The sequence below is a fragment of the Poecile atricapillus genome, chromosome 1 (genome assembly GCF_030490865.1).
Source record: "Poecile atricapillus isolate bPoeAtr1 chromosome 1, bPoeAtr1.hap1, whole genome shotgun sequence".
Classification (NCBI taxonomy): Eukaryota; Metazoa; Chordata; class Aves; order Passeriformes; family Paridae; genus Poecile; species Poecile atricapillus.
The window spans coordinates 326,507-448,402 of NC_081249.1; the positions used below are offsets into that span (position 1 = coordinate 326,507).

General features: G+C 50.9%; 4 protein-coding genes and 2 long non-coding RNA genes across 19 annotated transcripts; 2 read left to right on the forward strand and 4 right to left on the reverse strand.

Annotated features, from left to right (window-relative positions):
* Nucleotides 1–29,445: 29,445 nt before the first annotated feature.
* LOC131587589 (superkiller complex protein 2-like) lies at nt 29,446–39,663 on the forward strand (the record flags this gene model as incomplete). Its single annotated transcript, XM_058855600.1, has 13 exons — nt 29,446–29,582; nt 29,802–29,945; nt 30,047–30,134; nt 30,779–30,885; nt 31,371–31,517; nt 32,641–32,740; nt 33,010–33,222; nt 33,835–33,945; nt 34,022–34,133; nt 37,489–37,607; nt 37,954–38,064; nt 38,925–39,033; nt 39,234–39,663. Coding segments are annotated over 13 exons (1,650 nt in total), but the record flags the coding sequence as incomplete, so codon positions are not given.
* Nucleotides 39,664–41,759: 2,096 nt separating this feature from the next.
* Nucleotides 41,760–44,439, forward strand: LOC131573195 (extracellular matrix organizing protein FRAS1-like). The gene is made up of 6 exons (XM_058826916.1): nt 41,760–41,927; nt 42,931–43,081; nt 43,382–43,489; nt 43,656–43,815; nt 44,145–44,261; nt 44,355–44,439. Exons 1-6 carry the CDS (start codon nt 41,877–41,879, stop codon nt 44,437–44,439), a joined length of 672 nt encoding a protein of 223 aa, XP_058682899.1. The 5' UTR covers nt 41,760–41,876.
* Nucleotides 44,440–51,421: 6,982 nt separating this feature from the next.
* On the reverse strand, nt 51,422–59,303 carry LOC131573158 (extracellular matrix organizing protein FRAS1-like). Of its 9 annotated transcripts, none has more exons than XM_058826877.1 (9): nt 55,269–56,262; nt 54,115–54,265; nt 53,707–53,814; nt 53,381–53,540; nt 52,935–53,051; nt 52,715–52,841; nt 52,176–52,381; nt 51,713–51,859; nt 51,422–51,547 (listed from the first exon to the last, which is right to left on the reverse strand). In XM_058826877.1, exons 1-6 carry the CDS (start codon nt 55,317–55,319, stop codon nt 52,757–52,759), a joined length of 672 nt encoding a protein of 223 aa, XP_058682860.1. In that variant the 5' UTR covers nt 55,320–56,262; the 3' UTR covers nt 51,422–51,547; nt 51,713–51,859; nt 52,176–52,381; nt 52,715–52,756. The 9 variants fall into 9 exon arrangements, with proteins under 9 accessions (XP_058682860.1, XP_058682824.1, XP_058682843.1 ...); XM_058826841.1 differs by adding an exon at nt 59,130–59,303 and having other exon boundaries at nt 51,455–51,859; nt 55,269–55,483; XM_058826860.1 differs by adding an exon at nt 59,123–59,303 and having other exon boundaries at nt 51,455–51,859; nt 55,269–55,483.
* Nucleotides 59,304–65,931: 6,628 nt separating this feature from the next.
* LOC131573222 (uncharacterized) lies at nt 65,932–66,999 on the reverse strand. Its single transcript, XR_009276148.1, has 3 exons — nt 66,913–66,999; nt 66,750–66,829; nt 65,932–66,672 (listed from the first exon to the last, which is right to left on the reverse strand). It is a non-coding gene; the product is annotated as an uncharacterized LOC131573222 (long non-coding RNA).
* A 1,393-nt stretch (nt 67,000–68,392) lies between these two features.
* On the reverse strand, nt 68,393–73,290 carry LOC131573229 (uncharacterized). The gene is made up of 3 exons (XR_009276151.1): nt 73,021–73,290; nt 69,599–69,762; nt 68,393–69,492 (listed from the first exon to the last, which is right to left on the reverse strand). It is a non-coding gene; the product is annotated as an uncharacterized LOC131573229 (long non-coding RNA).
* A 4,719-nt stretch (nt 73,291–78,009) lies between these two features.
* LCMT2 (leucine carboxyl methyltransferase 2) lies at nt 78,010–103,210 on the reverse strand. Of its 6 annotated transcripts, none has more exons than XM_058853217.1 (14): nt 103,154–103,210; nt 102,636–102,760; nt 100,847–100,928; nt 100,332–100,512; nt 97,911–98,067; nt 97,299–97,488; nt 96,370–96,477; nt 94,240–94,330; nt 91,842–92,099; nt 89,561–89,788; nt 88,415–88,512; nt 86,507–86,694; nt 86,267–86,402; nt 78,010–78,726 (listed from the first exon to the last, which is right to left on the reverse strand). In XM_058853217.1, the coding sequence occupies exons 1-14, from the start codon at nt 103,175–103,177 to the stop codon at nt 78,679–78,681; spliced, it is 1,914 nt and encodes a 637-aa protein (XP_058709200.1). In that variant the 5' UTR covers nt 103,178–103,210; the 3' UTR covers nt 78,010–78,678. The 6 variants fall into 6 exon arrangements, with proteins under 6 accessions (XP_058709200.1, XP_058709197.1, XP_058709202.1 ...); XM_058853214.1 differs by lacking the exon at nt 78,010–78,726 and adding an exon at nt 81,811–84,304 and having other exon boundaries at nt 91,905–92,099; XM_058853207.1 differs by lacking the exon at nt 78,010–78,726 and adding an exon at nt 81,813–84,304.
* Nucleotides 103,211–121,896: the final 18,686 nt, after the last annotated feature.

Consider the following 121,896-nt stretch of genomic DNA (forward strand, 5'->3'; position numbering starts at 1 on the left):
GAGACACAATGTATCGCTGCCAGGGATCTTTGCGTTAGATATGTTAAACTGCAGTGCCCCATTGGTGTTCCCCCCTGCTGTCCCACCCCGATACAGGTATCTCGGGCTTCCCCCCGCCCCTCTCCTCTCCTATAAATATCCCGGGTTTTCCCCTTTTCGGTAGTTTAGCTGTTGCTGGCACCCTTCAGCAAAGCTCTGCCTGAATAAAGGTTTGTACTTAGCGAAACGCTGGACCAGCTTTCTCGTCCGTGCTTCCCGTGTCGCCTGCCCGCCACCGCTGAGCTGAAATCACTCGAGACCGCCTGAAGCTGCTCACACGCGCTTCGGCCCAGTCCTTTTCAGGGCTGCCTCTAGAGAAGTCGCGGTGCTCCGGGCTTTCTGTCGCTGCGGCAACTGGACACGGAGCATTGCTTCAAGGAGGTGCCGAGGGACAAAGCTTTGTGTCTGGAAGCAGCATCTGAGCAGGTGAGCCAGCGTGGGTTCGCAGGGGGGACTTTTCTCCTTTTCCTTTTTGATTTCCTCTTGCCGGGGAGTGACAGAGCCGTGCGGAGGCGAGGCGAGCTCTGCCGGGCCGGCAGGCGGGAGCCGCGGCGCGGAGCTGTGTCCATCCCGCCCGCTCCGGGCGCGGGGCTTGGGCACCGCGGGGGTCCCTTCGGGCCGGGCTCTCCCGGGGCCGGGGCCGCCCCCGCCCGCCGGAGGAGCCGCTTTCCTGCCGGGAGCCGCGCTCTGTCCGGGGGCCGGGAGCGCGGGGCCGCCCCCGGGTGCCGAGAGCCGCCGCTGCCGGGGCTCCCGTGGCTCCCCCGGTCCCCCCGCACCTGGAGCGGCGCCAGCCCGGGAGCGAGTCCCGGCGAGGGCCGCTGGGGGACACCTGTGGCTCGTCAGCTGCAGAGTGCCCTGGCCAAAGCCGCTGGGAGGCGGGGAGGGGGAAAAGCCCGACCTTCCGGCCTTTTTGTCTCGGGGCTTTGTCGGTATTGCTCTTTAGCCGAGCCGCGCCTTTAAATAACGATGTGGCGCCTTCTAGAAACTGCGTCCAATACCTTTTGCACCCTCACGTGAGGGCTTCGAGCTCAGGTTTTTCCATTGCCGAGTTAATTGCAGGTCCAAGCTGGCAGCGTCCCGTACATCTGGTGTGCATGAATCTGTTTGTGATGTTCATTTCCTCTGGATGCAGAGTTGGGCTTGTTGGGCAGACCGTATTTCTCAAACCTCGGAGCTTGTTTAAGGCTTGTACACGATTTTCTGGAGACGCGGGCTGGGGGAGAACTTTGTCTTGCTGCTGTACTAGGGAATGGAATGCAGGGGGTCCCCGCAATATCCCCGTGGAAGCTGGAATGTCCGAGGAAATGGATGTGACAATTCTCGGGGCTGAACCTGGCTCCCAGCGCTCTGCAGCGTAGGACGCGAGAGAGCAGGGCCGAGGGACAGCGGGGTAGGAGCGGCGAGGTGCTTCGTGCTCTGGGTTTGGTGTCGCTGATGTTTCCAGAGCCAGAGCAGGTTGATTTGGTTCTGGTGCACTGGAACGGGATCCAAACCTTGGAAAGGTCTGAGACCAATTGGGAGGAAATGTTTTAAAATGAATGTGTTTCTTAATAGAGGGGAGGTTTCACTCAGTTTTTTAATTGATTTTAAAGGAAACTTTTTTTGAGGAAAAGTGAAAAAAAATGTTTATTTTAATAAGTAGGGCGTAGGTAAGAGGAAAAAAAGGATGAATAACGTTAGATATTTTTTTCTTTTGTTGTGGAGAAAAGAGCAGGAGATTTAGAAGGGTTTTTCTGCACGTGTGGTTTGGATGTTTTTGGAGTTGGGCTGTGGCGTGGATCTTTTTGAGCCGTGGGGTGTTTTGGTGGTAGCCTGGGTTTTTGGATCAGAGTAAAGTTGAATAGTTTTAGAGGAACTTGTTACGGTTTTGGCAATCATTTTGTATTCACTAATTAATGCGAAGTTACTTTAACAAAGTAAAAAATGGATTTTTTGTTGTGTTAAACAATAGAGTTGAGAGAGAATTTGGGTGAGGCTGTATTAGTACTGTATACAGATTGTATGTTCAAAGAATTTTTTTTCTTTTTTAGTTTTGAAATTATAGAATTTGTTTGGGCATAAAACAGATGATGGGGATATAATTAATTTTAGAACATTTTATTTTTTAGTGTATATCTTTGGCTTAATGGTCAAATTAATGTTTTTTAATTTTAGAGATGCTTTTATACAGATACAGGTAAATATAAATAGTGGTAGTAATGTTTAGTAAGTAGAGGCATTTATATGTGGTTTTTATTCAATATTAGACTTTTTTAGTGGTACACAGTGTGTTGTTTGATTTTTTTGTGTTGTATACTAAGTGAAATTTGGTTTTTGAATAAAGATGATTTTTATGAATGGGTTTGTTTATATTTTAGATAGAATCAATTAAAGTAGATTTTGATATCGATTAGCGGGTTTTGTTTATTGTATGTAGGGGTTCAGATTGGGTAGGGTTTGTTTGGTTAGCTGAGTTTTGGGTGTTAATTAGGTGGCTTTTGTTAGATGCAGTTTTCAATTTTTGAAAGTTTTTTATTGAGTGGTTTTAAGGTGATTTTTAGTAGTTGATGGTAGAATTTTATTTTGTCTGTAGTTGGTGTGTAATAATGTATATGTTCTATTTATTTAACATTGTGCTTTTTAGTTTAGGTGTTGATGATAAGTTTGGATTTCTTTCGGTTGTGTTTCTTAGTTTCATTTCTGGGGACACAGGCATTTATATGGTGGATTTTTATAGGTGTATTTTTGGGGGTGATGCTTTTTAATTTTTTAGTAGTTTGGTTTTTTATGTTTTCAATTAGCTATTAAATTTTTTTATAGAGTATTGGTGAGTATTTATGTATTACTATAAATGTAGAGCTTTGGGGTTTTTTTTACTAATGTTTAGGGTTAATTGAATGGTTTTGAGTTCAGTGCATTGGTTTAATTTTTTTTTTAATAGTTGATGTGATTTGTTTTGTGGAGTTCAATAGGGTTGTTTTTTATTTAAGTTTAACTTTGCTGATGTGATAAGAACTGTTAGTGAAAGAGCATAGCATCTGTTTTTGCCGGTAGTTGGTTGTATGGTGTTTGTTTTGTTGGTGTTACCTGTTTTGGGTTGTTTATTTGTTAGATTAAAGTTTTTATTTTGGGGTTAATTTGTGATTATTTTAAAGATTTTAGGGCAATTTAGGTTTTTGATTCGGGGGTGCTGTGATGAGAGTACTTTATTTGTTTTATGTGGTATCGGTGGTGTGCATAGAGGGAATATTTGTTTTGAAAATTTATTTTAGTATTGTTAGTTGAAGTGTTAGGATGAGTTCTGTTTCAGTGTTGAAACTTTTTGAGGCGGTTTGGATTTTTTTCTAGGTTAAGATTTTTTTCCCTTGGCTGGTGGAGGTATTGTGATTTTATTGATGATATTGGTGGGAATTTGATGCTGTTTGTTTTTTGGTTATTTTATTTTTAGGAATTGGATTTTTGCAGTTGGACTGAAAGAATTCACTTTATTTCAAAACATACTACTTTAATGATGTAAAGGTTCCCATATTAACTCCTCAGTCTTTTAGATTCTTTTTCTCATTTAGGTTTTCCAGAATTTATGGATAATTTAGCAATCAAGCAGGGAGGGAACCCCATTCTTGAAAAGATGGCTGTGGAAAAACCTGTGTCTAACAACACGTACCTGACGGAGGGCAACAATTTTGCCGTTATTACAGGGTCAAATACGAGTGGCAAATCAACGTTGGCAGGGATGTGCCGGAGGAGAGGAGTTTCTGGTGGGCTCCCAGTGGCATCTGATGGAGTGATGGTGAGAGCATCTCATAGGGTCTGGGGGAGCACCTGGATGCACTTGGATGTGGAGCACCGCTTAAAGGAGGTGGTGAGGGACAAAGCTTTTTGCCAGGAAGCAGCACCTGAACAGCTGAGCCACTGTGGATTTGCAGGGGTGATCTTTCTCCTTTTCCCTTTTGATTTCACCTTGGCAGTCCCTCCCCGGTGCCCTCAATCTGTCACAAGAATTCCAAGGAAAAAAAAAAGGCTGTGCAAACAGTGAAAAGAAGGGGTATAGGTAAGGTGGAGTTCAGGTGTATCCCACCCCAAACCCTAAACAGCAGCCCTAACAGTGCTCCCGTTTCCCTGAGACAGCTGCAGGCAGGAACCCTAAAGCAGCAGAGTGCCAGAACCCTCGAGAGCTGCAGGCAGTTCCCTGGTGCTAGGGCCAGCCAGGAGATAGTGGGGGGACGATCCGTAGGGTTGGGGAAACAGGGGGTTTCCCGCCCCGCCCCACCCTGGGCTCTCGGTCCCTCCGCAGCCGGGGATTGCTCCCACCCCTCCTCGAGGCGGCGGTTGGCAGGGCTTCGTGCCTGGCCTCCGCAAAGAGTTCGGCTCTGTCAGCCTCTGCCCTGTCTCAGGGCCAAACTTAGGTAGGGTAGGGAGCAACTGTGGATTGCCTGGTCCGGGCTAATGGACATCTCTTGGGGCCTATGGATAAGGAGCATCCCCGGTTGCAAGCGTAGGGTTCTAACTAAGTTTGTAGGGTTCAGCGGGGGAGCTTGGCAGTGACACAGAGAGGTTGAGGGAGGGCTTCAGAGGTCGAGGGCTGGAGACAAACAGTGAAAATAAAAAGGGTACAGGTTGGGATATAAGGTAGAGTACAGGACTATTCAAACCCTAAACAGCAGCCCTAACAGCGCTCCCGTTTCCTTGAGGCAGCTGCAGGCAGGAACCCTAAAGCAGCAGAGTGCCAGAACCCCCGAGAGCTGCAGGCAGTACCCCTGGTGCTAGGGCCAGCCAGGAAGAGATAGTGGGTGCTAGGGCCTACTGCTGTCATATAAGCTGGGGTTTCCATCCTTGGGGTACCCTGGGCTCCCTGTCCCTCACTGACTGGAGAGTCTTCCTCCCCTCCTTGAGGTGGTGGTAATTTGGCTGTGTCAGCCAATACTGCTGTGAAGCAAGCCTCTGCCTCCCTGTGGGGTGAAGTGTGCGGCCCATGAACCTGGGCATTCTCTAGAGAAGGTAAGTGCTGGGTTTTCACAGATGTGCCGCTAAGATTCTGCATTGATATTTGGTCTTCTAGATTGTAGCTGACCAGGAGACGACATCCTGGCGATGGCAGGAACTTCCCGGATAGCGCAACGGCCTTCCAGGGCGTCCTCGTGTGGATCCTCCCCGCTGGGCATCCGAGAGCTGAGTCAAAGGCTACAAATTGCAGAAGGGCTGAAATCGGGGTGCCGGGTCGGGACTCGTGACCTGGGATTATGGAGTCAGCTTTGGGGACGGGGAGGTCCAGGCTGTGGCCCCTTAGGCCACGTGAAGGGAGAGCCTCACTTTTGTTCACAGTGCTGAGGTGTGCAGGACAGAGCAGTCCCGGGGCGTGTCCCATCACTTGTCCGTCGTGCCTTCTGTGTCTTTTGTGCCTCTCGTGTTGTACGTGCCTCGCCTTATCTCTTCTGGGGGCTTACCAGAAACCCCGGTGTCACTCGTAGCATCTCTGATCTCTGGGCTCCTCAGCCCGACACCATCGAAGCTTTGCCTCAGGAGCTCTCAGAGGCCTCGGAATCGCGTCTCTCTTTTAAAAGCATCCGATCGGATGTCTTTTAGAGGTCTTGTTCCGAGCTGTGTCAACAGCCGTGCGCCGCGAGGATCCATTGTTGCGGCTTAGGTCTTGAAGAAACACAAAGATAGGTAGGGGACTGTGGCCCTAAAATTCTCGGGCATCCGTCTTGGCAGTTGCTGGAGTTTGTCATTCCGTCAGCATCTTCTTCCTCCCGGGTTCTGCGAGCTTCATCAGCTCGCCTTCATTCTCACCCGGCTCATCTCGTTCCGCGTTCTCTCGGTCCTTGCGGCCGTTCTTGTGGCCCAGAGTTTTGTCTCCCCGTTGTGTCCCCTCGTCTGTTGTCTTGTGTGTCACGGGTGTCTGGGTGTAGTTGTCCCGGAGCTGCTCTGTCCTGCTGCCCAGCCTGGGTGTAGGTGTAAAAGGCCGAGTCTCAGGCCCCTGTAATTTGAAATTTGTCATGTAGGGTGTAGTTGGAGTCTAGCGGGTGTTCCTAGATGGAACTTGGGGTGGCACTGGGGGCATTGGCGTGGCACTGGGGACATTGGGATGGCACTGGGGACACCTGGGGTGGCACTGGGGACACCTGGGGTGGCACTGGGGACATCGGGGGTGGCACTGGGGACATCGGGGGTGACACTGGGGACATTGGGATGGCTCTGGGGACACCTGGGGTGGCACTGGGGACACCTGGGATGGCTCTGGGGACATCGGGGGTGGCACTGGGGACATTGGGGTGGCTCTGGGGATGGGATCCTGGGTTTTGTGGTGTGTCCCCAAGTGTCCCTGATGTCCCCAAGTGTCCCCTGAGTGTCCCTGAGGTCCCTCGAGTGTCCCCAAGCTGTCCCCTGGTGTCCCCGAGTGTCCCTGAGCTGTCCCCGAGTGTCGCTGAGCTGTCCCCCGGTGTCCCCGAGTGTCCCCAAGCTGTCCCCGAGTGTCCCCTGGTGTCCCCAAGCTGTCCCCGAGTGTCCCCGAGCTGTCCCCGAGTGTCCCTGAGCTGTCCCCGAGCTGTCCCCTGATGTCCCCAGGGCTGGAGTTGCCGGTGGCCACCACTCGTCCCGAGACCATTTTTGGTGACGTGGCCGTGGCCGTGCACCCGCGGGACCCGCGCTACCTGCTGAGGGGCGGGGCCTCGATGGGCGGGGCCTCGATGGGCGGGGCCTCAGGGGGCGGGGCCTCAAATGGCTCAAGGCCTCAGTGGGTGGGGCCTCAGGGGCCGGGGCCTGAATGGGTGGGGCCTCAAAGGGGGTGGGGCCTCAAAGGGGTGGGGTCTCCCCTGGGGGCAGGGCTTGAATGGGTGGGGCCTCAAGGGGGGTGGGGCCTCAAGGGGGGCGGGGCCTCACCTGGGGGTGAGGCTTGAATGGGGCAGGGCTTGAATGGGTGGGACCTCGCCTGGGGGCGGGGCCTCAAAGGGGGCAGGGCTTGAATTTGGGTGGGGCCTGAATGGGTGGGGCCTCACCTGGGGTGGGGCCTGAATGGGCGGGGCCTGACCTGGGGGCAGGGCTTTGGGACCCTTTAATTGGTGTGGGCGTGGCTTTCCCTGCAGGGCAGCCATTGGCTGTCCAGGTTTGGCCCCTCCCCTTTGACCATATAAGGGTAAAGGGGCGGGGCTTGTGTTAAAGGGGCGGAGCTTTGCTGCCTGAAATGGCTCTGGGGGTGTGGCCAAGGGCTGGGGGGGGCCTGGCCTGGCTGGGATTGGTCCAGAGCTGGAAAGGGGGCGGGGCCAGGGCTGACCACGCCCCATCAGCACCTGCAGGGCCGGCAGGTGAGGCACCCGTTCAGCGGGGCCCTGCTGCCCGTGGTGAGCGACCCCAGCGTGGAGCCCCAGCGCGGAACCGGTACTGGGGAAACTGGGAGGGACTGGGAGGGACTAAACGGGGACTGGGGGGGACTGGGATGGACTGGGATGGAACTGGGAGGGACTAGGATGAACTGGGATGGACTGGGATGGACTGGGAGGGACTGGGAGGGACTGGGATGGACTGGGGGGGACTGGGATGGACTGGGAGGGACTGGGATGGACTGGGAGGGACTGGGAGGGGTTAAACAGGGACTGGGAGGGACTGGGATGGGCACTGGGACCAGTCTGGGACAGAAAAGGGAGCAAGGAGTGACAGCAGGTGACACAGGTGACACAGTCCAGGTGTCTCAGGTGTGTCTCAGGTGACACAGGTGTGTCTCAGGTGACACAGGTGACACAGTCCAGGTGTCTCAGGTGTGTCTCAGGTGACACAGGTGACACAGGGGTGTCTCAGGTGACACAGTTCAGGTGCCTCAGAGATGTCTCAGGTGACACAGGTGACACAGTCCAGGTGACACAGAGATGTCTCAGGTGACACAGGTGACACAGTCCAGGTGACACAGGGATGTCTCAGGTGTCTCAGGTGTGTCTGTGTCCCCAGGTGCGGTGAAGGTGACCCCCGGGCACAGCCCCCAGGACCTGGCTCTGACCCGGGTCCATCGGCTGCCCCTGCCCTGCGTCATCGGGGACGATGGCACCTTGTGTCCCCCGGGGGGGGGCTGGCTGCAGGTGAGCTGGGGACACACCTGGGGACACTGGGGACAGCTGGGGACACCTGGGGACACACGTGGGGACACACCTGGGGACAGCTGGGGACCGCGGGGGACACCTGGGGACAGCTGGGGACACACCTGGGGACACTGGGGACACCTGGGGACACCTGGGGACACACGTGGGGACACACCTGGGGACAGCTGGGGACACCTGGGGACACCTGGGGGGACACCTGGGGACACCTGGGGACATGGGGACACACCTGGGGACAGCTGGGGACACTGAGGGACACCTGGGGACACCTGGGGACACACCTGGGAGGCAGCTGGGGACACTGAGGGACACCTGGGGACACCTGGGGGATCCCTGGGGACACCTGGGGGGCAGCTGGGGGGAGCTGGGGACAGCTGGGGGGCATTTGGGGACATTTGGGGACATCTGGGGACAGCTGGGGACATTGAGGGACACTTGGGGAGCAGCTGGGGACACCTGGGGGACACCCGGGGGAGCACCTGGGGTCACCCCATCCCCAGTGTCACTCCCTGACCCTGGTGTCACCCCCTGACCTCGGTGTCACCTCCCCTGACCTTGGTGTCACCCCCTGTCCCCAGTGTCACCCCCTGTGCCCGGTGTCACCCCCTGACCCCGGTGTCACCCCCTGTCCCCAGTGTCACCCCCTGTCCCCTCCCCAGGTCCCCGTGATCACCGGGGGGTCTCGGGGCTGTTCCTGCACCCCGAGTTCAGCCCCGGCTCTCGGCGTCACCGGGGGGTCCCCGAGTTCTACGACTTCGCCGTGGCCCTGCTGGAGCTGGAGCGCCCCGTGGGACCCTCCCCCGGCCACCGGTGACACCGGGGGGGGCTGGGGGTCTCTGGGGGTCTCGGGGGGTTTTGGGGGGTCTCTGGGGGTTTTGGGGGGTCTCTGGGGGTCTCAGGGGGTCTCAGGGGGTTTTGGGGGCTCTCTGGGGGTCTCAGGGGTTTTGGGGGGGTTTGGGGGTCTCTGTGGGTTTTGGGGGGTCTCTGGGGGTCTCAGGGGGTCTCTGGGGGTTTTGGGGGGTCTCTGGGGGTCTCTGGGGGTCTCAGGGGGTCTCTGGGGGTTTTGGGGGGGTCTCAGCTCTCCCCTCCGTGGGGCTCTCGGCCTCCTCCTCCCCCTCCCTGCTGCGCCCCCCTGGCCCCCCTGGCGAGGGGCTGAGGGGAGGGGGCTGCAGTGTCCCCTTCTGGCCAGGTACGGGACCCCCGAGACCCCCCAAAACCTCCCCAGGACCCCCAAAACCTCCTCAGGGACCCCCCAAAACCTCCCCAGGACCCCCAAAACCCCCCAGGACCCCCCAAAACCCCCCCAGGACCCCCAAAACCTCCCCAGGACCCCCAAAACCTCCCCAGCGCCCCCAAAACCCCCCAGGACCCCCCAAAACCCCCCCAAAACCCCCCCAAACCCCTCTGGGACCCCCCAAAACCCCCCCAAATCCCCCTGAGACCCCCCAAATCCCCCCAGGGAGTGAGGACGAGCCCACCCTGGAGCAGCTCCGGACCCCCCAGCCCGGAGAGGGGGAGGAAGAGGAGGAGGACGTGGATTTTGAGACAGGTACAGACCCCTCCCCAAATTCCACAGACCCCTCCCCAAATTCCAGAGACCCCTCCCCAAATTCCAGAGACCCCTCCCCAAATTCCAGAGACCCCTCCCGAAACTCCAAAGACCCCTCCCCAAATTCCTGAGACCCCTCCCCAAATTCCAGAGTCCCCTCCCCATATTCCTGAGACCCCTCCCCAAATTCCACAGACCCCTCCCCAAATTCCTGAGACCCCTCCCCAAATTCCAGAGTCCCCTCCCCAAATTCCTGAGACCCCTCCCCAAATTCCTGAGACCCCTCCCCAAATTCCTTAGACCCCTCCCCAAATTCCAGAGACCCCTCCCCATATTCCTGAGACCCCCCCAAATTCCACAGACCCCTCCCCAAATTCCAGAGACCCCCCCAAATTCCAGAGACCCCTCCCCAAATTCCTGAGACCCCTCCCCAAATTCCTGAGACCCCTCCCCAAATTCCAGAGACCCCTCCCCAAATTCCACAGACCCCTCCCCAAATTCTTGGAGACCCCTCCCCAAATTCCTGAGACCCCTCCCTAAATTCCAGAGACCCCTCCCCAAATTCCTGAGACCCCTCCCCAAATTCCTGAGACCCCCCCAAATTCCTGGAGACCCCTCCCCAAATTCCAGAGACCCCTCCCCAACTTCCACAGACCCCTCCCCAAGTTCCTGAGACCCCTCCCGAAATTCCAGACACCCCTCCCCAAATTCTTGGAGACCCCTCCCCAAATTCCACAGACCCCTCCTCAAATTCCAGAGACCCCTCCCCAAATTCCACAGACCCCTCCCTAAATTCTTGGAGACCCCTCCCCAAATTCCAGAGTCCCCTCCCCAAATTCCAGAGACCCCTCCCCAAATTCCTGAGACCCCTCCCCAAATTCTTGGAGACCCCTCCCCAAATTCCAGAGACCCCTCCCCAAATTCCTGAGACCCCTCCCCAAATTCTTGGAGACCCCTCCCCAAATTCCTGAGACCCTCCCCAAATTCCTGAGACCCCTCCCCAAATTCCTGACACCCCCCCAAATTCCTGAGACTCCTCCCCAAATTCCAGAGACCCCTCCCCAAATTCCTGAGACCCCTCCTTAAAGTCCACAGACCCCTCCCCAAATTCCTGAGACCCCTCCCCAAATTCTTGAGACCCTCCCCAAATTCCTGAGATCCCTCCCCAACTTCCACAGACCCCTCCCCAAATTCCTGAGACCCACCCCAAATTCCTGAGACCCCTCCCCAAATTCCAGAGACCCCTCCCCAAATTCCAGAGACCCCTCCCCAAATTCCTGAGACCCCTCCCCAAATTCCACAGACCCCTCCCCAAATTTTTGAGACCCCTCCCAAAATTCCAGAGACCACCCCAAATTCCTGGAGACCCCTCCCCAAATTCCAGAGACCCCTCCCCAACTTCCACAGACCCCTCCCCAAGTTCCTGAGACCCCTCCCGAAATTCCAGACACCCCTCCCCAAATTCTTGGAGACCCCTCCCCAAATTCCACAGACCCCTCCTCAAATTCCAGAGACCCCTCCCCAAATTCCACAGACCCCTCCCCAAATTCTTGAGACCCTCCCCAAATTCCACAGACCCCTCCCCAAATTCCAGAGATTCCCCCAAATTCCAGAGACCCCTCCCCAAATTCCTGAGACCCCCCAAATTCCAGAGACCCCTCCCCAATTTCCTGAGACCCCTCCCCAAATTCCAGAGACCCCTCCCCAAATTCCTGGAGACCCCTCCCCAAATTCCTGAGATCCCTCCCCAACTTCCAGAGACCCCTCCCCAAGCTCCTGAGACCCCCCCAAATTCCTGAGACCCCTCCCCAAATTCCTGAGACCCCTCCCCAAATTCCACAGACCCCTCCCCAAATTCCTGAGACCCTCCCCAAATTCCACAGACCCCTCCCCAAATTCTTGGAGACCCCTCCCCAAATTCCACAGACCCCTCCCCAAATTCCTGAGACCCTCCCCAAATTCCTGGGACCCCTCCCCAAATTCCTGAGACCCCTCCCCAAATTCCAGAGACCCCTCCCCAAATTCCACAGACCCCTCCCCAAATTCTTGGAGACCCCTCCCCAAATTCCCCAGACCCCTCCCCAAATTCCACAGACCCCTCCCCAAATTCCTGAGACCCCTCCCCAAATTCCAGAGACCCCTCCCCAAATTCCAGAGACCCCTCCCCAAATTCCTGAGACCCCTCCCCAAATTCCTGAGACCCTCCCCAAATTCCAGAGACCCCCCCCAAATTCTTGAGACCTTCCCCAAATTCCAGAGACCCCTCCCCAAATTCCTGAGACCCCTCCCCAAATTCTAGAGACCCCTCCCGAAATTCCAGAGACCCCTCCCCAAATTCCTGAGACCCCTCCCCAAATTCCAGAGACCCCTCCCCAAATCCCTGAGACCCCTCCCCAAATTCCTGAGACCCTCCCAGAATTCCACAGACCCCTCCCCAAATTCCTGGAGACCCCTCCCCAAATTCCTGAGACCCCTCCCCAAATTCCTGAGACCCCTCCCCAAATTCCTGAGACCCCCCCAAATTCCGGAGACCCCTCCCCAAATTCCTGAGACCCCTCCCCAAATTCCTGAGACCCCCCCAAATTCCAGAGACCCCTCCCCAAATTCCTGAGACCCCTCCCCAAATTCCTGAGACCCTCCCCAAATTCCTGAGACCCCTCCCCAAATTCCTGAGACCCTCCCCAAATGCCTGGAGACCCCTCCCCAAATTCCACAGACCCCTCCCCAAATGCCTGGAGACCCCTCCCCAAATTCCACAGACCCCTCCCCAATTTCCTGAGACCCCTCCCCAAATTCCACAGACCCCTCCCCAAATTCCTGAGACCCACCCCAAATTCCTGGGACCCCTCCCCAAATTCCAGAGACCCCTCCCCAAATTCCTGAGACCCCTCCCCAAATTCCAGAGACCCCTCCCCAAATTCCAGAGACCCCTCCCCAAATTCCTGAGACCCCTCCCCAAATTCCAGAGACCCCTCCCCAACTTCCACAGACCCCTCCCCAAATTCCAGAGACCCCTCCCCAAATTCCTGGAGACCCCTCCCCAAATTCCAGAGACCCCTCCCCAAATTCCAGAGACCCCTCCCCAAATTCCTGGGACCCCTCCCCAAATTCCTGAGACCCCTCCCCAAATTCCAGAGACCCACCCAAATTCCAGAGACCCCTCCCCAAATTCTTGGAGTCCCCTCCCCAAATTCCAGAGACCCCTCCCCAAATTCCTGAGACCCCTCCCCAAATTCCAGAGACCCCTCCCCAAATTCCTGAGACCCCTCCCCAAATTCCAGAGACCACCCCAAATTCCAGAGACCCCTCCCCAAATTCCTGACACCCTCCCAAAATTCCAGAGACCCCTCCCCAATTTCCTGAGACCCCTCCCCAAATTCCTGAGACCCCTCCCCAAATTCTTGAGACCCTCCCCAAATTCCTGGAGACCCCTCCCCAAATTCCTGAGACCCCTCCCCAAATTCTTGAGACCCTCCCCAAATTCCAGAGACCCCTCCCCAAATTCCAGAGACCCACCCAAATTCCAGAGACCCCTCCCCAAATTCCAGAGACCCCTCCCCAAATTCCTGGAGACCCCTCCCCAAATTCCTGAGACCCCTCCCCAAATTCCTGAGACCCCTCCCCAAATTCCAGAGATCCCTCCCCAAATTCCTGAGACCCCTGCCAAATTCCAGAGACCCCTCCCCAAATTCCTGAGACCCCTCCCCAAATTCCTGAGATCCCTCCCCAACTTCCACAGACCCCTCCCCAAATTCCTGAGACCCTCCCCAAATTGCAGAGACCCCTCCCCAAATTCCACAGACCCCTCCCCAAATTCTTGGAGACCTCTCCCCAAATTCCTGAGACCCCTCCCCAAATTCCTGAGACCCCTCCCCAAATTCCACAGACCCCTCCCCAAATTCATGAGACCCTTCCCCAAATTGCAAACACCCCTCCCCAAATTCCTGAGACCCCTCCCCAAATTCCAGAGACCCCCCCAAAATTCCAGAGACCCCTCCCCAAATTCCAGAGACCCTTCCCCAAATTCCTGAGACCCCTCCCCAAATTCCACAGACCCCTCCCCAAATTCCTGAGACCCCTCCCCAAATTCCAGAGACCCCTCCCCAAATTCCAGAGACCCCTCCCCAAATTCCTGAGATCTTCTCCAAATTCCTGAGACCCCTCCCCAAATTCCAGAGACCCCTCCCCAAATTCCTGAGACCCTCCCCAAATTCCTGGAGACCCCTCCCCAAATTCCTGAGACCCCTCCCCAAATTCCACAGACCCCTCCCCAAATTCCTGAGACCCCTCCCCAAATTCCACAGACCCCTCCCCAAATTCCACAGACCCCTCCCCAAATTCTTGGAGACCCCTCCCCAAATTCCTGAGACCCCTCCCCAAATTCCTGAGACCCCTCCTCAAATTCCGGAGACCCCTCCCCAAATTCTAGAGACCCCTCCCCAAATTCTTGAAACCCTCCCCAAATTCCTGGAGACCCCTCCCCAAATTCCTGAGACCCCTCCCCATATTCCTGAGACCCCTCCCCAACTTCCACAGACCCCTCCCCAAATTCTTGGAGACCCCTCCCCAAATTCCTGAGACCCCTCCCCAAATTCCACAGACCCCCCCAAATTCCAGAGACCTCTCCCCAAATTCCTGAGACCCCTCCCCAAATTCCTGAGACTTTCCCCAAATTCCTGAGACCCCTCCCCAAATTCCCCAGACCCCTCCCTAAATTCCACACACCCCTCCCCAAATTCTTGGAGACCCCTCCCGAAATTCCTGAGACCCCTCCCCAAATTCCTGAGACCCTCCCCAAATTCCTGGAGACCCCTCCCCAAATTCCAGAGACCCCCCCCAAATTCCAGAGACCCCTCCCCAAATTCCAGAGACCCCTCCCCAAATTCCTGAGACCCTTCCCCAAATTGCAAACACCCCTCCCCAAATTCCAGAGACCCCTCCCCAAATTCCTGAGACCCCCCCAAATTCCAGAGACCCCTCCCCAAATTCGAGAGACCCCCCCAAATTCCAGAGACCCCTCCCCAAATTCCACAGACCCCTCCCCAAATTCCTGAGACCCCTCCCCAAATTCCAGAGACCCCTCCCCAAATTCCTGGGACCCCTCCCCAAATTCCTGAGACCCCTCCCCAAATTCTTGAGACCCTCCCCAAATTCCTGAGACCCCTCCCCAAATTCCAGAGACCCTCCCCAAATTCCACAGACCCCTCCCCAAATTCCTGAGACCCCTCCCCAAATTCCACAGACCCCTCCCCAAATTCCAGAGACCCTCCCCAAATTCCACAGACCCCTCCCCAAATTCTTGGAGACCCCTCCCCAAATTCTTGGAGACCCCTCCCCAAATTCTTGAGACCCCTCCCCAAATTCCTGAGATCCCCCCAAATGCCAGTGACGCTCCCCAAATTCCAGAGACCCCTCCCCAAATTCCTGAGACCCCTCCCCAAATTCCACAGACCCCTCCCCAAATTCCTGAGACCCCTCCCCAAGTCCCTGAGACCCCTCCCCAAATTTCAGAGACCCCTCCCCTAATTCCAGAGTCCCCTCCCCTAATTCCAGAGTCCCCTCCCCAAATTCCAGAGACCCCTCCCCAAATTCCTGAGACCCCTCCCCAAATCCCTGAGACCCCTCCCCAAATTCCAGAGACCTCTCCCCAAATTCCAGAGACCCTTCCACAAATTCCACAGACCCCTCCCCAAATTTTTGGAGACCCCTCCCCAAATTCCTGAGATCCCCCGAAATGCCAGCGACGCTCCCCAAATTCCAGATACCCCTCCCCAAATTCCTGAGACCCCCCCAAATTCCTGAGACCCCTCCCCAAATTCCTGAGATCTTCTCCAAATTCCTGAGACCCCTCCCCAAATTCCAGAGACCCCTCCCCAAATTCCAGCGACCCCTCCCCAAATTCCTGGAGACCCCTCCCCAAATTCCTGAGACCCCTCCCCAAATTCCACAGACCCCTCCCCAAATTCCTGAGACCCCTCCCAAAATTCCACAGACCCCTCCCCAAATTCCTGAGACCCCTCCCCAAATTCCACAGACCCCTCCCCAAATTCCACAGACCCCTCCCCAAATTCTTGGAGACCCCTCCCCAAATTCCTGAGACCCCTCCCCAAATTCCTGAGACTCCCCCAAATTCCGGAGACCCCACCCCAAATTCCGGAGACCCCTCCCCAAATTCCAGAGACCCCTCCCCAAATTCTTGAAACCCTCCCCAAATTCCTGGAGACCCCTCCCCAAATTCCTGAGACCCCTCCCCAAATTCCTGAGACCCCTCCCCAACTTCCACAGACCCCTCCCCAAATTCCACAGACCCCTCCCCAAATTCTTGGAGACCCCTCCCCAAATTCCTGAGACCCCTCCCCAAATTCCACAGACCCCCCCAAATTCCAGAGACCCCTCCCCAAATTCCTGAGACCCCTCCCCAAATTCCTGAGACCCCTCCCCAAATTCCTGAGACCCCTCCCCAAATTCCCCAGACCCCTCCCTAAATTCCACACACCCCTCCCCAAATTCTTGGAGACCCCTCCCGAAATTCCTGAAACCCCTCCCCAAATTCCTGAGACCCTCCCCAAATTCCTGGAGACCCCTCCCCAAATTCCAGAGACCCCCCCCAAATTCCAGAGACCCCTCCCCAAATTCCAGAGACCCCTCCCCAAATTCCTGAGACCCTTCCCCAAATTGCAAACACCCCTCCCCAAATTCCAGAGACCCCTCCCCAAATTCCTGAGACCCCTCCCTAAATTCCTGAGACCCCCCAAATTCCAGAGACCCCTCCCCAAATTCCAGAGACCCCCCCAAATTCCTGAGACCCCTCCCCAAATTCTTGGAGACCCCTCCCCAAATTCCAGAGACCTCTCCCCAAATTCCAGAGACCTCTCCCCAAATTCCAGAGACCCTCCCCAAATTCCAGAGACCCTCCCCAAATTCCACAGACCCCTCCCCAAATTCCTGAGACCCCTCCCCAAATTCCACAGACCCCTCCCCAAATTCCAGAGACCCTCCCCAAATTCCACAGACCCCTCCCCAAATTCTTGGAGACCCCTCCCCAAATTCTTGGAGACCCCTCCCCAAATTCTTGAGACCCCTCCCCAAATTCCTGAGATCCCCCCAAATGCCAGTGACGCTCCCCAAATTCCAGAGACCCCTCCCCAAATTCCTGAGACCCCTCCCCAAGTTTTACAGACCCCTCCCCAAATTCCACAGACCCCTCCCCAAATTCCTGAGACCCCTCCCCAAATCCCTGAGACCCCTCCCCAAATACCAGAGACCTCTCCCCAAATTCCAGAGACCCTTCCCCAAATTCCACAGACCCCTCCCCAAATTCTTGGAGATCCCTCCCCAAATTTTTGGAGACCCCTCCCCAAATTCCTGAGATCCCCCGAAATGCCAGCGACGCTCCCAAAATTCCAGAGACCCCTCCCCAAATTCCTGAGACTCCCCCAAATTCCGGAGACCCCACCCCAAATTCCTGAGACCCCTCCCCAAATTCCAGAGACCCCTCCCCAAATTCCGGAGACCCCTCCCCAAATTCCTGGGACCCCACCCCAAATTCCAGAGACCCCTCCCCAAATTCCAGAGACCCCTCCCCAAATTCCTGAGACCCTCCCCAAATTCCACAGACCCCTCCCCAAATTCCTGAGACCCCTCCCCAAATTCCAGAGACCCCTCCCCAAATTCCTGGGATCCCTCCCCAAATTCCTGAGACCCTCCCCAAATTCCAGAGACCCCTCCCCAAATTCCAGAGACCCTCCCCAAATTCCACAGACCCCTCCCCAAATTCCTGAGACCCCCCCAAATTCCTGAGACCCCTCCCCAAATTCCTGAGACTCCCCCAAATTCCGGAGACCCCACCCCAAATTCCTGAGACCCCTCCCCAAATTCCTGAGACCCCTCCCCAAATTCCACAGACCCCCCCAAATTCCAGAGACCCTCCCCAAATTCCACAGACCCCTCCCCAAAATTCCAGAGACCCCTCCCCAAATTCCTAAGACCCCCCCAATTTCCTGAGACCGCTCCCCAAATTCCTGGGACCCCTCCCCAAATTCCTGAGACCCCTCCCCAAATTCCTGAGACCCCTCCCCAAATTCCAGAGACCCCCCCCAAATTCCAGAGACCCCTCCCCAAATTCCACAGAACCCTCCCCAAATTCCAGAGACCCCTCCCCAAATTCCTGAGACCCCTCCCCAAATTCCTGAGACCCCTCCCCAAATTCCACAGACCCCTCCCCAAATTCCAGAGACCCCTCCCCAAATTCCTGAGACCCCTCCCCAAATTCCTGAGACCCTCCCCAAATTCCACAGACCCCTCCCCAAATTCTTGGAGACCCCTCCCCAAATTCCTGAGACCCCTCCCCAAATTCCTGAGACCCCTCCCCAAATTCCACAGACCCCCCAAATTCCAGAGACCCCTCCCCAAATTCCAGAGACCCCTCCCCAAATTCCAGAGACCCCCCCAAATTCCAGAGACCCCTCCCCAAATTCCACAGACCCCTCCCCAAATTCCTGAGACCCCTCCCCAAATTCCACAGACCCCTCCCCAAATTCCTGAGACCCTCCTTAAATTCCACAGACCCCTCCCCAAATTCTTGGAGACCCCTCCCCAAATTCCAGAGACCCCTCCCCAAATTCCTGGGACCCCTCCCCAAATTCCTGAGATCCCCCGAAATGCCAGCGACGCTCCCCAAATTCCAGATACCCCTCCCCAAATTCCAGAGACCCCCCCCAAATTCCAGAGACCCCTCCCCAAATTCCAGAGACCCCTCCCCAAATTCCTGAGACCCTTCCCCAAATTGCAAACACCCCTCCCCAAATTCCAGAGACCCCTCCCCAAATTCCTGAGACCCCTCCCTAAATTCCTGAGACCCCCCCAAATTCCAGAGACCCCTCCCCAAATTCCAGAGACCCCCCCAAATTCCAGAGACCCCTCCCCAAATTCCACAGACCCCTCCCCAAATTCCTGAGACCCCTCCCCAAATTCCACAGACCCCTCCCCAAATTCCTGAGACCCTCCCCAAATTCCAGAGACCCCTCCCCAAATTCCTGGGACCCCTCCCCAAATTCCTGAGACCCCTCCTCAAATTCTTGAGACCCTCCCCAAATTCCTGAGACCCCTCCCCAAATTCCAGAGACCCTCCCCAAATTCCACAGACCCCTCCCCAAATTCCTGAGACCCCTCCCCAAATTCCACAGACCCCTCCCCAAATTCCAGAGACCCTCCCCAAATTCCACAGACCCCTCCCCAAATTCTTGGAGACCCCTCCCCAAATTCTTGAGACCCCTCCCCAAATTCCTGAGATCCCCCCAAATGCCAGTGACGCTCCCCAAATTCCAGAGACCCCTCCCCAAATTCCTGAGACCCCTCCCCAAATTTTACAGACCCCTCCCCAAATTCCACAGACCCCTCCCCAAATTCCAGAGACCTCTCCCCAAATTCCAGAGACCCTTCCCCAAATTCCACAGACCCCTCCCCAAATTCTTGGAGACCCCTCCCCAAATTTTTGGACACCCCTCCCCAAATTCCTGAGATCCCCCGAAATGCCAGCGACGCTCCCCAAATTCCAGATACCCCTCCCCAAATTCCTGAGACCCCCCCAAATTCCTGAGACCCCTCCCCAAATTCCTGAGACTCCCCCAAATTCCGGAGACCCCACCCCAAATTCCTGAGACCCCTCCCCAAATTCCTGAGACCCCTCCCCAAATTCCACAGACCCCTCCCCGAATTCCTGAGACCCCTCCCCAAATTCCTGAGACCCCTCCCCAAATTCCTGAGACCCCTCCCCAAATTCCTGAGACCCTCCCCAAATTCCACAGACCCCTCCCCAAATTCTTGGAGACCCCTCCCCAAATTCCTGAGACCCCTCCCCAAATTCCTGAGACCCCTCCCCAAATTCCACAGACCCCCCAAATTCCAGAGACCCTCCCCAAATTCCACAGACCCCTCCCCAAAATTCCAGAGACCCCTCCCCAAATTCCTGAGACTTTCCCCCCCAATTTCCTGAGACCGCTCCCCAAATTCCTGGGACCCCTCCCCAAATTCCTGAGACCCCCCCCAAATTCCAGAGACCCCTCCCCAAATTCCTGAGTCCCCTCCCCAAATTCCAGAGACCCCTCCCCAAATTCCAGAGACCCCTCCCCAAATTCCTGAGACCCCTCCCCAAATTCCACAGACCCCTCCCCAAATTCCTGAGACCCCTCCCCAAGTCCCTGAGACCCCTCCCCAAATTCCAGAGACCCCTCCCCAAATTCCAGAGTCCCCTCCCCAAATTCCAGAGACCCCTGCCCAAATCCCTGAGACCCCTCCCCAAATACCAGAGACCCTCCCCAAATTCCACAGACCCCTCCCCAAATTCTTGGAGACCCCTCCCCAAATTTTTGGAGACCCCTCCCCAAATTCCTGAGATCCCCCGAAATGCCAGCGACGCTCCCAAAATTCCAGAGACCCCTCCCCAAATTCCTGAGACTCCCCCAAATTCCAGAGACCCCACCCCAAATTCCTGAGACCCCCCCCCAAATTCCAGAGACCCCTCCCCAAATTCCTGAGACCCCTCCCCAAATTCCTGGGACCCCACCCCAAATTCCTGAGACCCCTCCCCAAATTCCTGGGACCCCACCCCAAATTCCAGAGACCCCTCCCCAAATTCCAGAGACCCCTCCCCAAATTCCTGAGACCCTCCCCAAATTCCACAGACCCCTCCCCAAATTCCTGAGACCCCTCCCCAAATTCCAGAGACCCCTCCCCAAATTCCTGGGATCCCTCCCCAAATTCCTGAGACCCTCCCCAAATTCCAGAGACCCCTCCCCAAATTCCAGAGACCCTCCCCAAATTCCACAGACCCCTCCCCAAATTCCAGAGACCCTTCCCTAAATTCCACAGACCCGTCCCCAAATTCCTGAGACCCCTCCCCAAATTCCTGAGACCCCTCCCCAAATTCCTGGGACCCCACCCCAAATTCCTGAGACCCCTCCCCAAATTCTTGGAGACCCCTCCCCAAATTCCTGAGACCCCTCCCCAAGTCTCTGAGACCCCTCCCCAAATTCCAGAGACCCCTCCCCAAATTCCAGAGTCCCCTCCCCAAATTCCAGAGACCCCTGCCCAAATCCCTGAGACCCCTCCCCAAATACCAGAGACCTCTCCCCAAATTCCAGAGACCCTTCCCCAAATTCCACAGACCCCTCCCCAAATTCTTGGAGACCCCTCCCCAAATTTTTGGAGACCCCTCCCCAAATTCCTGAGATCCCCCGAAATGCCAGCGACGCTCCCAAAATTCCAGAGACCCCTCCCCAAATTCCTGAGACTCCCCCAAATTCCGGAGACCCCACCCCAAATTCCTGAGACCCCTCCCCAAATTCCAGAGACCCCTCCCCATATTCCAGAGACCCCTCCCCAAATTCCTGAGACCCCTCCCCAAATTCCTGGGACCCCACCCCAAATTCCTGAGACCCCTCCCCAAATTCCTGGGACCCCACCCCAAATTCCAGAGACCCCTCCCCAAATTCCAGAGACCCCTCCCCAAATTCCTGAGACCCCTCCCCAAATTCCTGGGACCCCACCCCAAATTCCAGAGACCCCTCCCCAAATTCCAGAGACCCCTCCCCAAATTCCAGAGACCCTCCCCAAATTCCACAGACCCCTCCCCAAATTCCAGAGACCCTTCCCTAAATTCCACAGACCCGTCCCCAAATTCCTGAGACCCCTCCCCAAATTCCACAGACCCCTCCCCAAATTCCAGAGACCCTCCCCAAATTCCACAGACCCCTTTCCAAATTCTTGGAGACCCCTCCCCAAATTCTTGGAGACCCCTCCCCAAATTCTTGAGACCCCTCCCCAAATTCCTGAGATCCCCCCAAATGCCAGTGACGCTCCCCAAATTCCAGCGACCCCTCCCCAAATTCCTGAGACCCCTCCCCAAATTCCACAGACCCCTCCCCAAATTCCACAGACCCCTCCCCAAATTCCTGAGACCCCTCCCCAAGTCCCTGAGACCCCTCCCCAAATTCCAGAGACCCCTCCCCAAATTCCAGAGTCCCCTCCCCAAATTCCAGAGACCCCTCCCCAAATTCCTGAGACCCCTCCCCAAATTCCACAGACCCCTCCCCAAATTCTTGGAGACCCCTCCCCAAATTTTTGGAGACCCCTCCCCAAATTCCTGAGATCCCCCGAAATGCCAGCGACGCTCCCCAAATTCCAGATACCCCTCCCCAAATTCCTGAGACTCCCCCAAATTCCGGAGACCCCACCCCAAATTCCTGAGACCCCTCCCCAAATTCCTGAGACTCCCCCAAATTCCGGAGACCCCACCCCAAATTCCTGAGACCCCTCCCCAAATTCCTGAGACCCCTCCCCAAATTCCACAGACCCCCCCAAATTCCAGAGACCCTCCCCAAATTCCACAGACCCCTCCCCAAAATTCCAGAGACCCCTCCCCAAATTCCTAAGACCCCCCCAATTTCCTGAGACCGCTCCCCAAATCCCTGGGACCCCTCCCCAAATTCCTGAGACCCCTCCCCAAATTCCTGAGACCCCTCCCCAAATTCCAGAGACCCCCCCCCAAATTCCAGAGACCCCTCCCCAAATTCCACAGAACCCTCCCCAAATTCCAGAGACCCCTCCCCAAATTCCTGAGACCCCTCCCCAAATTCCTGAGACCACTCCCCAAATTCCACAGACCCCTCCCCAAATTCCAGAGACCCCTCCCCAAATTCCTGAGACCCCTCCCCAAATTCCTGAGACCCTCCCCAAATTCCACAGACCCCTCCCCAAATTCTTGGAGACCCCTCCCCAAATTCCTGAGACCCCTCCCCAAATTCCTGAGACCCCTCCCCAAATTCCACAGACCCCCCAAATTCCAGAGACCCCTCCCCAAATTCCTGAGTCCCCTCCCCAAATTCCACAGACCCCTCCCCAAATTCCAGAGACCCCTCCCCAAATTCCTGAGACCCCTCCCCAAATTCCACAGACCCCTCCCCAAATTCCTGAGACCCCTCCCCAAATTCCAGAGACCCCTCCCCGAATTCTTGGAGACCCCTCCCCAAATTCCTGAGATCCCTCCCCAACTTCCACAGACCCCTCCCCAAATTCCTGAGACCCCTCCCCAAATCCCTGAGACCCCTCCCCAAATTCCTGAGACCCCTCCCATAAATTCCAGAGTCCCCTCCCCAAATTCCACAGACCCCTCCCCAAATTCCTGAGACCCCTCCCCAAATTCCTGAGACCCCTCCCCAAATTCCAGAGACCTCTCCCCAAATTCCAGAGACCCTTCCCCAAATTCCACAGACCCCTCCCCAAATTCTTGGAGACCCCTCCCCAAATTCCTGAGACCCCTCCCCAAATTCCTGGGACCCCACCCCAAATTCCTGAGACCCCTCCCCAAATTCCTGGGACCCCACCCCAAATTCCTGAGACCCCTCCCCAAATTCCAGAGACCCCTCCCCAAATTCCTGAGACCCTCCCCAAATTCCACAGACCCCTCCCCAAATTCCTGAGACCCCTCCCCAAATTCCAGAGACCCCTCCCCAAATTCCTGGGATCCCTCCCCAAATTCCTGAGACCCTCCCCAAATTCCTGAGACCCCTCCCCAAATTCCACAGACCCCTCCCCAAATTCCTGGGACCCCTCCCCAAATTCCTGAGACCCTCCCCAAATTCCTGAGACCCCTCCCCAAATTCTTGAGACCCTCCCCAAATTCCTGAGACCCCTCCCCAAATTCCAGAGACCCTCCCCAAATTCCACAGACCCCTCCCCAAATTCCTGAGACCCCTCCCCAAATTCCACAGACCCCTCCCCAAATTCCAGAGACCCTCCCCAAATTCCACAGACCCCTCCCCAAATTCTTGGAGACCCCTCCCCAAATTCTTGGAGACCCCTCCCCAAATTCTTGAGACCCCTCCCCAAATTCCTGAGATCCCCCCAAATGCCAGTGACGCTCCCCAAATTCCAGAGACCCCTCCCCAAATTCCTGAGACCCCTCCCCAAATTCCACAGACCCCTCCCCAAATTCCACAGACCCCTCCCCAAATTCCTGAGACCCCTCCCCAAGTCCCTGAGACCCCTCCCCAAATTCCAGAGACCCCTCCCCAAATCCCTGAGACCCCTCCCCAAATTCCAGAGACCTCTCCCCAAATTCCAGAGACCCTTCCCCAAATTCCACAGACCCCTCCCCAAATTCCGGAGACCCCACCCCAAATTCCTGAGACCCCTCCCCAAATTCCAGAGATCCCCCCAAATGCCAGTGACGCTCCCCAAATTCCTGAGACCCCTCCCCAAATTCCACAGACCCCCCCAAATTCCAGAGACCCTCCCCAAATTCCTGGGACCCCTCCCCAAATTCCTGAGACCCCTCCCCAAATTCCTGAGACCCTCCCCAAATTCCACAGACCCCTCCCCAAATTCCTGAGACCCCTCCCCAAATTCCTGAGACCCCTCCCCAAATTCCACAGACCCCCCAAATTCCAGAGACCCTCCCCAAATTCCACAGACCCCTCCCCAAAATTCCAGAGACCCCTCCCCAAATTCCTGAGACTTTCCCCCCCAATTTCCTGAGACCGCTCCCCAAATTCCTGGGACCCCTCCCCAAATTCCTGAGACCCCCCCCAAATTCCAGAGACCCCTCCCCAAATTCCTGAGACCCCTCCCCAAATTCCACAGACCCCTCCCCAAATTCCTGAGTCCCCTCCCCAAATTCCACAGACCCCTCCCCAAATTCCAGAGACCCCTCCCCAAATTCCTGAGACCCCTCCCCAAATTCCACAGACCCCTCCCCAAATTTCTGAGACCCCTCCCCAAATTCCTGAGACCCCTCCCCGAATTCTTGGAGACCCCTCCCCAAATTCCTGAGATCCCTCCCCAACTTCCACAGACCCCTCCCCAAATTCCAGAGACCCCTCCCCAAATTCCAGAGTCCCCTCCCCAAATTCCAGAGACCCCTCCCCAAATTCCTGAGACTTCTCCCCAAATTCCTGAGACCCCTCCCCAAATTCCAGAGACCTCTCCCCAAATTCCAGAGACCCTTCCCCAAATTCCACAGACCCCTCCCCAAATTCTTGGAGACCCCTCCCCAAATTCCTGAGACCCCTCCCCAAATTCCTGGGACCCCACCCCAAATTCCAGAGACCCCTCCCCAAATTCCTGGGACCCCACCCCAAATTCCTGAGACCCCTCCCCAAATTCCTGAGACCCCTCCCCAAATTCCACAGACCCCTCCCCAAATTCCTGAGACCCCTCCCCAAATTCCAGAGACCCCTCCCCAAATTCCTGGGATCCCTCCCCAAATTCCTGAGACCCTCCCCAAATTCCACAGACCCCTCCCCAAATTCCTGAAACCCCTCCACAAATTCCTGAGACCCCCCCAAATTCCAGAGACCCCTCCCCAAATTCCTGGGACCCCTCCCCAAATTCCTGGGACCCTCCCCAAATTCCAGAGACCCCTCCCCAAATTCCAGAGACCCTCCCCAAATTCCTGAGACCCCTCCCCAAATTCTTGAGACCCTCCCCAAATTCCTGAGACCCCTCCCCAAATTCCAGAGACCCTCCCCAAATTCCACAGACCCCTCCCCAAATTCCTGAGACCCCTCCCCAAATTCCACAGACCTCTCCCCAAATTCCTGAGTCCCCTCCCCAAATTCCACAGACCCCTCCCCAAATTCCAGAGACCCCTCCCCAAATTCCACAGACCCCTGCCCAAATTCTTGAGACCCCTCCCCAAATTCCTGAGACCCCTCCCCAAATTCCAGAGACCCCTCCCCGAATTCTTGGAGACCCCTCCCCAAATTCCTGAGATCCCTCCCCAACTTCCACAGACCCCTCCCCAAATTCCTGAGACCCCTCCCCAAATTCCACAGACCCCTCCCCAAATTCCACAGACCCCTCCCCAAATTCCTGAGACCCCTCCCCAAATTCCAGAGACCCCTCCCCAAATTCCAGAGTCCCCTCCCCAAATTCCAGAGACCACTCCCCAAATTCCTGAGACCCCTCCCCAAATTCCAGAGACCTCTCCCCAAATTCCAGAGACCTCTCCCCAAATTCCACAGACCCCTCCCCAAATTCTTGGAGACCCCTCCCCAAATTTTTGGAGACCCCTCCCCAAATTCCTGAGATCCCCCGAAATGCCAGCGACGCTCCCCAAATTCCAGAGACCCCTCCCCAAATTCCAGAGACCCTCCCCAAATTCCTGAGACCCTCCCCAAATTCCACAGACCCCTCCCTAAATTCCTGAGACCCCTCCCCAAATTCCAGAGACCCCTCCCCAAATTCTTGGAGAGCCCTCCCCAAATCCCTGAGACCCCTCCCCAAATTCCTGAGACCCCTCCCCAAATTCCAGAGACCCCTCCCCAAACTCCACAGACCCCTCCCCAAATTCCTGGGATCCCTCCCCAAATTCCGGAGACCCCACCCCAAATTCCTGAGACCCCTCCCCAAATTCCTGAGACCCCTCCCCAAATTCCAAGAGACCCTCCCCAAATTCCTGAGACCCCTCCCCAAATTCCACAGACCCCTCCCCAAATTCCTGAGACCCCTCCCCAAACTCCACAGACCCCTCCCCAAATTCCTGAGACCCCTCCCCAAATTCCTGAGACCCCCCCAAATTCCAGAGACCCCTCCCCAAATTCCTGAGACCCCTCCCCAAATTCTTGAGACCCCTCCCCAAATTTCTGGAGACCTTTCCCCAACTTCCATAGACCCCTCCCCAAATTCCAGAGACCCCTCCCCAAATTCCTGAGACCCTTCCCCAAATTGCAAACACCCCTCCCCAAATTCCTGAGACCCCTCCCCAAGTTCCTGAGACCCCTCCCCAAATTCCAGAGACCCCCCCAAAATTCCTGAGACCCTCCCCAAATTCCTGGAGACCCCTCCCCAAATTCCTGAGACCCCTCCCCAAATTCCACAGACCCCTCCCCAAATTCCTGAGACCCCTCCCAAAATTCCACAGACCCCTCCCCAAATTCCTGAGACCCCTCCCCAAATTCCACAGACCCCTCCCCAAATTCCACAGACCCCTCCCCAAATTCTTGGAGACCCCTCCCCAAATTCCTGAGACCCCTCCCCAAATTCCTGAGACCCCTCCTCAAATTCCAGAGACCCCTCCCCAAATTCCAGAGACCCCTCCCCAAATTCTTGAAACCCTCCCCAAATTCCTGGAGACCCCTCCCCAAATTCCTGAGACCCCTCCCCAAATTCCTGAGACCCCTCCCCAAATTCCACAGACCCCTCCCCAAATTCTTGAGACCCTCCCCAACTTCCACAGACCCCTCCCCAAATTCTTGGAGACCCCTCCCCAAATTCCTGAGACCCCTCCCCAAATTCCACAGACCCCCCCAAATTCCAGAGACTTCTCCCCAAATTCCTGAGACCCCTCCCCAAATTCCTGAGACCCCTCCCCAAATTCCTGAGACTTTCCCCAAATTCCTGAGACCCCTCCCCAAATTCCACAGACCCCCCCAAATTCCAGAGACCCCTCCCCAAATTCCAGAGACCCCTCCTCAAATTCCTGAGACCCCTCCCCAAATTCCACAGACCCCTCCCCAAATTCCACAGACCCCTCCCCAAATTCCCCAGACCCCTCCCTAAATTCCACAGACCCCTCCCCAAATTCTTGGAGACCCCTCCCGAAATTCCTGAGACCCCTCCCCAAATTCCTGAGACCCTCCCCAAATTCCTGGAGACCCCTCCCCAAATTCCAGAGACCCCCCCCAAATTCCAGAGACCCCTTCCCAAATTCCAGAGACCCCTCCCCAAATTCCTGAGACCCTTCCCCAAATTGCAAACACCCCTCCCCAAATTCCAGAGACCCCTCCCCAAATTCCAGAGACCCCTCCCCAAATTCCTGAGACCCCCCCAAATTCCAGAGACCCCTCCCCAAATTCCAGAGACCCCCCCAAATTCCAGAGACCCCTCCCCAAATTCCACAGACCCCTCCCCAAATTCCACAGACCCCTCCCCAAATTCCTGAGACCCCTCCCCAAATTCCACAGACCCCTCCCCAAATTCCTGAGACCCTCCCCAAATTCCACAGACCCCTCCCCAAATTCTTGGAGACCCCTCCCCAAATTCCAGAGACCCCTCCCCAAATTCCTGGGACCCCTCCCCAAATTCCTGAGACCCCCCCAAATTCCTGAGACCCCTCCCCAAATTCCTGAGACCCCTCCCCAAATCCCTGAGATCTTCCCCAAATTCCTGAGTCCCCTCCCCAAATTCCAGAGACCCCTCCCCAAATTCCTGAGACCCTCCCCAAATTCCTGGGACCCCTCCCCAAATTCCTGAGACCCCTCCCCAAATTCCTGAGACCCTCCCCAAATTCCACAGACCTCTCCCCAAATTCCACAGACCCCTCCCCAAATTCCTGAGACCCCCCAAATTCCTGAGACCCCTCCCCAAATTCCTGAGACCCCCCCAAATTTCAGAGACCCCTCCCCAAATTCCTGAGACCCCTCCCCAAATTCCGGGGAGCCCCTCCCCCACCCTGGGGAGCCCCTCCCCCTCATTTTTGGGGTTCTGGGGGGGGTCTCACCCGCTCCCCTCCCCCCCCAGAGCTGCTGACGACCCCCCCCGGGATGAAACGGGGGGTGCAGTTCCAGCCCCGAGGTAGGGGAGGGGTCTGGGGGGGATTTGGGGAGGGAGCTTTGGGCTCTGGGGGGGCTTTGAGGGGTATTTGGGGTCTGGGGGAGTTTTGGGGGGTTTTGGGTTGGGGTTTGGGGGATTTTTGGGGGGTCTTTTTGAGGGGGCTTTGTGGTCTGGGGGTTTTTTTGGAGGGATTTTGGTGTCTGGGGGGACTTTGAGGGGGTCTCGGGGATTTTGGGGAGGGGTCTTGGGGGGCTTTGAGTGGGTGTTGGGGGGGTTTTGGGATCTGGGGGGTTTTGGGGAGGGGTCTTTGGGATCTGGGGGGTTTTGGGGAGGGGTCTTTGGGGTCTTGGGGGTCTTTGGGGGGAGTTTGGGGGGGATTTGGGGTCTGGGGGAGTTTTGGGGGGGGTTTGGGGGGGCTTTTAGGGGAGATTTGGGGTCTGGGGGTCTTTTGGGGGTGTCTTTTGGGTCTGGGGGGGTCTCTGGGGGTTTTTATCCTCTCTGGGGGGGCAGATTTGGGGGTCTCGGGGTCGTTTCACCCCCCCCACACCCCCCCACAAACGCCCCCTCCCCATTTCCAGCCTCGGGGGGGTCTCTGTCCCTGTCGGGGCTCCTGGAGACCCTCGAGCCCCTGGAGCTGGGGGGGGGTCCCGGCCCAGCCCGGGGGTCTCCCCCACCCCCCCCGGGAGGAATTGGGGAGGGGTCTGCGCCCCCCCGACCCCCCCGCGGCGCTCGGACAGCCTGGAGGAGCTGCTGGGGCAGGTGGGAAATGTGGGGAGGGGGCTTGGGGGGGGGTTCAGAGACCCCTCCCCACATTCCCACCCCCCTCAGCAGCAGAATGGGGAGGGGTCTCCTCCCCCAGTGCCCCCCCCAGAGCCCCCCGAGGAGGTTTTGAGGTTTTTTCCTCCCCCGACGCCGCCACCCCCGTGGAGGGGTTTGAGGAGCTGCTGCCGGACCCCGCCCACAGGGTGGGATTTGGGGGGTCCTGGGGGGGATTTGGGGGGGATTTGGGGGGTCCTGGGGGGGATTTGGGGGGTCTTGGGGGGGATTTCGGGGGTCCTGGGGGGATTTGGGGGGTCCTGGGGGGGCCCTGGGGGGTCTTGAGGGGGCTTGGGGGAGATTTGGGGGGTCTTGGGGTGGTTTTGGGGGTTCTTGGGGTTGGTTTGGGGGTTTTTGGGGTGGTTTTTGGGGTTTTTGGGGTGCTCAGAGTGACCCCCAGACCCGTTTCCCCCTCCCCAGTGGCCGTTGAAGCCGGATCCGTTCCAGCAGCGCGCGGCTGTGCCTGGAGCGCCGTCACTGCTGCTGGTGGCCGCTCACACCTCGGCCGGCAAAACCGCGCTGGCCGAGTACGCCATGGGGCTGGCCCGGCGCCACATGACACGGTGAGACCCCAAAATGGGGCTGGGGGACCCCAAAATGGGGCTGGGGACCCCAAAATGGGGCTGGGGGTCCCAAAATGGGGCTGGGGGTCCCAAAATTGGGCTGAGGGTCCCAAAATTGGGCTGGGGGTCCCTAAAACTGCCCCAGGGACCCCAAAACCGTTGAGGGGACCCCAAAACCCCCACAGTTTTTTTGGGGTGACCCCCCCGTGTCCCCCCCAGGTCCATCTACACCTCCCCCATCAAGGCTTTGTCCAAGCAGAAGTTTGGGGATTTCCGCGACACCTTCGGGGACGTGGGGCTGCTGACGGGGGACGTGCGGCTGCGCCCCGAGGCCGCGTGGCTGGTGATGAGCACCGAGATCCTCAGCTGGGGAGGGGTCCTGGGGGGGCTTTGGGGGGTCCTGAGGGGTCCTGGGGAGGGGTTCAGGACCCCCAGGACCCCCCCCAGCCCCATTTCCTCCCCCCCAGGTCGATGCTGTCCAACGGCTCCGACGCCATCCGGGACCTGGAGTGGGTGATCTCCGACGAGGTTCACTGCGTCAACGACGATGAGGTGGGGCTGGGGGCTCTGGGGGGCTCTGGGGGGGCTCTGGGGGGGCTCTGGGGGGGCTCTGGGGGAGCTTTGGGGAGCCCTGGGGGGTCCTGAAGTAATTTAGGAGGGGTCTGGGGTGGTTTAGGGGAGCTCTGAGGGGTCCTGGGAGGGTTTAGGGGTGGTCTGGGGGGTCCTGGGGGGCTCTGGGGGGTTTTGAGGGGTCCTGAGGGGCTCTGGGGGGGTCCTGGGGGGGTTTGGGGGGTCCTGGGGGGGTTTAGGGGAGTTCTGGGGGGTCCTGGGGGGGTTTTGGGGAGTTCTGGAGGGTCCTGGGGTGGTTTTGGGGTGGTCTGGGGGGTTTTGGGGGGTTCTGGAGTGGTTTAGGGGATCTCTGGGGGTTCCTGGGGGTGTTTTGGGGTGTTTTGGGGTCCCCCTGACCCCCCCGTGCCCCCCAGAGGGGTGTGGTGTGGGAGGAGGTGCTGGGGGGTTCCTGAGGGGTTCCTGGGTGGGTTTTTGGGGGTTTTGGGGGTTCCTGGGGGTGTTTTGGGGTGTTTTGGGGGTTCATGAGGGGGTTCTTGGGGGTTTTGGGGGTTCCTGAGGGGGTTCTGGGGTGTTTTGGGGTGTTTTGGGGTGTTTTGGGGTCCCCCTGACCCCCCCGTGCCCCCCAGAGGGGTGTGGTGTGGGAGGAGGTGCTGATCCTGCTGCCCGAGCACGTGAAGCTGGTGCTGCTCAGCGCCACCGTCCCCAACACCCTCGAGTTCGCCCAGTGGGTCGGGTACGGCCTGGGGGGGCTTTTGGGGGGTCCTGGGGGGGCTTTGGGGGGTCCTGAGGGGTCCTGGGGGGGCTTTGGGGAATCCCTGGGGGGTTTGGGGGGTCCTCAGGGGGTTTGAGGGGGTCTTGGAGGAGTTTGGGGTGTCCTGAGAGGGCTTTGGGGGGTTCTCGGGGGATTTTGGGGGGTCCTCAGGGGGTTTGGGGGCTTCTCAGGGGGGTTTGGGGATCCTGGGGGGGTTTGGGGGGGGTCCTGAGGATCTTCGGGGGTCTCTGAGAGGGACATGGGGGGGATCTGGGGGCTTTGGGGGATCTTGGAGGGGCTTTAGTGATCTCTGAGGGGTTTATGGGGGTTCTCAGGGGGGTTTGGGGGGTCCTGGGGGGTTTTGGGGGTCCCTGGGGTCTCTGGGGGTCCCTGGGGAGGTTTTGGGGGGTCCCAGGGGTGGTTTGGGGGTCCCTGGGGGTCTCTCAGGGTGTCTCTCACCCCGTCAGTCGCACCAAGCGTCGCTGTGTCCGTGTTCTGAGCACCCCGCGCCGCCCGGTGCCGCTGGAGCATTTCCTGTTCACCGGGAACAGCGCCCGGAACCGGCACCAGCTGTTCCAGCTGCTGGGCCCAGGGGGGGCCTTCAGCACCCAGGGGTGAGACCCCCAAAACCTGACCCAAATCTGACCTGAAACTGCCTGAATCTGACCCAAATCCTGCCTAAATGTGACCCAAAACCTGACACAAACCTGACCTGAAACTGACCCAAAATCTGACCCCAAAACCTGACCCAAATCTGAGCTGAAACTGCCTAAATCTGACCCAAAATCTGACCTGAAACCTGACACAAACCTGACCTGAAACTGACCCAAAATCTGACCCCAAAACCTGATGCAGATCTGATCTGAAACTGCCTAAATCTGACCCAAATCAGACCCAAAACCTGCCCAATTCTGACCCAAATCTGACCCAAACCTGACCCTGAACTGACCCCAAATCCTGCCCCAAAACCTGACCCAAATCTGCCCCAAAATCTCTGCCTAAATCTGACCCAAACCTGACACAAACCTGACCCCAAACCTGACCCCAAACCTGACCCAAATCAGACCCAAAACCTGCCCAATTCTGACCCAAATCTGATCCAAACCTGACCCAAAACCTGACCCAAATCTAACTCAAAATCTGACCCAAAACCTGCCCTGAACCTGCCCCAAAACCTGCCCCAAAAACCTGCCCCAAAACCTGCTCCAAACTCTGACCCAAACCTGACCCCAAACCTGACCCCAAACCTGACCCCAAACCTGACCCAAACCTGACCCAAACCTGACCCAAAACCTGACCCAAATCAGACCCAAACCTGACCCAAACCTGACCCAAAGCTGACCCAAAATCTGACCCCAAAATGTGTCCAAAACCTGACCCCAAACCTGACCCCAAACCTGACCCAAACCTGACCCAAACCTGACCCAAACCTGACCCAAACCTGACCCAAATCAGACCCAAACCTGACCCAAATCAGACCCAAACCTGACCCAAACCTGACCCAAACCTGACCCAAATCAGACCCAAACCTGACCCAAATCTGACCCAAAACCTGACCCAAATCTGACCCAAATCTGACCCAAACCTGACCTAATTCTGCCCCAATTCTGCCCCAATTCTGCCCCAATTCTGCCCCAATTCTGCCCCAATTCTGCCCCAATTCTGACCCAATTCTGCCCCAATTCTGACCCAATTCTGCCCCAAACCTGCCCCAACTCTGCCCCTCCCCTGTCCCAGGTACTACGCGGCGGTGGAGGCCAAGAAGGAGCAGAGCAGCAAACACGCGCAGAGCTTCGGGGCACGGCAGCCCACCATGGGAGCCCCCAACCCTGGGCAGGTACTGGGGGTCCCAGGGGGTCCCAGTGACCCCAAACCCCCAACCCTGGATGGGTACTGGGGGTCCCATGGGGCTGGGGGCAGTTTGGGGGTCCCAAGGGGCAGTTTGGGGGTCCCACTGACCCTGTTCTCTCCCCCCAGGAGTGTGGGGTGTGGCTGTCCCTCCTGCAGACCCTCCATGGGGCTGGGGGCTGTTTGTGGGTCCCATGGGGCAGTTTGGGGGTCCCATGGGTCAGTTTGGGGGTCCCCCTGACCCTTCTCTCCCCCCAGGAGTGTGGGGTCTGGCCGTCCCTGCTGCAGACCCTCCGTGAGCGGGAGCTGCTCCCGGCCGTCACCTTCACCTTCTCCCGTGGCCGCTGCGAGGAGCAGGCGGCCGCCCTGGGCTCCCTGGAGCTGCTGAGCGGCGCCGAGCGCGCCCAGGTCCGGCACTTCCTGACGCGCTGCCTGGCCCGGCTGCGCGGCTCCGACCGGCGCCTGCCACAGGTGGGGTCCCCGTGAGGATGAGGAGGGAGATTCTGGGGCGTGGGAGGGTGATTTTGGGGTGTGGGAGGGCAATTTTGGGGTGTGAGGGGAACAAGGAGGGCGATTTTGGGGTGTGGGGAGGGTGATTTTGGGGTGTGGGAACGGCGATTTTGGGGTGTGGGAACGGCGATTTTGGGGTGTGGGAGGGCGATTTTGGGGTGTGGGAACGGTGATTTTGGGGTGTGGGACAGTGATTTTGGGGTGTGAGGGGAACAAGGAGGGCGATTTTGAGGTGTGGGAAGGTGATTTTGGGGTGTGGGAGGGCGATTTTGGGGTGTGAGGGGATGGGGAGGGAGATTTTGGGGCATGGGAGGGCGATTTTGGGGTGTGGGAGGGCGATTTTGAGGTGTGAGAGGGCAATTTTGGGGTGTGAGGGACGGGGATTTTGGGGCGTGAGGGACGGGGATTTTGGGGCGTGAGGGACGGGGATTTTGGGGTGTGAGGGGATGGGGAGGGCGATTTTGGGTGATTTTAGGGTCCCACAGGGACGGGGAGGGCGATTTTGGGGTGTGAGGTGTAAAGAGGGAAGGGTTTGTACCTGGAGGAGGGGATCCAGTGCGTTCCTCCCCGCAGGTGCTGCAGCTGTCGGAGCTGCTGCAGCGCGGCATCGGCGTCCACCACGGCGGGGTCCTGCCGCTGCTCAAGGAGATGGTGGAGATGCTCTTCAGCCAGGGGCTGGTGAAGGTGAGCGGGGAAAAACGGCACAGCCGGCTGTGGGGCACGGGGATCCCACCCCATGGCTGCCCCAGGCCTGTCACAGGTGCTGTTTGCCACCGAGACCTTAGCCATGGGGGTGAACATGCCGGCGAGGACCGTCGTCTTCGACTCCATCCGCAAACACGACGGGAATGGCTTCCGGGATCTCCTGCCCGGTGAGGGGCTGGATGTGGGGCTGGGGGGAGAGCGGGTGGGAACGTGAGGGGGAAATGGGGGAAAGCGGAGAGGGAAAATGGGAGAAAGCTGAGGCGAAAATGGGAGAAAGCTGAGAGGGGAAATGGGAGAAAGCTGAGAGGAAAAATGGGAGAAAGCTGAGGGGAAATGTGAGGGGAAAATGGGAGAAAGCGGAGAGGGAAAATGGGAGAAAGCTGAGGGGAAAATGGGAGAAAGCTGAGGGGAAAATGGGAGAAAGCTGAGGGGAAATGTGAGGGGAAAATGGGAGAAAGCGGAGAGGGAAAATGGGAGAAAGCGGGTTGAGAAAATGTAGAAATAGGGAAGGAAAGAGTGAGGAGAAATGGGAGAAAAGATGGGGAGAAATGGAGGGAGGAGAGGTGCAGTCGTGAGGGGAAACGTGAGGGGAGAAAATGGGCGGGAAAACGTGAGGGGAGAAAAGAGCGGGAAAACGTGAGGGGAGAAAAAGAGCGGGAAAATGTGAGGGGAAAATGGGGGAAAATGTGAGGGGAGAAAAGGGGGAAACGGGGAGAAAATGGGGGGAAAATGTGAGGGGAGAACAGAGCGGGAATCCTGAGGGGAGAAAAGAGCAGAAACGTGAGGGGAAACGGGCAGGAAGCGGAGAGGGAAAATGGGAGAAAGCTGAGGGGAAAATGGGGGAAAGCTGAGGGGAAAATGGGAGAAAGCTGAGGGGAAAATGGGGGAAAGCTGAGGGGAAAATGGGAGAAAGCTGAGGGGAAAATGGGAGAAAGCGGAGAGGGAAAATGGGAGAAAGCTGAGGGGAAAATGGGGGAAAGCTGAGAGGGGAAATGGGAGAAAGCTGAGGGGAAAATGGGAGAAAGCTGAGGGGAAAATGGGGGAAAGCTGAGAGGGAAAATGGGGGAAAGCTGAGAGGGGAAATGGGAGAAAGCTGAGGGGAAAATGGGAGAAAGCTGAGGGGAAAACGGGAGAAAGCTGAGAGGGAAAATGGGAGAAAGCTGAGGGGAAATGGGAGAAAGCTGAGGGGAAAATGGGAGAAAGCGGAGAGGGAAAATGGGAGAAAGCGGAGAGGGAAAATGGGAGAAAGCAGAGAGGGAAAATGGGAGAAAGCTGAGGGAAAATGGGAGAAAGCTGAGGGGAAAATGGGAGAAAGCGGAGGGAGAAAATGGGAGAAAGCTGAGGGGAAAATGGGAGAAAGCGGAGAGGGAAAATGGGAGAAAGCTGAGGGGAAAATGGGGGAAAGCTGAGAGGGGAAATGGGAGAAAGCTGAGGGGAAAATGGGAGAAAGCTGAGGGGAAAATGGGGGAAAGCTGAGAGGGAAAATGGGGGAAAGCTGAGAGGGGAAATGGGAGAAAGCTGAGGGGAAAATGGGAGAAAGCTGAGGGGAAAACGGGAGAAAGCTGAGAGGGAAAATGGGAGAAAGCTGAGGGGAAATGGGAGAAAGCTGAGGGGAAAATGGGAGAAAGCGGAGAGGGAAAATGGGAGAAAGCGGAGAGGGAAAATGGGAGAAAGCAGAGAGGGAAAATGGGAGAAAGCTGAGGGAAAATGGGAGAAAGCTGAGGGGAAAATGGGAGAAAGCGGAGGGAGAAAATGGGAGAAAGCTGAGGGGAAAATGGGAGAAAGCGGAGAGGGAAAATGGGAGAAAGCTGAGGGGAAAATGGGGGAAAGCTGAGGGAAAATGGGAGAAAGCTGAGGGGAAAGTGGGAGAAAGCTGAGGGGAAAATGGGAGAAAGCGGAGAGGGAAAATGGGAGAAAGCTGAGGGGAAATGGGAGAAAGCTGAGAGGGAAAATGGGAGAAAGTGGAGAGGGAAAATGGGAGAAAGCTGAGGGGAAAATGGGAGAAAGCTGAGGGGAAAATGGGAGAAAGCTGAGGGGAAAATGGGAGAAAGCTGAGGGGAAAATGGGAGAAAGCGGAGAGGGAAAATGGGAGAAAGCTGAGAGGGAAAATGGGAGAAAGTGGAGAGGGAAAATGGGAGAAAGCTGAGGGGAAAATGGGAGAAAGCTGAGGGGAAAATGGGGGAAAGCTGAGGGGAAAATGGGAGAAAGCTGAGGGGAAAATGGGAGAAAGCGGAGAGGGGAAATGGGAGAAAGCTGAGAGGGAAAATGGGAGAAAGTGGAGAGGGAAAATGGGAGAAAGCTGAGAGGGAAAATGGGGGAAAAGGCAATTGGGAAAATGTAGAAATAGGGGAGGAAAGAGTGAAGAGAAATGGGAGGAAAGAGGAGAAATGGAGGGAGGAGAGTTGCAATCGTGAGGGAAAACGTGAGGGGAGAAAAGAGCGGGAAAACGTGAGGGGAGAAAAGAGTGAGAAACGTGAGAGGAAAAGAGAGGGAAAACGAGAGGGTAAAAAGGCAGAAAATCTGAGGGAGAAAGAGCAGCAAACATGAGGGGAAAGCATCGGGAAAAGCGACGGGAAAGGTGTGGGGAAAAAAGAGCAGAAACGTGAGGGAAAAAGAAACACGAGCAGGAGAGGGCAGGAAATGTGAGGGTGGAAAGAGTGGGAAACGTGAGGGGAAAATGGGGGAAAACGTGAGGGGAGAAAATGGGGAAACGGGGAGAAAATGGGGGAAAATGTGAGGGGAGAAAAGAGCGGGAAAACGTGAGGGGAAAAATGGTGGGAAATGAGAGAGCAAAAAGGCAGAAAATCTGAGGGAGAAAGAGCAGCAAACATGAGGGGAAAGCATCGGGAAAAGCGACGGGAATCGTGAGGGGAAAAAAGAGCGGAAACATGAGGGAAAAAGGGCAGAAACGTGAGAGGAAAAGGGCAGGAAATGTGAGGGTGGAAACAGTGGGAAACATGAGGGGAAAATGGGGGAAAATGCGAGGAGAGAAAATGGGGAAACGGGGAGAAAATGGGGGAAAACGTGAGGGGAGAAAAGAGCGGGAATCCTGAGGGGAGAAAAGAGAGGGAAAACGTGAGGGGAGAAAAGAGAGGGAAAACGTGAGGGGAGAAAAGAGCGGGAAAACGTGAGGGGAGAAAAGAGCGGGAAAACGTGAGGGGAGAAAAGAGCGGGAATCCTGAGGGGAGAAAAGAGCGGGAATCCTGAGGGGAGAAAAGAGCGGGAAAACATGAGGGGAGAAAAGAGAGGGAAAACGTGAGGGGAGAAAAGAGCGGGAAAACGTGAGGGGAGAAAAGAGCGGGAATCCTGAGGGGAGAAAAGAGCGGGAAAACGTGAGGGGAAAAATGGTGGGAAATGAGAGAGCAAAAAGGTGGAAAATCTGAGGGAGAAAGAGCAGCAAACACGAGGGGAAAGCAGCGGGAAAAGCGACGGGAAAGGTGAGGGGAGGAAGGGCAGGAGCCGTGAGGGGAAGAGCGGGAGGATCCGTGAGGAGAAGACGCCGGCGGCTCTGCGTCCCCACAGGCGAGTACACGCAGATGTCGGGGCGCGCCGGCCGCCGCGGGCTGGACACCACCGGCACCGTCATCATCCTCTGCAAGGGAGCCGTGCCCGAGCTGTCGGATCTGCACCGCATGATGCTGGTCAGTGCCTGACGTGTGTCCCCGCGGTGTCACTGCCATGTTCCCAGTGTGTCCCCACAGTGTCACCGCCATGTTCCCACCGTGTCCCCACAGTGTCACTGCCATGTTCTCACTGTGTTCCCCTCGTGTTCCCCCCGTGTCCCCACAGTGTCACTGCCATGTTCCCCCCGTGTCCCCACAGTGTCACTGCCATGTTCCCAGTGTGTCCCCACAGTGTCACCGCCATGTTCCCACCGTGTCCCCACAGTGTCACTGCCATGTTTCCAGTGTGTCCCCACAGTGTCACCGCCATGTTCCCCCCGTGTTCCCGCCGTGTCACCACTGTGTCACTGCTGTGTCCCCACAGTGTCACTGCCATGTTCCCACCGTGTCCCCCGATGGCTTCGGCTCCCAACGGTCGCTCCCCGGCGCTGGGTCCAGAGCGGCCCGAGGAGGGGATGCTCTGTGTGCCGGAACGGTGAGAGGTGCGGGCGGGTCGGGGGGAGTTTATCCACCGAGTATATACCTGGAAGTATAATGATGATCAAAATAGATATTAAAAAATATTGAAGATAAACGGGCTGCTTGGTTTTTATTTAGTTAGAGGCAGGGTTTTTAAATAAATAAGAAAAAAATAAATAAAATATTTCAAGAATGAATATGTAAAGGTATAGAGAAATATATATATATATATATATATATGTAGGCATAAAAATAAGTAAAAATAAGTAATAGAAATATATGCATATGTATTGATTTATAATCTATAATATGATTTCTGTACGTATAGATGGTAATATGATATATTTTAGGATATGTTATGTGTTATGTATATCAACAAGGTATATAAATATGATAAAAAATATATATTAAAAGATTTTTAAATACCGTTTAAGATAAAGGGACTGTTTGGTTTTTATTAGGTTTGCTTCGGGGCTTTTAAATAAATACTACAAAAATAAAAACATAGAAATGTATATTAAATATATCAAGATATAGAGATATGTGCAACCAGAAAAGTAAAGAAATAGAAGTAATGCAAATATATACAAACAGGTTTATGTTTAATCTATATATATACATTATATTTATTTAATATATGTATTATATATATAATAAATATATATATAATTAAAATGTATATAATATATTTAATATATAATAATATATGTATACATGTTAAAATAATATATTTTGATACTTTATATATTGTGTGTTATATATAAATGAATATAGTATATAAATTTAAACACATGTTGTGGAAATAGATGTTAATTTTTTTTTTTTATTATTTTCATTGTTTTGGTAAGTTTCTCAGAGGCAATCCTCCCGTTGCAGCTGCTGACAGCACTGAAAACCTGTGTGCTTCGTGGTGTCCATCGCCCAGCTGGCAACGATTCCCTGGTGTTTGGTGCATTAAGTCACACCCAGCTGTGTGGGATGGCAGGTGAGCACATTGCCCGAGCCTTTTAGCTTTTCTGGCTCACACACAACTTCCTTTCCTTTTTTATATGGAAATCAGGGAAGAGGGTAGTGTATATTAGTATATTAGCATTTCTAGCAGATTTTTAACTGCCACTGATGCCCGTTCATCTTTGCAGTGTGGGTTTTCATGCTGACAAATCCTCTGCTTTGCCTTCTGCTCAGAGTCAGGTGGGCCCTTTATTGAACAGATTTATCTGCTACAAGGCTACGCAGAAGGATGGAAAGGAGGAACACAGGGGGAAAAAAAAATAGATGAAAGGCCATGCATTGATCACCTGATGTACTCCAGAGACAAACATGGCTATTGCAGGTAACATGGAGCAGCCCTTCTGGCCTTTTCAGTTGTATTCAGAGAGATGTTTGCCTGCTGTGAATATCTGGGTGCTTGGAGTTCACTCTGATTTTAACAAGCCCATCAATAATAAAACATTGTATTGATAGAGCAAGATCTACTTCTGTAAAGTTGTTGCTCCACAGAAAAGCAGCATAAAGAAGCTAGCTGGATTATTTGTATGATATGTAGCTTTTTTAGGATGTTTTGTTCTTTATATGGTGTTCATTTCAAATACAAGCGTGTGAACTTTGTGTTCCCTTTTAGGGGCTGGTTCTGGGGTAACAAGGAAGCACAAGGCCTAAACACCTCTGGCTTGTCTGTCCAAGGATCTGCCTCAACTGTGGCTCCCATCCTTCTGAAGAACTCTTCAGCACAGTGAGTTACCTTCTATAACTATTTATTGTTGTATTGTTGTTGTGAGACCTCATTGCTGGGTGAGAAGACCAGGGGAAATTAAAGGCTGTATGCCACTGTTACTTCACTGAATTCTTGTACTCTGTTAAAATCAAAACAAAAGGGATTTACACTGTAAGAAACACTTAAATGTAAGTTAAGGTAAAGGTCACAGTGCTAAAACCTAAGAGCAGATAGCCTTGAGCTCCTTTATATTCCTACTCCTGCCTCCAGGGTATCATCAGATATCCCCTAGATCTTGCAGTGGAAGAGATGCTGAACCATCAGCTGTTCCATATTCTACACCACGTGTCTTTTTACCATGCTCCTCTGAGAAGCATCTCTCCCTTCTCTGTTTCTTTGCAGACAAGAAGGGAGAAATTGGGATTGCCTTTGTTCTTTTGCCTGTTCATAAAAAGGCCGCTTGTGGCTGTGTGCAGTGGCAACTGCATCACAGAATCTTAGAGGTGATTATTCGCAGGTTAAGGAAATAATTCCCTTTTTTGTCACTGCTGCGCTGAATTTCATAGGCGTGTGTGTGGCTCGATGCCTAAGATATTTAAAGCAGGTTTTATTCTTACAGGGGTTTTGCACACTAAAGTGTGCGCCCAGGTTTTGTTTCCAGAAGTGAGGTGTAGCGCTGGGTGTTTCATTTGGTGTGTTACTTGTTCTGTTGTGTCAATAACTGCAGTGTCCTCCCTGTGCCTGTGTATTGCAGGGGCAGTCGAGTGCTGGTTATAAAGGTGGTGATAATTAGGAATAAGCTGTTTAAGCTTGGATAAATGTTTAGAAATCATTGCTTAGATATTGCTGTGTAAAACGCTCGCTCACGGTGGGAGAATTCTCCAGGGTCAAGCTGTTCAGGTATGTGCAGTTTATTATATGGGTAAAGAGAGGGGAGAGCTGTGTCCGCCACCAGCCTCGGCGTCCGCGTGGTCCGGGGGAGGAGGGAGAGAACGGGGAGAGCAGGAGAGGAGAGGATGGAAAAGGGGAAGGAGGGAGTAAGAGCAACAGAGGGAGAGCGGGGGAAACCAGGGAGGGATAAGAGGGGGGAGACAAGAGAGGGGTAAGAGGGGAAAACCCAAGAGGGTAAGAGTAAGAGAGGGAAAGAGTGGAAGAGGTAAGAGAGGGGGAGAGGGGAGCTGAGAGAGGAGTAAAGGGGTACGAGAGAAGAGCCGAGAGGTACGAGAGAGGTTAAGAGGTAAGAGAGAAAAGCTAAGAGAGAGGTTAAGAGAGGTTTAAGATAGAAAAGCTAAGAGAGCGAAGTTCTTGTTACAATCCAATCTATCTTTTTCTATAGTGAATATTCTAATTCCCAGTAACCAATCACCACGAGATACACCCACTAAAGATTTTACATACAGTGTTGCATTTGAGGTTCTACAAGCTTTACAAGTTCTTCCCTTGCTTCTTGACCTTTGGGCTTTCTGTCAGCAGAAGGACATTGTTTTATCAGCAGGATTCTCCTTTAGCTGGCTAGGCTATTGTTCTTTGGTCATATAGTAACCAGTACTCTGTATCTTATGACTCAAAGCAGGCTTTCGTTTCTACTTCGATTCTAGCCTTCTTTTTTCAGAATCTTCTGCCAAACCATCACATTCATAAGGTTTCCCTGTTTCACCCTCCCCAACAGGCAGAAAGTTGTGCTGCGCTCTGATAATTCCATACTCAACCTGTTCCTCATTTCTTAAAGGTTCACTTCAGCCTTGAATCAGCAGGTCCCTAGGTTTGGTTTTTTAGGATGCCATTCCCGTTAGATTTTCCCCTGTGAAGACCTGAGTATGTCCAGTTTGACCTCCAGGATAATGAAGGGAGAGGAGCTCCCGTTGATTCAAGAGTGAAGCAAGGCGTCCATTCTTGGCCTGGGGCTGTTTCAAATGGGGAGGGATCAGTGTCCTGACTTCTCTCTCTCAGAGGCAGGGTTCCTGGACGAGGTGACCCAGGACAGCTTCGTACTGGGCCCGGGCTACGACCGCCCCTAGCAGCTGGAGCCCGCGGTGAGGGAGCCCAAGAGCATCCAGCTGTACCAGCACCTCAGCCTCAAGAGCTGCATCTGGACCTTCGACGCTTATTACGACATGACCGAGTTAATTGATGTCTGTGGGGGCTCTGTCACCGCTGACTTCCAGGTGAGAGGCCCATCCAGAGCTCTCCAGGTATCCCAGATCTCTCTCAGTTCTCAGGCACAGCTCTGCGTTGCGTGGAGCTGCTGCTCTGCCCTGCACAGGTGCAGCGTGGCTTTTCCCCCCCTCTAACCTGGAAGAAAACAGCGCTGTGTGCATTTATTTCATTTATTTTCCATTTCATTCGTTTTCCATTTATTTTATTCTCTAAATCTTCAGAGTGCCAGGAAAATACCGGGTTTTTTTAATGTAGGGCCATACTGGAAATACAAAACGTTCTCAGCTGGGCTCTCTTTTATAATTTTGGCTGTGTTCTCGGCCAATAGAAATGAGCAGAGGACAGAGCAGAGGCAGCTCAGTCCATGCTCCACAACATGGGATATTTTAGCTCATTCCGTAATTAAGAGACCAAAAGCCAAAAATGTTCCTCTAGAAACGAATGGCTTTCCCTGTTTGGGGTATCTCACTGTCCTCTCCTGGCTGCATTATCCATCTGCAGACCACTCCGTCTCCCCCAGGCTCTTCCATTAAATTCCCAGCCCACATTGCTTGGACCAGCATCATCTCTCTTAATTCCTGCCAGCCTGGAACTTGTTCATGAAGTTTCCTTTTATAGCTCCAATTGTTTGCACAAACCCAGAGGAGCCGCTTGGCCGGAGAAACTGCCCAGTGGAGCATGTGGAGCCTGGCCCCAGCCAGGCTGGAACATCTCCCCGAATTCTCCAGGGCGTACAAAGTACAGCTGCACTCTGCAGATAATAAATGGAGAGCTCTGGGAGGCCTGAGCAAGCAGAATTGCTCATTTTTAATTCACAGCCTTGGAAATCAGGGGGGTTTTGAGGTGAAATTGTGCCCAGAGTTCCTTTGTCCGGTGGTCCCAGGGAGCCTTAGCGCTGCCCCTGGATTACAATGCAGGTTTGTCTGAGGTGCCTGCACGTAAAGAACGTCCAGAGTCACCTCTGACTTCACTGGAAGGTGCATAACCCCCTTTTTGGGGTTTTATTGCCAGGTAAGGGACTCTGCCCAGTCCTTCCTGACAGTCCACGTCCCTCTCTCCGTGTCCTACATCTGTGTGACGGCACCGAGGGGCTGGGCTTCCCTGGAGCACCGCACCGAGATGGAGTTCTCCTTCTTCTACGACACCGTTCTCTGGAGGACAGGTGAGCCTGAGGCACTCCAAGGGCTATGGAAGAAGTGCTTCCTTCATGTTTTCCCCTTAGTTCCTGCACTGCCCCCAGAGTCCTGAGGGAGCGGGGAACTCGGAATATTGCCTTCCTCTGTGCTTGCGGGGGGCTTAGGCAGCCGATGGCTGGCAGAGGGAGCGTGCAGCTGGCTCACTGGAGGGTGCTCCCAACTGAACCCTGCCTTGTGGAGGTGTCCCAAACGCTTCTGGGGCTGGCAGAGCCCAGCAGAGGAGAGCGAAGGTGCTGTGTGGGCTCCCAGTGGCGCTGTCCTTGCAGGGATCCAGACGGACAGCGTGCTCTCGGCCCGCCTGCAGATAATCCCCATCTACATCCGCGAGGACGGACGGCTGGTCAGCGAGTTCAGGACGCAGGCCAAGTTCAGAGGTGAGGGCAGTGATCCTGGCAGGGACACAGAGCAGGGTCACACAGAGCTCTGCTCTGACGGCACAGGCAGCGGAACGAGTCCCTGTCCCTGCCGGGAGCCCCTCTGGCCCTGCGAGGTGGGGCCTCTCCACGCTCTGCCTCCCGTCACCTCCTTGTCCTCCCCCAGCGCTGTTTGTCACGGAGCACCACAGCCTGCCAGATGTCAGGTCCTCTTGGAGAACTCCAGAGCACCTGGGAGGCATCGAATTTGACCTGCAGCTGCTGTGGAGTGCTCAGACTTTTGATTCTCCCTACCAGCTCTGGAGAGCAACCAGCTCCTACAACAGGTGAGGGCTGGGGGTGCAGTCCCCTCCAGCAGCTTCCCCCACAGCACCACGTTCTCCCTGGCACCCCTCCAGCAGCCACGCCAGCAATAGCACGGAATGCTCAGGAGCTTGGTTAGAGCTGGAGCACTGCTGTACTGAGAGAAAAATCAGCTCAGCCTCTTGGAAAGGAATTTTTCCAGCGGTGAAGCCTGTGGATAGACTGATCCCAGAGTCACACTTGGCCCTCGGGGACTGCCGGATGACATTGCTGGGGCAAGGGAGAGGTGCTGCCCTGGGTGAAGAGCTTTGAGCTCTGCTTGGTGGCTGCAGGGTCTCCTGTCTGTTCCCAGGAAGGATTACTCTGGAGAATACACCATGTTCCTGATCCCCTGCACGGTGCAGCCCACGCAGCCGTGGGCAGAGCCTGGAGCCAAGCCCCTGCCCTGCACGGCTCACGCTCCCGAGCGGTAAGAGGGCAGGAGGGCAGGCTCGGCCCCTTTGGGGTGCACACCTGTCCAGACCTCATCTCCCCTTTGTTTCCTTCCTTGTCCCAATTGCAGGTTTTTGATCCTGATCACCTTCCAGCAGACAAGCCGCCCGGTTCCAGTTGTTTACTCCCAGAACGCAAGAGTTTCAGATCTGTAACGACGAGAAGGTTTTTCTAATGGACCCCCACCAAATCGGAAAGGTCTCTGGCAGAAATGGATTACAAGGGGGGCTTTTTCCAAGGGTAGGATTTACCTCTCCTCTTCTGCTTGTGCCCAGCGTTTCTGCTTTCACAGCTTCCATTCCCTGGAGAGGAAAGGGCAAAACCCACAGGTAGCTTTGCCTCTTCTACAGCAATCATTGACATCTTACAGCCCTGTGAAAGAGCAGCGTGCTCTGGCACCGCGTTTTGTCACTCCCACCCACCGAGCCCTTCCCAAACAACCCAAACCCTTCTGAACACGGACACTTGGCTCTAGCAGCGTTTTCCTGCTTGGGAAATTTCACCTGCCCCTCTTTGTCCCGACCTCCCCAGGGCAGATCCTGTACGGGCACGTGCTCTGGCACCCGGAACAAAACCTCAACGCTGCTTACAAGCTGCAGCTGGAGAAGGTCAACCTGTGCACAGGCAGGGATGGCTACGTGCCCTTCCTCGACCCCACGGGTACCGTCTACAACGAGGGGCCCCGGTACGGCTGCATCCAGCCCAACAAGTACCTGAAACACCGATTCCTCCTCCTGGTGAGTGCTCTGCTCCTGCTTCTTCCCGTTTGGGATTTGCTCTGGCAACCCGCAGGTGGTGGCTGCAAAGGGATAAGGGAGCCCGTGGGGGATGTTTTGTGCTGCTGCTGCTGCTGCTGCTGCTGCTGCAAGCTGTGAACACCAGATCAGTTTTTCCCCACCCTTGGAGTGTGTTCCTGAATCGGTGCCCACGTGTAGGTGTGGAGATGGGGCATTCGGACTAGATCCCTGACACAGGTGTTTGGTGGGGCTCTGGCTTCCAGCCTCCCTTGGGAAAGCAGACAGCATCCCTCACGCCACTTCTCTGACTTTCCAGGACCAAAACCAGCCAGAAGTGAGGGATAAGTATTTCCCCGATGTGCCTTTTGACGCCCGCTTTGCTTCCCAGCTGTCCGAGTTCCACTCGGTGAGCAGCATGCCCGGAGCTGATGGATTTACTCTCAAGGTGGACGCTCTCTACAAGGTATGTAGTACCCAGTGCTTTTGGTAGCCCAAAATGGACTTCTCTGTCCAGGACCTCCCAAACACTTGGTGAATTGTAGACTCTGGGCCTTCAGAATTCACCTCTGATACAAGAAATGAAGATTAGGATGTTAGTCCCGTAATTTCATTTTTTTTTTTCCCTGAGGCACTCATGAGAAAGCTCTTTAAAAACACATTATTCGTGTTCCTGAAGGAATTAATGCCATCGCAAAGGCAGGACACCTCACGGGGTGGTCCGTGCTCCCGAGGAGCTCCCCTTGAACACCCGAGGTGGAGCTGCCCCGAAGGCGGCGGGCGGCCGCTGCTGCACCGTCAGGAACCTTCATCCACCGAGGGACGCGGCGGCCTCTGCCAGGGCCAGGGCAGGAAAGTGAAGCAGGTGCACATGGAAGTCAAAGTCCACGGCAATTTGCACGACGGCACGGAAGTTTCATGGAGCACACGCATTGGGAAAAGCTTTTTATAAACTGTAAAATAAAGATAATCCAAAACTGAAAAGCCACCTGGGTATTTTTTTAGTCTGGTGAGGAGGGGCAGCTGTCAATTGCCCCTGCTCCCGTCTTAGCGGCTGCACCGCTGCCCTCCCTCCGTGCTGCTCCAGTTCTCCCAGGCTTAAGTGGGCAGGGTGGGGAAGCCAGCTCCCACCGCTGGCATGTGGGAGCTCTGAGCCAGCCGAGGAGCAGCCGGGTTCCTCTTCCTGTCCTCCGGAAGAGAGTAAAGCTAAAATCACCCGCTGTGATCGGGGTGTCCCTTCTTGCGCCGCCCCGCCGGTCCCCCTCATTCCCCTGGGGCGCGGCGGGCCGGAGCCCCACGGAGCTGCTGGGCGGGGGCAGGGAAGGACGGAGACGAGGGCGCCCAGCGCGGCTCGGGCCCCGCCGCGGCCTCGGGGCTGGCGGAGCGGGGGGGGACGGGCCGGGAGCGCTCCGGGGCTGCGGGACCGGCCCTGCCCAGGCCGGGGCGCCGCGTCCGCACCGGGACCCGCAGCGCTCCCGCAGCCGGAACCGCCCTCCCGCGGCGATCCCGGTACCGATCCCGATCCACCCCACGGGGGAGAGGCGGCACCGCCCGGGACCCCAGGGCGGACACCGGCAGGACCCGAACCCCCCATCCCAGCTCCGGTTGCGGGCTCCGTCACCCGCTTTCGGTCAGCCCCGTCCCGGCATCGCGGCAGGAGGGGGAGTCGAGTCCCGGCGAGGGAGTGCCCCGTCCCCAGCCTTGTCTCAGCCCCAATCCGGCCATGCTCCGCCACCCCCGAGACCCGCCACCCGGGGCCGGCCGGGGGAGAGGCGGCACCGCTCCGCCGGCGGACACCGGCAGGACTCTGCCCCGCTGCAGACCCCGTCCCGAGCCGCGGCCCCGCCGCAGCGCGCAGGGCTCGGAGCGGAGCCCGCCGGGAGCAGCCCCCGGGCCGGGGCTCGACCAGCGCCGAGCGAGAGTCGCGGGCCAGCGGCACGGGGGGCGGGGCCGCATGAGGAGCGGGGCCACGGGGCACAGCCCGACCGCACCTGGGAACTGCCGGGGGTCCCGGGCGGCGTCGCCTGTCCCCCATCGGGCGGATCGAGGCGGCACCGGGCCCGGGATCGGGATCGGGATCGGGTCCGGGATGGGTCTCGGGTCCGGGATGGGTCTCGGGTCCGGGATCGGTCTCGGGATCGGTTCCGGGCCCGGGATGGCGGCGGCGGTTCCCGTTGCGGACTCGGCCCCCCCCCCGCCCGGCCCCGGGACCGCGGCACGAAGGGGGCGAGGCCAGGGAGAGGGGGGCCCGGCACAGGTGTGAGGGGCGGGGGCACGGAGCGCGTGCGCAGCTCGGGACAGCAGAGCGCGTGCGCGGCGCGGGGCCGCCTCAGGTGTGCGGGACGGGGCCGGCACAGGTGTGAGGGGCTCCAGAGCGGCTGCGCGGGGCGGGACCGAGGGCATTTAAACCCCGGAAGGGCGGCGGCCGCCATTTGCTCCAGTACCGGGTGGAGGCGGCTGCGGCCGCTCCGGTGAGGCGCTTCTCTCTCTTCTCCGCTTTTATCTCTCTTTTCTGCTTTTATCTCTCCTTTCTCTGCTTTTCTCTCCTGTTTCTCTCTCCCGTCTCCTTCTCTCCCCTCTCTGCTCTTGTCCCCCGTCTCCCCCTCACACCGCCCGCTCCCTCTCTCCCCTCACCTCCCCGCCCGCCCCCTCCTCCCCAACCTGAGCCCCGCCTCTGTTCCTCCTCTGTCTCTTCCTCCCGCTCCCTCCTCACCCGGCCCAACCTGGCTCTGCCCTCCGTTCTCCTTCTGTCACCGCTCCCTTCCCCTGCTCCTTCTTTCTCCCCTCCGCCGTCCCTGCCCCGGCCGCCCCGGCCTCTCCCTGTGTGCCGTACGCCCCTGTTTGTCCGTGTCCCCCTTCTCCTCTCCTTGGCGGCGCTGTCGCCCCTCTGTCTCTGCCGCCCCTTCCTTCTCTGTCCCTTGTCCCTTTCTGTCTTCCCCCGCAGCCGCGGGGCTCGGGGCGCCGGATAATAAAGCCCAGAGGGCCGGAGCCGGCGCCCCCGGCGGGAATCCCCTCACGGGGCCGGAGCCCGCGGTGCGGGTCCCCCCACGCACAACACCGCCCCACACTGCCGGGTGTCCCCACATCACACTGGGGGCTGAGGGGGGCCGGGGCTGGGAGGGGGGCTTAGGGTGGGCCCCCTCCTCCGGAGGGGTCCTGGGGTGGGTTAGCGAGGGTTGGGGGGCCGGGGGGGGGGGATTTGGGATGGGGGGGTTTGGGAAGGGCCCCCTCGTTAGGAGGGGGTCCCGGGTGGGGGGGTGGGTTGGGGGGGTTTAGGGTTGGCCCCCTCCTCTGGAGGGGGTCCTGGGGGGGAGGGTTTGGGAAGGGCCCCCTCGTTAGGAGGGGGTCCCGGGTGGGGGGGTGGGTTAGGGAGGGCCCCCTCCGGAGGAGGGGTCCCGGGGAGGGGCGGGGGGCGGGGCCCCCTCCGGAGGGGGGGGCCCGGGGTGGGAGGGGCTGGGGGTGGTCTGCCCCCCTAAACCCCTCCCACTCTGGGCCCTCCCCTCCGGGCGGGGCCCGGCCCGGCCCCTCCCCAGGACCCCTCCTCCGGACAGGGGCCCGCGGGGGGGGGGGGGGGGGGGGGGCGGGGGGGGGGAATAGGAGGGGGAGTGCTGTCGTTTGACACAAAAGTGTGATTACGGTGCAGAGTGACGTGACCCCACCTGCTGCCCCCCCCACCCACCACATCCCCCCCCCCCCCCCCGCGGGCCCCTGTCCGGAGGAGGGGTCCTGGGGAGGGGCCGGGACGAGCCCCGCCCGGAGGGGAGGGCCCAGAGTGGGAGGGGTTTAGGGGGGACAGACCCCCCCAGCCCCTCCCACCCCGGGCCCCCCCCTCCGGAGGGGGCCCCGCCCCCCGCCCCTCCCCGGGACCCCCTCCTCCGGAGGGGGCCCTCCCTAACCCACCCCCCCCCACCCGGGACCCCCTCCTAACGAGGGGGCCCTTCCCAAACCCCCCCATCCCAAATCCCCCCCCCCCCCGGCCCCCCAACCCTCGCTAACCCACCCCAGGACCCCTCCGGAGGAGGGGGCCCACCCTAAGCCCCCCTCCCAGCCCCGGCCCCCCTCAGCCCCCAGTGTGATGTGGGGACACCCGGCAGTGTGGGGCGGTGTTGTGCGTGGGGGGACCCGCACCGCGGGCTCCGGCCCCGTGAGGGGATTCCCGCCGGGGGCGCCGGCTCCGGCCCTCTGGGCTTTATTATCCGGCGCCCCGAGCCCCGCGGCTGCGGGGGAAGACAGAAAGGGACAAGGGACAGAGAAGGAAGGGGCGGCAGAGACAGAGGGGCGACAGCGCCGCCAAGGAGAGGAGAAGGGGGACACGGACAAACAGGGGCGTACGGCACACAGGGAGAGGCCGGGGCGGCCGGGGCAGGGACGGCGGAGGGGAGAAAGAAGGAGCAGGGGAAGGGAGCGGTGACAGAAGGAGAACGGAGGGCAGAGCCAGGTTGGGCCGGGTGAGGAGGGAGCGGGAGGAAGAGACAGAGGAGGAACAGAGGCGGGGCTCAGGTTGGGGAGGAGGGGGCGGGCGGGGAGGTGAGGGGAGAGAGGGAGCGGGCGGTGTGAGGGGGAGACGGGGGACAAGAGCAGAGAGGGGAGAGAAGGAGACGGGAGAGAGAAACAGGAGAGAAAAGCAGAGAAAGGAGAGATAAAAGCAGAAAAGAGAGATAAAAGCGGAGAAGAGAGAGAAGCGCCTCACCGGAGCGGCCGCAGCCGCCTCCACCCGGTACTGGAGCAAATGGCGGCCGCCGCCCTTCCGGGGTTTAAATGCCCTCGGTCCCGCCCCGCGCAGCCGCTCTGGAGCCCCTCACACCTGTGCCGGCCCCGTCCCGCACACCTGAGGCGGCCCCGCGCCGCGCACGCGCTCTGCTGTCCCGAGCTGCGCACGCGCTCCGTGCCCCCGCCCCTCACACCTGTGCCGGGCCCCCCTCTCCCTGGCCTCGCCCCCTTCGTGCCGCGGTCCCGGGGCCGGGCGGGGGGGGGCCGAGTCCGCAACGGGAACCGCCGCCGCCATCCCGGGCCCGGAACCGATCCCGAGACCGATCCCGGACCCGAGACCCATCCCGGACCCGAGACCCATCCCGGACCCGATCCCGATCCCGATCCCGGGCCCGGTGCCGCCTCGATCCGCCCGATGGGGGACAGGCGACGCCGCCCGGGACCCCCGGCAGTTCCCAGGTGCGGTCGGGCTGTGCCCCGTGGCCCCGCTCCTCATGCGGCCCCGCCCCCCGTGCCGCTGGCCCGCGACTCTCGCTCGGCGCTGGTCGAGCCCCGGCCCGGGGGCTGCTCCCGGCGGGCTCCGCTCCGAGCCCTGCGCGCTGCGGCGGGGCCGCGGCTCGGGACGGGGTCTGCAGCGGGGCAGAGTCCTGCCGGTGTCCGCCGGCGGAGCGGTGCCGCCTCTCCCCCGGCCGGCCCCGGGTGGCGGGTCTCGGGGGTGGCGGAGCATGGCCGGATTGGGGCTGAGACAAGGCTGGGGACGGGGCACTCCCTCGCCGGGACTCGACTCCCCCTCCTGCCGCGATGCCGGGACGGGGCTGACCGAAAGCGGGTGACGGAGCCCGCAACCGGAGCTGGGATGGGGGGTTCGGGTCCTGCCGGTGTCCGCCCTGGGGTCCCGGGCGGTGCCGCCTCTCCCCCGTGGGGTGGATCGGGATCGGTACCGGGATCGCCGCGGGAGGGCGGTTCCGGCTGCGGGAGCGCTGCGGGTCCCGGTGCGGACGCGGCGCCCCGGCCTGGGCAGGGCCGGTCCCGCAGCCCCGGAGCGCTCCCGGCCCGTCCCCCCCCGCTCCGCCAGCCCCGAGGCCGCGGCGGGGCCCGAGCCGCGCTGGGCGCCCTCGTCTCCGTCCTTCCCTGCCCCGGCCCAGCAGCTCCGTGGGGCTCCGGCCCGCCGCGCCCCAGGGGAATGAGGGGGACCGGCGGGGCGGCGCAAGAAGGGACACCCCGATCACAGCGGGTGATTTTAGCTTTACTCTCTTCCGGAGGACAGGAAGAGGAACCCGGCTGCTCCTCGGCTGGCTCAGAGCTCCCACATGCCAGCGGTGGGAGCTGGCTTCCCCACCCTGCCCACTTAAGCCTGGGAGAACTGGAGCAGCACGGAGGGAGGGCAGCGGTGCAGCCGCTAAGACGGGAGCAGGGGCAATTGACAGCTGCCCCTCCTCACCAGACTAAAAAAATACCCAGGTGGCTTTTCAGTTTTGGATTATCTTTATTTTACAGTTTATAAAAAGCTTTTCCCAATGCGTGTGCTCCATGAAACTTCCGTGCCGTCGTGCAAATTGCCGTGGACTTTGACTTCCATGTGCACCTGCTTCACTTTCCTGCCCTGGCCCTGGCAGAGGCCGCCGCGTCCCTCGGTGGATGAAGGTTCCTGACGGTGCAGCAGCGGCCGCCCGCCGCCTTCGGGGCAGCTCCACCTCGGGTGTTCAAGGGGAGCTCCTCGGGAGCACGGACCACCCCGTGAGGTGTCCTGCCTTTGCGATGGCATTAATTCCTTCAGGAACACGAATAATGTGTTTTTAAAGAGCTTTCTCATGAGTGCCTCAGGGAAAAAAAAAAATGAAATTACGGGACTAACATCCTAATCTTCATTTCTTGTATCAGAGGTGAATTCTGAAGGCCCAGAGTCTACAATTCACCAAGTGTTTGGGAGGTCCTGGACAGAGAAGTCCATTTTGGGCTACCAAAAGCACTGGGTACTACATACCTTGTAGAGAGCGTCCACCTTGAGAGTAAATCCATCAGCTCCGGGCATGCTGCTCACCGAGTGGAACTCGGACAGCTGGGAAGCAAAGCGGGCGTCAAAAGGCACATCGGGGAAATACTTATCCCTCACTTCTGGCTGGTTTTGGTCCTGGAAAGTCAGAGAAGTGGCGTGAGGGATGCTGTCTGCTTTCCCAAGGGAGGCTGGAAGCCAGAGCCCCACCAAACACCTGTGTCAGGGATCTAGTCCGAATGCCCCATCTCCACACCTACACGTGGGCACCGATTCAGGAACACACTCCAAGGGTGGGGAAAAACTGATCTGGTGTTCACAGCTTGCAGCAGCAGCAGCAGCAGCAGCAGCAGCACAAAACATCCCCCACGGGCTCCCTTATCCCTTTGCAGCCACCACCTGCGGGTTGCCAGAGCAAATCCCAAACGGGAAGAAGCAGGAGCAGAGCACTCACCAGGAGGAGGAATCGGTGTTTCAGGTACTTGTTGGGCTGGATGCAGCCGTACCGGGGCCCCTCGTTGTAGACGGTACCCGTGGGGTCGAGGAAGGGCACGTAGCCATCCCTGCCTGTGCACAGGTTGACCTTCTCCAGCTGCAGCTTGTAAGCAGCGTTGAGGTTTTGTTCCGGGTGCCAGAGCACGTGCCCGTACAGGATCTGCCCTGGGGAGGTCGGGACAAAGAGGGGCAGGTGAAATTTCCCAAGCAGGAAAACGCTGCTAGAGCCAAGTGTCCGTGTTCAGAAGGGTTTGGGTTGTTTGGGAAGGGCTCGGTGGGTGCGAGTGACAAAACGCGGTGCCAGAGCACGCTGCTCTTTCACAGGGCTGTAAGATATCAATGATTGCTGTAGAAGAGGCAAAGCTACCTGTGGGTTTTGCCCTTTCCTCTCCAGGGAATGGAAGCTGTGAAAGCAGAAACGCTGGGCACAAGCAGAAGAGGAGAGGTAAATCCTACCCTTGGAAAAAGCCCCCCTTGTAATCCATTTCTGCCAGAGACCTTTCCGATTTGGTGGGGTCCATTAGAAAAACCTTCTCGTCGTTACAGATCTGAAACTCTTGCGTTCTGGGAGTAAACAACTGGAACTGGGCGGCTTGTCTGCTGGAAGGTGATCAGGATCAAAAACCTGCAATTGGGACAAGGAAGGAAACAAAGGGGAGATGAGGTCTGGACAGGTGTGCACCCCAAAGGGGCCGAGCCTGCCCTCCTGCCCTCTTACCGCTCGGGAGCGTGAGCCGTGCAGGGCAGGGGCTTGGCTCCAGGCTCTGCCCACGGCTGCGTGGGCTGCACCGTGCAGGGGATCAGGAACATGGTGTATTCTCCAGAGTAATCCTTCCTGGGAACAGACAGGAGACCCTGCAGCCACCAAGCAGAGCTCAAAGCTCTTCACCCAGGGCAGCACCTCTCCCTTGCCCCAGCAATGTCATCCGGCAGTCCCCGAGGGCCAAGTGTGACTCTGGGATCAGTCTATCCACAGGCTTCACCGCTGGAAAAATTCCTTTCCAAGAGGCTGAGCTGATTTTTCTCTCAGTACAGCAGTGCTCCAGCTCTAACCAAGCTCCTGAGCATTCCGTGCTATTGCTGGCGTGGCTGCTGGAGGGGTGCCAGGGAGAACGTGGTGCTGTGGGGGAAGCTGCTGGAGGGGACTGCACCCCCAGCCCTCACCTGTTGTAGGAGCTGGTTGCTCTCCAGAGCTGGTAGGGAGAATCAAAAGTCTGAGCACTCCACAGCAGCTGCAGGTCAAATTCGATGCCTCCCAGGTGCTCTGGAGTTCTCAAAGAGGACCTGACATCTGGCAGGCTGTGGTGCTCCGTGACAAACAGCGCTGGGGGAGGACAAGGAGGTGACGGGAGGCAGAGCGTGGAGAGGCCCCACCTCGCAGGGCCAGAGGGGCTCCCGGCAGGGACAGGGACTCGTTCCGCTGCCTGTGCCGTCAGAGCAGAGCTCTGTGTGACCCTGCTCTGTGTCCCTGCCAGGATCACTGCCCTCACCTCTGAACTTGGCCTGCGTCCTGAACTCGCTGACCAGCCGTCCGTCCTGGCGGATGTAGATGGGGATTATCTGCAGGCGGGCCGAGAGCACGCTGTCCGTCTGGATCCCTGCAAGGACAGCGCCACTGGGAGCCCACACAGCACCTTCGCTCTCCTCTGCTGGGCTCTGCCAGCCCCAGAAGCGTTTGGGACACCTCCACAAGGCAGGGTTCAGTTGGGATCACCCTCCAGTGAGCCAGCTGCACGCTCCCTCTGCCAGCCATCGGCTGCCTAAGCCCCCCGCAAGCACAGAGGAAGGCAATATTCCGAGTTCCCCGTTCCCTCAGGACTCTGGGGGCACTGCAGGAACTAAGGGGAAAACATGAAGGAAGCACTTCTTCCATAGCCCTTGGAGTGCCTCAGGCTCACCTGTCCTCCAGAGAACGGTGTCGTAGAAGAAGGAGAACTCCATCTCGGTGCGGTGCTCCAGGGAAGCCCAGCCCCTCGGTGCCGTCACACAGATGTAGGACACGGAGAGAGGGACGTGGACTGTCAGGAAGGACTGGGCAGAGTCCCTTACCTGGCAATAAAACCCCGAAAAGGGGGTTATGCACCTTCCAGTGAAGTCAGAGGTGACTCTGGACGTTCTTTACGTGCAGGCACCTCAGACAAACCTGCATTGTAATCCAGGGGCAGCGCTAAGGCTCCCTGGGACCACCGGACAAAGGAACTCTGGGCACAATTTCACCTCAAAAGCCCCCTGATTTCCAAGGCTGTGAATTAAAAATGAGCAATTCTGCTTGCTCAGGCCTCCCAGAGCTCTCCATTTATTATCTGCAGAGTGCAGCTGTACTTTGTACGCCCTGGAGAATTCGGGGAGATGTTCCAGCCTGGCTGGGGCCAGGCTCCACATGCTCCACTGGGCACTTTCTCCGGCCAAGCGGCTCCTCTGGGTTTGTGCAAACAATTGGAGCTATAAAAGGAAACTTCATGAACAAGTTCCAGGCTGGCAGGAATTAAGAGAGATGATGCTGGTCCAAGCAATGTGGGCTGGGAATTTAATGGAAGAGCTTGGGGGAGACGGAGTGGTCTGCAGATGGATAATGCAGCCAGGAGAGGACAGTGAGATACCCCAAACAGGGAAAGCCATTCGTTTCTAGAGGAACATTTTTGGCTTTTGGTCTCTTAATTACGGAATGAGCTAAAATATCCCATGTTGTGGAGCATGGACTGAGCTGCCTCTGCTCTGTCCTCTGCTCATTTCTATTGGCCGAGAACACAGCCAAAATTATAAAAGAGAGCCCAGCTGAGAACGTTTTGTATTTCCAGTATGGCCCTACATTAAAAAAACCCGGTATTTTCCTGGCACTCTGAAGATTTAGAGAATAAAATAAATGGAAAACGAATGAAATGGAAAATAAATGAAAGAAATGCACACAGCGCTGTTTTCTTCCAGGTTAGAGGGGGGGAAAAGCCACGCTCCACCTGTGCAGGGCAGAGCAGCAGCTCCACGCAACGCAGAGCTGTGCCTGAGAACTGAGAGAGATCTGGGATACCTGGAGAGCTCTGGATGGGCCTCTCACCTGGAAGTCAGCGGTGACAGAGCCCCCACAGACATCAATTAACTCGGTCATGTCGTAATAAGCGTCGAAGGTCCAGATGCAGCTCTTGAGGCTGAGGTGCTGGTACAGCTGGATGCTCTTGGGCTCCCTCACCGCGGGCTCCAGCTGCTAGGGGCGGTCGTAGCCCGGGCCCAGCACGAAGCTGTCCTGGGTCACCTCGTCCAGGAACCCTGCCTCTGAGAGAGAGAAGTCAGGACACTGATCCCTCCCCATTTGAAACAGCCCCAGGCCAAGAATGGACGCCTTGCTTCACTCTTGAATCAACGGGAGCTCCTCTCCCTTCATTATCCTGGAGGTCAAACTGGACATACTCAGGTCTTCACAGGGGAAAATCTAACGGGAATGGCATCCTAAAAAACCAAACCTAGGGACCTGCTGATTCAAGGCTGAAGTGAACCTTTAAGAAATGAGGAACAGGTTGAGTATGGAATTATCAGAGCGCAGCACAACTTGCTGCCTGTTGGGGAGGGTGAAACAGGGAAACCTTATGAATGTGATGGTTTGGCAGAAGATTCTGAAAAAAGAAGGCTAGAATCGAAGTAGAAACGAAAGCCTGCTTTGAGTCATAAGATACAGAGTACTGGTTACTATATGACCAAAGAACAATAGCCTAGCCAGCTAAAGGAGAATCCTGCTGATAAAACAATGTCCTTCTGCTGACAGAAAGCCCAAAGGTCAAGAAGCAAGGGAAGAACTGGTAAAGCTTGTAGAACCTCAAATGCAACACTGTATGTAAAATCTTTAGTGGGTGTATCTCGTGGTGATTGGTTACTGGGAATTAGAATATTCACTATAGAAAAAGATAGATTGGATTGTAACAAGAACTTCGCTCTCTTAGCTTTTCTATCTTAAACCTCTCTTAACCTCTCTCTTAGCTTTTCTCTCTTACCTCTTAACCTCTCTCGTACCTCTCGGCTCTTCTCTCGTACCCCTTTACTCCTCTCTCAGCTCCCCTCTCCCCCTCTCTTACCTCTTCCACTCTTTCCCTCTCTTACTCTTACCCTCTTGGGTTTTCCCCTCTTACCCCTCTCTTGTCTCCCCCCTCTTATCCCTCCCTGGTTTCCCCCGCTCTCCCTCTGTTGCTCTTACTCCCTCCTTCCCCTTTTCCATCCTCTCCTCTCCTGCTCTCCCCGTTCTCTCCCTCCTCCCCCGGACCACGTGGACGCCGAGGCTGGTGGCGGACACAGCTCTCCCCTCTCTTTACCCATATAATAAACTGCACATACCTGAACAGCTTGACCCTGGAGAATTCTCCCACCGCGAGCGAGCGTTTTACACAGCAATATCTAAGCAATGATTTCTAAACATTTATCCAAGCTTAAACAGCTTATTCCTAATTATCACCACCTTTATAACCAGCACTCGACTGCCCCTGCAATACACAGGCACAGGGAGGACACTGCAGTTATTGACACAACAGAACAAGTAACACACCAAATGAAACACCCAGCGCTACACCTCACTTCTGGAAACAAAACCTGGGCGCACACTCTAGTGTGCAAAACCCCTGTAAGAATAAAACCTGCTTTAAATATCTTAGGCATCGAGCCACACACACGCCTATGAAATTCAGCGCAGCAGTGACAAAAAAGGGAATTATTTCCTTAACCTGCGAATAATCACCTCTAAGATTCTGTGATGCAGTTGCCACTGCACACAGCCACAAGCGGCCTTTTTATTAACAGGCAAAAGAACAAAGGCAATCCCAATTTCTCCCTTCTTGTCTGCAAAGAAACAGAGAAGGGAGAGATGCTTCTCAGAGGAGCATGGTAAAAAGACACGTGGTGTAGAATATGGAACAGCTGATGGTTCAGCATCTCTTCCACTGCAAGATCTAGGGGATAGCTGATGATACCCTGGAGGCAGGAGTAGGAATATAAAGGAGCTCAAGGCTATCTGCTCTTAGGTTTTAGCACTGTGACCTTTACCTTAACTTACATTTAAGTGTTTCTTACAGTGTAAATCCCTTTTGTTTTGATTTTAACAGAGTACAAGAATTCAGTGAAGTAACAGTGGCATACAGCCTTTAATTTCCCCTGGTCTTCTCACCCAGCAATGAGGTCTCACAACAACAATACAACAATAAATAGTTATAGAAGGTAACTCACTGTACTGAAGAGTTCTTCAGAAGGATGGGAGCCACAATTGAGGCAGATCCTTGGACAGACAAGCCAGAGGTGTTTAGGCCTTGTGCTTCCTTGTTACCCCAGAACCAGCCCCTAAAAGGAAACACAAAGTTCACACGCTTGTATTTGAAATGAACACCATATAAAGAACAAAACATCCTAAAAAAGCTACATATCATACAAATAATCCAGCTAGCTTCTTTATGCTGCTTTTCTGTGGAGCAACAACTTTACAGAAGTAGATCTTGCTCTATCAATACAATGTTTTATTATTGATGGGCTTGTTAAAATCAGAGTGAACTCCAAGCACCCAGATATTCACAGCAGGCAAACATCTCTCTGAATACAACTGAAAAGGCCAGAAGGGCTGCTCCATGTTACCTGTAATAGCCATGTTTGTCTCTGGAGTACATCAGGTGATCAATGCATGGCCTTTCATCTATTTTTTTTTCCCCCCTGTGTTCCTCCTTTCCATCCTTCTGCGTAGCCTTGTAGCAGATAAATCTGTTCAATAAAGGGCCCACCTGACTCTGAGCAGAAGGCAAAGCAGAGGATTTGTCAGCATGAAAACCCACACTGCAAAGATGAACGGGCATCATCAGTGGCAGTTAAAAATCTGCTAGAAATGCTAATATACTAATATACACTACCCTCTTCCCTGATTTCCATATAAAAAAGGAAAGGAAGTTGTGTGTGAGCCAGAAAAGCTAAAAGGCTCGGGCAATGTGCTCACCTGCCATCCCACACAGCTGGGTGTGACTTAATGCACCAAACACCAGGGAATCGTTGCCAGCTGGGCGATGGACACCACGAAGCACACAGGTTTTCAGTGCTGGCAGCAGCTGCAACGGGAGGATTGCCTCTGAGAAACTTACCAAAACAATGAAAATAAAAAAAAAAAAAAATTAACATCTATTTCCACAACATGTGTTTAAATTTATATACTATATTCATTTATATATAACACACAATGTATAAAGTATCAAAATATATTATTTTAACATGTATACATATATTATTATATATTAAATATATTATATACATTTTAATTATATATATATTTATTATATATATAATACATCTATTAAATAAATATAATGTAGATATATAGATTAAACATAAACCTGTTTGTATATATTTGCATTACTTCTATTTCTTTACTTTTCTGGTTGCACATATCTCTATATCTTGATATATTTAATATACATTTCTATGTTTTTATTTTTGTAGTATTTATTTAAAAGCCCCAAAGCAAACCTAATAAAAACCAAACAGTCCCTTTATCTTAAACGGTATTTAAAAATCTTTTAATATATATTTTTTATCATATTTATATACCTTGTTGATATACATAACACATAACATATCCTAAAATATATCATATTACCATCTATACGTACAGAAATCATATTATAGATTATAAATCAATATATAGGTATATATTTCTATTACTTATTTTTACTTATTTTTATGCCTACATATATATATATATATATTTCTCTATACCTTTACATATTCATTCTTGAAATATTTTATTTATTTTTTTCTTATTTATTTAAAAACCCTGCCTCTAACTAAATAAAAACCAAGCAGCCCGTTTATCTTCAATATTTTTTAGTATCTATTTTGATCATCATTATACTTCCAGGTATATACTGGGTGGATAAAGTCCCCCCGACCCGCCCGCACCTCTCACCGTTCCGGCACACAGAGCATCCCCTCCTCGGGCCGCTCTGGACCCAGCGCCGGGGAGCGACCGTTGGGAGCCGAAGCCATCGGGGGGTTCCTCCATTTCCCCGGGCCGGGGGGAGAGCACGGAGCGAGAGGAGCGGCGGGAAGGTACGGGTCGCCGCGAGGGCCAAACCCAAAAACGCGGCCGCGGCAAGGACCCCGTCAGAGAGAGGCGTCCGCACCGCTGCCTGTCGGCGCCCGGCTGGCTCGCGTCCGGCCCCGGCGCCGCTGAGCGTACAGCCCGTGTCGGCACGGCCGGAAAAGCCGCGGAAAATTGCGCCGGAGCGGCGTCGGCGTCGGGGTGTTTGTCAGGCAGTCGAGTAAAACACCCACCGCCCGGGGTCCTTGCATTTTCCCGCCTTTTCGGCCGCCATGCTTGGAAGGTCAAAGCCAGCCGCGACTCGGCAGCCATCTTGTGAGGGGCGTGACGTCACTTCCGCCCTTCCTCGCCGCCATCTTTGTTGTGGCTGAAGCCACTTCCGGCCGAGCGGCCATCTTTGTTGTGGCACGATCGAGGCCCCCGCTGCTCTCAGCGCGTCTGTCTAGCTTACTTGCCTGAACGAAAAACCCGACGAAGCCGGCCGACTCCGAGCACTCCGCCCGATTTTCCGCCGCCTTTCCCGGGGCGAGGACGGTGGCGGCGGGGCTCAGCGGCTCCGGAGCTGGGCGGCGGCTGCGCCTGCGGCGGCAGGCATTGGAGTCGACGCCTCTGCCGGGGTCCTACCGGCCGGCCGCAAACTTCAGTGTGGCAATCAGCCCGACCCGGCTCCTGCGGGGGGGTCCCGGCTCGACACGGCACGCCTCGGTTCGGCTCCGCTCGGTTCGGCTCGGCTCGGCTCGGCTCGGCTCGGTTCGGTTCCGCTCGGCTCGGCTCGGCTCGGCTCGGTTCGGCTCGGCTCGGCTCGGCTCGGCTCGGTTCGGCTCGGCTCGGCTCGGCTCGGCTCCGCTCGGCTCGGCCCCGCCCGCGCCGGGGCACAGCTGCAGTACCGCTCTGTGGCCACAAGGTGGCAGCACTGCCGCAGAGCTCAGCCCGGGGCTGGGCGGGGGTCGCCCCCCCACGTGCAAAGAAGCCCGGCAAGAAAGAACGTGTGCAACCCCCTTCCAAAAACCCTTCTCCAAGGAACGCCCCAAAAAAACCCCCATCGGAACTTAGCAAGCCCTGCCTCTAACCAAATAAAAAGCAAAAAGGCCCTTCATTTAAATATTTTTAATATCTATTTCTGTCATATTGAACTTCTTTATTTATACAAATAGATATAATACATAACAGATATTAAAATATATTCTATTAGCATAATAGATATTAAATAGATATTAAAATTTATTATATAAATATCTATCCATATAGTTTTCATACTGAATATTAATCTACTTGTCTAGATTAAATTACTTGTATTTATTTCTTTTTTATGGCTATATATATTAATATATATATATGTACCACCCTATATTCATTTTTGGAGTATAGATGTGTATACTTTCCTTTCTATATTATTTATTCAAAAGCCCTGCTTGTAACAAAATAAAAAATAAAAAGACCCTTGATTTAAATAGTTTTAATATCTATTTCTATGATATTGATCTTCTATATTTATACACATGGATATAATACATAACAGATATTAAAACATATTATATTAGCATCTATCCATATAGTTTGCATACTGAATATTAATATCCTTGTCTAGATTTGGATTACATGTATTTATTTCTTTTTTATGGCTATATTTATATATGTATATGTATATGTATATATATACATATATATATCTCCCTCTATTTATTTCTTTAGTATAGATGTGTATATTTTCATTTCTATATTATTCATTTAAATGCCATGCCTCTAGCCAAATAATAAACAAAAAGTCCCTTGATTTAAATATTTTTAATATCCATTTCTATCATACTGATTTCTTTATTTATACATATAGATACAATGCATAACATGTATTAAAATACATTACCATCTATCCGTATATTTTTCATATTGAATATTAAACTGCTTTTCTAGATTTAGATAACTTGTATTTATTTCTTTCTTATGGCTATGTATATATCTATATCTATCTATCTATCTATCTATCTATCTATCTATCTATCTATCTATCTATCTATCTGTCTCCCTATATACATTTCTTTATTATAGATGTGTATATTTTCATTTCTATATTATTCATTTAAATGCCATGCCTCTAACCAAATAATAAACAAAAGGTCCCTTCCTTAAAATATTTTTAATATTTACTTCTATCTTACTGATCTTCTATATTTATAGACATAGATATGTTGCATAACAGATATTAAAATTTATTATATTAGCATCTATTCATATAGTTTTGATACTGAATATTAATCTACTTGTCTTGATATGTATTACTTGTATTTATTTCTTTTTTATCTCTCTCTTTCTCTCTATATATATCTACCTAGCTCCCCTATATTTATTTTTCAGGTATGTATTTCTCTTTCTAATGTTCTGCTTTTTGAAATTTGCATTTCTTTCTCTTTGAAACTCTACCCATTCATTCAGCTGAGAGGTCAGAATGACAAAAATATAAAGCCCTGGTGAACCCCGAGTGCAGAACGCGCTCGTCACTATGGAACTTAGGCACAGAAATTTGTCTCGGTGCATTTTAGTACCTCATGGATGCACAGATGTGTTTTATACACTCACTTTTTACAGGGAAGTAAGAGGTGGAAAAACAAAAGCCACTTTCTTAACCCTAAGCCGTTCCTGACATAACAAAACCCTAAAGACGGCGTGCACAGAGAGGGGGTTTCTTTCCAAGGGAATTTAGAGAGATCCATTCCTGTTCCTTGCCAATGCCTACCGTAAAAAGCAGAACAGCTCCACAGGTTTTTGGATTCTGCATCCAGCCCTCGCAGGGAATTTCCTGGCAGCTCGGGGTCCCCTCTGGGCAAGGGTACCCGGCACGAGCCCTCCCCATTCCCCGCTCACCTTGCTCCTCCAGCGCAGCGCCTGCCTCCCTCTGCCGGGGACCTCGGCGTGCCCCAAGGGACACGGGAGCCCCCCAGTGCCCACCCCGTCCCCCTCAGCCTTTGCTCCTCACCCCCAAAGAAGGCACAGAACAACTCCAACTGCCCTGGACAGCAGCACCCTGCTTTATTGGAAGCCCTTCTAGGACTAGACCCCCTCCCAAAAAGGAGCTCTGCTGCAACAAGAAAAGGGGGGCAGGTGCCAGAAATACCTTCCTGGAATTTTGACCCCTGACCTTTTGACCCCAGACCCATGACCTCCTTACCCCCTGACCCCGACCTTTGACCCTGACCTTTGACATGTGACCTCATGACCTTTGAGCCCTGACCTTAGACCTTTGAAACCCTGACCTTTTACATTTGACCCCTGACCTTTCACCTTGAACCCCTGTGACCTTTGACTCTGTGAGCTTTGGCCCCAAGAGCTTTGACCTTTGACCCGTGACCTTCAACCTTTGACCTGTGACATTCGACCTTGTGACCTTTGACCTCGTGACCGGTGGCCCTTTGATCCCGTGACCTTTGATCCTTGACCCTGTGACATTTGACCTCGTGACCTTTGAATCATGACCTTTGACGTTTGACCCCGTGACCTTTGACCTTTGACACATGACCTTTAATCTTTGCCCCTGTGACCTTTGCCCCACAACCTTTTGACATCATGACCTTTGATCTTTGACCTTTGGCCCTGTGACCTTTGGCCCGGTGACCTTAGACCCCATGATTTTAGACCCTGTGATCTTTGACCTTTGACCCTGTGACCTTTGATCCCATGGCCTTTGGCCTTTGACCTCTGTGACCTTTGACCCCTGACCTTTGATCCATGACCCCCCTGACCTTTGACCCACTGACCTTATTCATAACCCTGACCCCTGAAATGGTGGTGGTTGTGTTCTTCTGGTTCAGATATGGTGGTGTGAATTCATTTTTAGTTAACTATGGTGGTGCATGTGTACGTCTGGTTTGACATGGGGGTCTGCAGACGCATTTTGGGTTGAATATGGTGATGTGCATTTATTTGTGGTTAAAAATGATTGTGCTCATGCATTTCTGGTCAAATGTGGCGCTGTGCATTTGTGTGGTTTTCGGATGCTGCGCCACGCGCGTTTTGGCGGGCACGTGTGGTGTGGCTTTTTCGGATGGTTGTGTGGGTTGGTTAGTGGATGGTAGAAAAGTTTTGAATGGGGTTTTTTAAGACAGTAAATTTAAGTGTTTTTTTGTTTGGTTTAATTGGTTTGGGAAAAGATTTTTTTGGAGGAAAATTGAAAAAAAATGTTTATTTAATGAGTAAAGTATTTATAAGTATAAACAAATGAATAATAATAAATAATAAAATTTGTTGTTGTTTGAAGAGATGGTCAATTTAGAGAGTTCTTGTTGGGAAGTGTAGTTTTGTTTGTTTAGTTATATATTAGTTTTTCTGGTGTGGGAAAGTGTTGAGGCCCAGACCCCCGAGGGCTGGATGTGTGAGTTTTTGGTGTTCGGGTTTTTAGTTTAGAGTACATTTGAATAGATTTAAGAGAAAGGAAAAATATATATAGTTTGGAGAATTTTTTTGGTTTAGTTTGTTGAAACTTAATTCAAAATAAGGGAGACTTTTGTTTTGTTGTAGATAATATCGTTTGGAGAAGGATGTGGGGGAATGAGTGTTGTTTTTGAAAATAACTTGTGTGGGGTGTTCTGTTTCTTCTGGAAATTAGTTATATATACACAGATAAGAGTAGTGATATTTAGTAAAAAGTGATGTTTATATGTATTTTTTATTTAATGATTAGATTTTTTTGAGGCATATATTTTTTGAGATATATATTGTGTTATTTTTTTGTATTATTTATTATGTGTCATTTGGTTTTTGAGTAAAGACAATTTTATGGAATTTTTTCAATTTAAAGTGGAATTGATTTTAATTGCTTTTTCAAATACATTTTGATATTTGTTACTGGGATTTTGGTTTTGTTAATGATATGTCAGGGTTTAGATTGGGTAGGGTTAGTTTGCTTGGTGGAGGTCGGGGTGTTAATGAATTAGGTGGCTTTTGCTAGATGTTTTTTAATATTTGAAAGATTTTTTATTTAATGTTTTTAAGATGGTTTTTAATATTTTATTGTATTTTTTTATTTGTACTTGGTACATGGTAGGGGATACGGTATATTTAGTGAATATAATGTTTTTTAGTTTAGGTGTTGATAAGGTTGTTTTTGAAATGAGTTTTATGGTTTGCTTTAATTTTTTAGGGGTATTATGTTGTTAAAGGACTTGTTTTTTAAGGTTTAGGATGATGTTTTGAGTAGCAGTGTGAGGTATAGGGTAGGTTTTTATTTATTTAGTGATTTTTTTTATTATTGTGGGTATGTAGTGTTTATTTTGGTGTGTTTGGGGTACAGTAATGTAGTTAATTTGTTAGGTTTTTTTATATTTCTATTTAGATTATTGTGATAGGGAGTTTGATTGAAGTATATGTTTTAAACTTATCGATAATGTGAGAAATATTGTTTATGGCTAAATTTATTTTTTGGTTTTGTGTTTATTTGGAGGTGGTATTTTTATTTTGATGATTCGAGGTATTATGAGATTATTGAGTTAGGAACAATTTTGTTTTGTATGGTTAATTGCAGGTTTCTTTTGATCTTTTTATTTTTGTAGTTGCATGTACCTGTTTATTGCTTTGGCGGTTTTTATTAGTTGTATTTTTGGGGATATGAATATTTATATGATGGATTTTTACAGGGAGTTTGTTTTTGTAGTGATTTCTTATTTTTTAGTAGTTTAATCTTTTTTATTGTTAATGAGGTCTTCCATTATTCTTATAGAGCATTGATTATTATTTATGCATTAGAAGGTAGCAATTTGGTTAGGTTTTTTTTAGTAATGTTTAGGGCTCATTGAATGGTTTTGAGTTTAGTAAGTTGTTAAGTTTTTTTAAGTAGATTTGGTTGTGTTAAGTTGTATATATTTTTTTGTGTTTTGTTTTACTCTTAAGATGTGGTATGAATTATTAGTAAAAAGAGAGTAGTGGGTTTTTTTGCTGCTCTTCTTATAAACTAGGTATAATTACTAATACACTTTTAAAACCTGTTACTGGGATTGGGACGTAGGGGAGGACAAAGAAACTAAAAACTAAAGCTACTTGGTACAAGCGTCAGTACTTTCAAAAAGGTTTTATCAATCATTATTACTGAGCTTAGCATAACAGCTATTTTAATCTTTGCCCTTTTACTGTGAAAGTTATGTATTAGGGACAAAATTGGAGTTATTTTTGGATAAGAAAATAAACTTTGGAACAAGAAAGGCATTAAAACTTGAAAAAAAGCTCAGAGACTAGAACTACATGATGGGCTCAACCCTGAGAGACATGAACTTAAGGAACACCATTACAAAGTCCTTTATCCCAACACACAGAAGTGCCAATATAACGTAATCAGTACAGGTTTTTCTTACTCTTTTGAACCGGACATTGGGCAGCAAATAATTAAATGCTTAGAAAGCTGAGACAAAAGTCAAAGTGCTGCAGGATAACTTCACAGCTCCAGACATCTTGTGTCCATCTAGGAAGACCCGCTAGACTCCAACTACACCCTACATTACAAATTTCAAATTACAGGGGCCTGGGACTTGGCCTTTTACACCTACACCCAGGCTGGGCAGCAGGACAGAGCAGCTCCGGGACAACTACACCCAGACACCCGTGACACACAAGACAACAGACGAGGGGACACAACGGGGAGACAAAACTCTGGGCCACAAGAACGGCCGCAAGGACCGAGAGTACGCGGAACGAGATGAGCCGGGTGAGAATGAAGGCGAGCTGATGAAGCTCGCAGAACCCGGGAGGAAGAAGATGCTGATGGAATGACAAACTCCAGCAACTGCCAAGACGGATGCCCGAGAATCTGAGGGCCACAGCCCCCTACCAAACTTTGCGTTTCTTCAAGACCTAAGCCGCAGCAATGGATCCTCGCGGCGCACGGCTGTTGACACAGCACGGAACAAGACCTCTAAAAGACATCCGATCGGATGCTTTTAAAAGAGAGACGCGATTCCAAGGCCTCTGAGAGCTCCTGAGGCAAAGCTTCGATGGTGTCGGGCTGAGGAGCCCAGAGATCGGAGATGCGAGGAGTGACACCGGGGTTTCTGGTAAGCCCCCAGAAGAGATAAGGCGAGGCACGTACAACAGGAGAGGCACAAAAGACACAGAAGGCACGACGGACAAGTGATGGGACACGCCCCGGGACTGCTCTGTCCTGCGCACCTCAGCACTGTGAACAAAAGTGAGGCTCTCCCTTCACGTGGCCTAAGGGGCCACAGCCTGGACCTCCCCGTCCCCAAAGCTGACTCCATAATCCCAGGTCACGAGTCCCGACCCGGCACCCCACTTTCAGCCCCTCTGCAATTCGCAGCCTCCGACTCAGCTCTCGGATGCCCGGCAGGGTGGATCCACATGGAGCGCCAAGGAAGGCCGCCTCGCCATCTGGGAAGTTCCTGCCATCGCCAGGCTGCCGTCTCTCGGTCAGCTACAATAAATAAAACACAAAATCAGAGGCTGATCTTTGCAGGGCATCAGCCAAAACCCGACAATTCCGCTACTCACGGTCTCCTGCGAACGGCCACGTCCTGAGGCCACGCGCTTCGGCCACACCGGGAGCCGGACGCCGTCGTCCCAGGGCGCGCCTGAGTTAAGAGAGGACAAAGTGATGCGGCATTGCTGAAACTCAAAGGGACCCTCGCTCCTCCTCCCGACATCCCCAACTCACGGCAACCCCTCGGCCCGTTCCTGAAGGCCACCCACACGGCCCCTCTACGTGGAAAAGGCTCCGTCACACGGTTCCATAACGCTTCCGCAGGGCTCACGGGAGCGGTGAAGCAGCAGTGCCGGCTGGTTGGTTGGGGAGGGGATCTCGGCGAAATGCGACTGGACCACCTAAAGCACGCAAACAAGAAGGGACGCTTGGCATTTGCACCAGAAACTGAGAGCCCAGCAATAACAACAGTTTCCCTCCACCGGTCAATGCTCACCTTGCCTGCTTCGCCTTGACTGCTGCTAGCCGGCTTCACTTCCTAAAAATAAAGACAAAGAGGAGACCTGTCACACAGTGACCGGTTCCAGTTGCCCTGCAAAGACAAACATTGACTTACCTTCTCGAGGAAACCCCCTTACCCTGGATGGGGCGCTCTGCCACTGATTTCATCCATCCGTATCTGAAAGAAAGCTAAAGACAAAAGTCAAAGTGCTCCAGGGTAACTTCACAGCTCCAGATATCTTGTGTCGATCTAGGAACACCTGCTAGACTCCAACTACACCCTACATCACAAAATTCAAATTACAGGGGCCTGAGACTTGGCCTTTTACACCTACACCCAGGCTGGGCAGCAGGACAGAGCAGCTCCGGGACAACTACACCCAGACACCCGTGACACACAAGACAACAGACGAGGGGACACAACGGGGAGACAAAACTCTGGGCCACAAGAACGGCTGCAAGGACCGAGAGAACGCGGAACGAGATGAGCCGGGTGAGAATGAAGGCGAGCTGATGAAGCTCGCAGAACCCGGGAGGAAGAAGATGCTGACGGAATGACGAACTCCAGGAACTGCCAAGACGGATGCCCGAGAATTTTAGGGCCACAGTCCTCTACCTATCTTTGTGTTTCTTCAAGACCTAAGCCGCAGCAATGGATCCTCGCGGCGCACGGCTGTTGACACAGCACGGAACAAGACCTCTAAAAGACATCCGATCGGATGCTTTTAAAAGAGAGACGCGATTCCAAGGCCTCTGAGAGCTCCAGAGGCAAAGCTTCGATGGTGTTGGGCTGAGGAGCCCAGAGATCAGAGATGCGAGGAGCGACGCCGGGGTTTCTGGTAAGCCCCCAGAAGAGATAAGGCGAGGCACGTACAACACGAGAGGCACAAAAGACACACAAGGCACAATGGATAAGTGATACAACACGCCCTGGGACTGCTCTGTCCTGCGCACCTCAGCACTGTGAACAAAAGTGAGGCTCTCCCTTCACGTGGCCTAAGGGGCCACAGTCTGGACCTCCCCGTCCCCAAAGCTGACTCAAAAATCCCAGGTCACGAGTCCCGACCCGGCACCCCGATTTCAGCCCCTCTGCAATTTGTAGCCTTCGACTCAGCTCTCGGATGCCCGGTGGGGAGGATCCACACGAGGACGCCCTGGAAGGCCGTTGCGCTATCCGGGAAGTTCCTGCCATCGCCAGGATGTCGGCTCCTGGTCAGCTACAATCTAGAAGACCAAATATCAATGCAGGATCTTAGCGGCACATCTGTGAAAACCCAGCACTTACCTTCTCTAGAGAATGCCCAGGTTCATGGGCTGCAGACTTCACCCCACAGGGAGGCAGAGGCTTGCTTCACAGCACTATTGGCTGACACAGCCAAATTACCACCACCTCAAGGAGGGGAGGAAGACTCTCCAGTCAGTGAGGGACAGGGAGCCCAGGGTACCCCAAGGATGGAAACCCCAGCTTATATGACAGCAGTAGGCCCTAGCACCCACTATCTCTTCCTGGCTGGCCCTAGCACCAGGGGTACTGCCTGCAGCTCTCGGGGGTTCTGGCACTCTGCTGCTTTAGGGTTCCTGCCTGCAGCTGTCTCAGGGAAACGGGAGCGCTGTTAGGGCTGCTGTTTAGGGTTTGAATAGTCCTGTACTCTACCTTATATCCCAACCTGTACCCCTTTTATTTTCACTGTTTGTCTCCAGCCCTCGACCTCTGAAGCCCTCCCTCAACCTCTCTGTGTCACTGCCAAGCTCCCCCGCTGAACCCTACAAACTTAGTTAGAACCCTACACTTGCAACCGGGGATGCTCCTTATCCATAGGCCCCAAGAGATGTCCATTAGCCCGGACCAGGCAATCCACAGTTGCTCCCTACCCTACCTAAGTTTGGCCCTGAGACAGGGCAGAGGCTGACAGAGCCGAACTCTTTGCGGAGGCCAGGCACGAAGCCCTGCCAACCGCCGCCTCGAGGAGGGGTGGGAGCAATCCCCGGCTGCGGAGGGACCGAGAGCCCAGGGTGGGGCGGGGCGGGAAACCCCCTGTTTCCCCAACCCTACGGATCGTCCCCCCACTATCTCCTGGCTGGCCCTAGCACCAGGGAACTGCCTGCAGCTCTCGAGGGTTCTGGAACTCTCCTGCTTTAGGGTTCCTGCCTGCAGCTGCCTCAGGGAAATGGTGGCACTGTTAGGGCTGCTGTTTAGGGTTTGGGGTGGGGTACACCTGAACTCCACCTTACCTATACCCCTTCTTTTCACTGTTTGCTCAGCCTTTTTTTTTCTTGGAATTCTTGTGACAGATTGAGGGCACCGGGGAGGGACTGCCAAGATGAAATCAAAAAGGAAAAGGAGAAAGATCACCCCTGCAAATCCACAGTGGCTCAGCTGTTCAGGTGCTGCTTCCTGGCAAAAAGCTTTGTCCCTCACCACCTCCTTTAAGCGGTGCTCCGGGTCCAAGTGCATCCAGGTGCTCCCCCAGACCCTATGAGATGCTCTCACCATCACTCCATCAGATGCCACTGGGAGCCCACCAGAAACTCCTCTCCTCCGGCAGATCCCTGCCAACGTTGATTTGCCACTCGTATTTGACCCTGTAATAACAGCAAAATTGTTGCCCTCCGTCAGGTACGTGTTGTTAGACACAGGTTTTTCCATAGCCATGTTTTCAAGAATGGGGTTCCCTCCCTGCTTGATTGCTAAATTATCCATAAATTCTGGAAAACCTAAATGAGAAAAAGAATCTAAAAGACTGAGGAGTTAATATGGGAACCTTTACATCATTAAAGTAGTATGTTTTGAAATAAAGTGAATTCTTTCAGTCCAACTACAAAAATCCAATTCCTAAAAATAAAATAACCAAAAAACAAACAGCATCAAATTCCCACCAATATCATCAATAAAATCACAATACCTCCACCAGCCAAGGGAAAAAAATCTTAACCTAGAAAAAAATCCAAACCGCCTCAAAAAGTTTCAACACTGAAACAGAACTCATCCTAACACTTCAACTAACAATACTAAAATAAATTTTCAAAACAAATATTCCCTCTATGCACACCACCAATACCACATAAAACAAATAAAGTACTCTCATCACAGCACCCCCGAATCAAAAACCTAAATTGCCCTAAAATCTTTAAAACAATCACAAATTAACCCCAAAATAAAAACTTTAATCTAACAAAAAAAAGAAAACAACCCAAAACAGGTAACACCAACAAAACAAACACCATACAACCAACTACCAGCAAAAACAGATGCTATGCTCTTTCACTAACAGTTCTTATCACATCAGCAAAGTTAAACGTAAATAAAAAACAACCCTATTGAACTCCACACAACAAATCACATCAACTATTAAAAAAAAAATTAAACCAATGCACTGAACTCAAAACCATTCAATTAACCCTAAACATTAGTAAAAAAAACCCCAAAGCTCTACATTTATAGTAATACATAAATACTCACCAACACTCTATAAAAAATTTTAATAGCTAATTGAAAACATAAAAAACCAAACTACTAAAAAATTAAAAAGCATCACCCCCAAAAATACACCTATAAATATCCACCATATAAATGCCTGTGTCCCCAGAAATGAAACTAAGAAACACAACTGAAAGAAATCCAAACTTCTCATCAACACCTAAACTAAAAAGCACAACGTTAAATAAATAGAACATATACATTATTACACAACAACTACAAACAAAATAAAATTCTACCATCAACTACTAAAAATCACCTTAAAACCACTCAATAAAAAACTTTCAAAAATTGAAAACTGCATCTAACAAAAGCCACCTAATTAACACCCAAAACTCAGCTAACCAAACAAACCCTACCCAATCTGAACCCCTACATACAATAAACAAAACCCACTAATCGATATCAAAATCTATTTTAATTGATTCTATCTAAAATATAAACAAACCCATTCATAAAAATCATCTTTATTCAAAAACCAAATTTCACTTAGTATACAACACAAAAAAATCAAACAACACACTGTGTACCACCAAAAAAGTCTAATATTGAATAAAAACCACATATAAATGCCTCTACTTACTAAACATTACTACCACTATTTATATTTACCTGTATCTGTATAAAAGCATCTCTAAAATTAAAAAACATTAATTTGACCATTAAGCCAAAGATATACACTAAAAAATAAAATGTTCTAAAATTAATTATATCCCCATCATCTGTTTTATGCCCAAACAAATTCTATAATTTCAAAACTAAAAAAGAAAAAAAATTCTTTGAACATACAATCTGTATACAGTACTAATACAGCCTCACCCAAATTCTCTCTCAACTCTATTGTTTAACACAACAAAAAATCCATTTTTTACTTTGTTAAAGTAACTTCGCATTGATTAGTGAATACAAAATGATTGCCAAAACCGTAACAAGTTCCTCTAAAACTATTCAACTTTACTCTGATCCAAAAACCCAGGCTACCACCAAAACACCGCACGGCTCAAAAAGATCCACGCCACAGCCCAACTCCAAAAACATCCAAACCACACGTGCAGAAAAACCCTTCTAAATCTCCTGCTCTTTTCTCCACAACAAAAGAAAAAAATATCTAACGTTATTCATCCGTTTTTTTCCTCTTACCTATGCCCTACTTATTAAAATAAACATTTTTTTTCACTTTTCCTCAAAAAAAATTTCCTTTAAAATCAATTAAAAAACTGAGTGAAACCTCCCCTCTATTAAGAAACACATTCATTTTAAAACATTTCCTCCCAATTGGTCTCAAACCTTTCCAAGGTTTGGATCCCGTTCCAGTGCACCAGAACCAAATCAACCTGCTCTGGCTCTGGAAACATCAGCGACACCAAACCCAGAGCACGAAGCACCTCGCCGCTCCTACCCCGCTGTCCCTCGGCCCTGCTCTCTCGCGTCCTACGCTGCAGAGCGCTGGGAGCCAGGTTCAGCCCCGAGAATTGTCACATCCATTTCCTCGGACATTCCAGCTTCCACGGGGATATTGCGGGGACCCCCTGCATTCCATTCCCTAGTACAGCCGCAAGACAAAGTTCTCCCCCAGCCCGCGTCTCCAGAAAATCGTGTACAAGCCTTAAACAAGCTCCGAGGTTTGAGAAATACGGTCTGCCCAACAAGCCCAACTCTGCATCCAGAGGAAATGAACATCACAAACAGATTCACGCACACCAGATGCACGGGACGCTGCCAGCTTGAACTTGCAGTTAACTCGGCAATAGAAAAACCTGAGCTCGAAGCCCTCACGTGAGGGTGCAAAAGGTATTGGACGCAGTTTCTAGAAGGCGCCACATCGTTATTTAAAGGCGCGGCTCGGCTAAAGAGCAATACCGACGAAGCCCCGAGACAAAAAGGCCGGAAGGTCGGGCTTTTCCCCCTCCCCGCCTCCCAGCGGCTTTGGCCAGGGCACTCTGCAGCTGACGAGCCACAGGTGTCCCCCAGTGGCCCTCGCCGGGACTCGCTCCCGGGCTGGCGCCGCTCCAGGTGCGGGGGGACCGGGGGAGCCACGCGAGCCCCGGCAGCGGCGGCACTCGGCACCCGGGGGCGGCCCCGCGCTCCCGGCCCCCGGACGGAGCGCGGCTCCCGGCAGGAAAGCGGCTCCTCCGGCGGGCGGGGGCGGCCCCGGCCCCGGGAGAGCCCGGCCCGAAGGGACCCCCGCGGTGCCCAAGCCCCGCGCCCGGAGCGGGCGGGATGGACACAGCTCCGCGCCGCGGCTCCCGCCTGCCGGCCCGGCAGAGCTCGCCTCGCCTCCGCACGGCTCTGTCGCTCCCTGGCAAGAGGAAATCAAAAAGGAAAAGGAGAAAAGTCCCCCCTGCGAACCCACGCTGGCTCACCTGCTCAGATGCTGCTTCCAGACACAAAGGTTTGTCCCTCGGCACCTCCTTGAAGCAATGCTCCGTGTCCAGTTGCCGCAGCGACGGAAAGCCCGGAGCACCGCGACTTCTCTAGAGGCAGCCCTGAAAAGGACTGGGCCGAAGCGCGTGTGAGCAGCTTCAGACGGTCTCGAGTGATTTCAGCTCAGCGGTGGCGGGCAGGCGACACGGGAAGCACGGACGAGAAAGCTGGTCCAGCGTTTCGCTAAGTACAAACCTTTATTCAGGCAGAGCTTTGGTGAAGGGTGCCAGCAACAGCTAAACTACCGAAAAGGGGTAAACCCGGGATATTTACAGGAGAGGAGAGGGGCGGGGGGAAGCCCGAGATACCTGTATCGGGGTGGGACAGCAGGGGGGAACACCAATGGGGCACTGCAGTTTAACATATCTAACGCAAAGATCCCTGGCAGCGATACATTGTGTCTCTCTTACAGAGAAGTATCTTGTCTCTAGGGGAGAGCCGGGATCTCGGGCTCGCCAGGCTCCTCCGCACCCACAGCCAAGTGCATCCAGCTGCTCTCCCAGACCCTACAAGATGCTCCCGGTATCGTTCCATGAGACACCCCCGGGGAGCCCACCATAAACCCCTCTTCTCCAGCTGCTCCGTGCCCAAGCGAACTGAGGGAAACCCTCCCCCTAAAACAGCCCCGGGCAGGACCCACCCGCTCCTCATCAACCTCACACCTGGGGCTGCTCTGAGCCCTCATCATCCTCAGTTCAGTTTGTGCTGTTGCCATCCTACGGGTGAGGGCAGTGGCAGAAGGAACTCGTTGCTCATTCCCTGGATAGCTCATTGTCTGCACCTGACACACGGGGGCACCAGGCTTTCCTTGCTATGGATGAGGACACCTCTCCTCCTCCAGGTGCCCAAGGCTGAAAATGGAATTCCACCTCCACAATTCCATGTGTTTGAGTTTCATGATTCCCAATGTAATTCCCCATGGATCATAAGCCATCACCTCTAATTTTCCCTCTAGAATCACTGCTGACTTGCCTTTCTGTGGAAGTGTTTAACACATCGATGCAGAGTTCAGGGGCTCGTTTATGGCTTATCCTGACGAGCACAAAGGAAATCCAAACACCCAGAATTACAGGGAAATATGGATAAAGTTTAGAAATACTCCTCTTCCCTGCAACTCCCTGGCAACCTCCCATTGACCGTTTACTCTTAACCTCTGAATTTTGACCTTTGACTCTTGACTTCTGCTCTCTGAAGTCTGATTCCCTGATAATTGACCTTGAACCACACAACCTTGGAAAATGAACCCATAACATCAGACCTTGGACCCTTTACTCTTGATCTTTGAACCCTGACCATTCACATGTGACCCTTGCATTTTGAATCCCTGACTTTTCACTTTAACCATTGACTCCTGAGCTTTTGTCCTTGACCTCAGCCCTTTGACCCTGCCCCAACATCAATATCACTGACCTACAGTGATTTCAGCATATGAATGCTACCACAGATATCTCACCCAGCAGTGTCAATCCCACTATCAGTCTCTATCCCAGCCCCACAGTGATTATAGCTCCAGTCCTAGTGACCCCTTCCCTGCCCCAGTGATTTCAGCTCTTGACCCACAAGCTTTATTTCACGGCCAGCTCTCTTCTTCCAGCTCCACACCCGCTTCCTTTTCCCCTGCTCCGCTAGGTGAAGCTGCTCCAGGTTGAGACAAAAGGGTCTTTGTTTTGGTTCCAGCTCTGAGGTTTCACCTCCAGGCCAAGAAATGCCACTCTAACCCCATCCCAACCCCAAAGCAATCTTTACTGTATTTGCAGCCCATCCCATTGTGTACCATTCTATGGTTGCTTCCCACATCTACAGTCACTGTCCCCTCAGAACAGCGTTTGCAGCTGCAGCACTGCAGTCCCCACCCCGGCCCCAGTGATTTCAGCTTCAGTCCCACAAGCTTTATTTGACTGCCGGCTCTTGTGCTGCGCTTCTGGCTCCACATCTTCCCAGCAGTGCCACATCATGCTGCTTTCTGGCTCTCCAGGCAGGATCTCTGTTTTAGCTCTAGCTCTCTGGGGTGTGAGCTTAGCTCTTGAACCCACATTCCAGCCCAACCTGACCATCCTTACTGCAGGAACAGCTCTGCAAGGCCCTATCCCAGCCCTCACGGTGATTTCAGCTCCAGCCACGCAGTTCACATCCCAGCTCCATATTCCTTATCCCAGCCCCACAACAGTTTCACCCTAAACCCTACCATATTTGTGTGCTCCAGCTCTGCTTCCTCAGTTCCAGCTCCTGAGCTTCCCACTACCGGTGGCTGAAAGCTGCTCCTGCTTCTCACTGCAGCCCGGGGCTGTTGATAAGGCCACAAATCAGTTATCACCATCACATCAATGTCTCTAGGAGTTGTCCTACCCACCCCAATGGGAGCCAAACTCTGGGGCCACTTGAGGCCTCAAGCCCAACAGGTACCTTCCCCCTCCCCCTGGGTCTCAGCCCAGCACTTGCCCAAAGGCCCCCTCACCTCCCCCAGGCAGCACCAGGGGCTGGGAATAGCCATTGGGCCCCTGCTCCCCCATCCCAAAAGGTGCCCTTGGGCTGGTTCTCGGGCCCTGGAGCCCTCCCAGCCCCCAGACCCTCAGCCTCTGCTTGGTACCAGCGGGCAGGGGCTGCTAAGCCCCCAGGCACCTCCTGCAGGCCCTGAGCTGCAGCTCCATCCCCTTCCCCCAGGCATTTATCCAGCTCCAGCCTCAGTATTTCCATTGCCCCACATTGCTTTAGGCCTGACTCCAGTGCCAAGGTCTTTATTCCACACCCTGGGGCTTTATGTCTCCACTGGCCCCACAAGTGGTGTTTCAGCCCCAGCCCCACAATCTTTACTGAATTAACATCAGCTAACCAGCAAAAAAGCCCCTAAAGTAATTAATAAGTAATATTTAATAATTATTTAATAATTTTAATTAATAGATTAATAAAGCTAAACATAAAAATATATCTTATTAAAACTAATGATCATTATTAATAATAATTTTATTATTTTAATAAAACGGGCAAAACAAAATAATGTAATAAAGAAAATCATTATTATTTTAAATAAAAGCAAAATACAATAATTAAATCACAAAAAACCCAGCTTTGCTCCTGATATTTTAAACATTATGTTCAATCCAGAAACTACGAACAGCTCCTCTCTGTGTCGCAGTAGCAGCAGCCCCTGTGCCACTCCAGACCCTGCACCCGCCTCCGACCGCCCGAACAGCCCAGGGCGTGGCGGAAAGAACTGGCCACGACCGGCCCCGCCGCCCCAGGACACCGCCGGCCCCCAGATGCTGGCCCCGGCAGACGCGGGCGTCGCGCCCGAGCTCACCGGCGATCCCCGGATCGGCAGCCGCGGGGGTCCCGTCCTGGCGCTCCCCGGATCGGCAGCCGCAGCTCCCGCCGCCGCTCGCACCTCACCGCCGAACTAACGCCCGCACCCCTCCAGCACACGCTGTTTGTGCCCCAGGGCTGACCGGCACAGCCGATCACAGCCCGAGGCAGCGCCGGGCCCGCCGATCCCAGCCCCCCTGTTCCCGCCGCGCAGGACTCCGCGACCCCCCGCTGTCCCCTCAGGCCCCGCTCCCGCGATCCTGCCCGCTCCCCGCCTTCTCCCCTGGGAGAACCAATGGCCGGGACCTGAACGGGGAGCCCCCGCCCACCCTTCCCGGGATCCAACAGCACCTGCCGGGGCTGCGGCAGCACGGCTCCGCCGGATCCCAAAGCAACAGCGGCCGGAGCGGCGCCTCAGCAGAACGGGGGAGCGGGGCCGGCCTGGCTGAGGGGCCGGGCCGCGACTGAGCGAGCTGAGCTTGGCGGGACCGTGCCTGGATTCAAAGGGCTGCTGTGATTGGCCAGAGCGGAGCAAGGCGGGCCGGGATTGGCGGAAGCTTTGAGGCTGCGGCCCATGGGAGCGCGAGGCGCTCAGGTGGGCGGAGCCAGGGGCGCTTGCAGGGTCCACTGCTGTCATTGCACGGCACTGCGGCACTGCACGGCAGCCGCTCCTTTTAGTGCCGTGTCCCCGCTCGAGCCCGGCCGTGTCACTTTACACCCTTAACTCTCTTTCCCCCCTCCCTGCTATTTACAGACACCGCCCCGCTCACTCCCTCCCCACGCGGAACTCCCGCAGCTCCCACTGCCGCCTCCCCCCCGTCACCCAGCGGAGCGGGGCAGGGCCCCGGTCGGGGCACAGCGGCAGTACCGCTCTGTGCCCACAAGGCGGCAGCACTGCCGCAGAGCTCAGCATAGCAGAACTGAATCAAAGGAAGCTCACAGGAGAAGGGAAAGAGGAAAGAAAAAAAACATCTGCGGAGCTCAAAAGCAGAAACTCTGTATCCGTGTGCACTAACGTCCATCATTTTTTACATTTACATTTTTTCTTTACATTTGACTTCATCCCCAACAGTTGTTTAAGAAATAATGTTAATAAACCTTTGTTTCTCTTGGTACACCGTGAGAACTTGCTGTTGCTTTGTATGTGTGGCTTTGGCCACACTTGTGGACATGTAAAGTAAGTACTTGGAGTCCTCTGGACACATAATGGGCAAAGCCCCTGTGGATAAATTGCTGTTCTGTACATCTGTAGTGGTGCTGAGTTTTCCTTTGGTTAAGGAGACCTTAACCACTTTCACTGTGGGGAAAGCTGATGGACTCCCGACTACAGGGCTGGGGTGATGGTGCTGCCTTCTGCATGCCTTTTCTTTGTGGAAAAGCAAAGTGGAACCAGTGGAAAAAACAGTGGAAAAGCAAGGCCCTGAAGCAACCAGGATCCTCCTGAGAGGGCCACTCCGTTCCAGCAGCAGTGCTGAACACACTCCCCCTCCTCTTCCAGCCCTGGCCAGTGCTACAGCAGGCAGAGGGAGCTGTCTGGGGAAAATGGAATCTTGGTCCTGCTCCACCAGGTACCAACCTCTTCCTCTGCTAGACAATGTGCCTTCACACAAAAGATAAGTCCCCAAAGGATGGGCCTTGCAGGCTCTTGCCTTGGAGTGGGAGCAGCTCCACCCCGTTTTTATTCTGGTGGCAGCTTGCTTCCTCCCAAGGTAGAGACTGGTGCTCCCAGGGTGAGCTCTCCCGGTGAAATGGCCAGGCCTCCCAGCCCTGCAGTTTAAAAATGACCACAGACACACAGAGAGAACCATGGACAGGTAAGAAAGAAATGCTCCATGAGGTGAGGCTGGTTTGAACAGCTGCATCCTGGGCATTGCTTTGCCATCTCCCATCACCCAGCTCTGCAGCCAAGAGGCCCCTGTGGTCTGTAGCACCCTCTTGGTGCACATGGGACCGCTCGGGGAAGCAGCCAGAGCAGGACGTACTGGGGACCTGGGTGCAGCAGCCACGTAGAAACGCTGTGAGGTCCAGAGACACCGAGCGGTACGGCCAGCCCGGGTCACACCCATGCTGGAAGGGGAGCGGGAGCTGAGAGTACGGGATGGGATCATGCTTTGTTCCAAGGCAGGTAAATTCCCCATCATTTTTCCTTATTATTTGGAACTCTAACAGCATCAAACACTTTGTGCTTCTCTGCGTTTAACATACAGTTTTCCAGTGAGTTGGCTGCTCACGGTTTTTCTCTGTGTCACCACAAAGTCGGCTGTAAGATCTTTTGGATCAAATCCCAACATCTCCTTTTACTTGTGGATTAGGAAGGAAAATGTTGAAATATGCCTATAAAATACCTGTGAAAAAAAATCAAAAAGGGTTGGGGGGGGGGGCAAGTTTTTAAAATGTTCATAGAATGGAAAAAGCTCAACAGTTTTTTGTATTTTACACTCACACTCATGATAAAAGTCACATTTTTTAATAGTTAAAATATCAGTGGAAGTTACTGGCTAGTTACAACAGTGAGCTTCATACAGCATCCCACCTTTATTGATTTATAGAAGAAGCAGTTTCATATAGAAAAGCAGTTTCATCTCCTCCAAACAGCTGGGAGGAGCTCCTTGCCAAACTCCTTGGCAATTTTCTCATTTGAACAAAAGCGAGCACTGGCAATTACCAACAAGCGAAAAGGAAAGCAGAATACCACGGAGCCACGGTGGGATGGCTCCTGTGACTAGAGCACTGGAATGGAAGGGTTTAGGCTTTTTAGGAAAGACAGGCTAGGAAGATGAGGAGGGGATATGGATATGGAACTCTGCCTGGGGGTCTACGAGGAGCCAGCTGAGAGTCTGTGGGTGAAGATTAAGCAGAGGGCAGGGACAGGGATATTGAGGATAACAGGAAGGGCTTCTATAGTTATGCTGCAAGAGAGCTGGGATAATGTGGGCCCCCTCCAGGAGGAAACAAGAGACCTGACTACCCTGGACAAAGAGAAGACTCAGGTTTCTCAAGGACTTCTGTGGAAGTGGAAGGACTTCTGTGCCTCATTGTCTTTGATGGCAAGTGTTCCAGCCATGCTGCCCAAGTTGACAAAGGCAAATGCAGGGACTGGGAGAATGAAGACCCTGAGCCCACAGAAAGGATATGATGCAAGATCATGTAAGAAACCTGAATGTGCTCAAGTACATGGGACCTGAAGAGATGCATCCCCAGGTCCTGAGGGAGCTAGTAGAAGTTGCTAAGCCATAATCCATCTTTTTTTTTTAAATCGTGGTAGTTAGGTACTAAGTCCCTGATGACTGGAAAAAAGGAGATATAACCCCCATTTTTAAAAAGGGAAAGCAGACGACCTGGGGAACCACTTGTACCCAGAGCAATGGTGATAGTGCTGCACAGCCCCATGGAGCTGCTTCTCCTGTCTGGTTCTACAAGATCCTCCACTTCTATCACCCTCTTCCTCACAGGCTGCATAGGACAGCTGTTGCCCAGCTCTGGAGATCCATGGACATTTCCCAGACATTTATTTGGGAAGATGAGGATGTGTTGTGATGGTGTGAGACCTGAGCAGGACATACACAACATGGAATAATAAAGTCTGGAGAACATGCTGAGTTGGGCAGGAAGAGTTCAATTTCTTCCAATGGGCCTGTGGTTTGGATTTGTGCTGAAAAGAATGTTGATAGTCCCAGGATGTTTCAATCAGTGCTGAGTGTCAAGACCTTTGCTGTTCCTCACCATCCTGCCAGCAAATAGGCTGGTGTGGCACAAGGAGTTGGGAGGAGATAAACTCTTCAGAAGGACTCAGCAAGGAAGGAGAAGCAGTGGGGTAGCCCTGTATATGAGGGAGTGTTTTGACTGTCTAGGAACTGACAGTGGTGATGAAAGGGTTGAGGGTTGATGGGTAAGAAGAGCAGATACTGAAGTGGGAATCTTCCCAGACACAGAGGGAAAGCTGGTAGGCAGATTGATAGTTCCTGGGGTCCTTCATTCCACCCTCAAAGTAGGGTGCAATGAAGTTTACTGTTTTGTCCACAGCTTTCCTTCTATGACAAAGTGACCTGCTTGGTGGGAAAGGCTGGGGATAATGTTTACCTGGGCTTTTGTTAAGCCTTTGACACCATTCCCCAAAGCATTCGTGTGGAGAAACTGGCTGCCCATGGCTTGGACACGTCCACAGCTCACTGTAAAAAAGGGTCAGGATGGGTAGACCCAGAGAGTGGTAGGGGACAGTTTAATTCAGTCCCTGGTTCAGACTGGTATCCAGTCACCAGTGGGGCTTCCCTGGGCAGCACTGAGATCAGTCCTGTTTCTATCAGTGACCTGGAGGAGGGGACCCTCAGCCAATTTGTAGAGAACAGCATCTTCCAGAGGACAGGAAGACTCTACAGAGGGATCTGTAGAGGCCCAGGGATCTGCTGTCCCAGGTAGTTCCCTACTCCCCTACCCCTCATTCTTACTACACCCTTTTTCTCACCTGGGTCCAGCATCGCCACCACCATTGGGACTTAAAGCAGATGCCGAAGCACTGGTGGCACTGAACATGGCGTGTCTGCCAGGCTTCCAGGTATCTCTGAAGGCAGGCATGAAGCTGCCCCAGGAGCCTTCCAGCAGGAGTGCTGCTGCTGTATTCCAGCTCCACTGAGCTGCTGCTCCTGCTTTCCAATACACTGGAATTCAAGATCACCATTCGTCTAGGGAGCAACCTGGCTATCGCCACAGATCTTTTGTGTTCCAGCATCATGGAGTTGTTGCTGCTGCATCATCTTATGTTCTTAGTTTTGTCCTCTTCTGTCACCTTATACGTGTCTGGCCTTGCCAACTCCACTCCAAGGCACTGGGGACACGCTCTGACCCCCAGCAGCCTTGGCATAACACACAGACCAGCATGGACCACCCTGCCACTCCCCCTGCCCCATCACCGCTGGGCTAGCTGTGCCTCCAGCTCCTTGCGCTGCTCCTCAAAGAGCGCCCGGGAGTCCCGGCAGCTCCGGATGAACCTTGGGAAGCGGCTCCTGGAGCTGATGGAACTGCCTGGGGAGCTGCCATGGGGCTGCAGCTCCATGTCTGCTGATTTCCGTGCCCTGCCCACATCGCTCTGCCCCTCCAGCCGGCCTCTCGCTGCACTTGGGTGCTTTGAGTTCTGACGGATCCTCTGCAAGAAGCACGGATGGTTGAGACAAGAGCGGCTCCCCAGAACGCTCCCCTTTGTCCTGTCACGCGTGCCACACCAACACACCCCAAAGCCACACGGCCCAGCCCAGCCCACACAGCACATCAAAGGCCACCTACCCACAGGCGCTTGTCCCGTAGCATGACAGTGACCAGGATGAGCTGCAGCACCACCATCGTGATTGCCAGCAGCTCACCCACGGTGAAGATGCTGAGGATGCCCATGGCACTGTCTGTAGCACTCCAGGTCACCAGCACGGGCCAGGGAAGAGGCTCCCCAGTGACCTGTGGGGCCCCAGTGATGGAAATCCAGCCCCACCCTGGTGGGAGGCTGAGGCTGCTGTCTGCCAAGAGACACGGCCAGATTGCTGTGCCCAGCACTGTCTGCTCCTGGGGCGCCCCTTTTATAGCCTGGCAGCCTGGCAGAGTCCCCTGTGTGACATCACGGGGCAGCCAGAACCCTCTTTGTGACAGCACGGGGCAGTCAGAAATCCCTTTGTGACACCCAGGAGCCCAAGGGAGAGCCCTCACTGCCTTGGGCACAATGACCGGGCATTCCATGTTGCCCTGCTGAAACCTTCAGGATTTTTTAAGTCAGTCAAGTCATAACAATTTCATTTGATATCATAAATCTGTTTTCATTGGACCTGTAATTGCTGGGAGCAGGAGGAAGTTAACTGCTTCATAAAATAGATCTCTTTTGAATAGATGACTTGTCTCAATTTCATGAGCCTCCATGACACAATGGAAGAGATCATGCCCTTGTGCTGGGCTCTGGTGAGGTGGACCTCAAATCCCATATTCAGTTTTGTGCCCCACACAACAATAAAGACACTGAGGTTGCTGAAGTGTATCCAGAGAAGGGCAATGGAGCTGGGGAAGGGCCTTGTGCTTTAACCCCAGCTGGCAATTCAGTAAGGAAAAAAAGGTGAGAAACTTATAAGGTGAGATAATTTAATAAATAGAAACAAATTCCAAAAATATTGGATGAGAGGAAAGAAACAGAGAAGAAAACCAAACAAAGTAAAGGTTAACAATTTCTCTGCACCCAACAACTGATGTGCAGTCTGTCAGACACTCATCATGGAGTCACAGACTGGTTTGGGTTGGAAGTGACCTTAATGATCATCAAATCCCACCACCCTGCCATGGGCAAGGTGCCATACACCTTCCACTAGACCAGGTTGCTCCAAGCCCCATCCAACCTTGTCATGAACACTTCCACGCGAAGGGCAGCCACAGCTTCTCTGGGAAACCTGTGTAGGGCCTCACCACCCTCACAGGGAATAATTCCTTCCCAATATCCCATCTATCCCTGCCCTCTGGCAGAGGGAAGCCATTCCCCCTTGTCCTGGAGTGCCAGGCCCTTGTCTAAAGTCTGTTTCCAGCTCTCTTGAAGTCAAAGGCTCTAAGATCACCCTGGAACCTTCTCCCCAAGCTGAACACTTCCTGCTCTCTCAGCCTGTCTCCAGAACAGACAGGCTCCAGCCTTTGAGCATCTCTGTTGCCTCCTCTGGACTCATTCTAGCAGCTCCACACCCTGGCCAAATGACATCCAGAGGGACCTAGACAAGCTCAAGAAGAGGGCCTTGGGAATCTCATGAGGTTTAACAAGACCAAGTGCTGCTGCTGCATGTGGGACATCTCCCATGTCATCAGGACAACTCCCAATATCAAACCAGGCTGGGGGATAAAGAGAGCAAGAACAGCCCTGGCCAAGAACTTGGGGATGCTGGTGAACAAGAGGCTGGACATGCCCTAGCCCTGTGTGCTGGGCTGACCCCACAGTGTGAGCAGTAGGGGAGGCAGGGATTTCTCACTTCTGCCCTGTTCTGGTAAGATCTCACTGCAGTGCTGCCTGCAGCTCTGGGGTCCCAGCACAGGAAGGATGTGGAGCTGCTGGAAAGAATCCAGAGGAGACCTCAAGATGATCAAAAGGATGGAGCACCTCTATGATATGAGAAAAGACTGGGAGAACTGGGGTTGTTCAGCCTGGAGAAGAGCAGCTTTGGGAGTGACCTAAATGTGGCCTTGCAGTAGTTGAAGAGGGCCAACAAGAAAGATGAAGAGACCATTTACAAGGGCCTGGAGTGACAGGACAAGGGAGAACAGCTTCTCAGTGAGACAGAGTAGGTTTAGATTGGATATTGGGAAGAAATTCTCCCCTGTGAGGCTGGTGAGGCCCTGGCACAGGTTGCCCCAAGAAGCTGCTGCTGCCTCATCCATGAAAGTGTCCAAGGCCAGCAGACTGGATGGGTCTTGGAGTAACCTGGTGGAAGGTTTCCCTACCTATGGCAGGAAGGTGGAACAGGATGATCTTCACAGTGCCTTCCAACCCACACTGTTCTTCACGTTTAAGGACTACTGCTGCCAGCTGCTTCTGAGGTACTTTATTTACAGCAACACAAAGAGCCGTAAAAACCAACAGCCAGAGAGGTGTGAATTCCTTACTGGAACTGTCCCTCCTGATCCCACCTTCACAAATGCATTCTAGATACAAAGCCTTTGAGGAAATATTGTGCTGCTTTTGGACCTAGAGTGAATAGATGTCTCCCCACAGTGCAGTAGCATGGTTCAGCCAGCCCTGCTTGGTCCCACTCAGTGACTGATGAGGATGCTGCTGAGGCTTAGCGAGACAGGTTCTGGGTTCAAGTGTGTCCCAAAGGAGAAGCAGTTTCCACCACCGCCAATGACCAACAGCTCCTTCTCATTCGGCAGAAAGACACTGCTATGATTATGTAGCATTAATGGCCACTCCAAGTGCTCCTGAAACAGGAAAGGAGATTTTGAACATACAGGAGTTCACGTGGTCCACCGTACTACCCATGAATGTGGGCAAGAAGAGGTAGTTAGAGAATACAGGAACAAGTAACCCCTGTGGCGTACTTCTCCATGACACCTGCCCACCCACCAACTTGCAGTCCAGTGATTTTTTTAATGAGAGAAAATGTCTTTGTACTCTGTAAATCTTAATGCTTTTCCTCCCAAGAAGGTAGCCGGTCAGTTTTTGATTCAGTGGAAATATTTGGCATTCGTGGCCTGTGGCAAGGAGTTCCAGAGCTTACCTATGTATCTGGTAGGTTCAAAAGTCTATAGACAGTTTCACCTAAGCCAAAGCAAACAGCTCATGAGGAAAGGAAGACACCAATCCATCTGCATCCGCTTATTCAGTGTAAACAAAAAAGTTTTATTCTTTTAGGTACAACTTTACTATCACTGTACCTATCCTCATTGCTGTCCAACAAGGGCAGTCTATTTTATCTAAAGGATATGAGGCCACTTATAATTTCTGCTACCAACAATAATTATTAAATTAAATTAAGCACGTTTCATGCTTTTATACCTTCAGCAAAATGGTGCAAGGTCAACTAGATGCATACATGCTGTCCACTATAGAAAACTGACCCATCACAAATTCGTTTCACCAACGACAGGTTCCATGTGTAAAGTTATCAAAAGAAACTTGTTTCTTTACCAAAAAGATAAATAAAAACATGTCAAGCAAAAGAAACGTTCTTATAGAATCACAGAACGGTTTGGGATGGAAGAACCTTAAAAAGGACCTCGCTCCACCCCCCCACTGGGCAGGGTCAGCTTCCGCTAGACCAGGTTGCTCCAAGCCCAATCTTACCTGGCCTCGAACATTCCCAGGGATGGGACAGCCACAGCTTTGCTGGGCAGCCTTTGTATTGCCTCACCATACTATTCATAAAAAATTTCATCCATATACCTAGTTTGAAGCTACCGTCCTTTAGATGAAAACCACCACCCCTTGTCCTATCACTACAGGCTCTGCTAAAAAGTTTGTCCCCATCTTGCTTACAAGCCCCCCTTTAAGTACTGGAAGGGGCTCTAAGGTCCCCCCAGAGGCCTCTCTCTCTCTCCAAAGGCTGAACAACCCCAACTCTCAGTGCATCCTCACAGGAGATCAGCTCCAGCTCAATGATTGATGATCTTTGTGGCCCTTCTATGGATTTCATCCAACAGATCTATGTCTTTCTTTTACTCAAGGCAGTATTATCTGAGATGAGGGCTACTCAGAGATATAGACCAAGTTTTGCCCAGCGTATGCCAAAATCCTGCTGTGTGACACCACCTGTATGACTGTTCTTCAGTGATTCACAGAAGAAAGTCACCAAATAGTTAAAGTTGGAAGAACCCTCCAAGCATCATTCAGTCCATGTGTTCACAGACCATGGGTTCAAAGCAGGCTCAACTCAAGCAAGCTTTTTGGTACTCCACACCATGGAGTACCTTTCCCAGTCCGTTTTCAAGTACCTTCAATAATAGAAATCAGACAGCCTCTCTGAGCAATCTGTTCAGCATTCAATCAAACCTACAGGAAACTTTCACATTCCAGTGGCGTTTCCAGTATTTCTGCGCTAGCTTTATTCTTGTATTTCAGGCAGCAGCTTCAGCACACCGCAGTTTCCACCAACGAATTCCCAATGAAATTATACGAAAGACCTCCATAAACACTAACTTAGCCCCTGGTTTATCTGTTCCCCTCCTCCACAGACATCCTCAAGTGACTATGCTTGCACCCATTTCAGTTCTGTTGCCCCTTGTCTGAAACAGAGCAGCTCCATGTTCCAGTCTTCTGCACATTCCATCTCTCCCTCTCTTAATACTGATAAGTTCTCTGTGCTGGGATCTGACCTCTCCATAAAGCTGCCATGGTTCTTCACAGGCCACTGCTTGACTTGAAAGAAAAAATTCAGTACTTACCACATCAATCACATAGTTCAAGCAGAGCCCAGTCATTAAATCAATGACAGTGACACCTGGCACAGAGGATGCATGAAACCACACTCCACCAACGAGCAGAAGCTTTCCTTCATGCACATGTGCAGTATGTGAATACCTGTGAATTCAAAATGAGATTGAAGGAAGGTTGAACTACTTGGCCTTTTAGAGGTCCCTTCCAAATCAAACTATTTCATCATGCTGTGAATGCCTTCTGCTTACCTTGGGACAAGAGGAGGGTGTGTCTCTATTGTCTGCCACTGTAAGCCATGTTCAAGCTGCCTCAAAAGGAAAACTGAACCCAAGGGCTGCTCAGCTGCTCCCAGACCTCCTGCAATCAGCACACCTCCTTCCCAGCTGCAGGCACTGTGAGAGTGGCGGCTTTCTGGGACTGGACCCTCAACAGCAATCTGAAAAAACACAAGTCCAAGGCTGAAGTTCGCCAAGCTAAGTGTCTGCTTAATGACAAGGCTTTTAAATGCCTTCTCCTGTGTGCCTGAGTTTTTTGACACCCAACCTTTTCCACATGTTCCTCTAGGGACTGCTACATGCTTCCACTTACACTATCTCTGGCCCTCAGTACATTTAATATAATCAGTATTTAGAGGGTTTCTTTCCACACATTTATTAGAGGTAACTTTATCTGCATTCTTGCATGCTGCTTTCTGCTCAAGACATACCCCTGGGAACTACAAGTTTGTTTACAAATACATGGACTAAAGCATTGACCAGCAAAGCAGGTGATCAGTAGCGCAAATCACAAAGTGGCACAAAAGGCTCAATTGCAGGACTAATCCAGAAAGAAAACCTCTGGTGCAAGCACTAAAGGAAAAAATGTAAGATCAGACATTAAAGGAATATCACAGCAAGTAAGTGATGGAGAAAAACTTAGAGGCCACATGGTCCATACCTTTTCCCTAAAACAAATAAAACTCCATCTGTTATCATCAGGATGGATGCTTACATAACAGTTTCCAAAAGTCTGCAGTGACAAGAATTTCTCAACTCTTTAGGCAGTCTATTGCAGACTCAGCTAGCTTCACGATCAATAGCTTTCCTTAGTGTCCAGCTGATTCCCTGTACTACTCAAAGTTAAAATTGAGAACAATTTTGGTCTTCTCTGCAGCAGTATTTTAGATATTACAAGATTTATTTCCATCTTGAATCTTCTCCAGATTCAATAGCTAGAAGACCTTCAAGACCTTCTCCTGTGAAGTATGTGGCCTGGACACTCTTGCTACATACCTCTGTATAGCTGTTTTACACCCTGTCCACCTCTTTTTCAGCAATCAGCTTTGGGTTTTTTTACAGGAGTTCTGCTGAAATTAGAAACACTGTAGAAAATAAAAGAAGCAATTCATGTGTCTACCAGATAACATTTCTGGTTACTTATCTGAAGACACAGTGTAGGCCTCCCACAGCAGTGGGATATTGCTTACTCATGTTTAGCTTGTGGCCTCCTGCAATTATGCATCTCTTACCCTATAACTGTGCTATACAGAAGGTTGGGCTCAAAGAGTTATAGTAAATAGAGTTACATCAGGCTGGTGGCCAGTAAGTAAATGAGGGAGTAAGTCCTTTCAGTCATTTCCTTTTATGACACATTCAGCAATATAGTTGACCAAGGCAAACCAGCAGATGTGGAGGTGGTTTTGATTGTAGCAAAGCTTTTTATACTGTCTCTAACAGTATCCTTCCACAAAAATGTCCAGCTCACAGCTAGACAAGTCCATGATGGGAGAGGTGAAAGAAGACAGAGACAGTATGTTCTCAGTAGCATCTAGCAACAGGCAAGAGGCAATGGGCACAAACTCACATAGAAAAAGATACACTTAAACATAAAACCTCCTCATATTGTTGTATCAGGGTGGTTAAGCACTGGAATAGGTTACCCAAAGAGGCTGTGGGGTCCCCGTCCCCACATTATCTCCTCTTAACGGAGATAATCCCACGTGGACAATATACCAAGCAACCTGCTCTAGTTAGACCTCTTTTAAGCAAGAGTGCTGGACTAGATGACTTCCAGATGTCCCTTCCAACCTCCACTGTTCTCTAGAGACTGTATTTGACTAAAAAGCTGGGTGTTTAGAAGTCAGCTCTAACTCTAATCACCATGGAGTACATTCTTACCACAGTGTAGGAGAGCTCTGGAGTGTGCAGGAAAAACCAATCCCCAAGCACAGGCTCCAGAGCAGAGCGGCCACCATACACAAACAGGTACTGCTCACCTACGGAAACAGACAACCAGGTGGTAACAGAAGTTAGAATATGGTATGAATATACATAGTTAGAATATCCTAACATGGTTAGAATATACAAAAGCAAAAATTTCTGTTTGCATAGAAGGGAAGCTGACAAAAAGGCTGCAATAGTACTTTGGGTAGATGTCAAGGACATGCATTCACTGCACTATGCCCTGTCCTTCCACTGATTTGGAATGGATTGTTCAGATAATACCAGTGTTGGCCACTTTCTTCACCTACAAAGCAATATCAGGGCAAAAATAAGATGAAACAATACAGTCTGACAAAGAGAAAACCCAATGTATTATTAATAAAATTTTATTTACCCATTTAGCATTTGCTTTTTTGATATAAAATTCTGACTGGAAGGCTGAATGCTACGGTGTTAATTAAACACTGCTCCAGAAATGGAAAGTGTGCTCCAGACTAGACTAACATCCTCTTAACAATTCCCTTCTGCTCCCCTTGGAGCGTTCCCTGCCAGCTGCAGGAATGGGACACCTTAGGAAAGGACAGCTTTCAGCTCCTGAATGTCACTGCTTAAGTTTTTGTCCCTTACAACTAGGATCTTTAAACACACCAACCTTTAGCTTGCAATTGCAGGACCTGATTCTAGAGCTGCTCACAACTACTGAGTGTTTGTCAATCGCTACTAGAAAATAACACTTCTTCTGAAGGACTTCTTGATAAAAGGCTAGGGATCCTGATCCCCAAAAGATATCCTTTGGAGAGAGAGAAACTTATTTCTGGTGTGATCAAGCAAGCACAACTTCAGCCATAGATGATCTCAAAGAATCAGTCTTCCAGAATGGATTACATTAGGTTTCAATCCTATTTGCCACTGGGGATTATATAGATAACAAAATAAAAGATTACTATATTTCAAGTGTGAAGAAGAGATCTTAAAGCCTCTTAATTTCTTTCTTACTGCCAGGCTTGAGGAGTGGTCAATATGAACTTCATGAAGTTCAACAAGGTCAAGTGCAAGATCCTGCCTACCTACAGCCACTTCCATTCTTTCCAGGCTTTTTACCTTTGAATGTCATTTCAGTTGTGCTGTGTCTCCAACGCAAAGCTGCTGCTTCAGCAGCAGGCTGCAGACTTACAAGCTCCACTCCAACATCATCTGGGCCAGCATTACAGGTTTTGGGGAATTTCAGCCACAACATTCCCAAGCCTGCGCTCGATGGGGATGTTCGTCCTCCTACCACAAGGGCCAGAGTGTCTGAGAGACAAGACACAGTATGGTACAACCTCTCACCTGTGGAGATACAAAATGTCATGGTTCATACAGGTGTTTTCCCAAGAAATTTATAATAATTTAAGTTGGAAAAGACCCTTAAAGATTATCAAGTCCAACCGTTCCTCCAGCACTCTCGTGGCCAAAATTAAACCATGTCCCCAAGAGCCACTTTCACATGGCTTTTAAAACTTTCCAGGGACGTGGGCTTCACCACTACCCTGGGTAGCCTGTGCCAGGCATGGATGACCCTTTTCTTAAGAGACATTTTTCTCAATATCCAAGCTAAGCCTCCCCTGGCACAGCTTGAATGTTCTGTCCCTGGTCTCCTGGGAGAAGAGGCCGACCTCCACCTGGCTACACCCTCCTTTCAGGCAGTCGTAAAGAGTGAGAAGTTTCCCCCAAACCTTCTTTTCTTTAGGCTGAGCCCCCCCTCCTCCCAGTTCCCTTGGCCACTACTACAATGAGCTTGTAGCAGTGGTGGATGAGGGAAGAGCAACATGTATCATCTACCTGGACTTGTACAAAGCATTTGACACTGTCCTGTCCAGCATTCAGTCTCTAAACTGGAAAGACATGGATTTGGCAGATGGACCATTTGGTGGATTAAGAATTGGCTGGGTGGTCTCACTCAAAGAGTCACAGTCACCAGCTCAGTGTCCATGTGGAGACCAGGGATAAGTGCTGTTCTTCAGGTCTCCATAGGGACCACCACTATTTAGCATCTTGGTTGGTGACATGGAGAGTGGGATCAAGGGCACCCCCAGCACATTTGCTGATGACAAGGAGCTGTGTGTGATGACAAGGAGGTGTGGTCATGTGCTGGAGGGAAAGGGAGTGGCATCCAGAGGGACCTGGACAGGAGAGGTTTTACTGTGCCAGCATCATGGAGTTCAGCAGGACCAAGGGCAAGATCCTGCACCTGGGTTGAGGCGATCCCAGCACAAATACAGACTGGTCAGAGAACGTATCAAAAGCAGCTCTGGGGAGAAGGACTTGGGGGTGTTTGTAGACAAAAAGTTCAACATAACTTGGCAGTATGTGCTCGCAGCACATACTGTCAAAGTCAGACACGTCCCAGGCTGCATCAAAAGACACATGGCCAGCAGGTTGAGGGAGATGATTCTCACCCTCTATGCTGCTCTTCTGAGACTCCACCTAGAGTTCTGCATCCAGGTCTGGTGCCCCCAGCACAATAAAGACAGGTAGCTGTTGGAAAAAATTCAGAGTCCACTAGCTTGATCACAGGGCTAAAGCCCCTCTGCTCTGAAGCCAGGCTGAGAAAGTCTGGAATACAGCTTGGAGAAGGCTCCAGGCAGACCTTAGCACCCCTTCCAGTGCCTAAAGGGATTCCAAGAGAGCTGGAGAGGGACTTTGGAAAAGGGCCTGCAGTGACAGGACAAGGGGGAACAGCTTTCAACTGCCAGAGGGCATGGTTAGATGGGATATTGGGAGTAAATTCTTCTCTGTGAAGGTGGTGAGGCCCTGGCACTGGTTGCTCAGAGAAGTGGCTGCCATTTGTCTGGAAGTGTTCCACACCATGCCAGATGGGGCTATGCTTAACCTGGTCAACTGTAAGGTGTCCTGGCCCATGGCAGAGGGTTGGAGCTAGATGATCTTTAAGTGCCTTCCAACCCAAACCATTCTATGATTCTATGACTCCAGTCCCTCAATATCTCTCTTTCTATTAGCGGTGCAGAACTGGACATGGCACTCAAAGTGTCTCTGCAGTGCCCAGCAGAGAAGGACAATCACTGCTCTGGGCCTGTGGCCACACTAGGCTGGTATCAGCCAGGTACCATTTGCCTTCTTGCCCACCTGGGCTGATGATCAACCACTGTTAAACAGAACCCTCCAGGTCCTTTTCCAGCTTTCCAGTCACCCTGCCCTCCAACCTGGGGCGCTGCATGGGGTTGTGGTGACCAAAGGGAAGGATGGGGCATTGAGCCACCAGAACCTTCAGATCTCTGTGACTGCCAGCATCACTGTGCCATGACATCACTTTTTCACTAGAATTTTTCACTTTTAGCACAAAGGTATCCCCCTTGCACTTGCCATCAGCATGGGAACTCACCCCATCTTTTATCAGGAATATTCTGTGTCACACAGACAGCTTCCCAGTAGCCTGCATGCTTACTCAGCACATGGAAATTTCTCATGCGGCAGTGTTGTCCATCCTCCTCCCCAAAGCCTCCCGTGGTAAGGATCATGTTGGGTTTTATAAGAACAGAGTGGTGACCGTAACGCCTCAGGCCAGGAATTCCTGAGAGCCTTGCACATACTGCTGCAGGGACACTCCCTGCCATCCCAACAGGACCAGCATGACGAGGAGCTGTAAGCCAAAAAGAACACAAATACAAACCAAGGACTACATCTTAAGTAAGAGATTAACCATGTCACCTCTTCAAGATGACCATTCATCTTTTCAAGAAAAAATTGAGAAGCAAATTGACAGTGCACAGAGATAATCTGATATGCCCTAGAAATCAGGAGGTAATGGTTAAAACTACTACTGCATGAACTGTAACTTCTACTCTGCTCACTCAGCTCCTGCAATTCTGAGACTGCTTTCATGGGATGGACGCAAGACTGGCCAAGCAAGTGTCCTAAACTGCTGCAGCAAGATATGAATCACTGCAGTACCTTCAAATGGAGCACGTGTCTGATTAAGACAATATTTGGCGGCATGAACAGCAAAGAACAGCAGAAAAAGGACAAACACCTGGAAACTGGTTTCAAAGTTTCTTGCCAGATTTTGATCCTACCTTCACAGAAGCACTGAAATAACATTCTGAAGCAGAATTAACATTCTGTTAATTCCAATGGTCCTACCATAGGAGAGTATTTCCAGTTATCTAAGTATCTTCTCTCCTAATATTATATCCCTTAGCATGAAGCAAACTCTCAGCACAGGACTCCAGCTCACCTACAATTGTTTTATTTTAATCAATTTGGAATCAGCGTCCTCTTTGTTTTAATCAAGGGCTTTATTTTTGTGTTGTAAGAGATGATGAAGTGGAGGAGGAGCAGCTCGCAGTCCATTTTTTGTACGCCATAATCAGAAAAATTGCCTGTACTGATCATTGCTTTGTACAAGACCCTACTTTATCATTTGATGAAGCAAGAAATTTCATCTCCTTGGGATTAAATGTCTTTTTAAAAAGTGATTTTTAAAGATGGAAGAATTTTTTCATGCCACAAAATATACTTACCACGATCTAAGTCTATCTGAGAGGATAACTGGGGGCATTTATTGATATTATAGACATATCTTTTGCATTCCCAGTAAAATATATCCAAGCATGGACAATTTACCGGACTTTGAAGGCTTTTGCTATCTGTTTTGAATACAACAGAGACAGCAGCAGAAAGACCCTAATCCTGTATCTAATGAATCAAATGTCTCCATTGTAATGAAGTCTGTTAAGCAAACATTAGATTTTTTTTTTTAATACAAGGATACATATTATGCCTTTAGGAGCCTTCAAGGATTTAACCCAAGGACCAGTGACAATCAGTACATTAGTACATCATATACAGACCAGTGACTGACACAACAAATTAAATCTCATTCACATTCACTTAACTTCAATTTCACAACATCTTCAAATCTAATTGAAACACAACACATGGATTCAGTGGCCTTGTTGGCCTCAGGTATGCCATCCTGCCCTATCCTTTTTCAGCTGCTTTGCTTGCTCCCTAGAACACAGATTTCAACTTTCTCTTGAAGCTACAACTACTTGTGGTGCTATACTGTGAACACTATTTATATAAAACAGGTTAAAAATAACCTTCTGCTTTTTACCCTGAAAAAGGAAGCAAGCAGTCAAAACCAGGAATTTCTTGGACTGCTACTGCCACCAAATCCTTTTTATCTTGGAAACACAACCCTGGTCTTGGCTTTTCTCCAGCTGTACCACTTTCCTCTCATCTAAAAAAAGTGATATAGAGATTTAAAAGCATTTCAGAAACAGAAATACGACAGGTATAATTGCACCCACAAGGGATAATGAAGTAAAGCACAGCTTCATGTCAGGCTCCTGAGTGGTCTGCTGGACAGGGCAATAAAGAAAACACAACAACCTTTTGGGAGCTGGAAGGAGAGAATAGTTCAGAGAGAGGAGTTCAGAGTATGTGGAGGCAAGCAGGAATAAATTTGAAAGGGAGATCCCAAAAGCAGGAGGAGGAGCAAGTAGGCTGGCATTGCAGCCATGCTCATGTATGAACAAATTACAAGCTGTTCAGACTGAGAGGTTCAATAAACTGAAAGAACAGAAGTGATCAGAACCAGCAGCATTAGGCCATAGCCCTGGCCTTGGTTTGGACAGCAGAAATACTGTGCAGGAGTGGAGAAAGCTACCAGACAGTTGCATCCCATCTGCCCCTTCCAGAACTTCAACGTCTCCTAAAACCTCTCAGAGACGCCTACACGAGACAAAAGAACACTGTGAAAACCACTTGGTGCGTACCTGTCACACTGGGTAACAACGGAGTCCAGGAAGGTTCCATCCCCTTCGATGCAGCCAACACAAAGTAATGAGAACATTTCAGATGCCATTCCTAGCAAGCCCAAAGTAAAAAATAAATAAACAAATAAACCAAGAAAGGAAGAACCAAAAAAAATAATCCCCTTCAAAATCTTAGAGCAAACAGCAGCAAGGATCTCAGAACAGACAGGGTGACCAAATCAAATACCAATCCAGCCTAGCACTGTTTCCATCAACAGTCAAAATCAGAGGGGTAAAGTGGAATCAGAGAAAGAACTGGTGGATAAACATCTTTCTCACTCCAACTTTCAAAAATTTACAGCCCATGGATCTTCTAAGCAAGAGTCTGTGTCTTTGTATTGAACAATCCTTGATGGATTTTTCATCCATGAACCTACCCATCTGCTCTTTGAACACACATAAATTCTTAATGTGCCCAACATGCATCCCATAGCTTAACTATATGTTGTGTGGGAAAGTTTTTCTTCTTGGAATCAGCTTCTCTTTATGCCTCTCAGTTCTGATCATACGAGTGACGTCTTTATATGAGGGGATTAAAGTTTCTTAAAGTTCATGGAATATAAAGGATTACAAATAAATCACAGATCTTAAAAGGTGCAACACGGTCGGTGCTGGACAATAAAACATCATTTTCAGTCTGGCCTTGGAAACATTCTGAGGCATAAGCACAAGCAAAAGGAATGCACAGAAAGCCAGCAGCAATGAGAGAGTTCATTCTGGTGTTTATGGACATCAGGGAATTGAGAGCGTTCATTCCCGTGGGGTGGGATATATTCAGTCAACTGTGTGACTAGCAAGCATAAACATGGATTTAAAAGGCACAAGAACCCAGGTTATCAGCTGCATTGCCCCAACCCATATTAGAAGTAAAAAGCACCTTTTGAAAAGTGACATCCAGAAATTAATATAAATACTGAAAATGGAAGAATCCACTATTAGTCCCTAAGAAAATTATTCTAAATATATTCTCCCTCCACACTGGGTGTTTATTTTACATTTCTTACCCAATTTGACCAAGCTTGTTTACAGTAAGAACTGGATCTTACTTAATCTTTCTCACAAAGGCTAATTGTAGAACTCTGTTACCACATCATTTACTCCTGTGCATGTTTCCAGCTTGGATTCATGCACATTAACCTCCTTTGTAAGGAAAACAATACCAAGTCTTTACCTTCCCACTGTATGAGCAATGGCCTTGACCTACAATTCTAGCAGACATTTCTAAACCACTTAGCAAATCTGCCACCACTTTCAGTCACCACTTTTGTATTCATATAGCAGAGCAGATCCTACCATGCTGGCAAAATAAATTCAAGCACATTCAATTGTTTTAATACTACAGTTATTAGATATCTAGACTTATAAATAAAGAACCATAAAATTGAAAGGGAAACTTCTAGTAAGTATTCCACAGGATATTTAGCTCAAAGTTACTATCTTGCACTTATCTTCACCTCTAGACTTCAAATAGTCAGAGACTTTGCCAGCAGTTAACATAAAAATGGCAAAGAACAGAGTCGTAGTTGAATTTCAATCATTAATACAGGAATGACTGTACAAAGTCAGACCAAAAAATATCCAGAATTAGTAACCTGTATCCAACAATGATAAACAATAAAGTACTCTATGGAAATGGAAGACAGCAGGACAAGTGCATCTGCTTTGCCCAGGAATGTTCTCAACCAGCTGCAGTCAGGAACAGCACATCAGGTGTATATGTATTCAGTAACCCTTAATGGATTTCTCTTTCATTAAAGTATTGTCCCTTGAATCCATGCCAACTTTGAGCATGTATAGCTTCTTTTATACTACCAGGTAGTTTGCTATGACAAGCCTGTCTCCTTGAGAGACTGCTCACAGGAAGGAAGGAACATGATCTCCTTTTCTAAGATAAAGGAGAGCCTTCTTCCCATGCTGCCTTGCCAGGAGCTCCCCATGGCCTCTATGCTAACTAAACTGATCCAAGGTCCTTTCTGCCTCCATGAACACCTGTGCCTCAGCAGCTCTGTACAGAATTGCAACCATAAGAAATTGCATATACCTTATGATATCAAAGCCAGGTCCCTGATCTTCAGAATAATGGAGGGTTACCTCATACTCATCAAAAGGCTCCAGAGTCTGCACTCTTTGCTGCTCATCTTCTGGAATACAACAGGAGAAAAACTCATTCATATCCATGACACTGCACTCAGTCCAGCCCTAAAAGACAAATCCCTCAAAGTTATCAACTTTCGAAGGACAGAAACCCATTTCCCACAGGAAAACAAAGACCCTAAATTAAATACCTGCATGAGCTACTAAGACCATCTAGCTAAAGCAAGAGCATCCCAAAAAGTGGTGAAAATAGATCTCTCATCTGTAAATTTATTAAAAACTTAATTTATTACATCAAAAGTCTCAGAGGAACCTATTAATCCCATATGAGACAGTAGGCTGCAAGCTGTGAGGTGCCCCAGGGAGGCAAAGATTTCGTTTCAGATAAGCATTATTAAAGTGAGAGGCATGGCTGTAAAGCCAGGCTAGCGTGAATTCTAAAACCTCTGCCTCGGGGGATGGGCCCTGTGAGCCCTGGAAGAGTTGCCCCAACCCTAGACCCTCGTAGGGTGATTGGGTTTGAGGCCCTGGGCTTTCTCCCTTGCTGTGCTCCTAGTGGTCCCTGACCTTGAACTCCACCCTGGTTCTGTCCCTCAAAACCCATCACCCTGCCTCTGTCTGGGGCTCTCCGTCTCTGGATTTGAGTTTGTTCCCATGCTGAATAAATGGTTTCCGGAGCAGAAGCCTGTCTCATTGGTGTCCCATGCTGGCTCCTGGTAGCTGTAGCTTCTCTGGACCCTGCAGCTGCAGAACTCAACAGCAAGCCAGCTGGAAGCACCTTCTAATGACGAGTCATGCTACCAGAGAAGGCAGTACCTCAGCCTCAGCCCTGCTTGCTTCAACCCAAAACTGACCAAGCACTTAGTGCTCCAGTCATCCTCAGATAAATCATGCTTCATGCATGCCCTAGAGCTACAGGTGCTCACCTTCCCCAGAAAGCGCCTCTGCTGTGCCTCACAGTCAGGGTACTGTGCCAGTGAGTGCAGTGCTGTGTTCAGCTGGCTGAAATGCTGCTGCATGACATGTCCAAAGGGGTCCTCTGGGTGTACCTGCTCATACACCAGGAAGCATGCCTGAGGGAAATGCTCTGCTGCCCACTGAATCAAGGCATCTGACCTGTTGGGAGATTGTGCATAAGAAATTAAATTGAGGGCTCACTCATCATACGACAGATGCAGTGTATCTTCCTGCAACAGCATAAAGCTGCTATTAAGGCATCCTGACAAATGGCAATACTCTAATGAGAGTGCTGTGCTGAACATCTCCTCCCCATCTGCAGACAATTCAGGGGATGAGAACAACAAAAACCTCAAAGTTGCTTATTTGAGATTTTTCTTCTTTTTTTCTTTCCTTTTAGGATATCATGTGGACATCAATTACATCATCATACTTACAATGTAGGGAGCTATTTGAGAAATCACAGAATTCCCAAGGCTTTAGTTTCAAGAGAACAGGTCTCTGAGCCTAACGAGATGTACTCAGAGAGAAGCTTGCTGTTTTCCTTTTACCACCGGGTAAGAGAGGAGAAGCCAGCTGACCTGGTGTTCTCCATGTAGGTGAGCACCACCTCTGCAATGAAGAGGGTGGGGATTTCCTTGTTCAGTCCTGCTTCCTCCAGGGTTCTCTCCAGCTCAGACAGCTCTGATAAATCCACTCCCAGTAATTTATAATCCACTGCGGAAAAGGTAATGGCTCCTGGGAGACAAAAATGATACAACCTCACTACGGTGCTGCTGCAATACTGAGACCAAAAGAGACAAACATGAAAATCAGACCCACAGGCAATCACTCACAAGTCTATGTTCATCAACTGTATTTCTCTGGAACACATACAAGAAAATCCCCATCACTATATGACCCATGAAGAGATAGTGCCATGTGATCCATTAACTGCAGGTCTAAAACTCCATTATTCCTAAAACAAATTTCACCTACAGATTTCTCAGAATTATTACACTTACTATAACAACAAAGCTTTATTATATTTACTTTAAGAGAATTTTATAGAACCACTGTAATTCAAAATCAAAGCTAAATGGCTCCCATTTATACATCTTTCACTTTAGGCTAAGAAAGCACTATTGCTTTGATAGAATTACAATGGTTTCCCTCACAATCAGAAAATCATTCTCAAGTCTCCTAGGCTTGGTTGGTTTGTTTGTTAAACAGATTTCCTTCCTGTATAATGCACCGAGTCCCGAAACTAGCTAGCACAAGCTAGCTCTTGGCAAACACCAGGACCTGACTCACAGATCACCATCCTCAGAAATAAGTTCCAGCTTATGATCTGCAAGCATTAGCATACCTCTGTACCCCATCAGAATATGGTAAGTTATGGCCTGTTGACCTTTTCAGTCAAAACCACATCATTAACAATGCAATCTTTAAATTATCTTTAGAAATCACCTACTCTGTCTCTGCAACAACAGCTGTATCTGTCCTGAGGACAGTTAACCTACACTGTTCTCAGAGGCATACACTTCCAGAGGCAAAATGGCCTCCTTCAGACGTCCATCAGAGTGTTCCTTTCTAATTTCTTCTAACTTGTCCATCCACCCATCCTTTGCTGACCTCTGCACACAGAGAAAAGGGTATTTCCAACTATCTGGCACCTTCCTTTAACTACCTGAAGATTCTTGGTATGGACTGAGTTCCTTGCTGCAGGATTCCACCAGTATTAAAAATGTGAATGGATCCAGGAAGAAAATTAATAAGCTCATGGAAGAGCTACTCACTAAGACCTGGGAGTCAGGAACTCACACTCTATAGCTGTCTTCCATCTTTATTCAAATTGATTAATATCACCTAAATGCAGTGGCTTACATATATCCTACTGCATTTCATTCCATGTTTTGCAGACCATTTGTGTACTTTGTCCACCTCCTACTCTCATTCATGTTATTGCAAGTCCCCACATTTCCTGCAGGTTTATGACATTTCATCTTCTATAGCACATCATCTAGAGCATTACTGGAAATCCTGGAGGAAAACAGTTGCAGGAGAAACCTCTAGTGATCCACATAGTTTACATTCCTCCTTTTGCTCCTTAGCACTTGGTACAATATTCTGCAATAGTTTCATAAGACTCATTTTCTCCTGCCTTGGAGGGCAAAAAAAAAAATCAGGAGACATAAAACTGATGTTTTATTACTGTCAAGACACCTAAGAGTCAAATATTCTCTCTTATTCATCAAGCCCATAAGTCATTGTATCATTTAGGGTGAAAGGGACATTTAAAAGTCATCCTTCCTCATGGCAATTATCTGTGTCATGTTGCTCAAAGCTTTGTCCTGCCAAGACCTATCTCCAAAGCTGAAGATTCCATCACCTTTCTACTACCATTTTTTTCTAGGCAATCTGTTCCCATTTTTAACTACTCGTGTGGAGCAATCTCCCCCCAACATTTTCATTATACACCACTGGAATTTCCTTTTTTTGCAACTTTCAACTGTCCCTTGACTATTTGCTTTATGCCTTCAAGAAAAGTGTGGCTGTCTTTTCTAACCTCTCTCAATAGGTAAGCTGAAGAGTCCTGTAAGACTCACCTCCCTCCCAAACTCCTCCCCATACAGCTGAACAAACCCAGTTCTCTCAGCCTCACCTTCTACATCATCTGCTCCATCACTTCATCATCCTCATCACCTTCCACTGGACACACTACAGTTTGCCACTGTTTTTGGACCAGTATGCTCCAAGTTGGACACACCCTTTCAGAAATTGCAACAGAAAAAACCTGACCTTGGTTTGATACAATCAGCTCCTGACAAATCCATCCTGGCTTCTTGTTATCTCCCAATACTTACAAATTATTTGTTTCAACATTTTTCATGAAATGAACATCCTTTTCATCTAAAATTACATAGTTCTCCTACCATAATCTCTTGTTTTTTGAAGGCTGAAGCTATGCTTACTTCTTCTAAACATTTTGTACAAAAAGAAATCTTCCATTAATGCCATACCTAATCCTTCCCCTCCAGTGTCTCCCACCAGTGTTGACAACTCTTTCATTCCTTTGATCAGAGCAGCTTTTTGGCATGCCACATTTGGGAAATCTACCTCATATACCACAGTGTGATGCAGAAGACCTATGTCCTTCAAACGGAAGTATAAGGAATCAAAGCCAGCACCTAAAGATAGGATCTGCAGAGAAAGTATCAGAAGAAGTTATACTCAACAGAAAAAGTTATACTCAACTCTAGCAGCATCTTGAGCATCTAGGTGTGAAAAATATTAAACATCATCTGTAGAGTGACAAAATCAGGCAACCTTCTGCAAGAGGCAGAATAATTTTGTGTGGATATTGCCTGCTCCCAGAAACTTCTGCCCGAGTGACACATGGACAGCCACAGTACTGACAGTCAGATTCCTGTGCCCTGCTGGGAACGGATCCCAACAGATGCACTAACAAGTTCTGCCCAGATGCCAGAAAGATGACACACATTTAGAGATGCCAGAAGCCCCAGAGAAAATGTACCTGTGTCCTGGGTAAGCTTTGTGTCTTCAGCAGGAAGTCATGAACACAGTGATCTACAGCACGGGCACGGATGTAATAACCCCTGTAGAAAAAAATTCAGTTGTAATCACTGTCCAGGAACCTGATTTCTCCAGCACTGGAAACGTCAATTTAAAAAAAAATAAAGATTTTTTTTTTAGTTTTTTTTTTTCCTCTGAGCTTTTACCCAGTAATTCCCTGTATACAGACCTGCACTGGGAGGTGCACTGTACTGTCATCTCTAGAGCTTGGTAATAAACACAGATCTCCTGCAATGTGTGCGTATTAACCATCAAGACAATGAATAACCCAGAGAAAACATGCAGATATCCCAGCTGGACCTGTTCTGTTTTGCATAAGTAAATATTTGCTGAATGAAAATGTATGAATCTAGACAGTGAGGATGCTCCCTAGCAATGCAGATGGCTGATGCCCGAGCTCCTGCCCCAAACCATATGCTGCAACAACGAAATGAATGAGTGTCTGCTAATGTAGTGAGAAGGCAACAAAAAAGGGAGGAAAAGCAAAGTCAGGAGAGGAATTCTGTTCTCTGGTTTTTGAATAAAGAGAACTAAGTCAGACTAACTCCTGGAAAGTATTTACCATTTCCCTAGTCTGGCATGGACTGAAGTTTCCTGTCATTCTCTTTTAATTTCATCCTATATCCACCTGGCTATATTCCAGCCCTTATCACCCCTTTAACAAGCACGTTATCATCTTCATACCTAACAGGGACCACACAGTCTAAGACGTCCAAAAATTGTTGATAAATGCAATACAGACCTCCTCCTGTGAATTCAGCTTGGCATGCCAATGCTGTGTGACAAGTCAATGAAGGTTTCTTGACGATCCACACCCATCTTCATAGGCCTGCAAGCCACTGCTTGACCACCACTTTTGATTTTCCCCTGAACTTAACTCCTTTGGCTATTCAGTAATTTGTATTGCATTAAACTACTCACCTCGAATTATGTAAATTCCACAATGTCATCAGCCTAGAGCCCTCTGCAAACATACATTAAAATATTCTTGTGCCTTACAAAGCTCCAGAGAAGTCCTCCTGGTCAGATACCACTGACTCAAAAGATAATTCTTCCCGGAGCCACCAAATACCTTACAGGAATTGTAACATACTGTGGAATTTATAAGAAAACTACTGATGTTATTACATTATCAGTATGTTTTAAAATATTACAAAGTTTGCAGCAGCATTGAACACTGGCCTTAGGAACCAGTCTGATGTATTTTGCTCAGGACAAAGCGTTCAGTTTTGGTCCAGAAGCCATGTAACTTTATACTAATAGTCTAACAAGGTTACATGACTGTGAGACAGTGCACTGCACGTTGCCACTCTTCCACTCTGTGTACTTTGCCTAAAATGCCCTGCCCAACTGACAGCTCCAAGCATGGGGGCTTGTGGTGGAAGGGACCTTTAGCTGCTGTCGTTCCACCCTTCTGCCATGGCAAGGACACCTTCCACTAGACCAGATTGCTCCAAGTCCCATCTAACCTGGCCTTGGACACTTCCAGGGATGAAGCAGTCACAACTTCCCTGGGCAACCCGAGAGCCAGGGCCTCGCCACCCTCACAGGGATGATCTCCTTCCTGATATGTAACCTAAACCGACCCTCTTTCAGCTTAAAGCCATTCCTCCCCCTGTGCTGTCACTCCTGGCCCTCCCAGTCCGAGAGGCCGAGATCCCCCCGTGCCCCGGGCACAGGGGCCCAGCCACGGGAGCAGCTGAAGGTCCTGCGAAGCGCTCGCTCCTCACCGGTGGATAAGCGGCGCTCGCCGCCGCCGCCGCCCCGCCAGAAGCCGCAGGAACCGGTCCTGGATATAGCCCCGCGCTGCCGCCGAGCACTTGCTGACGGCGCTGCTGCCGCCGGTGCCCTGGACCTGCTGGGACAATGACACGGCGCTGTAGCTTCCGACCAACATCGATCGCATCCCGAGAAACGCACGGGCCTCCCGGCGCGGGATGGCGGGGCCGGGCAGCGCCAAGAAGGCTTCGAGGGGAGGGGACAGCAGAGCCCGCCACCGTCGAATCCCTCTCCACCCCAGCTTACGCTTTCCCTCGCTCTCCGAAGCAGCCGGGCTGAGGCTTTCTGGGCCGTTCCCCGCGGCAGCGGGCCCCTGGGGTCGCTCACGGCCCGGGGCTCACTCATGGCTCTGAGGGTCACTATGGCCCGGGGTGGCTCCCGGCCCGGGGGTCACTGATGGCCCGGGAGTCTCTATGGCCCGGGGGGTCACTATGGCCCGGGGGTGGCTCGCGGCCCGGGGGTCACTCACGGCACCGGGACGCCCACGGCCCATCCTGCGCACGCCGCGCCGACCGGAAGCGGGAGCGCAGCGCCGGACGCAGAGGGCGCGGAGCGCGCGCCCCCTCGCGGGCCCGCCCCGCCACTGCCGGTGCCTCACGGCGGTGCGGGGACCTCGGGCGCGGCCGCTCGGCGGGAGCGCGGCGGAGCGCACCGGGCACCGGCCATCGGGCACCGGGCACCGGCCATCGGGCACCGGACACCGGCCATCGGGCACCGGCCATCGGCCACCGGGCACCGGCCATCGGCCACCGGGCACCGGCCATCGGGCACCGGCCATCGGGCACCGGGCACCGGCCATCGGACACCGGCCATCGGGCACCGGGCACCGGCCCCGGCGCAGTCAGCGGGCTGCAGGGGCGCCGGGCTCCCGCGGGGGCGCGGGGCTCTGTGCAGCCGTGCCGGGATGTGCGCAGGAGGAGCCTTGGCGGTTCGGCCCAGGCTCTGTCCCTTGCACTGCGTTCAGGGTGGAGGTGGCACTAATGACTGCATGCTGCACGGCTGTGCTGGGGACCCAGCGGGGCTTCCCAGGCTGCCTTTGCTGAGGACACATGGGCAGGGCCGGAGAAGTGTCTGGATGTGGTGAATGTTTCGTGTTATTGCTCTTTAGCATTTTTACTGGGAGTTACAGAGGGACCGTGTAGTCTGAGCTATGTGAGATAGCATGGGTGTTGCAAATGCTGTTCTATTCATGTCTCTACATATATTGTAATCCACAAATCAGTGCATTTTAGTGCATTTAGTGCTTTAAATAAGTTCCAGTCTCAAAATGTCACTTTTAAAGTGAGTGGTCAGTATGTATATTTATTACTGGGACCATAAAGCTCAATCATCAGCCCAGTGCTAGATTTAATCAACAACCACATGAAAGTGTTTCTCTGACATGTATTTTATTAGTGTCACCTTCCTGGCAGATAATGAGGTAGCCAGCACAGTGGCCACCGCTACAGCATGGGATGCAGAACCTTACGGGAGTTCCTGTATTTCTATTTCTATTCTAGATGTGTGTTCAGTTCCTGGAGGCATGAAGGCTTCCCTTTCCTTCAAGCTCCCTTTTCCTGTTAATAATTTTGTTGATCTTGTCATAACTCTGGGATCTGGAGATTATATTTTGCTTTAGTTACAGGTTAAAACTTACAGGGAATGCTAGCCTGTCCTGCTGGCCCTTCAGAACCTGCAGGATTTCCAATTACACTGGCAGCCTGAAAATGGTGGTGGAATAAAATGCATGGCAGCAAGCTGGGGAGTGGCTGAGGTCAATGCCTCCAGCCACCCCAGAAGTCCTTTCAGTCCTATGTTTCTATATTCATAACAATCTTGTGTGCAAACGCTGAGCTGACACTGAAATATGAGCTGGCCATCTTGGGTTTAACACAGACCCAAACTTTTGAGGGGGTGGGGGCAGAACAGGTTGGGAGCTTAGTTTCCTGTCCTTAGTACAAGGTACCACAAGGTGCTCCAGGAAGGGAGTGTGAGTCAGATTTCCACAGTAAAGGATGAGAAGGCAGTGTGCAGCCCTTCTTGGGTCTGTGAGTGTCTGATCCCTAGCTGTCACAGATATAAAATCCTGTAATCACTCACAATTTTATCAGGCTCTCATTTGAAAGCAGATGGGATTTTTTTTTTCTATGTCCTTCATAATTTGGAAGAGTGTTTTGGAGCCTGATTGCTGTTTTCAGGAAAATTAATCCACAAGCACCAGAGGTTTATGTCCAAAAAGGAGACAGAGGAGTCCTTTTACTTTATTCGAATAAAGGGAGAGGCCATGGGGCATTCCCCTGGGGTCTCTCAAATTCTTGGAGGGCGCAGCCTCCTTTTATCCTAATTCCCGGCCGCTTGTCCCTTCTCTCTTTCCCCACAGGCTGAGGTACTTGAGAGCTACAGGCTTCCCGGAACGCCTGATACCTGCGATACCTTCCCCACCCCCAATGCATAATCCCTTCTTAACTTTTATGGAATTCATAGTGTTCTTTCAGTGCCCCTTTGATCTTCTACTGGAATCCATCCCATTGTTTCTGTCGTCTCTCACTGAGAGCTGCATCTTATCAACTGACCCACAGCTTGTTTGTAAAGACAAGCTCATCATTCCTCTCACTGTCATTGCTAGAAGTCTCCTCCAGATTTCTTGTTGTATGTCCCACTCTTGTAAGGATTCCCCCAGAGCTCCGCATGACATTCAGATCGTGTGAGGAATGCGCCACTCACCCCAAATAACAGAAAACACGTAGCAGAGCAGCACGGGAGCCCCATGCTGCTGCCAGCGGCACTGGGCTGAGAGGGAGAGGTACATGATGGAAAGCATTTGCTGCAGCAGCTATCTATAGTCTGTTGTGTTTGGGAGGAGGCCCTGCCTGCCTGACCTCCGAACGAGGAGCGGGGAGTGCTGGAGAGAGTCACAGCCAGGCTACCCAGCCCGGGAGGGACAAACCAGCACGGCTGAAGGAGAGGGGAGAATGGGAGGTATTGTCCCCATAGATGGGTGCTCCATATCCACAGGATGAAGACATTTCAATTCCAAGGTAAACCAAGGAATTTTGAGTCTCTCTATGGGCTGACTCACCAACACAAGATCTGTACTTTTGATCCTTTAAAAGCATTTTCCCTTAGTGTTCTGCTTTCTTATCCACTTGGATGCAAGCTGAAGGTTATCAGTTGATTACCAGCATGTTGTCTTTATCAGCTTGCACCAGGGAAACAGTTACAGATCTGTATTTTGCTAAGCAGGAGGGCTGTGCCTTGGAAGCATTGCTGCCCAAAATACTTGGTTGTAGCATTAGGGATATTGTCCTGTTGCTCCCCCTTACTGCAAGACTAGAGGGCTGGATTCATCGGCAGGTCTAGGACAATGTGGTAAGAATTTGATTCAGGAGAACCATATGGTTTGAGTCTCAATCATTTTATTGTAATGTAACATCACAGAGAGGCCTCAGTGATAGGGTAAGACCTTATCTGGCTAAGGGCAGTCCTGTAAAATACAGAGATAAACAACACAAAACTTATGAGTTATGCACATGGAAGTCATGTGTGTACAATATAAATACTGCACAAAATATATCTGTGTCATCAAAAAGGATGTGATTAATAAAATAGATAAAGTCACAGAATCACAGAATAGTTTAGGTTGGAGGAGAGCTTTAAGAATTATCTAGTCCACTCCTCTGCCACAGGCAAGGACATCTTTCATTAGAGCCAGTTGCTTAAAATCCCACCCACCTGGCCCTGATGTCTGAATGCAATCACAGGAACTTGATCCTTAGTCTTGCTTCCTGGTCATTGTTAAGAATGTAAACATCTCAAAAAAATCCCATCACTGTCAAGGAAAATACTGTGATTTCCTCATTCTTTGATGTTCATTGGAATCTTGTCTCCATCAAAAAGGGAGATAGAAAGGAATTTTAGAAGGTGTCCTTAGATATAATGGCAGTGGTGTCAGAAGTGGAGAGAAGAAACAATCATCCTCTGTCTTGTCACAGAACTTAAGAAGTGCAGGAAACAGTTGTGTGGACTTTAAAGAGTGGTTTGTTTTATTGCCTTGTGGAGACTGCAGTAGAGAAGGAGGAAGTGAGATATGGATGTGCTAAAATACTAGCCTGGAGGGATAGGTTTTGCACGAGTATTATAATGACGTAGATTTGTGAATCAACAGTTGAGATGAGGCGAAAAACGATGCTGAAGATGGGGTTTTTGTTTTTCTGTTGCTTTTGTTTTGCAGAGAACTTAGACCAGAGGATCTGGGGGAAGTATCAGTGTGCTGATATTTATTTATAGGATGAAAATGACATGTCTTGTGAAATTGTTCGATACTACAGTATCAGCCCTGGACAGAATAGTGGAGGGGTTGGCCACACGTTGTCAGAGGGAATGATGACTGCCATTAACTCAATAGCCAGTGTACATTTCCAAGAAATGCAATTTATGCCTGTTTGGACTGCTACCAGTGGACATACATTGCTATCCCAGGATATTTTGCTTCCCTGTTTTATTTTTATGCAATATTGTGGTCTTTTAAAATCTATGTGTTAATAATTCAGAACATCTTAAAGTTGTATTACCCATTTCATGGTGAAGGACAAGAGCATGACTTTAGGCACTGCTGGAATCAACAATTTTGGAAAAATTACTAGAGCTTTGAAAATAATGGTGGACCTTTGAAAGGATGTGGATGTGGAACTTTTTTCCAAAGCTCCACATCAAGGGATGCCAAACTCCACCTACCTTGCTTTTTCTCAGTGGGAGTACTCTTCATCTCCTCACCTACCACAGAGCTCCTGTGCTACCTGCTGCTTTCCCTATTTTAAGGACACATTGCCAAATGTATCTGTTGTACTTACATTCAGTAATTCTCTGCATTTTGTGAATGAACATGGATTGTACTTATGGCATGGTACTCCTAATAAACAGACCCTGCATGTGCTGCTGTGTTGCAGATATTACAGTCTGTGTTGTTCGGAGACCTCTAAACACTGGCTCCATTTACTTTTGCTCTCTGAGCAGGCCAAACTGCAGTTTGAGTTATTCTATGGTGTGGATTTTTTTTTTTCAAAGAGTTACTGAGCAAGACAGGAGCCTTTAACTTCCACTGAGGGAAGTTGAAGTTCCAAAAGTAACCTTTATGCCTGTGTTTAGGAACCTGGTGTTTGGGGTGCTGTTCTTGCAGCTGCTTTGATCAGCAGATTCAAGCCTCTCAGAGCTCCATGTGTATTTAAGAGACCCTGCCTTGTTCTTTTCTCCAAATGCACAAGTTATACACTGACTTTCACAGTTTCTTTGGTGACTTGAAAGCTTTCAGAAATCTGGCTCTTAACACTGTTTCCTCCTCACCTCTGTCTCAATTCCCCATCTGTAAAACGGGGATAAGACCAAATTTATACCTCCAAGGGGAAAAGCATGAAGGAAAAAAAAATATTTTTTGACAAATTGGAGAGAAGTGAGGGATGTCTGTGAGACATTTGTCAGTAGTACATGAAGAGATGATTAAACACTGAGCGGTAATTAATCAACTTTTGACTTAAACTCTGTTGCTGATTTTCCAATAGATAATTGTCAGCAGCAGGGCTGTTTCTCGGAGAGTGCCACAGAGCAGTTCATGAGCACAGATTGCTGTCTGTGTCCAGGAAAGCAGGAAGTAAAGGAATTAGTGATTGCATTAGGTGACCAACAAAGCAGAGGTTCCACTTTAATGAAACAGCTAGACCAAAAAATGTTTTGAAGCATATGTGAAAAAGAAGAACAGTTGAAAGAGACCAACAATCATCTGTTGTTCAACTGCAAGAAAGATTGGCGTTACTTATGTTTATTTCATTAAAAATGATTACTGGCACAATGTCAGTGTTCTGGGATCAGCATTTCAAACCCCTCTTGGTTACAAGTTGAAAGGACTTGTGATTTGAGTTCTCCCCTATATTCAGAGGCTGAGGGCGCTGAATCTCTTCAGTTGTAAAAGGGCTGTAAAATTGACTAGTATGGATCTACAAGAAGACTTTCAGAAAACTAAATCCAATCTGAATTTGGACTGTAAGCAGATTTTGTCAAACTCCCAGTTACATGATGCCTCTACTTTGCTGGCAGATGACATTATTTCTTACCAATATCCTGATGTTTCAAGGATCACCAGTATTGTAATGTTTGGCAGCAGATGTAGGGCTGCTTTTCCCAAGTTAGAATTCCCCGTTCACATGATGTTTAAACCAGAATCACATATACCAATTTATTCGCAGGAGGCTTAGACAAACAGGACTAGCAAAGGGAGAGTCCCTCTTCAGTGTTCTGACTCTCAGTTCTGCATCCTCTCATTCCCTCAGTCTCATCCTGCTATTATTTCTGCTTCCAGGATCTCCTAACCTGACACAGACATCTCCTCAGTCTCCAGGGAGTCTCTGCTCTATGAATATGGCCTTATAGCATCTGAGCCACAATGTCATCACTCTGGGGCCCCACACATGGATGGCAAGGGAGGAAACAGCGTAAATTGTGCTGGCCCCTGCTTTCTTGTGGTGAGATCTGTAGTTGCCAGAAACTTCCAGCCTTTGTTCTGGGCTGGGAATGGGTTTCATAATGGGGAGGAAAGCACTTTCTATTCTGAGAGGAGAAAGCAGCACCAAGGAAGGTTTTAATTTTCTGCCACCAGTGCAGAGCAGACTGCTGGCAGTTGCAGGGGTTGATAAACGGTGCAGTCCTGATCCAGTCTGGCACAGGGAGGAGGACTGCAGGAATGGAGCACGTTCTTATTCTGTGGGAAAGGGTCCTTGCTGGAGTGATGCCTAAGATTTTTGCTTCTTATACATTTTTCATAAATTTCTAGCTTTGTGGACTGTTATACATGGTTATATGACTTCTACTACTATTCCTGCCCTCTCCCATAGTTTAACAAACCCTTAGGAATACATTCTTGAAATTCTGTTTAGTCTTAACTTTTATCCCTTCCCCTGCACCCTGAGGTCCTACTATGACAATTGTCTGATTAGTATTTTTCAAATGCTTTGAGGAAGGAGTCTTGTTTATGTGCCATTCTTACTTTTTCTATTCCACCCATCTTGCTCATGCTATTTCTCCATCTTGTTACCCTTATCTGTTAGTGGTTCCCATTGCCTTTGCTAGATCATTTCTCTGCCTTGTTTTTGTTTTCCCATGTGTGATAGAATGGCATTTACCGAAAAAAAAAAAAAAAAAAAGAAAAAGACACGGAAATTAAGACTGCTAGAAGCTGAAGGGAGTTTGTTTTTTTCTTGGCTAATAACTGGTTAATTCTGAAAACTGACAGTAGTTTTAACTACTGAAAAATGAGATTAATTTGTGAACAGTACTTTTAAAAACTTAAACTCGGGAATTTTTCTTTTTCTTTTTCTTTGGTTTCCGGCTGTAAAGGTAACAGAGTTTTGGCCTAACTCCCTCCCCGTCTTAGGCCGGACAAGGCCGCGGGGGGAGCGGGGCTGGCCGGAGTTCTGAGGTGCCCGGGGGGGATGGACACTGTGAAGGGACAGGGGGACAGGGGGACAGGGGGACAGGAGGACAGGGGGACAGGGGGACAGGGGGACAGGGGGACAGGGGGACAGGAGGACAGGAGGACAGGGGGACAGGGGGACATGGGGACAGGGGGACAGGGGGACAGGGGGACAGGAGGACAGGGGGACAGGGGGACAGGGGGACAGGGGGACAGGGGGACAGGGGGACAGGAGGACAGGGGGGACAGGGGGACAGGGGGACAGGGGGACAGGGGGACAGGAGGACAGGGGGACAGGGGGACAGGGGGACAGGGGGACAGGGGGACAGGGGGACAGGGGGACAGGAGGACAGGGGGACAGGGGGACAGGGGGACAGGAGGACAGGAGGACAGGGGGACAGGGGGACAGGAGGACAGGAGGACAGGAGGACAGGGGGACAGGGGGACAGGGGGACAGGGGGACAGGGGGACAGGGGGACAGGAGGACAGGGGTACAGGGGGACAGGAGGACAGGGGGACAGGGGGACAGGAGGACAGGAGGACAGGAGGACAGGAGTCCCTTCCCAGATGGGCTGAAGGCCTGGCAGGGCTCGCTGAGCCTTGGACAGCGGGGCTACGGGGCCAGGCCGGTTCCAGTTTGTGCCGCTGCTGCCTTTCAGCAGAGACTGCCGAGGAAGAGGAGGGAAAGCCCTGGAGCTGCGGTGTCCTGACACAGTGGCCACACTCCTCCAGAGCAGCTACGGAAAATCCTCCATGGCAAACAGCTCCAGCCGCTGCCCTGGCAGAGATCACCGGACTATTTACAAGGCCTGGGCAAGATTTTTACTGTTTCATTACTTAGATGAGACTTGCAGATTAATCTTTTTTTCAGAGAGATGGGAAGAGAGAGTGAGTAACATGTAGAGAAACAACGTAATCTATTAAAGCTAGTGAAGAAAAGAATTAAACTTCAGATGGGAAGAGAATAAGAAAATGCAGTAATAAGCTGAAATATTCTTTTGTTAGAACTATGGAAATAGACAATAATGTTCTGAAAAAATTCCTTTAACTCGTGAAAGAGTATTTTGGGAGGATGAAGTATTTCAAAGTGTAGATCTAAGGAAAAGTAATTCATTGATGAAGCTGAGCAAATGGTGAAGTAGTTGTGATCCTATGAGATGCTGGAACAAAAAAAAAAAAAAGGAGTTGCTGAAGACTTGTGGCCCGTAAGAGAAAAAGAGAAAACTTCTATTTCCAGAAATAATTACAGAGACAGATAAAGAAAACTTTTACCTTTGAATAACTCATCCTTAAAATGACACCCCTTAAATTCATAGCCCTTAAACACACCTCAGAGTGGTGTGAAATGGGAGGAGAAAACTGATGGCAGAGTTTTCTGGGTGGCTGGCATCAGAAAAATAGAAAACCATGAAAAAACGGTTTTCTTGTGAAAAGCTCTCCATAGAATGACAAAAGATAACTTCTTTATCTCTACAAGGACTGATAAAAAGCTACTATATATTTAAGACTCCTTTAACTACCAAGTTTTGTCTCTATGTTGTCAGTTAAACAAGAGAATAGCTGAGTAGTGAGGGGAAAGGGTTTCTGGAAGTTTTATTCTGGTTTCTCATTCTTACGGTTTTGTTAATAAACTTTCTTTATGCCTTTTAAGTTTTAAGCCTGTTTTGCCCTTCTCCTAATCCATATTTCACAACAAAAAATAAGTAAATGTTTCTAGTGATTTTTTAGCTAGTGCTTTAAAACCATGACGATATGGTAATCATAAATTTAAATTCTGCATCCATTTGCAAAAGCTGCTACTTCCTTCTGCCCCCCCTTAATTTGATTAATATTTCCTTCCGTCTTCTCTTCTTATTCAACTGGTCATGTTGCTGATTTTAATATCACCTTGCTCTTTCCTGCTGTTTCTGAAATGCACTTTTTAAGAAATGGATCTGTTTCTGGCACCTTCATGGTCTCCTTGTCTATGTCCTGAGTCCTTTAGCAGCTCCAGTGCCTTTATTTGACATTTCTCGGGTCTAAATTGATGACTTATGTTGTTTGAACTAAGGTGCCAGGGGAGTGCTGCACTGCTGCTTTTCCTTTGCTGCCTTTCCCTTTACCCTGCTTCCCTTCATCTTCTCAGAGCAGTGCTGTGTTCAGCTTTTTGGTGTTGCTGTCACCAGGTCCACCCTGACAGCCTTTCTTTTTTCAGTTTCTGGCTCTTTCTCTTTTTCTGCTCAGCCATGGCTCACACTTCTCCACTGGCTAATTCTCTTTATGCTCTGATGTTCTCTACCCTTGATTAATTTTCTCTGAAACCACTACATTCTCTTCCATTACAATCTAAGCCCTGAAAATCCTCAGCATTTAAAGACTTCTAGGATTTCCTTCACCTCCTGCACTGGGTCCTTCCACTTTGACTTTACCATCTTCCTGATTTAAAATGGGAAGGTTCAAAGTTTGGCTTATTTCCTTGTTCTTAATTTCAGGTGAATTTGACCTGTTTTAGCTCATTCCTCAAACTCTTTCTTCCTCCTCTGTTCAGCTGTTTCTTTGTAAGAACTCTCTGCTTCCTCCCACAGGAAAGGAACAAGAAATAACCTCTTCTTTCTCTTTGCCTTGTTTCATTCTTCTCTTTCTTCTCCCCAATTTATAATGCAGAAATTTCTTACCATTGTAATCTCAAATACACTTGGGGGATTTCAAGTGCAAAGTTTCAAAGAATTTATGTGAGTAATCATTTGCTCTAGAAGGGAAGATAAAGTTTGTGGGTGGTGTTTGTACGACAAGTAGTGACTTTGCAGTATAGTGGGCTCTGTATCTCAGTCTCCAAGCCTACAGGCTACAGCAAGACTGAACATAAAACTTGTGATGTACAAAATCACTCAGGCACAAAGTAAGTGCTTTAATTTTCTGTAAATAACACTTAACCTTATGTTTTACTTCTTCATTTGAGAAATAATCAATTGTACAAATAAAAAGATCTGCAGTTGTGTGTAATATAGGTGAAGGATAATGTTTCTCAGAATCACGGAGTTCCAAAAGCTGCTTATTGTTCATTCTATTGTGTGGCTGTGACAGAGGCTGCTAGAGCCACTGCAGGTCCCAGGGTTTCTTAGGTGAGTGATGTTGAATACGTAGCCTTTCTAAGTGCAGATCTGGACACAGGATGGAACAGACCTGGAAAAGTGCTAAGAAGAGTCTTTCACCTTTGACAGTAATGAAACCAGCAGATATTATTCTTATTCTGTATTAGAATAGAATAGTTCCATTTGGAAGGGACCCGCAAGGAGCATCTAGTCCAATTGCTTGACTACTTCAGGACTGACCAAAAGTTAAAGCATTAAGACATTAAGGGCAATGTCCAAATGCCTCTTAAATGCTGACAGGCCTGGAGTATTGACCATCTCTCTAGAAAGTCTGTTTACAGTGTTTGACCAGCTTTTCTCTAAAATAAATGCTTCCTAATGTCATCTGAACCACCCTGCTCACATTAAAAAACAACACAGATTTTTCTGAATTCTCTACTGTTGTGCTCCCTGTTCACATGATTTTACTTTGAACACTTTTTCAGGTTTGTCAGATCCAGGACGAATGGAGAATGTTCAGTTGCTTAAGATCATATTTTGCCTTCATTAAGAAGCCACAGAACCTGGAGTGGGACAACCACCTGTATCAATGGAGACTGGGGATGGAGAGATTGAGAGCAGTCGTGCCAAGACTGAGGATACCAGCGGATGAAACATTGGATGTGAGCTGGCCACGTGTGCTGGCAGCCCAGAAAATCAGTCGGCTCTGGGTCCAGGGAAGTGGTTCTCCCCTTCTCTGCCCAGGTGAGACTTCCTCCAGCTCTGCAGACCAACAGTGGAAGGATGTGGAGTTGCTGATGGGAGCCCAGAGGAGCCACAGAGATGGTACGAAGGCTGGACCCCCTCTAATGTGGAGACAGGCTGGGAGAGCTGGGGTATTTAGCCAGGAGAGAAGGAGGCTCCAAGGACACCTTCTTACAGGTTTTCAATACTTAAAGGGGGCTTAAAAGAAAAACCAAGAGACTTTTTGCCAAGGCCTATAGTGATAGGACATGGAGTAATGGTTTTAAGCTAAAAGAGGGTAGATTTTCATTGGACACAGTGGAGACGTGTTCACGTAACTGAGGTTGGGAGTTTTTTGTTTGCAATCCGTGATACTGTAACACTATTCTTATCCTTGAAAAACGAATCCTTTAATCTTCTTGACACTTTTATTTAATTATGTCTTGCAATTATAAGATTTACAGTTTAAACATGCATGTAATGTAACTGGGGGTTTTATTTTCAGAACTGTAGGATTTAAATGACTTTGCGATGCAGTTGCGTCATAAATCCCAAACCAACAAAAAGATTACTGTGAATTCGACTGTCAGCTTGTAAAGCACATGCCATAGAACTTCACTGAATTATCTTTTCCCTGATTTAATAACATATATTTGGAAAAAAAAAACCCTAACCCTCAAACAAAACTCACCAAAATACACAAACAAAAATTAAAACAAAACAAAAACCCAAAGCAAAGCCCCTCACAAACATGTTTTCACTGAGAAGTTACCAGTCACCAGAAATTTACAACATTGTTAATTAAGTTGCTCATATTGTTAATTACTTGGGCTGTTAAATGATGTATCCTGCTTTTGAGCTGAATTGGTCTGTTTTATGAGTGCATCCAGGACAGTTTTGCATTCTGTTACATTCAAGCTAACAGAGCAGTATTGTTCAAAACACTTTTTTAGAAATCTCTGCTAAATATCTACTGCATTGGATATTTACCAAATATTTCACCTCTAATATGATAGAATTGATTAAAAATTGTTTCCATTATAAATTGCTGCAGTTTTGTATGCCCATTCTGTCCATTCCGGAATGCAGAGACAATGTAAGACTCTAATTAAAATCAAATTCCAGTTGTTTCCATCAGAGAAATGAGCATTTCCACACCCTGCTTGCACCTGTGCTGTTAACACCACACTTCTCAGGTAGAGGAATCAGCCTCTTCATTTCTGTGGATTCTAGGTTTCTCTCTATTACCTTTTTCAAATAGTTATTCATACAGGGAAGTCTCATGCCTTAGCCAAGGACAGCACAGTACTGGGCCTCGGTTCAACAACAACTACACAAGCAAAACCGGTTGCAATTTCTGGCTGTTAGAATACAGAATGGGCATCAGAAGGACAACTGCATTAAGAGAGCTGCTGCTACAAAAGGAACATCAGGAGATAGCAGGCCAGCATGCTGGAACCTACCAACTGTGTAGCAATGCACACTCTTTGGGGCAAGATTGGTCTAAGGGAGTTGTGGTGTCTGCTGGAGGGTATCTAAGAGGAGGAGGAAGCTGTGGAGCAAACAGGCTTGTCTGTGGTTTCTGAGAGAGCTCTTCATTCACAAGCAGTAGTTCAAGCTACTACTGCAGGGTGAAATGCAATCCATCCAGATTGTCTATCTCCCCTGCTTTATACTGGGCCATCACCTGAGAAAATCAGTTTCTGGCTTGTTTGGTCAGTTGTCAGGATTCAATACTCTCTGATCAGATTCTTTTAGAAAGACCACACGAGGAGGATTTATTGTTTGGAAGCAGATGTACTTACCTGATGATACTTGGCATTACGTAGATTTGATTTACAGATGTGCCCTGGTTTTTATACCTTTCTTACTCTATCCCTCACCTCATGGACACTGCCAGTAGACCCCATCAGAGAGGTTTTATAGTGTTGCCTGATGAGCTTCTGGAAAGTGTTTAGATTTTGTAAGACTAATAAATGCTATATGTACCTTGTCTGCTTTGTGAGTTTGTGACCCAGTGACAAATTAGTGGCTGCCAAAGACTTCCATCTTGAGTAATAGGCAGGACCCTGTTCTTGGTCATCAAAGAGAATATCATAGAGGGAAAGAGTATCACAAACTTTGAAATGTTAAATATAAAATTACACTACAGTTCGTAAAAAAAAAAAAAAAAAAAAAATTAAGGGGAAATTAACAGCCTGGATTTAAAATCAGTGACTCCATGCACTCCATGCACTAGCTGTGGACTGAAATTCTCTGCAGTTACCTAAGGTGCCATTCAATTTAAATGAAAGGAGGAAAAAACATCCCATGCAGCTGTTCATAAAGGTGATGTGAGAAGGGTTTAACCATTCTGGTTACTATAAGAGTTCAAGGCCAGTTTGGGTGTGGCTTAGAGCAACCTGATCTGGTGAAAAGTGTTGCTGTCCGTGGCAGGGGGATTAAAGCTAGTTGATTTTGAAGTCCCTTTCAATCCAAATCACTGTGGAATTGTGACTGTGATTATCTTTCCTGACTAAAGCCTTACGAAGGCTGAGCCACCAATATCTGCTGATCTCCTCTCCTACACTAAATCATCTCCTTGTAGGAGGCTATTGGGTTACCTGAGCATGATTTTCTCTTTATAAATCACAGAATATTCTTAGCTGGACGGGACCCCCAAGGTTCACCAAGTCCACCTCTTAAGAGAATGGGCCATAGAGGGATTGATCCCACAACCTTGGCATTATTAGCACCATGCTGTCACCAACTGAGCTAAAATCTTCACTAATTACTCCAAATCACTTTTGAGCCTTCTTGTGTTTGGAAATGCTTTTCAGGAAGGTTTGCTCTGTCACCTTTCTAGGGACAGAGGTGAGGCTGACTGGCCTGTAGTTCCCTCGATCTTCCTTTTTGCCCTTCTGGAAGATAGGACTGATATTTGCTATCTTCCAGCCATTGGGAACCTCCCATCATCACCATGCCCTCTCAAAGAAAATCAGGAGTGGCCTCAAAGAGGTGTTACCCTTGGGTGTATCCCTTCAGGTCTCTGTTAAATGTGGTCCCTGTGTCAGTCTGCTCCACTGAAGGTATATATTCCTTGCTCTCGAGCTTCCCTTTGGTCTCAGAGGCTGGCAATCCCTGAAGGCTGCTGCTCCATGTCCTTCATTACTGGGGTGTTTTCCCCCTTTGGTCGTGAGTCCAGTTTTTCTGAGTTTTCCTGTTGCTACAGACATATCTGCAGAAGCCTCTCTTATTGCACTTCGTATCTCTTGCCATATTTGACTCCATGTGGGCTTTGGTTTCCCCTCCCCCTTTTCCGCTTGCTTGGATAACCCCTCTATATTCCTCCTGAATGACCTGTCCCTTCTCTCATCTCACAGCACCTCTCAGTGGCCGGAGTTATTTCTGAATATTTAAGAATCATTAAATTGACTCATAAACCAAATTTTCTTCCTTCTTCTGCATCAGTTATGGCCCTTTAGGTTATGTAAAACAGGATCAGTGAAGTAGTAGTTTGTAGCCTGATTCTGTTTTTGGAGGAGCAACAGGGCTGGGATTTAACCTGGAAGACTGGATAACTTTTAAAGTGAATGGTAGGCTCATATGTGCACTTATGTATCACCTACGAGATATTTTGGGATTGTGACTTGGATTAGATCATGTGATGTTACCTAATAGTCACATGTTTGTCAAATTATGTGCATCATGGTAGCTTAAACTGCAAGGTAACAATAAATTATTCTGGGATTTTTTTTTTAAATAGCTCAAACATGATACATTTAGCAGGCATACTGGTCAGTGTCTGGGACTCCTAAGCAATGCTACACCACAGATAACTAACATTCATGAGGTCAGGATTATGTCACACAACTCCCACAAGATGGAGCTGCACCATACCAGTTCATTCTGCCTTCTTCTGGGCTGGCGGTCCTTTTCTGTGTGTCTGTGTGTGTCTGTGTGTGTGTGTGTGTGTGTGTGTGTCTCTGTGTGTGTGTGTATCTGTGTGTCTCTGTGTGTATCTGTGTGTCTGTGTGTCTGTGTGTCTGTGTGTGTGTATCTGTGTCTGTGTGTCTCTGTGTGTATCTGTATGTCTGTGTGTGTGTGTATGTGTGTCTGTGTGTGTGTCTGTGTGTGTCTGTGTGTGTGTGTGTGTGTGTGTCTGTGTGTGTCTGTGTGTGTGTGTCTGTGTGTGTCTGTGTGTGTGTCTGTGTGTGTGTGTGTGTGTCTGTGTGTGTGTGTGTCTGTGTGTGTGTGTCTGTGTGTGTGTGTCTGTGTGTGTGTGTGTCTGTGTGTGTGTGTCTGTGTGTGTGTGTGTGTGTCTGTGTGTGTGTGTCTGTGTCTGTGTGTCTGTGTGTGTGTGTGTCTGTGTGTGTGTGTCTGTGTGTGTGTGTGTGTGTGTGTGTATCTGTGTGTGTGTGTGTCTGTGTCTGTGTGTGTGTCTGTGTGTGTGTGTGTGTGTGTCTGTGTGTGTGTGTGTGTGTTTGTGATTTTCTCCACAGACCATTCCCCATGCCTATTTGTGGTATCTGATATATGCATACAGCATATTCTGCCCAGACTGTCTGGTCAGTGTGGCACTGCTCCCATTTGCTGCTGGCATCTGCAGTCCTGAGTATTTGTGGGATGTCGTTGCATCCCAGTGCGCAACAGTTGTGGATGATAAACATGGTTTGTCAGAGGAAAAAGAAGGTCACGCCATCTGCATTTTTTTTTTCCTGGAGAAATCATCAGATCTTACTTCAGACCTGCCACTCCATGGCAGACCAGAGCTTGAACCAAAGCTTAAGCGTAGAGAAATTTGGTGCAAGTGGGCAATTCCTGGACAGTTCCCTCATCCCTGAAGAATTCTCCTGAGTCCCTGCTGCTGGGCAGAAGAGTCCAATGGAGTCAGCAGCATGTGGGTGAGATTTGACTCTACTGATCTCAGAGCCTTTCCTTCCTGAACAAACATTTTCCATTCTGAAATAATCACCTCACTATATATAGAAAACTCCTCCAAAGCAAAGGCCATGTTCTTTCAAAAGGGATAATTCTCAAATGAAGAAATGTTTTCTTCCTTTCACCAGATTCAGCAGGTCCTTTGTTATCAGGCTTGTACCTGTTTGGAAACCTTCTGACCAAAGGCATGTGTCACCTCATGCAAAAATAACCTGGATTTCCCCTGCAGCCCCTGCACCCCCTGCCCCCACTCTGCAGATTCCAAGGCTGTGTCTGTAATCACAATCCACAGCATTTCGGAAACCACCCCCCCATCTTGCTTCCTCCCAGCTGATTTTCAGGGGAACAGAAGGAGACTTGTTTGCTACCAGAGAGGAAGTCCAGGCCTTAGCAAGCAGCTTTCTAAGAGGCACCGGTGAGAGCGGTGAGCTTCAGTCAGCGTTCACTCCCAGAACTGCTGCCAAATGAGGTCACCCTGCTGCAAACGTGGATGAAGAGATTTCAGAGGAGGAGAATGGAAGAAGCCAGTACAGGAAATAGAGCAGTCAGTAGCACAGGGCTCAGCTCAGTCAACTCACCCTCTGGAAATGTTGATTTCCAGTTTTGTCTTGGCTCACGGATCAACATATATTAGACTGTTTCCTTCTCATCATTATCTCATTCCCTTTTCTCACACAAGGATTGCTTGGTTTGATCCAGTTCAGCCATCTCTTTGGGGAAGGGTGTCGTGGGGCAGGCAGCACACAGGTTCAGAGGGCAGTTCAGACACCAGGACTGAATGACACTGCCTATGTCCTTGGGAATCACAAAGTTCACAGAAGCTCTGGGACAGACTCTACCTCTTAAGAAAGGCCACAGACTTGCAGAACTGGAGAATACCAGGTTGGAAGTGATCTCAGAGGTCTTGTGGTGCAAGTTTTCTGGGCAAAAGCATGGTCCATATGAGCTGGCCCAGCACCCTTATTAGCCAAGATGTACAGCTTTGCTAGGAATCTGTTATATCTTTTCCATGGTTATTCTAGTGATTAATTCCTCCTCCCACTAAAACTACTGCTCTTTCCTTTCAGTTTGTATAACTTCAGTTCCACAATATTGCTCCTGTTACACCTTTATTTGCTAAACTGAAACATTATTATCATTGAAACAATTAAAAACTTTCATTCTTAGAGATCCTTAGAAATCATTACTTTTTTTAATATTAATAAAGGTCTTCACATGGAACCTTGTTCCTTGGATCCTTACTCATGGCTCTTCTCTGGCCATTTTGAGTTTTCTATAGTCTTTATAAATATTGAACATTAAGATTGCATCACTAAAGCTGCAGTAACAGAATTTCCCTGTTGCTCTGTGTCCTTCTGTTTAGTCAGTTTATAGTTCCTTGAAGATCATTAGTCAAGATACTAAAAATATTGACAGAAATTTAAAAATAATAATAATAGTTATTATTATTATTATTATTATTATTATTATTATTATTATTATTATTATTATTATTATTATTATTATTATTATTATTATTATTATTATTATTCCTTGGTAGGAAGTTTATCTGCATAATAGGAATAATATACAGTACAGAGAGACTGAGAAAAACAGTCTATACAGTTTGATTTATAGAGACCTGTAGGTTGAATATGAATCAGCTGAGGGCATATTGTAAAAATAAAATAGCATCATATGAGATGTTATAAACAGGACTATAACCTCCAGGATGCATGAACTAACATTTCTGGCTCTGCTTTGCTCTGATCAGGCCCAGAGCCGCAGACTGCATCCAGTACTAGCCAGTGCACCCCAGAGAATGCAGAGAATAATTTGCAAACATACAGAAGAGACAATTAGAGGTTCAGAAAATGCAATATGGAAAAATCAAATGGTCTGGGCAATTTAGCTTAGAGAAGAGTGAAAAGATATGACGACCACCTTGACTTGTAAAGGACAGTTGCGAAGAGAACAATCTACTTCCAGTGTTCATGACAGGTATCACAAGAAAAAATGTTTAAATAATAGTAAATAAAATTTAGCACTAAATAGATTGACTGGCAAGTTTATAAAATCTTCATTATGGGTGTACTTTTAGAACTAGCTAGGTGCACATCTGTGAAGTATGGCAGGTCCTCCTGGGTTCAACTGAAGCCTCTTTGATGTGAGGGAATGAATCATCTGACAGCCCTAGAACTTTCTTCTTCCATTTAAAACCTGCATCTACCATGCTGTTTAGAAAGAACCTGCCAGAGCTTCACCAAATTTCCAAGAGTGCAAAGACTTTCATCAACAAATTGAATTTTACCTAATCTACCTTAAAAGCATCCATCACATGCAGTCCAGCGAGAGGACATTACATTCAGGGTTTCAAGAACAGCGCCTCTGGCACAGAAATATGCCTGTTGTGAGAACTTGGTGTGACAGGATCTCTGTGTCCATCCAGACAAGCTGGGAATGCAGAAGAACTCTTCCACTGTGAGGTTCAAAGCTCTTTAGTTGGGTGATATCCAGAGGCAGCTCACAGAAGCACTTCCTCTTGTCATGTCTGTGAATACACAGCTGCACAGCTGAGGTACCAGCTCCATTTGTAGGTGAAATTATCCTGCAGCTCCTCCTCTATTCATGGATTTAATGGATTCTCTTTCATGGATTTCAAGGCAATTCTAAATGGCAGAGGCAAACTTGGGATCTTACATGAAAAAGACTTTGTCCTGTCTTAGGGAGAGCTGTCCCCTCACTTTCCCTCCAGCCCAGCCATGGATGTTCCTAGCAGGTGCCTTATTTTATTTTTAACCACCATTATGGACGGAGGAAGCCTTTGCTTGCTGCAAACATCCGGGAATCGGAGCCTAAGCACATCCTAGGAGGATTTCCTGTTTGGGACTTGGAGCCAGACTTCAGCCTGCACAAGCAGAAGCCTCTGAGCAGCAAGCTCAGTCCTGCCATGCTGTGGGCCAGGTGACTCCTGTCTGCTTTGGGAGCAAGTTGACATCTAGCAGGAAGGTGCCAAACTGCCCAAGCACTTCCCACCTGCTAGGCATGAGGACAGGAACCTGCACGTCCAGTCTGGGTGGG

What these genes read in the sequence shown, in the direction of transcription:
- LOC131573158 (XM_058826877.1), bottom strand. Translation starts at nt 55,319, where the DNA reads ATGACCGAGTTAATTGATGTCTGTGGGGGCTCTGTCACCGCTGACTTC. An exon ending in GACGCAGGCCAAGTTCAGAG is followed by an intron (nt 53,541 to 53,706) that starts GTGAGGGCAGTG and finishes GTCCTCCCCCAG; the next exon opens with CGCTGTTTGTCACGGAGCAC. An exon ending in GCAACCAGCTCCTACAACAG is followed by an intron (nt 53,052 to 53,380) that starts GTGAGGGCTGGG and finishes GTCTGTTCCCAG; the next exon opens with GAAGGATTACTCTGGAGAAT.
- LCMT2 (XM_058853198.1), bottom strand. Translation starts at nt 102,811, where the DNA reads ATGCGATCGATGTTGGTCGGAAGCTACAGCGCCGTGTCATTGTCCCAG. An exon ending in CACTGGAGGGGAAGGATTAG is followed by an intron (nt 98,068 to 100,331) that starts GTATGGCATTAA and finishes TTTGTCTCCCAG; the next exon opens with GAGCCATTACCTTTTCCGCA. An exon ending in AACTGAAATGACATTCAAAG is followed by an intron (nt 88,513 to 89,560) that starts GTAAAAAGCCTG and finishes CTGTTTCCGTAG; the next exon opens with GTGAGCAGTACCTGTTTGTG.
- LOC131573195 (XM_058826916.1), top strand. Translation starts at nt 41,877, where the DNA reads ATGACCGAGTTAATTGATGTCTGTGGGGGCTCTGTCACCGCTGACTTC. An exon ending in CACCGTTCTCTGGAGGACAG is followed by an intron (nt 43,082 to 43,381) that starts GTGAGCCTGAGG and finishes CTGTCCTTGCAG; the next exon opens with GGATCCAGACGGACAGCGTG. An exon ending in GACGCAGGCCAAGTTCAGAG is followed by an intron (nt 43,490 to 43,655) that starts GTGAGGGCAGTG and finishes GTCCTCCCCCAG; the next exon opens with CGCTGTTTGTCACGGAGCAC.